The 112546-nt window shown below is 38.9% G+C and overlaps 2 protein-coding genes across 2 annotated transcripts; both read left to right on the forward strand.

Moving 5' to 3' along the window:
* Positions 1 to 2148: 2148 nt before the first annotated feature.
* LOC309409677 (leukotriene B4 receptor 1-like) lies at positions 2149 to 3159 on the forward strand (the record flags this gene model as incomplete). Its single annotated transcript, XM_082005876.1, has 1 exon — positions 2149 to 3159. One exon carries the CDS (start codon positions 2149 to 2151, stop codon positions 3157 to 3159), a length of 1011 nt encoding a protein of 336 aa, XP_081862002.1.
* Positions 3160 to 49880: 46721 nt separating this feature from the next.
* On the forward strand, positions 49881 to 92780 carry ESRP2 (epithelial splicing regulatory protein 2; the record flags this gene model as incomplete). Its single annotated transcript, XM_082005847.1, has 15 exons — positions 49881 to 51156; positions 52088 to 52216; positions 71082 to 71195; positions 73017 to 73131; positions 73856 to 73954; positions 74076 to 74130; positions 74962 to 75072; positions 75953 to 76085; positions 76277 to 76319; positions 76832 to 77133; positions 79204 to 79425; positions 80732 to 80918; positions 82168 to 82360; positions 83396 to 83573; positions 92691 to 92780. The coding sequence occupies exons 1-15, from the start codon at positions 51022 to 51024 to the stop codon at positions 92778 to 92780; spliced, it is 2106 nt and encodes a 701-aa protein (XP_081861973.1). The 5' UTR covers positions 49881 to 51021.
* Between the last annotated feature and the right edge of the window lie 19766 nt (positions 92781 to 112546).

A 112546-nucleotide genomic window follows, 5' to 3' on the forward strand; every position in this document is an offset into this window, starting at 1 on the left:
GAGATCAATAGCTGTACAGACAACTGCTCTTTGCCACCAAAAGTGAAGTTTTAAAAAGGAAAATCTTAAGAGGTGCTAAGGAATGCTACAGGAACATACAGGTTCTTTTAGGGATCCTTGGTAGAATGAGGACTGCCCACAGGGTTGTAGTTACAATTACAGCTTCATTATGACATGAAGATTTTAATTATCAGCATAGCTTATTGTTATCTACAATTTCTAGCAGTTAGCATACCTTATTGTTACACAGAATTTTTAGCAATTATCGTAGCTTTCAGTTAAGCAGAATTTCTAGTAATCAGAATAGCTTTCTTACTATCTAGATGCTTTAGTTACCTAGGCTCTTAGTCACCTGGGTCCTCTGCCGATCACATCAAATTCTTAATTATCAGCATGTGGTACAATAATCATAATCTAGATTCAGATTTTAGCTAAAAGAACCTGCCTGTCCCTGTAGCATTGGATACTGGGCATCTGTCCTTGACAATAAAAATCTGCAACTTAGTTCAATGTAGATATGCCACTGGCAATAAAATAATCAAGAGCCCTTCCGTAGTTACTTCTGGAGAAATAATGATGTGTATAAAGGTGATTTTATTAGAAGAAGAGACATTGCCCAGCACTTCCTTTCATTAGTTCATTCAAGTGGTTTTCAGAAATTCCCTTTAGAATACAAACAACTGGTTTGGGTTTTTCCCCAACCCAATCTGTATGAAATTTAGTTAAAAATAAAAGGAACTGGAATGATGTATCAGTTTAAATCCAATTTAAAATCTTTATTACACAAATAGTATTTTGAAGATATAATACTTTACTTCAGTGGAATTATTCTGGATTTGCTTTTGAACTCATTATACTCTTAGGAGATCAAAAACAGCTAAGCTGATCTGGAGGTGGTGGTGTTGCAATCCTTTCTCCATGGTGAAAGAAACTTTTGAACTTAATATTATGCACTACATCTGCCACGCTTGTAAAATTCTACTTCAACACTTAGGGAAATAATCTGTAGCAGATTCTTAAATCTGAGAGAGCAAGCTGTGCACAACTCCTTTTTTCTGTGCGTCTTTTTAATGGAAAATACCCTTCCAGTTTCACTTCTGTGACTCTTGAACATTTCTGTTGATGCTGCAGTTTTAGTTCCTCCTTTAACTTCAGAATAAGATGTTTTGACATCAGGATAACAAAATATTTTTGTATTCTTTGAGCAGACACTGAGGAACTTGGGATTCACACAGGATTTGAATACTGCACTGACTACCAAGTTTTCTAGGAGACAAAGTCATAGCCCATGGCTGGCGCAGCAGGAGGACAATGTAATAATGTATTTTTTCTCCTACACGGAGCATTTCCTCCTATAACCTTATATCCAGACTATTCTGACGGTTATTGTTTGGCTAAAGGACTGCAATTTCCCAGAGCATTAGAAATACAACTCCCACCCACTTTATTTTACTTTTTTTTTTGCTAGTACAGTCTCACTATGGGACAAATGTTGATTTCCTTTATGCCAGCATGTTTCTAAAGCATGATCGACTGTTTTGTGCTGAATTAAAAAAGCTAACATGACATGAAGGCAGTAAGCACAATTTTTTATGCTTTGGAATGGAATTTCATGTCAACATATAATGCACATTTGTCATTTATCTGCCACCCCTCTTTTTTTGACTTTTGTGAAAGAAAATGTTGAGTTATTCATACAAACAAGAGTGGAGTAGCATGAAGAGGGTTTCTTTCTCCTCATGGCTGTTGATTAGATCAATAACTTTAACAGAGCAGCAAGCTTCTTTAAATAGGGATGTTATTGAAAGGCCACTGACATGCTTTAAAATCTGCTCAAATATGATGGATGTATAACTAAAAGCAAAGTTGTTGCAAACAACTAAAAGCGAAATTACTACACTGCATTTTTACTTTTGCTTTGTATGCAAAAACACACCCTGTCTTCCTAAACAACAGGAACTGCCATATGTGGTCAGATGTTTGTAAGAGTAAGCATTAGGATGTGAGCTCATATGCCATATTAGTCTACAGAATATCAGTTAGAGGACTTTCTCTCAAATAGCTCACAAATAGCTCACCTTCAGAATAAAAGCCAAGTGCAAAGCACCAAGGATATTGGCAACTAAGAAGATCTGAAGAATTTCCACAATGAGTCAAGCTGAGGAAAGCAGTATCCACTCAACATGGAATATTGTGAGGTCAGTAGTCTGCATAATACTGAGTTTGTCATTTATTATTGGGACCCCTGGAAATTGCATCATCATCTGGACTGTTTGTACAAAAATGAAGCAAGTATCTCCTTCAGTCCTGCTGATCTTGAACCTGGCCATTGCTGATGTCCTTGTCCTGATTACTTTACCAATTTGGATTTACTCATTTGCTGACTCATGGGTTTTTGGAGTAATCTTCTGCAAAATGCTGGTTTTCATTATTTACTGCAGCATGTATGCTAGTATATTTCTAATTACAACACTGAGCTTGGAGCGATTAATGGCTGTATTTTACCCCTTCACAATTCAAAGATACAAAACAAAAGAGAAAATTTCTTTAATCATATTCCTCATTTGGTTCCTGTCTATTACTTTCGGTGTTTCTGTCATCCCATTTCAAGAGACAGAAGAAACGAATGGCAGACTACTATGCACATGTCGCAACTACTCTTCTAATAGACAGAAAGTGTCGTACCTTTTGCTGGAGACTCTTGCAGGTTTTGTAATCCCTTTTTTAATCATTTGCACTTCTTACACGTGTGTTGCAAGAAGAATAAGCAGAATGACTTACCAATCTAAGCGGCGATCGGAACGGCTCATTGCCAGCATTGTGGTGGCATTCATTTTATGCTGGTTCCCTCATCATCTCTTTAACATACTAGATATTATTTCAGTTCAGATGGAAGTCTCTAACAAGGAAATGTCTTTGGCACTGGATGAAATTGTAGGCGGAGGAGTGTACGTCTCTGGAGCACTTGTATTCATCAGTAGCTGTATTAACCCTCTACTTTATGCTTTTGCTGCACGAAGATTTCAGAATCACCTGAGATTTGCCAAGATATCACATCTGTTTGAACAGATGAGTCAGACTCTAACAGAGGAAGACAAGAAAAAAAGTTTGGTTGTAACCAAACAAGAAGATACTTTAGTAACCACAGAAAATCTCTAACACAGAACATAGACTTGGTGAATAATGTGATTCTGTGACATTCCTACAGTGCTCATTTCTCGTTATACTCTGTTTCATTTACTAAGCAGTCCAGGTAAAGCTAGAGACAGGTAGAAGTTATTAGGGTTTGTTTTGTGTTACAAAAGAATTGTCACTGACAACCTAGTTCAGTTCCGCAGTTAGTATCCACATCATTAAATTAGCATTATCTCACTGGTGCTGAGAACCTCAGCAAGGTGGCTAGAAGCTCAAAGTGTTCATTAAAAACATTTGTGATTTCAAGAAAGTCTGTGTGCAGAAAAGGACTGTATGTGGAAAGCAGAAGCTTTGAAAGTTTAAAACTAAGTTTTCCTTCAGAAAAAATTGTTAGATGCTCAAAAATCCTTATATAAACTAAAGTTTTAAGAGAGGATACTTAAATTCTTGATATCAGTAAGAATGGTTTTAAAGTATATTAATGACACATAAAACTCTTTTGGGTAGATGGAAAATACAGAAATACTTTCATTCACTGCTTCTGATTTAGCTTAAAAATAATAAGGGTTGCTTATCCAGTCAAGCTCGCTTACTGAATTATCTTGTGTTAATAGGTTTTAACAAGTAAAATGTGGTGTGCCATGCCTCCTCAGAAAAAAACAGGAAGCACAAGAATTCTGTGTACGGCAAACACAGTTACAGACTTCATGCTATATTTGATGTCAAATATATTGCATACTTCAGTGGCAATTAGACTATTGATATATTAATGTATATACTATGAGTATCCTCAAAAGGTTTGATTCAGCTAAGCTTCCAAGAGGTCTATTAAATTATAGAGTCTGTGGTGGGAGGGAAGGAGAGATCCTTGATATTCTTTTTTATGTGTAAGAAAATTATGTTAGCAGTGCAAAGTGTCTAATACCATAAGAACTTCACCTTGCAAATAAAAGCATTATTTTTTCTTCTCTTGTAGAATAGAGTGGACTTTGCCATAAGAAACCAATAAATTTAGCACTTCCAGGGACCTTATTTTAGTTTTGTGAATGTGTGCAAACTCACTGTGGAAAAACTGCATGGCATCAAGTGTTTGCTTTTGAAGTTGTTTTTTCTTATTTCTGTTGTGCCTAATATTTTTTATGCTTACTTTTGTTTATTTTTAAGTCAATGATTTGTAATAAGATCAAGATAATATACATATTATATATTTTAATTTCCTGTACATGGTTCTGGACAGCTGCTAAATAGCTATGTTAGTTACCTTTACAAAGAAATTACAAATACTAACTAGGACTTAATTTTCAATATCTGATCATGGGACAACCAAGGATATTTTGAGTTTTATTACTTTAGCTTGTAAACTGAAATAAACACAGTGAAGTAAAATCCATACCTGTTAATGGAAGAATATTTCTCTAAACTTTGCATATGTATTTATTATTCCTGCCTGTTATGAAAAAGTCATTTTTTCTTCTCAATAGGCACAAAGTCCACACCACAGAGGGATTTCCATCAATAGGACTCCTTCACTGAAATTAAAGTAAATAAAACTTTAGGAAGACCTAGTTTGCAGCAAAGAGAAAGCAGCAAATGAAATCCCTTCAACTTTACCCCGTCTACCGATCACTCTTCTTTCAACCCACTATAGGCTCTTTAATTGCTATTAGTATATTCAGTGTAGCAAAGGGGCATTATCTCACAGTAAGAGCAGCAACTTTAGTTATCTACTGCATAAAAAAGTGAAGTTGTATTTCCCAATATGTTCTTGAGATAGGAGTCACTCACTATTCAACACCACCACAGAACAGATGAGGAGATAAGCACATGAGCACTGCAACTGAACTAGAGTTCTAGGCCACAACGAGCCAAGCATTTCACAACTTACAGGTTGGGAAAAGACCCAGACAAACTTTAGCACAAGCTACCTGACCGGAATTCTCTTTTTTTATCAGTCTGTGCCCTATACCTAGTTATAATCAATCTTCTTATTAGGAGTTGGGTTAAACCCCTAACCATCTCTGTGCCTGTATATCTATGCCATGAATGAAGCAGTCTCTTTTTGTGCCATTTGCTGTTCAAGCCTTTTGGGAGCCTTGACTGCATGTTAAGTGCCTTGTGCTCAGCTATGCCTAACACAGGACAGACTATAAAGGGATCGGTGGCCAGGTATATAGTCTGTGCAATACTACCTACTGCAGTGGTGCTTGGTTTTTGTTTGGTTGGGTTTTTAAATTTGTGGGTAAGGCATAGTGAGTCAGACCTTTTTTCTTTTCTTTTTACCTTGTCACTCACAGGCAAGTGAACTTTGCTGCTCATGCTGCATCCTGCCCAGTATCCAGGAGTCTTAAAAAGGGAACTAGTAACATTGACAGATCAGTAAATACATTCTGGGAAATAATGAAATGATTAGTTAAGGCAGTTTTGAATTGAAAGCTGTTACTCTGAGGATTCAGAATAATTTACTACTGGGTGCTGCACTTCCACTGAAATTACAGTACTTAGCATAGAGACCTAAACTAAGTTAACTAAACAATGAGAATGTTTCTTATGGTCAATAGACCAAAAAGCAGCACATTAGCTATATTCTACTTCTGTGCTTTGACAGTAGATAGCATGAATTTTCTGCCTCAATATTCAGTTCTCACATTTTCTCCATTGCTTTTTAACTCACAACCACAGTACTGAAGTACGTGTAAAACATGCGGTCCATCAAGGAGCTAGAACCATCCTCTTACATTCGTATTAATGGCCTTAGATGGCCGCCTCCAGTAGTCAGTCATCTTTAAGAACCCTATTTCTTTTGAAGGCTGTTTGAGGAGTGGTAAAAGATGCTAAAAAAAACAGTAATTTACTATTTTTGACAACTGGGTCCATAAGGGTCAATGTAGAAGTATAAGCTGATGACATGGTTGGCTGCTTCTTCCTTTAACAGGTATACATCAGGCCTATGCTAATGTAGCAAGATTTACCACTTCATTGATGCTAATGTGCTCAATCACAAAGCTAAAGGGATTCCAGTAGGCCCATTCAGCCAATGGCCAGTGGATATTCTCGTCTCCTAAAGTACTGAATTCCAGCCAAACCTAAGACCTTGCATATATTTGGTCCAAAATGCTGCATCTTATGATAGTGATACTTTATGCTTCTTGTTGACTACATTACATATCCGTCTTATAGATTATATTGGAAGATTGATAGAAAGCAAAGACTTTCCTTGGTTGTTCAAGCTAGTTCAAAGCAGTGACTTGGAGGTGAGAGCAGGCTTACTAGTAATTTGAGACACTTGGACCCTTCTGAGAAAAATTAGGTTTCATCACCTTTAAGTTCCTCTTATTTTTCTTACTTCCTAACTCTTCCATCCTTGTTTATGAAGTCTGTCTCTGTGGTTTCAGTGTCTCAGCTTTTTCTCATGACACAGCAAAGGCGGCAGCTGAGCTGAGAGGGGGCTGCTTCAGTCACCTGAGTCAAATCACCTCAGATTACACTGAAGTATGGGGAACATCATGTGGAATGAATGCAACACTGCTTAGAACACTGAGTACTAGGAGGTGACCAGATGGTTTGAATTTCTCATGTTTGTAAAAATTAATAATCTTCTAACATTAAAGTCTTACCCAGCCTGAAACTTGCTGTGAACATTCCATGGATATACATCAGAAATTTATCACATTTACATCCATAGTAGGATCATACTGCATAAAGTGAATTTATGCTGTATTAACAGGATTGAGGGAAAGCCTGAAGTATTTTTAGTTCATACACAGCCAATATAAATGAAAGATAAAAAAAGGAACACAAAGGAGAAGTATCAGTCTTACACCTTTTGTTACCTGCTGACATCAAAGTTTTCTGTAAGCATCATGGTAAAATAGTTATTTACAGAGGTCTGTATTAAAACAGTGGAGCTTTGTGGATATTTAGAGGCAACTTGTAACTTAAGATGTAACAGAAGGGAAATCACAGAGATCCTTACTTTCAGGCAGAAACAGGGCAACTGCATTATACTAAAGAAATTTTTTTTTTTTTTTTTTACTTTAACAAAACCAGCAGAACATTGTCTAGGAATAAGTAGAGCAAAAGCTGAGACATTTTAAAGACTATTAAGACTGCAGTTATGGAACTCTTAGGATTACTATTAACAGGACTAAAAGAAAGATTTGCATGTAGGACTTGGGTGAAAGGAGTAAAAGAACCTGGAAGCTAACAGATGGCATGGAGACTACATAGGCATACAAATTCTTCCACATTCAAGCAAGAGTCTGATCCATGATAAATATTTTAGAAAATGCAGAATTAGCAAATATTAACAATGATGAACTTTTCCTCTGCTTTTATATCCTACAACTCTTGTATTACTCCCTTTTCTGCATGTATAGGGAAAAGGGAAGAGTAAGGAAAAATTTATATTTGGTTGGATTGGGAAAGCAAGTGAGAACTAAGTCAGTTAAGATTATTAAGAAGAATACGGCCTTAAAATGAAGTCGAGAAGTTCAGCTATGAAAGCTGAATATATAAAGAGAACAGAGAGGGAAGTGAGAACTATTCTCTTGCAAGGCAGTTTCGGGTTTTTGTAAATGCTTTCTTGTCAGATCAGTTAGTCACTAATACAGTTCTTTATTAGAAAACTCCTCGGTTAGATCTCCACTGGTTGTTGAAGAAAAAAATCCAATAAAACACAGTTTAGAGAGACAGAATCCTGTCCTCAGAGAGGGTGAGTAGCTTATGCCACTCCTGTTAGCATTAAGAGCTGGGTGTGACCGGGGCTGTGATAATGGCCACTAGGATTTCAGAAACTTTACAACACTGTTTACAATTCTAAGAAAATTCTTGCACTGATAGGTATGGAGATAATAGAATCATATGCTATTTGATTCCTTCATGTCTTCTTTCCCCTTAAATCAATTATTTTAAAAGTCATGCTGGTGGTTCTTCAGTTTAGACTGGATTCATTTAAATTGAAAAAGTTTTGGATTAGAGGAAAATTATTTGTATGGAATGTGTGAAGTCAGTGATTTAAGTGATGTAATTAATGGAAAGAATGCTATAAAGTCTTCCAGTACAGGTTAAACAGTCACAACTCTTAAGTTAGGAAGATTATACATCTGCTACAACTGCAAAATCCACTTGTTCTTAATTTAATAGAAATCAGCTACCTGAACTGCATCTTGATTGCAAAGGTAATTGGTTACACTCCAATTTTGGCTGCAGTTGCGTAAGTACTAGCAGTGTGTACAACTAAGTGCATCCCTATTTCCATTGCCTATTAACTAGAAAACAGTGCTAACTGTACTGAGACATGTAGAAGCATTAGCGTATTGTAATTATAGATGTCCATAAAGTGAAGTGTATGTCCAGATGGTCTTAAATCAGAAGATTAGTAGTTTGGATTGCTCTTAGTAGATCTTAAAGTGAAAAATCTGACTTTTTGTTTTTTGTATAGCAGACCTGTTCATGATGTAGCACATTACATAAAAAATTGAAGGGCTAAATATTTCATTTTCAGAGAATTATAAATTTGAAGCACCATTTATGGCCTTTCATTAACCTGGTAGCATCACCATAGAAGTGAGGAAAGGAATAATAGGAACAATAGGAAAATAGCTATGTGAAGATCACTTCTAGTCATTGACACCTTACGCTATGGTAAGATGTGGCAGCGTAGACAATCTAAACATGTTGCAGATTCCACATCTTAACTGTACTACATAACTTCAACAGTTACTGTAATATTAACATTCACTGTATAATTCCCTACTGAACTTGGTGAGTAGTATCAGAAGCTTAGAAGTCATGGACATTTTTTTAAACATTGTTCTCTCCTGCCACCATGTGGTTCTTCCATTTAAAAAAGGCCAAATTATAATACTCTTAAGTCACTGAAACAAGTGAGGTACTTTATTCATTGTTTCAGTTGTGAACCATATTTTCAGGATCAGGACACTGAGACAGAAAAGTTCACAAAAAACCACAACGATATATTAAGCATCTAAGTCCTATTCATTTCAGGGTGATCTAGTTTGTTTCTGTATGTACTGCTTTTAGAGTCTGTCTATGAACAAGGCTTGGGTTAATCCTCTTGCATTTATTACATTGAATAGCATTACACTAATTGATTAATACTACTTTTAAAAAGATCAGAATCAAAAGAAACTGATTTTACTGAAGAATATCTCATAAGCACTTCTAGGAAGAAGAGCTCATGAATTGAAGGGTTCTACCCAAGTCTTCCCTTAAATATTCATTCTACCCCAAGACTTGCATAGTATATTACACTAAAAACCAGCCATTTTACATTACACAGAATCACAGAGGTTGGAAAGGACCTTCAAGATCATCAAGTCCAACCATTAATCCAGCGCCACCGTGTCCCCTGAACCATGTCCTGAAGCACCACATCCACACGTTTTTTGAACACTTCCAGAGATGGTGACTCCACCACCTCCCTGGGCAGCCTGTTCCAATGCTTGACCACCCTCTCGGTGAAGAAATTTTTCCTAATATCCAATCTAAACCTCCCCTGGCACAACTTGAGGCCATTTCCTCTCGTCCTGTCACTAGTTAGTTGGGAGAAGAGACCAACACCCTCGTCGCCACAACCTCCTTTCAGGTAGTTGTAGAGAGCAATAAGGTCTCCCCTCAGCCTCTTTTTCTCCAGACTAAACAACCCCAGTTCCCTCAGCCGCTCCTCGTAAGACTTGTGCTCCAGACCTCTCACCAGCTCCGTTGCCCTTCTTTGGACACGCTCCAGCACCTCAGCATCCTTCTTGTAGTGAGGGGCCCAAAACTGAACACAGTATTCAAGGTGCGGCACCTTTGCTCTGTGATGACTACAGTAATATGAAAATTGAAGATTTTCTTTCTCTGTGGGTTCACTCAGGGCTTCTGTTGTTTGTTGTTATGCAGACAGGGCTGGTCTAAGGGTCAAGCCAAGAAGTCAATCTGTATGTCAGGGTCACAATCGAGTCCACTGAGAGTAACCAGCATCAGATAGAGCCCAAAGATCACCAAGCAGGACCACAGTGATTAGTCATGGCTGAGGTCAATCCAGGAAGTCTATTCATAGGTCATGGCCTCTATCAACAAGGTACATGGCCAAGCACAAGTATGGCTGTGGCAGAACTCAAAACAGGCAGTCCAACAACCTAGCTCGGGTAAGGGCTGAAGGGCCAGGCCTGAGTTTATGTAGACTGCAGGACCTATAGACAGGGTCTGTGGAGTGGACACCTCAGGTGGAGCTAATCAGGGTCATTAAGGGTTACTAGTGTACTCAGGGACCTGGTAGATTCTCAGCAGCAATGGAAATCCCAAAGAAGAAGATAGTGCAAATTGTTCATGGCATAATGCCCACAAGCCTCAACTGCCATTTTATGTAATGGCTTAAGTTGGGCAACTCTATATAAAGAGGGCGAGCCTCAAAGAAAAAATTATGTTGCTTTGCTTTTCAACATTTCAAGGTTGCCACTTTTTCCACTGATTTTTACATTCTTTGTAAATTTAGTATTACATCTGAAGAAGAATTTTAATATAAGAACTTCAGAGTCTTTTTCCTATATCTAACATTTTTTCTTTCCTTAAGTCTTCAAGTCTTATCACAGTTTATCTGTGTTTGAAACACAGGAAGGTATTTTGCTTCCTCTGAGATATTGAAAATTAAGTCTTAACTTTTCACCATTGGAAATAATGTAAATTCTATGAGCGAAGGAGCTAAGAAAGCATACACTGTTCTGATCACAGCGATGTTATCACAAACTGCACTGAGAATTCACCTGCTTTGGATCACTGAACTTTGACTGGAGTTAACCAGATGATTAAATAGGCCAGTGTAACTGTCGGATTGGCCATGTGATATGATCTTTCATTTCATTTAGATGAATGCCACTGGTTGAATGAAGTTAAATATTTAGCGTCCTGAGCACAACAACAAAAAAGAAAAAAAGCTTGGTATGTGTTTAAAAACATAATAATGCCTTTCCCAAGCATCAAATCCATATTGCGTTAGCTATAAAATACTTGTTTCCTTGTTGCTATATAATTTTACACACATAAGTAATTTTAGGCACATGGATCGTTTCACAGAGAGGTAGTGATGTTATTTTAATGTTTTAAATTACTGGTGTTATCCACAAGTATTAACAAAGGGAATGAAACTGTTTAAGAACCCACAGAGTATTTTCCTGCCTTTTTTACCAATACGTAAGGGAGCTGCCGGAGGTAAGCAGGCCTCTAGCTCTAGCTGACCTGACAGCATGGTCTGTTTAACACATTCCTCACACACACATTCCTCTTTTCTGTGCTTCAGCTGCTATTATAGTTGCTTAGTTCCTAAATGTTTACAACAGCTTGGAAACACCGTTTCTGAAGGAGCTGGGACCCGGCTGCCCCAGGCCAGGGAGCCATCCCTGTGGCTTCACCCTGCGCCAGACCTCCCGGCTCGGTAGTGCTGAGTTTGATTTCACAAGTACTCATTTCTAGCTCTTTTTCAGCATGTCAGAGTAGCCTAATGAGATGGTGGCGAATACATACACCCCCAAATGTCCCACCTTGCCATTACTTTTTGTATGCCGAGGAATCCCCTTCTCATTTTCTACATTTTACAGGCAAAATTAAACACACAGAGTGTGGCATTGGTAAGCCTGGGAAGTGAAGTTTCATACTTTCAGGCGAAGTATAGACATAGGCTTAGCTTTCACTGCTTTAGCCAAAACCACTTCCTTTTCTTTCTACTTCTCCCCCTTTCCACAGGCAAAGCAGCTTACCATCATTCCCGTTTAAGGAAAAGTACGAGGGTGTCTCTGATCCCTTGTATAGGCTGCAACTGTGATGTGGAAACATGCCTCAGATCAGTATTTTTCTGTAAAGTGGACCAGGAAAAAAAAAAAGGAAACCCTGTTTGATTTGTCTGAATCAGAAGATAAAAATTAGCTTCTCAAGCTAGCAGCTTTCCACATTTTGATTAATACTATAGTTTATTCAATTCTTCAAGTAGCTGTATTAAAGGAATAGTAATTACTAAAAAATCCAATGGCAGGAAAACCTGAGGATTTATCTCTTTTTTCTGTGACATCATGAACTGCTTTGAACACCTAATTATCTGTCTCTAAAATCTGTTGCTTAAACACTAACTCTGGGTGTGTAATTAATGGTTACATGATAGCAAATAAACCAATACAGCATAAAAATATTTTTTCTTTAAGGAAGAAGGATTTTAACTTGTATAAAAAGAGGCTCAGGAAATAGAAAATTGCCTCTTTGCAGTGGTTAACAGAATTGAGGAGACTCCATTCAATCAACATGAAAATAGGGGGATGCCATAGTAAGAAAGGCAGTGAAAGTAAAGAAATATTTCTCTACTAAGTTTATAACTGGCCTATGGAAACCAGGACTGCAGGTGTTCATGGAAATAAGTAGTGTTTCAGGAATTTTAAAATGCTGTAATTTTATGACCAGTTATACAAGCTAAGGCAATGATACGAAGTAACCCTATCTACTGCCTCAGGATATAAGATGGGGGTCAGGAGGGCACTCCTTTTAATGCCCAGATATTTTGTGTATCTCAGAAGAATTTTGTTTGTGTTTTTTCTGAGTAGAATTCACATTCCTAGAAACTTTAGATGGTTGATGGTTCAAAACTGAACAAAGATTTCAGTTTTGTATTTAATATAAACCATTTTTGTAGAAATTCCATCATGCCTCAAAATGCAAGCCAAAGGTAAGAATGAATTACACACGCTACCTTGATGACCTGCATGCAAGCAAAAACCCTCTGCACAACTGACAGAGGCTGTGCTATTTCTGATAGTAGTCTGTGCTATTATTACAGTTTACAGATAGGAAAATGGAAGGTGAAGGGAGGTACCCAAGGCTACACAACAAGTGTCAGGGTAAGACTTAGAAAAGTGTAATAATATATTACTATGGTTAAGTACAGGTCTAACAAAATTATCAACATACAACACAGGTAGGCAAAATACTTAAAAATTTTTATCATTAAAAGACTTTGCTGGCTTTTTATAGAGTTGGTATTTCAGGAAGGTAGACATCTTAAACTAGGACGGAATTAAACTTAGTAGGGTTTTGCAAGTGGCTTCCTGGATTGAGAATAAGGGAGAAATAACAGGGAAAGTTACATTAAAACAATGCATTAAAAATTAAAAATTAACATTTTCTCAGAGCGTAGTTACAATGAAGAGTTATATTTATGAAGTATATATTAAGTATATAAATAATGACCTTTACAGACAAAGCTTCCCACATCTTAATTAAAGCAGAAGTTTTAGCTTTTGATTGCAAAAGTCTCTAAAGAAGTTTTATACAAAAGCAAGGAATATATAGTCACAAAGCGATGTCAAACAGCAATTTTTATCTGGAAAAATAATTTTGCAGAAACCAAAAAAATAACTCTTCAGAGTGAACACCTAGTCTTTAGGTATTTGATTTCAACATATCTCAGAGGTCAGACTGGAATTATTACTGGTTATTACTGGTTATTACTTCTTACATTTAGAGAGAAGATCATGCATAAATAGTTGTTTATGTCCGTCACGTATAATCCCTCCTTTTGGAAATGAGCCCAGAGACCACCTTGAGATGTCTTAAAAGCCTACAGAACAAAAGGAGTGGTTTTTATTCTAGTTTTGGACTAGAACCAAAAAAACATTGTAGACTCAGACTTGTAACAAATTAGAAATGCACTCTGAAGCTTAGCATTTTTCATTGGTAACACAAGCTTTAATTTTTAAAATTATTAATACACTGAAGACCTCTGTTGCATCATCCCTGATTTTTACTTTCTGAAAGTATATTTTCTGGTATGCTGTGTCATGGTTTGTTGTTCTAACATCAGACCTCTAAAATTATGTTTCAAATTGGTTGTATATTTTCCATTTAGATGTAATGAGCACAATTGTACAGGACAGATTTTTTGTAGATGAGTTTAATTTTGGGCAACTTATATCTCAGGCAAGCCAAAGAAGGTGAAGGCTACATCTCTTATACATCCATCTAAAATGGATTTCCTTCTCAGTCTACAACGTGTTTATCTCAGGTATTACCTTAGCTTCAGGTATTTATCATGGACAGCTTTCTTCAGGAGTTTAAACATTGTCTCCAAGTCGGACTGGCCATTATGTGTCACTGCATTTAGGAAAAACAATCCAATGGGAAGCTGGTTTTGCTGGTGTATTATTCAAGCCTTCGCAGCTCTCCATTTTTCACCCTGTTGCTCAGTACGTTGAACTGGGCGGGTGCTGCAGATGACACACAGCTCTTTCACTTAGCTTTCAGTTTTATGTAACATGCCTGTCTCATTGCCTCTGGCATTTCTTTCTTTTATAACCTACAATATTCACATATTCACTGGAATACAAAGAAGATGATGCATAAATTTCTAGAAGAAAAGACTTAATGAGCTAATGAATCTTCATTTTACCTTTTGCTCAATCAACACAAGGAACCAGTGTACAATAACAGCTTCTGTTTGTGTGTACACATCTGTATGCATGCACATGTTGTATATAGGGAGAGATTGCGTATAGGGAGTGTGTCATGTTTTTCACGGGATAAATAGATTATTTTTACTAAAGTTATAAGTCAATCAAATATATATGTTATAAAAGCAAGGAAAATCCCTAATTGTGCAAGGGGTTTGTTCCTGCATAAATGTTGTGTGCATTATTCAGTCTCATTGACTTTAATATGACCACTCCCAAGCTTAAAATTAAGTATGTGCTGAATGTTTAGATTATCAGAGAAGACAGAGTATAAAAATCTTCCTAAACAGAAAGCTAGTTCCAAGGATTTTTTCTTTTGGAAGACTTTCCTAAGATGTATTTTACACTGACTGATATTTCTGATATCTACAACAGTTTCTTCACATGTGTAGTCTGTTGCCATGTGCATATGTGTTTGAAATACGAGATGCATCTGCTATCTAAAGATATTTAAAAGTTGTAACTCCCAGAAGGAAATAATTTTGTATATTAAGAAAGAAGGGCCCAGCATGGTCGCCTAGCCTGAATATTGTACACAAGTTCCTGTTGGCTAACAAAGTATCCTAAAGTCCGCTTTTGTGTAGTAATAGCACATGATAAACTAGAGGAAGAACAGGTTGCAGACAGCTTCTGCAGAGCATGTGATGTGCTGCATATTCACACCCTAGCACACTCTGTAGTAGCTTGTTTACACATCTGTACCCTGTAGGCAGTAGAATCCTTGTTTCACCTTTTCCTTAAACTTAATTTAATAGGTGCAAGCAGCCAGGATAGTAGCAGTAGAAGAAAATTAGTATTAAATTGGCTAAATTTAGTCTGAATACTGTATGAAGCCTTCCTGATTGGAAGGTATATAAGGTATATCAAAGAACCAGGGAAATTTTTAATATATAACCAAAAGCTCTAGAAACAAGAAAACGGTGAACACCGCAGAGAAATTAAAATTTGAAAATGCAGATTCTGATCTGTTTGCATCATGTAAGGTTTTGAAGCTAAAAAGAAAACCTGACAGGCATAATGAAATTTACAATAAAAAACAGAAATGTGCAAATCGAATGCTAGCTTCCTCTTGAAAGTGTATAGTTTTCAAGTAGTATAGTAAAAACAGTGCTGTGGAGCAAAATAGGAAAGGAGAGGTTGGCAGTTGAGGATATTACTAATTCTACTTTACTCAAACTTTTGGGGGCATGATTGGGTTAACATGAATAGAAAAGACATGAGAATCTGAAGATACACGTTTGAAAAGTGCTTAAGAATACTAATAGCCCCTCTTCTATGTACATAAATGATGGCAGTGGCACAGTTCTCACCATGTAACAAGGTATTTAACTAAGGTGGTTAAGTTACAAAACTGGATCCCGTATGATCTCAGGAGATGTCTTAAATTAAATAAAAGCTTGATGCTTCCAAAAAGGACTTCTCTCTTCCCTTCGCCCTTCTCTTGTAACCCTCGCTGCTCTCGGCTACATGATCCCACTGCTTACCTTGAGCCACCTCTGGAGCTCATCTGACTGCAGGTTGTTCAACCTGATAAAACAGCAAAAAATTACCCTTGCCCACCTTCCAGCGGTGTACATTTTTGGCAGGTTGGTGAGTTTTGTTGCCTGACCTTGAGATCAATGAGATAATTGAGATCAATTAGATAAACTCCAGAGGCAACAAAAGAAAGATGTGGGAGAAAAGAAAAAGAAGCTGGAAAAGGGGGACAGGACTGGATGCCCTGCCTCCAAGAACTCTTAATTTGGCTCAGCCACTTGTCACCCTCTGGACTCCCTGTTTAAGCTGTAGAAGGTTTACCTGTAGAAGAAGTAAGTAGCTCCTGAAGTAAATTAGAGAAAGATCTTATTTGTGTATCAACTATATTAAAAAATAAGGAGATTACTTTCCCAATTTATCTTCTTAAACTAAAGGTTTATCTTTATGTGGTATAAATACCGCACCTTCATCTTCCTTATTCCAAATCCAACCTCCAGAGCAAGCTGGAAAATATTCTATGGCCCTCAACGACTTTTCTCCATTGTTAGTGTTTTCTTATTTGGCATCTCTCTCATCTTTCTGGTGACATTTTCTCCTCTCAGTACTCCTTTTGTTTCCATTTCCAGGCGTGGGCCTTTTTTTTGTTACTTTATTTTTTACTGAACTCATTCACTCAATACTTATTTTGATGTTTTCTTTCAGTGTGTGACTTTGTTTATAATTCTTCCCACTCCATCATTTGTATTAACAATATATCTTTTGTTACCATTATTACTCCTCTTCTAGCTATATAATTGTGTTTGCATTCTTCTGTAGTTGCTTTGGCTACATCTGTTTGAATTTTTGTGCTATGAATGCTGTTGCTATTGGACAACATAGTTCTCTCTACAGTTGCGTAATTTCTGTAGAACATTTAATTTGGGGTATTTTTCCAATTTTTTTTTTTTTTCTATTTTGGTCTTTTTTTCCCAGAAAAAAACCCACAGGAGGTTGTAACAGAGCAAGACATCACTAGCAAATAGGAAACAAGCCTCAGGAAAAGTAAGAGACACCACTTTTTATCAAGCCAAACTTGTTCACTCATTTGTTTAACCCCTGTCAAATAGGCTGAGTCAGAGATTTTACTTTTTCCTGCTGTTACGGATCTAGCCAAATATTTGGTTTGGAAGATGCTCCCATCAACCTAGGGATTCTATAGCATCTTACGTCTGTAGTTCCATAACAGGAGACCCCCTCAAACTAACAGCGGCATGTCCTCATGCCATAGATCACACAGCACAGGTGCCTCAGTTCCGATGTTGTGGGACAGTGCCGGGACTGTAGGCTGGCGGGTTTCAGGCTGGGACTGTGACTGAGAGGTACCTGTCTTCAGTGACATGGTGGAAGAAAAGGGAAGCTGCAGCACTGCTCAGCAAATGTATGGAGGCCTGGCTGTATGAGAAGACGCGTTTGGAAGCAATTGTGTAAATCTCATTTCCAGTGCATGAAACTTCATAGGTCTGAAAGTTACTTACAGATTTTTATATTCCCATGTTGCCTACCAGATAAGCATTCTTTCTGATTTTACAGACAGAAAATGTAGTAGATGAAGTAACCTCTTTAGGATTTTTTAGAGTCATGGTAGGTAATCTGGAAATGGAATCAAGACTTTCTGATTCTGTGGCAGCTCTTTCCCATTAGATTGTCTTTCTCATGTACAACATGCTACTCCACTGATACTTTCGGTGTACTTGTTCTTTGTGTCAACGTGTTCTCTTTATATCTCACCTGACAGTTATAACATACATAATGATTTTTACTTTTTTTTTTTCTCCTACATCCATCCTCTTCTTTCCTCTCTCCCTTGTTTCCTTAGCTACATCTGTCAGTCATTCAGGTCCCCTCTATGAGAGGTTTTACAGCACCTTTGTCATATTGGTGCTGAAAGAAGGAAGCTCACAATATAAAGTATTGGAAGAGGGATAAAAAAGATGGGTTTGAGCTATTGTATCAGTGAGGCATTAATACAAGTCCTGCTAAGCCTATGTCTTGTAAAACTATCCCATAAATTTTCCTTCCATCATAACTTGAATTTGCAAATGAAAGCAGACTCACATAGTATTTGACAACAGAGGCTATACTACAGCACAGAGCTGATTAATTCTCCTCAGTATTTTGTATGTCTGTTTTCTTGCCTTTTGTCCTCATAAATGCGTGGCATGCACAAACTGAACAGTCTTTCTAACTACAAAATGAATCTGCTTTGTGACTGTTAATCATCCTTTAACACCATGTGAGCTACTACTGCAATAATGAAGTTTGTTATCTGTAACTTATGTCTCAAGCTACTGCTGAGTAAACCATGACATAAGTGCTTTCGGAAAAGTTATGGAACCTTTCATGTCTACTGACCCTGTACATCCCTGGTGTACTAAGGCAGGAATTCCAGAGAATCTCCTAATGAGCTATGTATCAAGGTATTAGTCACGTAACAAGCCATAAAGAGTTACCCTCTCTTCTGCGCCAATGTACACAGGTAATGCTTCCATTGTTAATCATTAACACAGTAGTGCTAAAGGAATTGTTTTGATCTATTAACATTCAGAAGAGTTTTAATTTGCTAACATTCTAGACTCTGCAGGTCTATAGACTCCCCTGAAAATATGCAAAAATGGCATACATTTACAGGATGAGGAGCAGGCCTTTTCCAGTGTGTGTGTGTGTATGTGTATACACAGAAAATATATTAGAAATCAGGAATAAACTGAGTTTCCATTTATAAAATTCAGGGATTGGTGATTTTCTGTCTTATACAGCATAATATAGAATCAGATTAGTTTATCATGGTGAAGCTTAGTTGATCTGATAGAGTTTGGTTTATTACAGTTCCTTTCCTGTTTTACAGATGACTGAATTTTTCCCTTGGGAGATGGAGTGAGGACTGAAGTAAGAGAGCTGGCTTTGGTCCTTCAACTCCTTTCCCAAAGTAAGATAAAAGTAAAATTTACAGTATCTCACTAACAGCTAAGGAAAGAACAACTTTGCTTCTAAATTTAGTTAAAAACAGTATGGATCTAAAAAAAAAAAAGGTGAATTGTGCACAGCACTACCATGGGTATAAATGTAAATAAGGCAGCTTTGCTCCTGGCACATGGATATTACTTAATGCAACCACAGCATCAAACAGAAGAGATGCAGCAATGGCCTGCTTTCGTGTTCTTAATACAATGCAGAGACCATTATTTCATTTACAGTATTGCAATAGCTGTAGCAAACTAATTTAATGGAATAAATAAGAAACAACACAGAGCAACAACTCCATTTATTTGCATACTTTGTAGGCTTCCTGAAGCTGGAAGGAAGCAGTGTTTATGGTATCAAAATTCTCTGCATGCAGTCTTCCTCCCCACTGTTAACTGGCAGTTTACTGTGAGCGTCAAAGTAAGAACATGTCTTGAGGTTGTATTTTAAGTTGAGCACTAATTAATTTGAGCAGGGTTTTCTAGGTTTAAGGGATGGTGTGAAAGGCAGATTTTGGCGTAAATACATAAACAAGCAACAAAAACTGGCAGCTAGCTGGAACTGTTGAGACAACACGTGAAAACGACTGTGGACGACCAACCTGTAGATGTAAGGATGAGGTGGGGGCAAAAAAGAAAGCTGTTAGCAGAACCTCTGACTAAACTTAACAGCATTTTTGAAAGATTTAATTTAAAATGTAGTATGTGTGTGACTAGTGTATAAATTTGTTTTGCACGCATTCTGATTAGTTATGGTAGTGTTCTGGTTATTGCCAAAGCAAGAGCTGGTTGTGCACAGTCAGTGTGCAGGAATGTTTAAGAAACCAGGAATTTGGACCATGGATGCACAGTTTTTTCTCTTGGTGACAAAGACAGTTTACAAAATTTGCTCACATGGTACCTCTATCCTCGTGCGTGGTCCTTGGTGGTGATAGTACAATTGTTTGTTAGCCTCCAGGGTTAAGCAGATCAGGGAAAGTATCTGGGTTTAAAATAACCCTTTTTCTTAGGGTTATCTTAACCCTTAATATCCTAAAAAAAAGGGTTATTTTAAACATAGATCAGTTACTTGATGAGTTTCACCATGCAGCCCCACAAGCAGTTGTATGAACCAATCTACCAAATCCCAGAACAGGGGCAGGGAACTCTTTAAACAGACCTTACTACAGAAAACACAGAACATCAGGACAGTCCCTTCCTTCAAGCATTTGAAAAGTAAACTGTGTTTTCACATTTTTTCAGTGTAGAAGTGTGCTTTATTATTTCTATAGAAGCCACTAGAGAGCAGCAAATATTTCAAGAGTAGTCAGTCGAAAAAGGAACTGGTAAATTGAAATCAAGATGATCAGTCAGGTAATTATAGTAAAAGAAGCAGAAATTGAACACTACTAGCCTGATTTTCTTACGGATACGTTCTGTTTGTTTTCTTGATATAATTGCAAATAGGCAGTACATATCTTCAGGTGTAGTTCTACAGATTATTTCTTTTCAGTGACCTTCAACCTTTTATCTATTCCATTCACAAGTTTAAGCAAGTGCTTAATCATCATCACAAATAACAGTTCACCGTTTTGAAAGGTGGAAGGCATAAAAACAAATCCTTGCTGGTGAGAAAGTTTCTCTAATTGGAAATTTGTCAGTCAGTCTTAAAATAGGAGGTAGATTACAATCTGATTTGTGTCGCTAAAACTTTTTCATAGATATTGCTTACCCTTAAGTGTTCTTGCAAAAAAACCAAAAACAACTGACTGAACTGGCCCTTTGATTTTCAGCATCAGCAGAGAGATGGAGCTTAAAGGATGTGGAAGTTAAATCTAGCCTGGACTATTACAGATTATGTTTTATTTCCTCTGTAGACAGATTCAGACTTCAAGAATGTAATTTTATGCCTTTTAAAATAACTTTCTTATTTAGATCTCCAGGGTAGGATCAAAAATATGTATGATAAAGCTAAGTTACACTATATTCTTTTGATAGTGAAGGCTAACCAAGCTCTGCCATAGGCTGGATTACTCTATTCTAGTAAGAACAATGCTAATGGTTGCAGTCACAGCATGCATTATCTTACCCCACTGCTGTACCCCCTCATCTTTACTAGCGAGTAAAGGGAGAAGAATGGAGGTGACATGCAGTTTTACTGGGGGTAGATGGCAAATAAGAAAAAAAATTTTAAAAGGGAAATTTAGCATTGCTAAATTAAAAAAGACACAAGCTCATTTGTTTGCTGTTCCAGACCACACAGTTCTGGTGGGTGAACTCTTGCATTGCCCAAATTAGAAGGATGCAAAACCTTGGTAACACCACCCTGTAGAAAAGACTATTGAACAGTTTTCTGTTCTATGATCCCATTTGCATCCCACAGTTTTATGAGAGTCCAGGTATTTAATCATGTCATTTCCCAGATCTTGGATGGCACACTTTCCTAGCACTTCCTACTCTTGTGAGAACATCCTGGCCTACCAGCCTGGGATATCAAAAAATAAGAAGAACAAAGCAATGACAACAGAAATATTCTTTAACTTAGCACAAGTAATACTTCTGAAATTATTTGATGATTGTGGATTTATGAGAGATTGCTTCAGAACATTATGAAATGATATAAAACATGAAGCTTGTGTCACAGGAAAGCAATGTTGCATTTTGGATAAGACTGAGTTTACAGCCTGAGGCTGCACTGGGTTTCAGAAGCTTAAAAAGAGATTTATTTTTTTAGAGGTTCCCTGTATCTTTTATAGAAGTGTAAAATCTTGCAAATTTGTTTGCCCCAGTTTTAGAGTATCTCTCTGGTCCACTGTTTTCATCTCCTGAAAATGTATCTTAACGTAACAAGAAACCTTCATCTTTTTGTTAGTGGGATCACAAGCTTTCCAGTGAATGAGACTGAACATACCAAACATATTTGCATGCTGACAGGTGGGGTAGCTATTCTCCCCTTGGGGCAGGGATGGTGGGTCTTAGGTTGTAAGTAAAAACATGTCTGTTGCAGTGAGTAATTGCTGCTGGGAAGAGCTTGCTTCAACAGTAGTTTTAGCCAGGCTAGCAATGAAGCTGGCTTTTCCTTTTGTGTCAATTTAGGATTCAAATTAAGGGAATCAGCTGAAAAGTCTTTTGTCAGAGTCCTAACCAGACTGAACAAAATGGTTGGAGCTTTTGAGAGTTTAAATTTTCAGGTCACCAGAGGAATTATTAAGTAGATACTTTAAATACAGTTTTCCTTTTTCACTGTGATGATCACTAGTTTCTACTAGTGAACTAGTGCATATGGGCATAAAATGAGAAGAAAATTACTTCGTTCTGTTCTTAGCTTTGCCTCGGGACTTGGTTTAATGATGTGGTCCAGCATAGCTTCTGCTGGCTCACGAGATCCCTAGACCTGCGTATCTGCTACTGTCCCTACTCAGAGGATGACTGACAGCTCGGATTCACGAGCAGGAACACTTTGCTTTGGATGATTGCAGTTGATCACACCCATACCCTCCACCTTGTTGGTCTTCAGGGACGCTGCAGCCATTCGCACAGCAGTTGCTGAATTTTTGCATGTTTTTGGACATATTTTGCTATATTTACAGCCTGCCATGTTAAAGGACACCAAAATCTGTGATATTTATCTTCACTGTGTTGGATTGTAAATTGCAGCAGTACAGCTACTGCTTCACAGCTACTTCACAAGCAACTGTGCTGAAGCTCTGCAAAGAACATAGAGGCAGGGTGCACATCAAGCTTAGCTTCTTTGTCAGTCACAATTGCAAAGCCACTCTCAGGCCACCTCCTAGACTGCAGTTTGTAGCAAGATGTTCTGAAACTGTGGTAGGTCAGGGGCTGATCCATAGGCAGCTGAACCTCTGTGCAGCAGAAATGAGCTATATACCTAGGAACAGTATTTTCATCAGCATCCTGAGCTCTTGCATCCCTCTGACTATTTGGTTGCCTTCTGGTAATTCAGTTAATTTCAGGTGTCTCCCCTGTGACATGGGCATAGAAAAGAAACACACCTAAAGTATTTTGATTAGAAAATAACACCAGTTCTGCATACTCACATTAAGAAGTATGTGGGTGCCAACAAATTCAATAGCAGGTATAAAGATACTAACATAAAGACATTTGAATGCTCAGAGCTTATAAGTGCTATTATTTTTATCTCCATTTAGAAGAGAAAACTAGACAGATAATCCTGATTCCGTGATGATGCTGAGTTTCATTCTCTCATTGTCACAATAATGTAGTTGGTGGAGTCACACCAATATTAGCGGGATGTTCAAAGCAGAGAGAATTCCCAAATAAAAATGCTCTCTACATATCTGATATTATTTCTTAAGCAAATAATGACATCTTATATATGGCACTAAAATACAAGATCCATATCTTTCAGCCATACATGGGGATGCAATGCAGAACAGAATGCAAAGCCTGTCCTTGAGCCCAAAGCCCTGCTGCCTGACTCTTGTTTTCTTGATCTTTAGTGGAAAAAACTGATGGTAAAAGTTGAGTCATATTCATTTATATCAGCCTATCATCACAAAATAATTATACATCATGGTTTTGTAAGTTTCAGAAACCAAAATTTCTGTGTAAACCTGAAGTCCTTTATATTAAATTTCCAAGTTAATATAACAAAAAGTTAGAGCAGCAAGTTTACGTATGTAAATATAAACAGTGGCAACAAAGGCCCTTATAATTAATTTCATAATTATATTTTTGCATGATTAATATATGTTCAATCTTTCATATGTTGAATATCTTTTGTATGTTATTAACTGTGCTGTATAAAATGTATGACACTGTTTCTTGTAAGACACTAATTGAGATCCCTGTCTTCCCAAGGTGATTATTTACCCTGGGTCAAGGTCCAGGTCTCTCAGGTAGCCTGGGCTATCCTCAGTCGGGGTCCAGTTCTGCAGCAATTTAAGATGATGTTGTGGTTTAACTGCAGCCAGCAACTAAGTCCCACACAGCCGCTCTCTCACTCCCCCCACGGCAGGATGGGGGAGAGAATCGAAAGGGTAAAAGTGAGAAAACTCGTGGGTTGAGATAAAGACAGTCCAATAGGTAAAGCAAAAGCCGCGCATGCAGGCAAAGCGAAACAAGGGATTCATTCACCGCTTCCCATCGGCAGGCGGGTGTTCAGCCATCTCCAGGAGAGCAGGGCTCCATCACACGGAACGGTTACTTGAGAAGACAAATGCCATCACTCTGAATGTCCCCCCCTTCCTTCTGCTTCCCCCAGTTTATATGCCGCGCATGACGCTATACGGTATGGGATATCCCTTTGGGCAGCCGGGGCCAGCTGTCCCCGCTGTGTCCCCTCCCAGCTTCTGGTGCACCCCCAGCCTACTTGCTGGTGGGGTGGGGTGAGGAGCAGAAAAGGCCCTGACTCTGTGTCAGCACTGCTCGGCAATAATGAAAACATCCCTGTGTTATCAGCACCGTTTCCAGCACAAATCCCAAACAGAGCCCCACACTAGCTACGGTGAAGAAAATTAACTCCATCCCAGCCACAACCGGCACAGATGACCAGGATGATCTCTGTCAGAATAGTGGTAGCTCTATCCCTCCCATCCCCTGCCATACACATCCTCTCCCCATCAACCACAACTTTTCACTACCTGATTTGGGGGTTATATTTGCTATTATCTGAGCCTGTCAGAGTGAACCGAGTAAAATTTTCCCACATTTTTTTCATTGACGTGGCCATTCTTACTGTAAATATCCAAGTCAGTAGTTTTCAAGAAAAATAAAAGTTTCAGTTATTGGTATTAAAGCAGTTTTCACTCATGAAGCAATCTGCTAAGTGGAAAGGGAACTTTGAGGAGCTGTCCAGATGTTGCAGAAAGGGAGACTCGGGGACCAGTTGGTGGCTCTTTTCTTCTAATATACAAGAAATACATAAATTTCTTCAGCTTGTAAGTGTCGTCCTCTGTTAAAGCCAGTCAATTCTTACAAGATTTTAAAAAGTATCTTAGTGAAAATTTATTTTTTACTAAAACATTTTTGTAGAAAGAACTGTTCTGAACTACTTTATGTAAAAGGAAAGTAAAAAATATAGAAGGCTTATAGATTTTTGAACAATGGCTTTGATAGAATTACATAGACTTATTTTTTCCAATTTGCATTTTAATGAAAAAAACCTTAATTGTTTTGTTTTTCTATTTGCATGTAAATTTTAGTTTGGAGAAAAAAGTCTTTCTAACAATATTGGGTCAGTCTTCTGATGAAAGTGGCAGCTTTTTGGAAGAAGGCAAACACAAGATTTTTCTTGCCTGCAGTCATCAAAATTCCCTGATTCCCTATGAAAGAATAATCCCAATCCAGGTGTTGTTGACAAATTCCATTATGATAATTACATTTCCTACCTAAATTCTCCCCTCTAATTTCCATTAGACCAGGTTTTCTCCACTTTCTATGTGAAGGTGTGTGTTACTGGCTCCCTCCCTTCAGGCAGCTGACTTACACTTCAAGGATGACTCTGTTTCAGTGTGACCCAGGCAAATCCTGTGAAGAGTCTGTAATTGCTTTGTAGAACTTCATCGGTTTCTGGACTGTAGAAATGAAAAGAAATGAAAAGGTAAGGTCATGATATTATGAACAGACAGTAGCATGGGAGTAGAGGGTAGTAAGACATCATTTCACATGCTAATATTCAGTATTCATTATTCCAGATATAACAAGGTAACAGAAATACACTGAAAGGCATCAAAGGCCTAATAAAGAGCAGCTAATAGGCAGACACCTTAACTTGCAGAAGATTGACCATGAAAACCTAAAAGTCAGTTCCAACAAGTTTTGACTAGTGAACTATCTGGCTAGCCGGGCAGGAGATAATAAATAAAATCTAGACACCTCAATCTTTTCTGTCCCTACCCGAGGGCTTGCCTGCTGATGGGAATTGTCAGTTGTGTTATGAAGCTATTGCAATCCACAGTCCTTGGACAGAACAAAGATCATGGAATATACTAGGTAAAATTAAAGGAGTTTTGCCACAGATCGCTTTGATCCACGCTGACTGATGATCAGTGTTTGCTGTCATATCAGGGTCTAATCTAAGCTCAGACTTTGCCTCTGGATTTTTGTCAAGCTGCTCTTTCCTCGATCCAGCAAACTATGTAGCCATTTCCCTGTAATATGATGTTCATGAGGAGAGCTGCAGTCCTAGGTGAAGGAATAGAAAAGAATTCTTTTCAGTGTCCTTGAATTCTAGCATTGTGTGTCAAGAATAGCACAGCATTTTTGAGGTGTTTTATGTCCTTTCCTTATTGTTTTCACTTCCTTCATATTCTTGCAGTCACTAGGAAAAAGTTCTTAATGTCTAGATACGTTGGATCTGAGCATTTTCTGATTAGTACATTCCTGACAAGCTTGTCATGTTTGATTCTGTGTCTGTAACTCCTGTGACACTGTCAGCATACCATTAGCCAGTCATCTTGCACAGCAGATTTGCAGCAGTATCAGTCATTTGTGCACAGAAACAGAATACTATGCTTGCCTTTACTGGCTGAACCAAATCCATGGAGAGTTGTAGGCCAGCTCACATTGCTGCTGCCCAGTGAGTACCACTTTTACAAATAAAAAAGATTTTATTATCCTAAGCAGGCATCTCTCAGTAATAGGAAGTTTTATTTTGATTGTTGGTTTATAATAAAGATTTTTCATTGCTAGAATAATTTCTCTGTTAAACTGGAGATGGCTAAAGAAAGGCTTTCCATTTTTTTCAACATTCTAGGCAAGATGCCCATTTCAGCGCATTTCTCTAAGCTACTCTTCATGCTTACAAAATTGGTCCTAGTGAAAGAAACCAAAACCTGTTTTTTAGACGGAGAAGACTGAGGCACAGGTGTTTACTGCTGTACCCAAGGTTCCATATAAGAATTAAGTGGCAGAGGGAATGAAACTGAGGTTTCTTGAGAGCTCTTAAATTTTAATGGTTAAAGGATTTTTTTCCGGTTATATCTTTCTGCTAGTTTATGGCTGATTCTTAAGGGAACATGACCAATAACAGAGGTTGAGTCTCAATTGCTTTATCAGCTTTCCAGAATATATTGTGGCAGCTGACCTTTTCAGTGAGTTTGCAAGACTCACCAAACCAAAGAGAGGCAGCTGAGGAAAGACCTCAGAGTTGAGAGAATTCTGTGTTCCAGGTTTCTGTGTTCCAGGTTTCCAGCCTTACTGTATGTTTAAATGTAAAACTCATTATGTGTAACATAAGGTTTTAGGAAGAAAAATGGTCATATAGGAACTTTGGGAGAGTTCCAATGGTGGTAAAAGGAAAAGTCCCTTTTTCATTTTTATTGTTTTCTATGAGTAATGAATTTTCAGCTTTGAATTTTCTGACACTAAGTTTAAAAAAAAAAAAAGGAAACTAACATTCCTGTCAGAAGCAAAATTTGGAGGACAGCATTTTTGGGGTGTGATGAACCACTAGTTGAGAGATTAACCAAGAAAAAAGGCAAAATGTAAGGTATGCTGAGATAAGAGTATGGTTTCCAATGTTGTTGAAGTGTGGATGAACATACAGACTGGGTTATGGGGAATTTTGAAAAGCAATCTATATTACACTCAGTTATACTGGGTAATACTCTGAGGAGAAATAGTTTCTTTCTTTTTGCATCACAGACTCAATGGGAAAAATCTCAGAAGAAGATCGGGACCAAATAAGTAAATGTAATTCCAATTAACATAACAGAAGGCCTATCGATGTGTACACACAGCTGCTCTATCAGGGTTCAGGATTCTAAACTATCAACAGGAAGGCTGCAAGGGTAATTACAAAGCAATTCAGTTCTTACCCATAACAAAGGACCAAATATCACACTTGATTACACTAATCTTATTTTACTCAAAAAGATATATAGATGAGTACTTCAGATTGTGAATCTCTCTGTTCTTCTGTACTTACCAGTGTTGTCCAGAGAATCTGAAATCACCCGGAAGCTCTTTTGCTATACAGCTCAATTAAAACCTAGAGATTAGCTGAGATGGATGGCTGTCAAGCTTGGAGAGTGCTGTTATCGATGCAGTGAGCAGCAGTGCCTTCCTATTGAATGGCCTTGTCTCTGATGGCTGTACCATCACCTGTCTGGATACCCAGAGGGCTTATTCCCCTACCACCAGTACAGGAAATAGCTCTGTCCTTAGGCAGGTGAAGGAAAAGGTTAAGGGTTCTTACTACCCTTTGTAAGCAGAGAGGGGACTAAGGCAGGAAGAAGGGTAAAAGTAGTTACGATGCAGTTCTGGTTTAGGAAGCTCAAAGGCAGAGGAGTGATCCTTGTACCAGTATCTGGGGCATATGCAGATTGGCTTGTTTGTTTCCTTTCCCAGTCAGATAAGGGGAGTTTGTATTAACCCCTTCTGTAATTTCATTGATGCTCAAGGGAACTTTAGCTGAAGACTCTCACATAAAATATATTCCCCCATAGAGCTTGCTCAGAATTGCGCAGTGTAAATACGATATAGTAACACATTTATAGTAGCAGGTTTTTTATAGTAGCAAGAGGTTTAGAGAGTCTGAGGATCGCTTTCTATGACATAAAGAGTGTTGGTGGTTCATGACATGTTTGACATACAGAAGCAAAATAAGAATTTTGCTGGTGTCATCATGAGAACTAACTTTGGGTCTGAAGCAGCTGATATATTTAATGATGTCCCCCTCCTTACCTTCCCAGACTGAAAAACTGGGTTTCTTTCTTTTGTTTGTACATTCCAAACATGTAAACATAAGCCAAGATTTATAAATGGTTCCCCAAAGTAGAAAAGTTACTGACTTTGTGCTTCCAAGGTTGCCCTCAACTACAAGTAAGATCAGTGACTGCTTTTGATTCTCAGTGGTTTGACGCTTCAATGACATCTCTAGAAGAGGAAGCCTGATATTTAGGAAGCTAAAAGATACGTTACCCTCATTGAGAGCTCATCCCTATGAAGCCTTCATTTTAACTTTTTTTAAGTCTTATTATTTATTTCAGCATCTGAGTGCCTGTGATAGAAGTTCTCCAAGACTTATCCTGAAATTTACCTGGCTCCCTCACAGAGGACAAAAAAGTAATCTGACATTTTCACCACAAAATGCGGAAGCCATCTTTGACTCTCCTCAACAAATTTTATTCTCATATGACAACATGATCAAGTCATTTGAGCCTACTGGAAATAACCAGCAGGCTTGTTACCGTTGACCTCTGAGAGTTCCTAAAAATTATCCTAAGCAGTGCTACATACGAACTAAAACAGAAATACTGGGTAAACCAGTTACACTGGTGCAACTGGAGCCAGATGATGAATTCTGGCAACCTCCTACCTCACAAGAGAACAGCACCAATTGTGCATCTCAAGATACTTTTTTTCTGCGCCTTGTAAGTACAAGTTTCAGTTTCATTCCTAATCCAGAAGATTATACTCGTAAATTACAGTTCTGTTATATTTTGGAATTAAAAGGTATCTCAGGAAAGTAGATATGCATGTTAATTTCTCTTTGAATTACATGTTAGTTGAGCACCATTTTTCAGAGATTATTGTGTATAATAATTCTTACGGATTTTACCAATAGAAAAATTGTAGAATAGTTGGGAAAGACCTCTGGAGGTCTGTGGTACAATCAAGTTACAAGTGATACAATATAAAGATATGAATATCTTCAACATTTAGATTTTACAACTTCTCTGGGCCCATGTTTGGACATTTGACCACCTCATGGTGAAAAATACATCTGCTACTATGTCATCAGAATGTCCTTTTCTGCAGCTTGTGCCTCTGTCCTTTTCGTCATCCTCCAAGAAGAATCTGATTCTGTCTTCTCTGGTTTTGCCCTTTACAGTTGAATTTATTTACAAAAATTCAGCATCCTCAGACATTGAGATAAGGAGTATCTCAGAGAAGTTTAATTCAAATGCTGAGTGTAAATTTCTGATAATCTGATTTTACCTGTAACCATTAAGATGAATGCATATTGTAAATATTTTCTGTTTTCAACAATAAGAAGTCAGTGGTAATGTCTAACAGAAGATGATCATTTCTTGCTTTCCAAAACTGAATATATATTTATTTTTATATATATTTTTAAAATAAATATTTATTTTTATTTATAATATTTATTTTTAAAGAAGAGCATTGCCCCCAGGCTGTAACTGCAAATCGGTTAATATTTTTCTATTTTATTTTAAAATACAGTATTTAGTATTACTGGGGAAGATATCAACTGTGCAGAATGAAGATAAAGTTATATTTAGAACCTATGTCCATGTCATTAGAGTACTGACTGCACTGATAGCCTTTTGCTACTCTGAGCAGCATCACCTGGGGCCTCCATCCGCACCACTTGCCAGTTGGTCCAGGAACCCTATTTCAACTCAGGCCTGGGAAGCTGTTCCTGGCTTGAGCTCCCTGTCAAGGAGCAGTAGCAGTGGGACTGCTCCATGTGTTTTGGGAGGGGGCAGCAACCCTAGAGGTGTGGGTGGCTATTGCACAGACTGCCCCTTTGCTGGGCAAGGGCTAGTCCTGCAATACCTGACTTGGTTGTGCAGTGGTCATGATCCCTCAACAGTCCTAGATGAAGCAAGTTAACAAGCCAGGGTCTATTCTGGGAGTCCCAGTCAGCAGCAGGAGGAGATGGGGCCAGAGATCACACTAGAGAGAGACAAGCTACCTATGACACAGGTACGTGTACAGCATGGCTAAGGAAAGGGCTCAGGGCTGAGCCTGTAGGCATGTTATGAGAATGGAAGATCCAGCAGAGCTGAGTCTGGTCAGCTAAGGCCTACTAGTGTACTTGGGGCACTGACAGTGAATATAGTATAGGCAGAAAGTAAAAAAGCCTTTCTAAAGTACTTTGCCACAGTTAATCTCCTGAGTGGGTGAAGTGATAGGTAAATCAAACTGTTATAACAAAAGTGGAGTCTATATGGTAAGAGCCAGGTTGTGATTGTTACCTGTGAAACCTGTGTACTTGGTGTACCTTTCCGGTACAATGTTGTCCTATGGGCCATCTAGTAAATGAGGAAGCATTACTGTGTGAATGCTCAGTGCTGCAGTTTTTGTACCAAGAAACAGTAATAAATGTTCAGATCTGAAACATAAGATTTCTTTCACTGGCTGCTTTCCTGTGTGCTGTCTCATCCTGCTCACAGGTGCAATGTTCTTCCTTCAGGGAAGCATCAGCCCCTCCAGTGCAGATGACTATGTAAAAGAATAGCCACAGGACTAATGTACTACCCAGTCTCTGAATGTGGATAGCTGAGAGGTCAGTTACTGCCCATGCAACTTCATTCTCTACAAGATGTTGTTCGACACTGTATTGTCCACCGTACATGGATCAGATACTGTTTCACTAACTAGTTCTGATACAGTATCGCAAATTAACTCTTAATAGTGTGCAATTAGAAGATAGGCAACTGGGGTTATCATTCCCAGCAATAAGCTCAATTTTGATCTTAAAGGCGTACTTTACACCTGCGTCTTTTCACCTAATGTCTCCTAAAGATTTCAAAAGGTAGTGTAGCTAGTCTTGTGACTCTGGCACCTCCAATACCTAGCTCTTGTGACAAAATGAAAGAACAGCTAAAAAGACTTGCATAGTGCACTAGTTTTCCTTGTGAGCGATTACTGTATTTGCTAGAGTGTTGTTGTAGGTTTGTAAATTGTAGATTGTTGAAGTTGGGAATGTAATAGGAATTCCTAGAAGACTTTCACATTAGAATATGACATATCTTGGAAATCTTGCATCTATTTAGTATGGGAAATTTGAAGCATCTTTGAAGAATGAATACATAAAGTCAAAGGTAAATATCACTGTCAGAAATTTTTTTTTTTCTTCCCCTCACATACTGCACTTGGGACAAATCAAACACAACACCTTGTGGCTATTTCTTCTTTCCTTGCTTTGATTTTATGCATTTGCTGTAAGCGATTACCAGAACGTAAATGTTTCGGGATCAAATCAGCTTTTATGGCACAGAGGTCAATGTTCCTGGCTTATTGTCTTTCTGCTGACTTTCTTCATTCTTCTTAGGCCAGCATGTGGTCAAGAGCATCCTGGACTGCACTGTGCAAGGTATGAGCAGGTACCTGCTGCAACTGCAGCACATGAAGTTATAGCCTGGAGTAGCTCCTATGGTGAACCACTAGAGGCTGCTCAATAAACACAACCCACAGCCTCACCCCTTGAGGAGGGTGGATGAGATCATGTGTATGACTGAAGAAAAACATTACTAGAGCAGTTGTCTAAAAGACAACGTTTTCTTCCTGGTTGGGATAGAGAGGAATTACAAGAATAGAAGTGAAAAAAAAAGTGGAGATTTCCTGTTCTGATTTCTGGGTGATTTTATTTGCTGGTTATAAGCGTTAGCAGTTGAAGACAAGATCTTGCTGACCGATGTTATTTCTATTACACATAGGCCATTCTGCTGGATGAAATTGAGAGGAAAACAAAAAAGTATGCACAAGAACGAGTTAGAACTCCAGCAAAAACATCAAGGTATTTCATCCTTAGCCATCCTTCTGAATAACTGCTGGGGAAAAAAGTGTGTGTATATATACTTAGAGAGAGAGAGAGAGAGGGATCAACAGATTTGTGGTAATATTCTGTGATAATATACATTTTGAATATACATTTGTGTGTTTATGTATAAATACATATGCGTGTTGTTGAGGAGAGGGTTCCTAACAAATCCGTTCATCATTCTGTCCTCTTGTTTCCATCATCCACTGGAGTTTCTTGTTAAGCTCAGATGAGAATGAGAAATTGTTTTGTCTTCACTGGAACTGCTGTCTCTTCAGTGGCTCTACCAACAGAATACTTTATCTTGATGTTTAATAAGGTCATACAGGGAATCAGTGTCGGTATTGTACTAAACTTCAAAAACATCTAGGACCTTTCCAGCTAAGAACAACAAAAACTACATAGATGTAATGAGTTCTGATAATCAGAATGAACTACATCATAGAAATGAATTGCATTTTAGAGACAGATTCAAAGGCAGAAGTAGTAAGAAAGTATCAGAGGCAAATGTGGGCTCTAGAATGACCTCCCAAAATTGTGGTCATCTAAGTCCTGACACTTTCATCAGTAAATTAGTATTGTGGCGCTGAAGGGACAGCAGAGTCAGAAGCTTACTAGTAGCTCAGTGCTGAATCATCTGGGGTGTTAAACGTTGCATTAGTTAAGCACCAACAATTGAGAAAGAAGCTGTTACCTGGAGATTAACAGGTGATGGGGAAGGCTTGAGAGCCTGAGGCTGCTTTTGTTATTAAAAGGTGCAATGGGGAAGAAAAAAGCTGGCTGCATAGTATTTATTCATGAACAAAACTGGTTAATAAATAGGGACAGGATGTTTCTAAAATGACCATTCCAGCCATTAGACTGGAGTCCCCTCTTGAAAACCTGAATCACTTCATAGCAGACTGAAATGATACTTAAAGAAAGCAACTGTTCAAAAGGATATGTCTGTGCATATCGCTATAGATGCATGTTCAGAATGACTTAAAGGGAGCACTCAAAATAAATATGCTTATGCATCTGATATGTTGAAAAGATCTGTCCTTCATATCATCAGGTTTTTGTGATAGTCTAGGAAATGAACACTGACATTCAAGATCAGTTTCTGTCTTGTACATCGATGGTATAAAAAGTTTAAGGATAGTGCTGTACTATTCTTTTTTCCTCAGCTGTTACATCTGTGCTTTGGCCATCACTCTAAAAAGATTTGAAAATGTAAAATTGTAAAAGTAACTTGAAAGACACAGAGGCTGAAGTAGTTGCTGTCGATACTTCAAAATACTGCGAAGTAGCTATGAGTGCATGACCCATTAACTAATTAAGAGTTTGGCTGCTTACTGCTTAAGCTCATTTTATTGCTTTGTCTCCTGTACGTGCATCTGAAATACATAACTGTTACGTCTTTAGATCAATACGGTGTCTGTACTAAACTGATTAGGATGGATGCCTAACACTTTAGTGTTAGGCATAATAACGCTTTAGTTATGACACCTTAAAGAAGTCTGCGTCTCATGTCACCTCTCATACAAACATTATATTTGTTTGAAGGACCGTATAAGGGCATAATATCATGATCATTCTTCTTTGTGGAGGTACTTGCTACAGCAGCTTATAGTCAAAACAGCATTTCCAGCCCCAACCAACCCCCAAAAAGAAAAAGGTTGTGAAACTGCAATTTAATTTAGCTAAAGGATAGTTAGGGAGTCAAGGCATCTGAAAAATCCCAAAAAAATTGACTTGCCAAAACAAGTTTCAAAGTCCTGGTTACAAACACAAAATCAGCTTTTTACAGTGTGCAAGTAATGAGAGGGACGTTGCATCATGGCTTTGGCCAGTTGTATGGTTTGCTGAAAAGGGGAGACTTTACTCTCACTCCTGACTCTGTGCCCCTCTGGTTACGTAGGCAGTAACAGACTGTGTAGAACAAAGACAGCCTGGTGACTAAAAGGTGTTTTACTGGTGAATTAACTAGCTGCATTGGCTCAGCTAGAGTCTGACTACAACCACAGCAGGTACAGAGAGATGGGATACATGAATCTGGGAAAGAGAAGAGTGGGAAACAAGAAGGACCTCCCACTTTTGGCACTGGCAAGCTGTCAAACCAGCTTAGCTGTGGTATTTCACTTCAAAAATTGTGCTCAGAAGTTTTGCTTGAAAAGCAAGTGTCAAGGATTTTTCTGAACAGAGTTTAAGTTCAGAATTCAATTCAAATTTGCAGGTGGTCATGTGATCGTGTCTGATAACTATTCAGATCACTGAAGTTTTAGACTTCGGTATCACCTCTGTATTAAAGTTTAAAAAATTTCCCTTGGTAAGGCAATGCAATGAAACAATACGTACAGAGATTTAAGTACCCTCAGCCAGTTTTGCAGTAATCTTACCATGCCCACTAAGATAAAAAGTGGTAGAGCAGTGTATCAGTTTACTACGATTTTAGCGGTTTCTTAAACTCTAGTCCAGCATTCTCTCAGCAATGATGCTGAGACTATTGAATATGCTATCGCCCATAACCTGCTTTTTTGTTCCTGTCATCTGGAGCAGTTCTGCCAGCAGAAAGGATCGTATGAATGCTCCCTAGTACTCTTGTGGGTAAAATCATCCCAAATGTCATAAAATGTCTTTGTTGGCTGTTTAAGCTGAAGCAGATGACTTTGAAGGAAATTAGATAGCATGTATCTGCCTTTTCTGACAGTCAGCCCAAGAAGGCTGCACTTTCTGCTGTAGAAGCTCTGACAAGTAAATAGGATGTATTATTGTTTTCAGCTGACAAAATTGTTCGCAAAGTAAACTTCATCTATACCAGGTCTGGAAACATTTTCCTTACTCTGAGGCTGAATAGATCTTTGAAATGCTTTTGGCAGGCCAACTATTAGTACATGCTTCTGTGTTAACTAGTTACAAATCACAGAAAATATGAAAAATTATTGGCTGTAGGCCACATGAGAGCTGAATTAAGTTGTGAATTGTGTTTGCCTTCTGGATCATAACTTGACTATCCTGATCCACATAGCAGAAAACGTTCAAGCACAGAATGCCGTATTATTCAGCTGTAAGGGCTAATGTAGTAGTGATGAAAGCTAAACTGAGAAAATGAACGGACACTTAGCATTCAACATACATGATACAGCATTTCTATTAACAAACACTGCTACTGCTGAATGTTTCTACAGACTGTAAATTTTCCTCTTGGTTTTTCAGAGCCACAGTTCAAGACAAAAGACTTGGGTTCTTTTTTTCTAACAAGTTGAAATACTCCTTTTGTCCTCCTGCCTCATTGAGACAAACTGTACAGCAGTGCAACTGCAGCAGTAGTATGTTTGTCCTTGCCTTGGGTGTATTGCGCAGTGACTGTCTAAGAACATTTTCAAAGGTGACCTAATTCTGGGTGGGCTATTAAAGAAAAATGCCTGTTTAAATAGGGAAAAGGAAAGAATATCCAAGGCTTCTGTCTATCACCTCTATATTATGAAATTCTTGTATCTGATTCCCACATGTCATTATTATATGTATATAAACATACTTATTTTATATTTAAAATTGGATGTGTCTATTATCCTGTGGTTTTCTTTGTAGTGCATATGAAGTGTGAGACTTACTACTGTTTGAACATGCCTCCTATATTTTTTAGATACAGCTACTTGTTTTGATACTCTTCTTCAGGGTAAAAAATTCAAATTGGTCCAGAGAACACACAAACCTGGGGGAAATGTCTAATAATTGGGTAGAATTTGACTGTCATCTTCCCAAGACATTAAGGAGAATTATTAGAATTAAACTGAAGGAAGCAAAGAGAAAGAGAGGCAAAAGATGTTGTGCAACTGTTGAGCAGAGATTTCTTCTATAATGCTTTGTAAAACAAACAAAAGCAAGAATCTCTTCATGTGAAGGTAGTCATTTAAGACTGACTTTGCAAATCTGAATCGTGTTTGATCAGCGCAGTAGTCCAACCACTGTAGTCTAGACACAGCTTAATGTTACATCCTTCTGCTATTTCATGAAGAACATACAAATTAGTATGGATTATTATTTGACTGAGGCCATAGGAGAAAATCCATTATGAGTTGTTGGTTCAGTTGATAGCACTTACCCTTTGATTTGAAGGTAAGACAGTAACTGCAGAGCATTGGCATGGGATACTGTGCCACTACCATCTTCCAGAGCATTTCATATAAGAGGTTCATAGTTTCATGGCCAAACACAAATGCATCGTGATATTCTATCTACTTAAAAGCCTCCCACACTGATTTCAGCTTTTCAGAGCACACTTCACTGCATGCCTGAGCTAGTGTGTGGTCCTGCAGAGATTAAATGACAGTTATGTTCCATTAACATAATTCTACCCTTTTGCCATGGGCAAAGGACACAGTTTTGGAATTTTCAAAATGAAAATGAAGACAACTATTGCAAATAACCTTAAGACCTGCATGCACTGCATATCTTACCATGGTGGAATAAAATGCATCTAAATAGTGCAAAAGAGTAGGGTACATCAGACATGACACCAGAAATGCATTCTTTATTCAGAATGGATACAGAGTCTAGGAAGTATAATATAACTAATTTATATTAAAAAAATGGCAACAAAGTTTTTCCTTTCTTGCTTTAACTTTCAACAGGAATTCACCCACGTACTATTCAGGACTAGTAAATGAATTTTTACAAAGCCCGCTGGAGTCTGTTATCTGCTGACTTCTTTTGAGTCTGCTTAGCAGGAAGCAGTAGTGGAACTTGAATGCCACAAGTTAGCTCTATGCCGAATGCTGCCTTCACAACTGACATCCATCATGTCACAATGAAACTTCTTGAGCAACTGTGCGAATAGGAAGAAATATGAGATCTTCTGGAGGAATGTGGTTTACATCACACTTGGGATCTCTGCATGGCCTAGGAAAAATTCAGTCATGATGCAGCTTTGGACTAAAGCCTGCCATTGGAGTTGACTTGATATACAGAGAGTTCTCTTCTATATTCTTAATCAATGGAAGCATACCCTCATCCCCTTCCAAAGGCCCTGTCAAGCAGTTGTCTTTTGAATTGTGGCTAAAATGTAATTTCATGCTATTTCCAAGTAGGAGCAGATATCCTGAGTTTCTGAATCCTTACAGAGAATTTGCTATCCTTGTGTTGTATCAAGGATAGCAAATTGAGGCACACGGACTGCAACTGTGGCCATGCGTTGGCATGTGTGTACACAGAGGAGGAAGTAATGAGAAAAAAAGATAAGAGATTAAAGAGGTTATACACACATTCTATGTAGTTCTTGTAGTTCATAACCAATGTGAAAAAAGATAAATTGCTTTTGAGACAAGCAGTTCAGAAGTAGTCCTTGCTGTAGTGACATGAACTTCATTTTATTACGTTTTTAAGGTGCAGCCTTACACAGAGTACATGACAACAACATATTCCAGATGGAAAGCGATTATTAAGGCTACACAAGGAGCAACAGCTGCATAGGTATAGTAACTTCAGAGTGAAACTGCTTAAACAAGAAGGCATTGCTGGGAGAGGTGGAGGAAAGGTATCATAAAGAAGCATTTATGTGGAAGAAGCATGTCTCCTAGGCAGTCATTCTACAAAAGGATCCTATGTACTGCTGGTAGAAAAGGGGAAGAGTCATATTCAAATCAAATGTAAAAATACCAAGTGTATAATGGCATTACAACAGGTGTGAATTTCACCCTATTAAGGCAATTTTTCTTTGAAGTGTCACTTCCTTTCATTGGGGGAGAGGGGGAGACAGTAACGATTTTGTCATGAATCTTGTGTTAAATATGTATTCAATTTATACTTGTAATACTACTATGGGAAGTTTGTAATCTCTACAGGCATTTGATCATTTTGTATTGTTATATACTCAGCTAATATTCTGCGTTTTCAGATACTTGAGACAAAGTATAGAAAAATATAAACTAAAGGAAGATTGAGGAAGCCAGAAACGCTGAAAGGAAACAGATTAAGTGTCTGCCTTTAGCCCAAACTTGAGAACTCTGAGGGAGCAGAAAGGTGAGGAATGAAAATGAATGTGTAACAAAGGAGCTATGTATATGTGTATGTAGTTATACATACATATTTGTCTGTAACATGGGATCATGAATTTTGGTGAGCTTGCTATCCAAATATTAATATTACCTTGGTTGAAATAAGATGTATTTTGATCTAGGAAGTAGATTAGGAAACTCAACTGTTACATTTTCATTCTTTGAAATTTGATGTTGAAGTCATTGAAGTATGTAAATTAGCTTTGTATATGTCTTTATCCTCTAAAGGATAGATCTCTGAGCTCTGCTTTTGCTTCATATATAAACAGTGCTCTTGAAATTACTGGGTTTTGTCTCACTCAAAGACAGTGGATCAAATAAGCTCCTTAATGCTTCAACCCCACACTAATCTTTCTTGATACATGCTGAAGTTTTTGTTTCATGCTAAAATCGAAGGCAGCAACTGAGGCTTTTGAGAGCATTCCAATACACATCCTTTCCCTTGGTATTCCTCAACCATTGCGCAAACCATCATGCCCAATGCCAAGCCAAGTTCTCTGTTGAAATGTGACAAATGTTTTTTGTCATCTAGTCTTGTACTGTGGAAAGACAAACGAAGTCTGAAGAGCAAATTTTATATTTAATAGCAGACTTGACATACGCCTAAGAACCAGGAACTATGGGCCTGACTTGCAGAACTGTTGGCTTGCTTACACCTTTTCCTGAAACAGGCTTAATACTTTTTGTCAGTGGTCATACGATTTATTCTTTTTTTTCAGCTGACACTGTATAATCCTGCCTGCTTAACCCATGTATTACCAGTCTCTTAGGATTTTTCTGAGAAAGGGATGTTTTCTCTTCTACATGAGAGAAAAAAAAAAGTATCTTATGCAGCATATTGTCCATACAACAATGAAGAAGTTACTCTATGACTCTCTGTGTATATAGTGGTTTTGTAAATCCCTTTGAGCCTAGTCTTGAGAAAGGCAATTAATCCCAGTAAAAGGGTATTGCTTCATATGAAATCTCTGCAGAGCTGTGGAACACATTCCTCCACCCCAGTTGCTCAGGCTGTTTGCATACTGGGGCTTTGCTTGCTACTATAGATAAACTGTGCAAATAAATGAAACTGGCTGTTACTTTACTAGGTTTGTTTCATGATGTATACGCTCACAATCTCCTTCTCCCTGCCACCTCCAATAATATATTGTGACTATTCTGGAGTCTGCTGTTCCTTTGAAGCAATGAAGATGCACCCACAAACGCATTTTCTATCTCCTCTGCTGCTTGTGCAACGGAGTTGTAATCCTTAAAGTATGAATCCTTTCCCATTGCATTTGAGCCTACATCATCCTAATGTGTACTTCAGGTTTCATTCTCAGAAAAGCAACAGTAACAAGCAATTTTTAATTTTCTGTAGTTGTCTGCCTGTAAATATTTTCCTCTTTAAAGAAATCCTTAAGGAAACTTGCATTAAAATGCTGTTGACTTTCTGTCCTTTCTTTTAATTGTTGTGATTACAAAATACTTTCATGCCCATGAGCTGGAGGATTCTGATTAAGTTCCCACAGAATACAATTACTCACACCTACTCCACCTTACTGCTGTGCTAGTAACTGTATTTTATTAATCATTGTTGCTATCCACCCAAGCCTTAGAAGCTACTATAATTTGTAACATGTCACAAAAACTGTAAGAAATACTTAGTGGTAACCTGAAGTCCCAGTCTTTTATATTATATTAAATTTTATTTGCCGTTGCACAAACTAGTACTAGCCCATTTGCAGTATGCAGTGGCAATAAAACAAAAGGTGGGGTTTTATCCTGAGTCGGAAGGAAAGGTAAAGGGGGAAATCTGTGAAACTACAGGAATGATTCATCAGTAAGAAGGTTTCTAATATGAACGTTAGGTGTGCTTTAGGCATTTTTAGGCAGCTTAAGTTTCAGCAGCGAGTTCTTTGCTTTGATTTTTTTGTAGTACTGAGTGTGTGTGTGTGTAAAAATTGTTAAAGTACACTATGTTTAAAAAAAAAAGCAATAAACACAACAACTTCCTGAGATTCATATAAATACTGAGCATTGACAGGACTGACAAATATTTTTATATAATAATTTAAATTACAGATGAAACAGAAAAAGGAGGCTGCAAGTGATCTAGCAATTATACCATGATGCTGCCTCAGAGCACTGAGAGGGTTGTTTACATATAATGAACCCTTATCCTGTCTGCTGGAACTGCCAGTCAGCCTACCATTACTCTAATACAGTGTATATGTCAGCCCAGAGGGACTGCGAGGAACCCACCAGTTCATTTTCTTCTAGTCACAAAGCAGCCACCAGTGGAATAGCTGGATTCAAGCTGATGAAAGGCTAGGAAACATATTATCAGAATCCTAAGCATTGAATGCTTTTGAAAAATACTTCTCATGATAAACGCTTCCCCCAAACCTCGTGTGAACTATTTAACAAGAGCACCAAGACAGGTGACGTGCACTGGCTTTGCCAGCCAGCCAAGATCTTAAGATCTGGCTGTTTATGCTTTTTCACCTCCAATTATCTCTCTGGAGCATAGGAGACTGCTCTTAAGGCTGCACTGTGCAGGAAGTGCTAAGTATGTTCATAAAGGTGTGGCTTAGCTCCCTAGCAATTCCATGGTAACAGGGGCGTAGTAAACTAGCCTTAAGTAAAACAGGCTTTGTGGAAGTCAAAAGTTGAGAATACACACTGTTTGCATCTCTTTGATTAAAGCAGCTAATATTTGACTGAAGATGATGGGCTCTACCTTGTTCCCCTACACCCAACAGATTCATAAGGGTTGGATAGATTAAGTCTTGTGCTTTCAATACCAATGCAAAGGATTTTTTTTAGTAATTTTTGCAAGGTGTATTGTGAGAAAAAGCGATTAAATTGACACATTATTTTAGCATAAACATAATGTTAAATAAGAGGAAAAGCCCCGTATCATTTACTAAAAATTTCATCACCCTGTACAGAATGGCTCATCTTATCCTGAGATAAGGTACAGAGCAGAACCCATAATACTGAAAAAAATCTCCACCCTTTGTTATTGAGTCCTTTTGCCTTGTCTTCCTTCACGGAAGTTATGTGTTCTTACGAGGAGTTGACCAGCACAAGTTCAACCCTTACACAAGGCAAAGCAGATTGCTGGTACTTTCATCTGGTTAGCAAGAATTTAATTTATAGACAGTGTTCCCTTCTCTAGGAATCTACATGGCAAAAGCACGCTTTTTTCCTAGCGTAGATACACCCTCAGACAGGGATTCCTGAATAGATAGAAAGTAATCCAGAGATCTGAAGAGACAAGAAGACTTGATCTTCACAGTCTTACAACTTACAAAAAGTAGGTGTCAAATGTTACCCAACATGAGTCATCCGTAACAGTGATATCCAGCCTGGCCGCCTTTAGTGACAGCTGCAGGTGTTTGGTATGAACATAGAAATGGCCGTAGAAAAGCTGGACGTGCCCTGAAGCCATGGATTCATGATACTGTAAAGCAGCAGTACCCCTCGGGTTTTCTGTTCCCATGAGTCACTGTCTTGTTTTTGCCAGGATAACTGTTTGTGGGACCAGCCTCTGAACCAAATGAGGGAATGGATCCATCTTAAGGAATACTCTACCAAAATGAGGGGTTGTGGTGTTCTGTTTGGGTTTAACTGAATCAGATCCAGCTTTCAGAAACAGGATCAATGTTTCAAAGCTGATTCACAGTGTTGCCCCACAAATAGTCGTGCTGAAGAATGAGCCAAGGGTGGGATGAGAATGAATAGCCAAGGCTGGATGAACAAGGTGTGCCTGAAATTTATATTTATGTCAAACAGATTATATTGTAAAACCTACAGCTTAAGAGCAGGTTTTTCATATGTGACAGGCCCAACCAACTCCTAACTAGTCCCATTTCTTCACTGGGGGTACATTTGGTTATAGTGCATAGCAGGATTTAATCTGTCTGAAAAATAATGAAGGAGCAGATCGGACTCCTCTGCCTCCCAGCTGAGACAAAGCAAAGCACTAGAGAATGGAAAGGAGCGGTTGAAAGACGGTAAGTTAAAAGTTACGACCTAGACATCTACTTCACCCAGAGCGTTACCAGTATGTTCACTCCACTCACTGTGTAGCCACTCCCAGGATGTGCCAGGCAACTTTCTCTTGCGTATGCCCCAGGGCTCTTTTCCTTTTCCTCACCACCGTATATTTCAGTGTAGAAAAGACAAAACCTTAATGTATGTTAACTGTATCACACTATGGTTGAAGTAGCTGAGAAAACCAAGGAATGACTGAACACAAGGTGACATTTCCTGTCAAACAAGGGTGTGCCACATTAGCAGAAGGCTGTGGAGAGGAGGTGTGGTAGTACTGGCACTTACAAAACAGCTCTGTCACGGTACGTTATCACAACTCCAACTTGCTGGGAAGGGAAAGGGCAGAACTCATTGCACCTGCTTGCCATGTGTTTAGTTATTATCTGTGTTTATAAAGCAATTCTGTGGCTATTAAGTGATAAAATGCACTGAATTGCATCATATGGCATCTTAAATTTAAAATGTCTGCAGTATACCCAAGGGAAGGATATAGATAGAGCTGTCCTTTTTTTTTTTTTTTTTTTTTTCTTTTTTACTTGACTACATTTACTGACTGTATAATATGTTTCATTGAGAATGTTTCTTCTCAGGAATTCATATCACTCTCTAGTATCAGCCAGATGTATACGTAAGGACGCTACTTCTATCTTACTTCCACTGTGTATTTCACAGCATATAAAATCTACCGTCAGGCCAAAGAAAGAAGGGTATTCGCTCAACCGAGCTCAGAGGTTAAAGTGAAGAGAAGATTTGTTGAATAGAAACAATGAAATTTATTTGAGTGAGAATCTAGTGACTCTACTGACGTAATGGTAACTATATAATACAGTTCAGTGTAAACTAGAGTCTCCATGCAAGCAATTGCATCTAGAGGTGCTGTAGAAAAAATGAGAGATCTTTGCAAAAACTGTAGTTGCCTTATCTAATTACAAATGGTAGAGTAGAAAATAAACTCATCTAATCTTCCTAGAAATTGACATATTAAATCTGCTGGAGTCTGGTTAACTTTTTAAAGACCGTGCACTTTCAAGACAAAGACAGTAAGAACAAAAATACAGAAGCTGTATCAGAGGCCTGATTCTTTGGGGAAATTGTTCCATCCTTGTAACTGGATAGAATAGGACATAGAGCATGTTTGAAATCCCCCTGTCAGGTCCTAGGTATGTAATAATTGGTGGTGGAAGCGGAGCAAAATAAACAAAATCAAGATGAAAGAACCAGAAACCACTGAATGATAGGTCTCCTATCATTTCTATTTTGGATGCACATAATTGCATTCATCTGTTTATTATACAAAATACTTCGATGAAATGTTTTTAAAGCCTGAGTACTTTGACAGGTGGTTAGTTTTGCTTAAGTTTTGCATTTGTATTTTACTTCTATTTATACTGTGGTGAGAAAAAGATACGTATTAGGATATCTGTATGTGGAATAAGTTTAATTAAATTATAATAAAGAAACAGGTTAAATATCAGAGCAGTGAAATCAAATGGGAATTAAATATTATAGGAATACACCCTCATTTTTTGTCAGGATTTTTAAGTCAGCTGAGAGCTTATGGTACCATCTGAATGAAAAGCTGGATCTTAGTAATCTCTGCCAAGATACTCTCATGAGGCCAGTATCAACCAGTTGTCAGTAAACCTTCCTTGAGAAAAAGTAACTTGCATAAATTCATCCCTAGTTGTGTAATTCATACAGTTGTTTTCACTGAGCAATTTGGACTTCTAGTATACAGTCTTTTGTATTCACTTGATGATCAGTTCTTTCATCACTGCTATGTTGCAGAACTGATTATCAACTCTGAGTAAGTGAGAGTAGTGTATGGCATGCAGATCTTTTGATGTAGGTAGTGACATTTACATTTCTTATGTTGTCTAATTGTTTTTTATCTTTGCATGCAAGGTGACTGTAGTTGGATATCCAAAGTTCCAGATGACTTTGGCTGTCTCACTCTGAAACATCAGTCATTTTGTGTTTCAATGAACCTCTGAGAACCTTCTAGATCTACAGAGTGAATGCATTTATGTGTGGGAATATGGTGGGCTGAATATCATCAATTCATTGAAGGAGTAAATACAAAAATTCTTTTGTAAAAAGTTAAAGGACTACTGGATCTCCTGTCTTGCTGTTCCTGTGACTGGAAGTCTCTGAGTTGGCCTCTTGAATATAAGGTATAAAATGGCCCAAACTAAATGCTTCATGTAGACATCAGGTCATTCTCATTTTCTGTTACCAGGAGTTAACCACGATCTTTTCACGAGAGGATATAAAGTTTATCCTGCTGAACTTTAAACATGGAAATTAATTTTAAATATTATTGCTTATAAATTAATAAGATGTTTCTATTTCATTGCATTTAAATAGTAGTGAAAGAAAGACAGCATTTTGGCTTTTAGCTATTGCAGTGAATTGTGTTATCATTTTATGTATTTACTCTTTTCGCTAAAGTGTGGTAGTGATGGTAGCAAGGATGGTGGTAGTGGGGTTTTTTTCCTTTATAGCTGATGTAACAAACAACTCATTATATTAAACCTCATAATTAAAAAGCAAATTATTTACTGTTGGATATGCAGTCACACTGACAGAGTTGGAAACTGCTATATCTGTTCAATGGACAAAGAAAAGATGGCTTAGCAATAGAAGTGTTTTAATCTAAGGCTGAACGTCAATTTGCATAAAAACCTGCCACAGAAATAATATTTTCCATTGAATTTCCATTTTCATATTGTACCTGATACTAGTAAAAAAGTGACCAATTGCAATGAAAACTTATTCAGGCAGATTCTAGGGGCAGTAATGCTTCACACAAAGTGAATTTTCAGTCACAGGTAAGGTAGATTGAAACGTTCAGGAAGTACTTGCATATTCATCTCATTAGGTAACAGAAATCATATCACATGGCTTGTCTAACTTACCGCAGCTTAAAGATCCTGTCTCAACTAGTTGCAGTGAATTATTTAAAAATTTAGCAGTGAGATCAGATTGGCCACTAGGAAAAAGTTTCTCATCAGCAAGGTAGTGCAGCATTGGAACAGGTCATCCAAGGAGGTTTGTAATCTCTGCCCTTGGAGGTTTTCAGGATGCAGCTAGACAAAGCACTGGCTGGTTCAGTCTAGTGCTGCAGTAGTCCAGCTGTGGGCACAGTGTTGGACAAGACTTCCAGAGGTCTGTGCCAGCTAACATTTCAATGAATCAAATTCCAGAAAACTTTGGTAAATTACTTGAAGAAAAGCGTTATTTCCGATAAGAGAAAAAATCTAAATTCTGAAAATTCTAAAAACTAAATTTGTTGTGCATTTGTTGTAAACTCTTCACTTTAATGTAAATCTGCAATAATATTGATGAAAGACACTACTATGCATGCATGTTTGATCTGCGCATAAATTTTGTAGAAAAGTAAATGCTTAGATCTTCAAAAGCCTGATACCTGTAATCTGGAGAAATCTGGCTAAACAGTGTACACCACAGTGTATACTGGCTAAACAGTATACTCCACTGGGAGCTGAGCATATATAAAACCTTTGTAGGATTAAGTCATTCCATAAGGGAGGGAAGCTATGTAAAATAATAGGGAAAATAATTTATTTTCTTATTTATCTAGCCTAGTCACCAATTTTATGTTTTAATTTACCTTTGAGTTAATAGAAATTAAATTCCAACTGATACAGGATCCTAAATTAATGCTTTCAGTATGGCTTGATGAGGCTACTATTCTGCAGGGTAACAATCCATTGGGAACCACCTTTCTGAAGCACTTCTGCATATTGCCGAGCTTTTGTGAATATCCCAATGGAAATTATTTCAGGGCTTCTACGCTGCATTGTAATCATGACAGACCTACCTGGCAGACCAAAAAATTAGATCTCTCCAAACATCTGGACAGCAATCAAAGAACACTGTTAAGCAGTTGTTCCCATGCCCTTTCCCACTCATTCGCTGTTAAAGAAAGGATGCCAGAAAATTCTTTACATATGGGTTTATGTTTCAGGAGTTACAGTAAGCTCCTCCTTCAGAAAATATTGCTACAGTTGCTTCTAATCCCATCCAGGAGCCAAGGACTGGATGGGTATAAAATCTAAATGTCTTTTCACATTTACTTACAGATCACTTACAGATATTTTCCTTCCTGTACCAGATCAATTTGCAGATGCTAAGGCACACAGAGAATTTACTACTATCCCTATTGTGCAGATAAACTCCAAGGCTCCGTACTTATTTAATTTAGGATCTTTGTTTCTCAGAACCACAGGATAATTTTGGCTAGAAGAGACCTCTGGAGGTCATTTGGTCCAACCTCCCTGCCCCACCAGCATGGGCAGTTTTGAAGTTAGACCTGACTTCAAGGATAGTTCACTTTTCTCAGGGCATTTCAAACCGTTTTACAGGGTTAAACATCGTCATCATTGTCTTTCTTTTAACTGATGAGTAAAGTATTAATAAGAAAGATAAATAACTTTTCAGTATCATACAAGTTTGGAACAGAACATTGACTTTTACCTTCCCTGAAAGGTAATTGAAGTATTGCTGTACATCAGAATGTGGCCAGGCTATTACTCCAGATCTCATGTCTCCAAGTTTCATATTCCTTTTATTAGGCTATAACAAAAGAACTTGATCAGGATATTCGGTCCACGGTGGGTTTTAATAATAATGTAGTAAAGGTAAAAGGGCGGGGGGGTGTCTATTTATTTGGTCTGTCTTTGTCTTGATTTCATGCGACTGGATAGGGTGCATAGTAAGAATGAATTTGGCACTACAGATTTGTCCATTGCAAGCCCAATGCATTTAATGAGCTTCTTCAGTGTTCTCATGTGATCTAACTGTAAACCCGTTCTGTTTTCCAGTTTTGTTTGTTTGATTAAAAAGAGAAACAAACCAAATAATAGTCACAATGCTGAACTTGTATAACAATGAATGTCCATCTTTAAAACTTTCATTCTTCACCCAGTTGTATTTATGAGATGTTATCCTTGTATGGAGCCTAGAAACAAGAACCTCTATAAATATGCCTGCCAGGGTTGAAGCTAAAAGTGAGCAATAACTCTTTATTTCAGCAAGATCTTGGTTACAAATTAACTTTGCTACCGCTCGTTGTACAAGGGCTTGTCCCACATGTTGTATCAGGAAGTGGATCCTGTTGCTGTTCTGTGGAGACATGCGGTGTCATTCCTTTAAATTTTTTAGATCAATAATATCGCAGAGACTGGTATAATTACGGGTTGTATGCAGAGAGATGGAGGGTTGTGGATAGAAAGTAAATGGGAAAACAGTTGCATAATCTGATACTTGAAAATGTCTGAAATTGCAGGAAGGGCAGTGTTTATTTAATTTCTTCTTTTAAACATTTTAGAATATGTTTGAAGTCAATTTAGCTAGAATAGTTCAGGTAAGTTAGTGACAGTAGAATTATTTAAGTCAAGATAGTCTAACAGCAGAAACCAGATGGGTTTTCTAGAAAGAGAGACTACATTTTATCAGATGAGCTAATATAATTGTGAAAAGCATACAAGCTTTTGGGCTCGCTAGCCTTTGATACCATGCATAGATTTCAAATAAATTTTCAAGGGTCTTTGGCATTTATAGGAGTAGAACTTCTTTAATTTTACATGTTGTTGTGAGTGAGTTATGATACTTTTTTTTTTTCCACATTAGATCCTAAATGACACTTATATAAGTTTTGGCATTCGCTGTGCAAATGCACTGACACCTGTGAGCATATACGTCAAGCTGGCCAAGAATAGCTCATGTGTATAATTTTCTATAGAAATCTGCTAATTATAATCCCATTTTGTATGAAGCAGTTACATATCACGCCTGTGACATGGCATATGTATGTGATACATTGATACAATGATATGTAACCCTCATGAAGGCAGCTAAATTGTAGCAGACTCGTACTTTTTTTCTGTGAATGTAGCTACAGGTAAGATCTGCGTTACATTTATGTGTACAGACACCACCTCCCCCCCAAATGATACATGTGTATTTGGGAGGGGAGGAATAGGCTGGGATAAGAGGAACAGTTCTCACACTTGAAGTCAATGTATTTTTATGGCTCTTATTACAGACGTAAGGGATAAGAATCATCCCATACACAATGGGCAGGCTGTTACACTGTTTCATTACCACTATATCCAAAGGATATAACTAACCAAAAGGAATATGAATGGGATTTTATTCTACCAAGGGCTTCTGGACATGTAACGACAGAGGAAAATATAGCTGTTGCATAAATTCAGCAGTGCTAGAAAATATATGACTGAAAACATTTTGAATATGTAATTTTTGAATATGTTACAGATTAAAGTTTTCATCTCAGAGTGTTTGGGAATTTCCTCTTTCCATAACGATGATCTATCTTCAGGAGTTCTTTTCAGGCAGCTGCACATGTGAGCAGCAGAGACAACAGCTGAGAGGCATTTAACAACTACCTTCTAATGTTCAGCGAGATACATCTGTGCACTGCGAAGTTCTCTGCATGGCCTTTGCCAGGTAAATACTTGCAATACATGAATTCTAAGACAATTCACATCAGACAGCATCCTTGTACTGTAGTTTGCTTTCGCTGAAGTAAGTGTAAATAATCTTGGTGATGGTGTTAGCATGTGAATCGGTGTTTGCCAAAGGAGGTCCATAATAACTGCTATAATTAACCAATTATAAAATTAGCATGGTAAAAGAAGAGAAAATGTGATGTTAATATTTAAATCCATCAGATAATCACAGTTGAATGTCCAGCTTCTCATTTTCCCATGATAGACATCAGTGGCTAAATAACAGCACCATGTTTCATTCCGTGAAAACTGTATTTCAACATGACACTAATACTGAAGTACAGACTGAAGATTTAATTAAGCAAAAGAAAAATTATGACTAGTCTAACTTGCAGCATTTGGCCTTCAAAAATCATTAATAACTCATCGGCGGTGGCACTAGAAAAAAATAATAACATGGTCAAAACAGTTTAGAGGCTTTTGATTTTTCATTTTTGCTTTAAAATAAATTTGAGTTTGACGTCTCCAAAATTTGTCTCAGTCCCTGACGTTACAAATATGACTGCTGCTCCCATCGAGCAGAAGTGCTTAGAGGAGTAATTTTATAGTAGCTAAACAAGGCGATGTTTTCCTGTTGTAGAGTCTCACCTGTGAAATAGAAGAGAAGTATAGAGAAGAACTGCTGATCTTGGACTGCAGTTAATGCCCAGGAGACAGTTCTTTACTGAGCAGTTGTAGGGTAGGAAATACAGGGTTACCTTTCTATTTTGCAAAACATCCTAGATACACCCTTCCTCAAAAACAAAAATTATTTTGCTAGGACCCACTTTTGCAAACCATATGCAGAATAGGGCCTAAACATGCAAAGTATTTTCTGCCTGTAATATCCCTTAAAAATGCCTGTACAATACTAGACTTGTGTTACACGGTAACGCTGGCAGCTCAATACATAGGCAGCAAGGCGCAGAAAGGGCAATTACTTAGAAGCAGGTGAACTTTTGCGCATTTCAAAGCCAGGCCATAGATTGCGGTTTAGCAATTGTGCGTGTACATTCGTTAGATTTAAAAAAAAAAAAAAAAAAAAAAAGAGGCAAAAAACACAAACAACCCCCAAATCCCCCCCCGTAAGCCGGGCGAGGAGCCGCGGGTGGGCGCGCAGGCTGCGCGGGCGTGCAGCCGGAGCGCGCAGTATCCGCTCCTAGCGCCAGAGCGGGATCCCACAAAACTGAAAGCAGGTACGAGGCACTTCCTGCAGGCAGAATTAAAGAGGGAGAAGGGGAGTTTTCCTCTGATCTCCCTCAAAAACCAATCAGGCCAGATCAGCCAGGCGTTGGTTCTCCCTCCGTCCCTCCTACACCTTTCCCCAAGGCCCAATGGCCTCGTCCCTCTGGGAGATTGACTAGAGTCACATGAGCTGCACCGAGGGCAGGTAACTCAGGAGAGGGGAAGGAAAGGAGGAGAGAAAAAAAAAAGAGGGGGGGGGAGGAAAAAAAAAAGCCCAAGCCCAGGCTGGGCTTCTGCCATGATGTCAGAGGGAAAGAAACCCACAGCTTGCTAATTTCGCCTCCCAGGCAGCCCCGGGAAGAAGGAGATCACCGGGAACAGGTAGAGATGCAAGCTTTCTCCATATTTTTTTTTTGTCTCGGACACCCTACCTCCTAAACAGCTCGTTCTCTTCTCCTGATATTGTGACTCCTCGTTCGCTCCTTTCCCCTTTGATCACTTGGAGGTAGGGGGTGAGCCTTGTGGGAGTTTTTTTGTTCTTTTTTTGTTTGTTTGTTTGTGTGTCTTTTTTCTTTCTTTCTTTCTTTCTTTTTTTTTCTCCCTTTTTTTGACCTCTGCTTTTGATTGTAGTTGTTTCCCCCTGTGGTCATGACGGCTTCGCACAGTGACTCTTTGGTGGTGTTGTTTGGGGCAACAGCTGGTGCATATGGGGCTAAACTGGGTTCGGATGAGAGGGAACTAATTCTCTTGGTGTGGCAAGTTGTGGACCTGCACAGCAAGAAGGTATGGCTTCCACCCCCGGTCGGTCCGAGGGCGCGTTCCCGGGCGCAGGGCGAGCAGCTCGCCCGGCCGCTCGCCGCCGCCCCGCAGCCGTTTGTTCATTTCACAAACGCACCGAGGGAGGGAGCGGGGCCCCCGCCCGGGGTCACTCACCCACCGGGCCGGGCACTCGAGAAGAGCCTTTTTGTTCCCTTTTAAGGGAAGAAGTAACTTCTAAAGAAAAAGTTTGGCCGCTTCCCCCCACCCCCCACCCCTGCCCCGTCCCCCTTAAAGCATCTGTAGCTTCGAAGTCGAAGATGTCTACGGACTTCTGAAGCTTTCAAACAAAAAGCCGCCCTCGGTAGGCTCCAAACGTGCATGCTTTCACCGGAGCTGTCTCAGGGCAACCCTTGGACCCTCTCCGGCCTGCTGAGGGAGGCTATTTTTTTTTTTTTTTACCAGTGTTTGGCTAACCTTTAAGAGAATATTGACTTCCTTTAATTTTTAGGCTAATCGGAAAATATGCTTTAATTTATATTTTTCTTTTTTTTCCAAAAGCTCTATCATAATCAAGAGCGTGTGTCCCCCCCGCCCCGAGATGAAGGGCTTTGATAAAACAAAGATGACTATCAATTTCCTTAATAGACTCGGGGGACTGCCTTAACATTATGTGATCTTCCCTTTGCAATTAACAACTCCCGCAAAATTCGGTGCTAACTGCAAAAGGCGCCCGACGAGAAGCGGCCCCGGCCCCCCGCGGCAGCGAGCGTGGCGCTCCTGGGTGGGAGGGAGAACGTTTCGATTTGTGAAATCCACAAATGCTTTTTCTAGTTGCGGTCGTTACCGGCAGCGTGACACTGCACTTCTCTGATTTTTCTGCAGTCTGAACGCATTGTTAAAAAGAGCTAATTCGATCGTTCCTCACTTTGGTCCATAATTTCTTAAATGTTTTTAGGTAGGGACACTACACAAATCCCTGGTGAAAGCAGAAAACTTGGACTTAAGTGACCAGTGTCGCGAAGTGAGTGGCTTAACACCAGAGGGATTGGGCAAAGCGGAGCCACTGGACCGGGTTCTTCAACAGGTGAGGTGCTGCTTAGGGGGACAAGGTTCTGTTGATTTGGTAAAAGAAGCAGACTTAAATTTTGCCTTTTGCTTCAGAATCACTAGCAGGTTTTTGTTCCTATTTTAAAGCTAATCCAAAAGAGACCTGAACCATTTGAAATGGGAACCCCATAATTCTGAAACAGTTATTTGCAATATCAGAATATTTGAGATGATGCTCTAGTCTTTGGAAGGTCTGGCTTCTCATTATTTTAATGGGTCTACTTTTATTCCAAATTTCTCCTACTCAAGCCTTAAAAAAGTAGGATGATAAGAGCACCGCTCAATTTAGCGGTGCTAATCAAACTTTCAACATTTATGTGGTATATTTTAATCTGTAGGTTCACTGCTGTAATATGTATTTAAAAACTTAACCTTTTCTCACTGGTTATTCTTAAAGTCGGTTGAGCTCTTCAGAACTCATAAAACATGATGTTCATAAAACATCAGCTGTGCTGGTTGTGTATCCCTCTTTTCCAGATAAGCTTAATTATTTTAGTGGATTATAAAGTGATTGGGGGTTTTTCCTACGATTTCTGTATTTTGCTCTTTGGTTCACTTAATATCATACTAAGACAGTAAACCTGTATGATCCCTGTGGTTCAAGAAGCCCTAAGTTACCTAAAAAATCTTAATGCAAGTAGTGTATACATATGCAGTTCCTGAAAGTTTGCTTTCTTTCACTGTCTTTCCTATATACAAAATGTGCTTGAATGGAAAAATACAATAGTGCATTTTTGTGTAACATATAAAACTGGCTTTCCACACCTTGTCTGAATCATTCGTAGGTGTGTTTCAGGAAGAAACTTGCTTAGGCAGTAGAACAGGTTCATGTTGCTGTAACTTCTGGTGACACAGATAACTTGGCAGACTAGGTCCTAACCTCCTTTGATACTGAATGGTCAACACTTCACTCTGGAATATCTTTGAAAATAGAAATGTGTAACTTTTATGTGTCTTAAGATCTGTCAGCGTTAGCTGCAGATGGCATTTATTCTACTTGCACTAGTTTTGCTAGAGTCCAAGACCAAGAGGTGATTTTTTTTTTTTTTTAATTTTTTTTTTTAAAGCTTCAGAATAACCCCTGAGAAAATGTGCAGCTGCAGGTTTGATCTTGTCCCAGATCTTGCACTAAAGACATCTGGAACAGCTTAGCCTAGTACACTCTGTTTACCTTTATAACAGACACACTTTAATTATACTCAATACTTTATGAGAGATTGTATCTTATTGCCGTAAATTGCACTGTAGGTGGGTCTGCTTTAGCAAATAAAAGGAAATACTACCTTTGTGTGTAGGTGGGTAGAGACTCTTGAAAAACAACAATTTTTTTCTTTTTTGTTGGCATATCTATGCAACTAAATCATTATTTTGCTGTTAATTGTTGGATGCCAGTTCCATCATAGGTCTTCTGGAACACACTTTACTTAAGCTTGTCTCCCTTCTCCTCCATGGGAGTTGGGAGAGAATTAATTCATCCTCCCTCTTTCAATGCAAAACCAAAATTCCATATTCTTTAATAGTAGATCCTTTTCTGCATTTCTGAAGGTAAGTCCATTAAATATTTTAATTGCATCGTGTATTTTAAGGATGAGTCAGGAATTTGTCAACACATACAGGTTATTTTTTTCCCCTCAGTTAGGTGTTTTGATTAGCAAAGTACAGGTGGGTGAAATGGTTATTTGAAAAGGAGGAGGAAAAGGAAGTAGACTTGTACCTTGATTTGAGATAATGTTATAGAGTATGTGAAATTAGCTTTCCACACCCTGCTTGGATTGTGGTAGAAAATTTGATGATGCAGCTGAAAGTTGCTCACTTTAGCACACATCTCAATCATGTAAATGAAAGTTTTAGTGCCTGCTTTTGGCTTTTGCCTTGGGTTCCCAGTCTCTACATGTAGAGGGAAGTAAGACTCATGAAGCACAAATTTATTGTAACTTTTATCTGTGCTTCAGAGGTCTCTCCCAACCTCAACCATTCTCTGATTCTGTGATTTGTAACTGGTAAACAGTAGATCGGCTACTGTAGGTCTGGAGTTATTCCACTGACTGCAGAAGACCTCTTTCTATTGCTATTTAGTTCACTTTCCAGCAGTGATAGGGTCTACCAAAAGCCTGTAATCTGTTGCTTAGCATTTACTCTGCTTGTGACAAAGCACTTCAACAAACGATGCATCATTTCCATTTTACTTCATATTCTTACAGTGTTATATCTCACATGAGTTACTACTTGGGTTTGTCTTAAGAAATATTCTAAAATAGGGTTCCCCCTAATATATTTTTGTTGTGTAATTTCACAAAGTGAGGTTCTGAAGCACAGTGCCCCCGAAATAACCGAGCTGTTCGCTACAGTTTGTTCTATACATCTGCTGCAAGTTTTTGACAAGGTTAACAGGGTAACAAGTGTTTTAATTCCACAGATGCTAGTGCATTGATGGGATCCAGCAGTATTTTCCAATAGGTGATGTCCAATGTTTTGATAGCTATGTTTTGTGTGGGGAGAGGAGATCCTGGTAATGTACAAGTATTAGGGATATAGTTACCTGAAGTTGTAAAATGTGTGCCCTTTGGAAGCTGTCTGCTTGATGTATTTGGCTCAAAATGGCATTAATAACTTACCTCTGTTGTTGGACCAGTAGTGGCGAGCTTGTAACTGCTGAGATGTGTTGTTCTAGTTGCAGGATGCAGTAGCAGAAAAATGTGAGGATTTTTTTTTAACAAAGTAAGTAGGAGATCTCTTGTTCAAGTGTGTATTTGGAGCAGTCTTGAGCCTGCGATGTAAACCTCTAAATATGCGTTACCTACACTACTTACTGAAGGGAATAGCGTCCTTTGTTTCTTCGTGCGTTACTGGGATGTTCTTGCTAGGTTTCATTGTTCAGATCCCCGAATCACAGGACTGGTTTATTTTGTGTGTTATTTGTATTTTTCTAAGTAACTGCTGGAGCTTTATGGTTTCCCAGTTTCCAAGCTTTTAAGGGAGAAAATTATTTTCAGGTTGCTCTCTGAAAACTTGCAGGAATGGAAGCTTGCTACTAAAGAGCAAAACCAAAATTAACTTTGCCTTTCTCTCAGCCCCATTACTCTGTCATCAAACAACTGACATCTTCCTGTGCTTCTCTGATTCTAGCCATGGGGTTTCCAAGTTAAAGATCGAATACTAAGTTGAAAGTGTTGTGGATTTCTTAATCCTTCCCATACAGAAAACCTGGCTGAATCAGCATGACTTGCCTTAAGACATGTTACTTTCCTTTTGCAAGGCAATATTTGCATGTCTCCCTGACAAAGGATAAGTCTTAAGAGGAGCTAATAACTTTGGAGAGCTGTCTGCAGTATTTAGCTGTAATTACCATCTTTCTTTGAACGATATACCTAAAAAGGGAGAGGTTCTCATGAGCTGGGTCTGCTTTTGGGTCTATTGAAAGCATCCAAATTTCATCTATGGGTTGACACTTAAGAAATAAAAAAATTGTTTGAAAGACTGTCCTAGTTTTGCTGATCTTTCATCACATTGTACATTGAATCCAATACCTCAATGATAGATTTGATTCATCATCTTAAACAATAGAAAGACAAAGCTGGGCCTTTTTCCCCCTCTCACTCTTTTAAACTATGCACACATTGAAAATACTGAGGGTTTGCCACTTCATCAGGTGATAGCAAATTACCAGTTCTCTAAAGCATGTTTGGATGCTTATTGATCATCCAGCTGAGCTGCAGGTGCAATTTATTTTCTCACATATCAACAAATTCAGCAAGAAACAATCTGGTTAGATGAGCATTTGGAAACAAATGGGATGGGGGAGAGGCGGAAGAAGCAGTGAATTCCTCTAACCTGATAAACCGGTTACAATTTTTTTTTTTTAAGAGAAACTTGTTCTGCAGCCTCCTCTTCACAAAGTGCTAGCAGAAAGTTTTCTTGGCTCGCTTGCCTGCTGTCACACCTTCGTTTTTGGATAAATGATTTTTTGAATATTTTTTTAAATACACTTCTGAACCTTCAGACTGCAGAAAGAAGCCTGAAAATGCAGGGTGATTTTTGTTTTGTTTTGGGTTTGGGGTTGGTTTTTTTTTTTGAGTCTTGTGGTTGGTCTTCCAACTTCAGATTATTTGGTGACTGCATCACCTCAATAAAGCTCCCAGCAGAGTCTGTATTTTGGAATATTTGTTGGGTCCGAGTTCTGAAGTTTTGGAGCAGATGTTTGGGCAAACCTTTAACAAGTGTTACTGAGCAGGCTGTTCTCCCCACAACAAATACTTAGGGTGTAGTTTCACAAGATTTGGCTTCAGCAGTGAAGCCAGCTTCTTTCTTTTCCCCGCATCATACTTCGCCATCTTCTTGTGTCAGTAAAACTCTTTGTGAAGATGTGCTGTAAACAGGATCACTGAAATGAGCGGGTAGGGTGGGAACTTCTAAGCTGCTTTGCTGTCCAAGCTCACGTCCCATGGAACTACACCCTTTGGTTTTATTTTCATGATCCAACATGTTTGATGGCGATACCAGTTTAAGGTATTCCTGCCCCCGCACCATCTTCTCAAGCTGCAGTTGTATGAAAACTTTTTAGTGGCACCTTTCTCTTAGGTAGTTGCATGGACCTCCCTCACCTGCATTCTGCCAGTACAAAAGTTTTTGGGGCTGCATGTTAAACTGGAGCAGGGCACTGTTCTGTGTTAAAAACAGTCCTGGTTTGGAGTGGTTGTGTCTAATGTGCAGTGTGGCAGATGAGGTAGTTTTTCTGAGGGCAGCCGTAGTGCCAAGGTGAGGACAAGCAGCGTGGGTGAAAGGAGAGAAACGTTTTAAGACAGGTTGGCCACCAAGCAGTTTGTATTGTGAAACTGTGGCCTTGGTTTGGTATCAGCAGTGAGTGATGAGGATTTCCTGACAGACACAAGGTGGCCTTCGAGGTAGATGGTAACTCCTGCTCTTACAGGAGAGCTGAGTGTGCTGTGTGTTTGTAGCCTTATGTGGCCTTCTTACTATATATTAGCATCTAATAGCTCCCTATTTTTATTAATAAACAGAGAGGAGCATTGCTTGAATTATGTTTGATACCTGATACAGGAATATTGTTGGTCTTTACTGTGGGGGAATAAGGATGTGCTAATGCTTCCCATAGCTGCGGGCAGTTACAGGGTGGATTTTTTTTTTTTCTTCAGCAATGAAAATGGATCGCTAACTCTTGTTTCAGAGCCCCAGTTGTAATTCTGTTGTTGAAGGAATAGGTGAACTATTTTTCCCTCTACAAATCCTCCGTGCTACCCAGCTCCCACTACATTATGATTGAAACACTCAAATCTCTTCTCTCAAAAACAGAGAAGAGTTAATGGCAGAAACAGCTCCTCTGTTATGTATATAATTTATGTATACATGAATATACCTATGTAGATCATGTGAATGCATTTTTTTGGCAGCATTTATATTCTGTTAGGTTTGATGGGAAAGCAATAACCATAGCTTCTCTGAAGGCTGCAATACTTTCATCTGAATTCCTCAAGTATTCCTTTAAACCTTGCTTTGTTCCTATGTTTAGGTGCATTTCTTTTCAGAATGAGCAGACAATTAGATAAAGGAATTTGTCTAAAGCTGCATATTCTTTTGTCTGCAGGCATAAAAATGTTGTAGTCTTGGCTAGCTGGGCTATCTTCTTCTCTTAAAATTAGAAGGGCCAATATTCATTAGAAGTGAATAATTTGGCTCAGTGGTTTGAGGATGAGCCTGAACAGACTTTTTATGATAGCGGGTGCTGCTGCTTGTTCTGGTGAAGTTAAGCAGTAACATTACATCTTTTACCAAGTCTGTGTGGATTAGCATCTATAGAAAAATAAACTTTACTATGACCTGTCCAGAATAGCTGGAAAAGCCTATCTTCACACAGCGTGATGTAATGCAGTGCTTGAAAACTGTGTCACTATCGCATTTGGTTGTTCTGGCAGCTATAATATTATATCTGAATACTTGAATTTCTCTTGAAATGATACTTGCAGCTTATTTTAAAATCATTGGATGATTGTAAAACACAGGGTAGAAGCCTTTTAATAGAAAGATTTCTGGATTACGTGATCCTCAAAGGCTTTGAACTTCTTTCCTCTAGTTCATTGCAAGTAGCTACTGAAAAAGTCACGGGAAAATATGTTGATGAGCTATAGTCAGGGTTTTCAAAAGTGGCTGAGGAATAATAAGTGAGGACTAAAGGATTTGTGTTCTACTGTTTTGACAAGACGTATACATGCAGTGCTTCTGCCAGTTCTTACATGTTAACGTGGAAGCAGCTTAGAAAACTTTGTGTGGATACTCTGGATTGCCAGCAAACCTCCACTGTTTCCCTCTTCCTCTGGTAGTATTTTGTCTGGTTCTTGTCACAGCTTTTGAGAGGGTTGCACAGTTCTTGCATCTGTGTATTGGCTTACTTGGATTTTTTCTTCCTTTTTTAAAAAAAACAGCCTTAAGTTATATGCAGAAGGTCTTGGATAGCTTAAGTGCTGCCAAATGAGGGCAACATCTCTGTCAACGTGTTGCAGCACTTCTTTGCTGAACAGTTAGGTTTAAGAGTGACGCATAGATGCTGGAATTGATAGTGCTAGCAAAGCAGTGTTGTGGCCAAAACTAAAAATGCTGATTGGAGATTACTATTTATTTTTTTTTAGCAACTACTTGCATAATTTCAGTTCTGTTTTATTTTACAATTTCTATTGTTAAAATTGGAACTCTTATGTTTCTTAATTAGAAACATAAACAGTAATTATCCCTCACATTCATGTCTTTGCCATCTCCTATCTGCTTTGGAAACCTTTTTTTTTTTCTTCATAGTAGTTGCTGCTTTGTATAAAAACTGCAGAGATATATCATGTTGTTGTTTTCTTTCATGATCAATTTCTGTTAGCTACAACCTTATTTCAAGAAAGGAGGAAAATATTGATACTCTGAAAGGCAACTTGGTGTGTGTTACCTAAAAAGATGATGAATCAAAAATCATATTTGCTCTACAAACCATTTTCTAGTGCTTTTCTGTGATAAATCTGTGTTGATCTTTAAGCTGTTCACAACTTAGTCCAGTGTATGTCTATACAATAGCCTTTGTTCTTGCTTTGTTTATAAACAGCTGCTTTATTAATCCATCCCTCATTTATTAAATCCACATGCTGTGAAGTCAGATGTGAGTTACAAGATAAATATTATGAAAAAGGTATTGGGAATTGATACTTAACTGTTCACCACTTATGATGAGTGAAAAAACAAATGAAAATAATGCTGCCACTTCTCCAAAACCTCCATTTAAAAATATTTTTGTTTTTCTTTCCTCCTGCTACCTTTCTCTGTAGAACTGCAGTGGGCAGAGAGGGGCAAAAATTGTTGAGAAATTGGTGTTGTGTTAGCATGAAAATATTGGAAAGAAACTTAGTTTTAAGACTAAGAAGTTGAGATGTATTCTCTTCTGCAAAAACTTGGCTCCTGAATGATTTTGGACACCTGTTAGCTTAAAAGAGAAGGTTCTATTACTAGAGCTCTAGGGCAGTCTCTGAACTGTGTTATCATTCTTACTGAATTGAAATAAAAACTCATTAGTGGTATTTCCATTCTCTGGCTCTAATTCTAGAGAAATTTAAGGATGTGCTTTAACATTATGATGAATTGTTTGCAGTGTGTGAAATTAAACGTCTTTACAGAAATTATGGCGGAGTTAGTTTCCTGATAAGTGATTTTGTTGCAGTGAATTGCACTAGGAGTAAAGTAGAGCTACAGCATGCAGCGTGAAAAACAGAAGTGCAAAAAACACTGTGAAGGTTTTCCTTTGTAAGTAGATCTTATTGTAGCTGTGTACCTGAAAGCCTGGAAGCTAACTTGAGAGTCCTTTGCAGCTGAAGAGACACAAAACAGCATGTAACACGTCAAACCTCTTGAATCAAGTAACTATTGGGTTGGAGGAAGACGCATGAGATGGAGAACTGGAAAATATGTAGCAGTCACAAGAACAGGACAATGACAAGCGTTTTGGGCTTTGCTTGATTGATTACTTGAGTGTATCAGCCAATGTTGTTTCTTACAGCAGAAGTAAACTGTTACAGGAAGAACTTTTGCTTATTGTAAAGCGTGTGAAATGGCACCATGTAAATATGAAGTGCAGGAGAAGAAAACTGCTGCTCTTTGTGGTATGCTTAAAGAAACAAAAGGAAATATAAATCAACCCCTTCTTCCTATAAACCTCAGACACTGCGAACTGATCACAAGAAACTGTGTAACTTGCTTCATATTCCAGAGAACTCATATCTTCTCAGTCATAATGACCTCACTTTGAAAACAAGAAGCTACCCAAGAGAGAGGATGTAGTTCTGTTAGAGCAAACTACATCTAAATAACCAACATTAACGGTGACTTTTATAATGGTGACTTGTTCTGTATTGGGCAGATTTGAATCCCTTGGAAGGCCAAGTGTAAATTCTGATGTTATTTAGTTATGAACTGCTAAAACCTTAGAGATAATAGTTTCTTGCTCTGACTTTTCCTTTTCTTAAGCATAATCAATTCCTGATGCATGGGCTTTCTGCCCTAATCTGTGACTTTAAAATTTCAGAGATTAAAGGCAAGCTAATTTAGGGACCTACTTCCACTTATCCTTTATGTTTTTGTGAAACCATGTTGAACAAGAAAGGGAAAACTCCCCATTTCTGAAGTGGAGTAGAGCCAGTTTATAAAAGTTTTTTTTTTTTTACTTTTTTGCTGATATTTGTAAGGGTTTGAGCAAGGATCACTTGGATTCTTATATAAGCAAAGATATTTCATGGATTTCAAGGCTGTTATTCAGGAAAGTCCATGCCTATGATATTCTTACAGTATAAGTTTCAAGGAGAGGCGGGAGTATGAGATAATCTTGAAGGAAACTGAATTGTGGATAATAGGTATGTCATCTTTTTATGTCCCCTCTTCTTTTTACTTTCCCTGGATTTTACTACAAAAACAACCAGAAAAACAACCCAATAGAAAAAAAAAACACTTTAGTTTTGCAGTTGGCTATTGTACAACTGGTTAAACTTGCACTACAAACAATGAGATAGTGTTGAGTAAATAGAGCAGTACCATGCATTACAGTCAATAGAGCCAGTGCTAAAGATCACATTGCTAATGAAAGTTTGTCCTTGAAACCGAGGTAAGAGGGAGTGGGGGAGGTATAGAACACTCGGAGACAGAGCTTGTGCTTAAATCAAGACTTTAGGAAATATAGCAGTCACAGCATCTTAATTAAAACCTAGAGTTTGGAAGGTATGTTCAACCTTGTCTTTCAGGCTGTAATGACTTGGTCTGTGAGTTGAGCTGATAGCAAGCAGCCTGTGAGGAGTGTGAGGTACCATTGTAATCCTGCTAGAAATGTAGGTAAAAGGTTAACAGAGTATGGATCTTTTGCATTACTAATATTCAGATCTTATTCAAAGAGTTACCTTTTTGCTTAAAGACAGATTCAATGAATAATCTATGCTAACAAATGCTAAGGTATTCTGCAAGATATGCATCTTTTTTGCATTATTTTGTTGGTTTTGATAGCTAGTGGCCTCTTTCACACAGATTAATTTAAAGGTGGCAACTTATTTAGCAGTTTCCTGACCCATAATATAGTAGTAAAGAAAGTCCAGAAACTGTGAAATTCTTAGGTTGCTGGACCAGGGTGCTTTATCTTACACAAGGCTAACTTCAAGTAGCTTATTTGTGGAGTACTCTGCATATTTCAACACTCTCTTATTAAAACAGATTGTGCTTTTGAAGATAAAAGCTGTGACCGGATTGCCATGACATTTAGATGGCCTGAACCATACTCTTGCCTTTTATGCTTAATGCATTACCTGAATTAGATGCTCTAGATACCATAGCTGGAAAGCATGCAAATAATCTGGTGTTGCAAACTTCCATCTAAGAAATAATTAATCAAAAATGGTCATAAAATGCTGAAATGGCATGGCTTGGATAGATCTTTGTCTTGGCAGAAGGTTAGATTTTTGCATTCTTTCCTAGGAAGAATGAAAACTTTTAGTTAGCTGTTGTTTACTTTGTAGCACAAAGACCCAGGCCCGGTTAAAATGAGCCAAAGAAAGAAATAATGTGGAAGTTTCACCCTTAAGACAGTTTATTGCAGCCCTGAGTCAAGATGTTCTGTTTTCTATGCTCTACAAACTGTCGCTGGACAGACAAAGCATGACAACTGTTGCTCCGTTTCTGTATTTCGTATTCTACCTGTTGCTGAGCCATGCTAAACAACGTAGGCTAGTGTCATCTAAGCTTAAAGTTTCCAGTCCCTCTATGTAATTCTGAAGGAGTATGATGAATTCTAAAGTACTTTTGTATGTTTTGTTGAATGGAAGGGTGTGATAAACTTGAAGAGCACCTTCCATTTTTCTCCATTGAACTCTTACAGTCATTTTAAGAGGTATACGTAGTCCATGTGCCTTCCTGACTTGAGAACTCTGTGGTTACCTGTGCGGTGGCGAGGAGGAGGAGGACAGAGTGGTATTACTTCCTGAAACTTGGGATTCCTAACAAAGTAAAAGATAGAAGTAGGTATCTTGAAATAGCTTTAGAAATATATTTGGTATTTTTTAACTACTACTTCTTTTGAAGATTTGTGATGTTTGGAGTTTTATGGCAGAACCCCAAGCATATGATGGCTGAGACCTTAACCCTGTTACCGTTATTAGCTCAGGCCATGGGTAGAAAAGAATTAGTTTCTTTCTGTGAGAAAGCCAACAATACAAGTTTGTCTCTGTACAGATACCAAGTGTAGATGAAACTGTTTTGGAACAGCAGCAGAAGCAGCAGGATGTGCCTGGTTTGCTGTTGTTGGACCTCTATTCAGGAAAGAATACAAGATGACAACAAGACTAGTAGGTAGTAAGAAGCAACACAGTGTACTTGAGGAGAAGACAGTCTACAGTGCTTGAAGCTTAGTGCCACATCTTGCATCTCCTTGAGACTGAGGAGACAGAACCTGCTTTTACACTTGCAAATTCCAAAGTTGATGGAAACTCTGACTGGTTTTGGGTTATATGTAAATCTCTCTCTCGAGGACATTTATGGTGGCCATTGTGGTTGATTACTCATTCAGTTATGTAATACAGTTTACAGTACCTCAAGAGGCATAAGGTGATAGGTAACTTGACTGGTCATATGGAGCACAGTTATATTGTCTGTGGCATGCTGGAAATGAAAACCATGCTTTTGTCCAGGCTAGTCTTTGGTCAGTAAATAATCTCGGGTGTTAGTGTTCAGTAGAGCAAAAAATTGCTTTCCTCTTAATAGGAGAAATCAAACTGGCAGTATTGGTTTTGAACGCTTCTAGTGAGTGGACCTGGGTTGCCTCTGTCATCTTCTGCAAGTTTGCCCCGCAAAGAAATAAACCCAAGGAGCAGCTTATTTTTCATGTTTGTGTCTGAATAGTATCTAAATACAGTAATCTTCCCTGCGTTGCTAGAAGGGAACTATGTTGCTGCCCTGTGGCTTACACTCCCCTCCCCATACAGCGATTTCAGTACAAGGTCGCCATGTAGCCATTATCAGCCATGTGGAATAGCAGTTAACAGTTGAACAAAGGCAAGGGCTTACTATAGGATTCTCTGTTTAAAAAGTTACCTAGCACAATAAAGGGTTATCATACTTGTAAATACTGCTGAAATGCAGTCTGTGCACCTCCCAGTAGTAGTGACATGCTTTAAATTCCTCCCTTGCGTGGATAAGGCTGACATTATCACCAGGGTTTGAAGAGTGAAGGAGCAGAAAACTGCCCATGGAGAATATTGTAAATAAATGTGAAAACCTCATGGGTTTAGGTTCTGAGGCACAAAGTCCAAGTGAAAATACTTCCCAAAGTTGACATGTTATGTATGGGGGGTGTATGTGTTCAAGCTTTGTATACCAAATCCATGGCTCTTGAGATTTCTCATGCTGTATTAGAGACATTAAGACTTAAGGGAGCCTTCAGGGTTGCTGTATGTTTGTTTTTCAGTGGTGCTTAAGTCTTGCTTATGTTTTGGTGGCAGCAAAGTTATGTTAATCAAATCTGGCTGCATCTCACCTCTCTATTTCCTCCCCTTTCCCCCCATCCCAGATGTGTCCTTGTCCAAACACACCCACCCAAGTGTATACACTATGATGGCATTGATCTTTAGTGTAGCTGCAGAGTAGGCAAAACAGAGAGAGTCCGAAGAGATCAGAGAATCATGCAATAGCTGAGGTTGAAGGGACCTATAGATGTCATCTAGTCCAACCCTAGAAAGCAGGGTCTGCTAGAGCAGGCTGCCAAGGACTATGTCTGGTTGGGTCTTGGGTATCTCCAAGGATGGAGACTCTACAGCTTCTCTGGGCAGCCTGTTTCAGTGTTTAACCACTGGAGATCTTTCAGGAACTGCACCTGCAACTATATCATTAGTTTTGGGTGTTCTCTGGCAAGAAATTGTAGAGGACTTTCTGTAAAATCAGGCTTTGAGGCAAGAATTGCAATATCTTTGCCTGCTGAAGCAGAACTTGGAGTAGAGAATCTTCAGAGGCACACTTTTGTAATTTGTTTTCCATGCTTGTCTTACATGAAAGAAGACAGATCATTGTTATATGCTCTATGCTACAAGCAAAGAATGACCCACACCAAAGGCCTAAAAGACAGTCTAAAGCTCTAATGTACTGAATTACAGTAATGTCTAATAAGTAATGATGATTTTTTTAACACAGGAAAGACTAGCTATCATACATGGCCATAAACAGCATGGCTTCAGTCAAAGTGTGTGTGGTGGTCGTTGCAAAGTGGTAGTATATATGATACGACTATGTGAGGTATGTGATCTCCTTGCTAGGAGAGCTGCAGTTAAAAAGAGATGTTAAACTTTTCTTCGATCGGCAATTCACATATGGCAAAGTGTGTGAGTATGCATAAGTGAACTAATATTTCTGGATTGAAAAAGAAGTGCTTTATGTGGTTGCTACTTAAGTTGTTTCTGTAACATAAAACGCTGCCTTGTATGTGTGAGTCTGTGTATATCTTATAGTATCGTTGACTTGTTTTGGTAAATTCTATTTGATAATCTGACTACAAGCTGTAGTTCTCAAACTTTATTATACTAATAAAATGTAACAAATTTCATGATTTAAAGAAAATGTTGAGGAAATGTAGTGAATTTAAATTTAGAAATTTTATAAATTTAGAAAGTCCGAATTTAGACATGCAAACATGAAAGTTCATCTGATATGATGAGATTTTTATTATAGCTTGTGTCACTATATATAATTCTACAGAAACATATGCATGTGTACACAGAAATACCTATATATCTGTGTATTACAGCTGCCTGTCTGTAATGGTTTCTATACTGCCCTCCACCTTTTTTTCTAATAAGTCATTACTAGGGGAAGTCTCTTACGTAGGTAAAATCTATTTTAGAACCCTTTCGCAAATTATCTCTAGCTTCTGCTTTGCGTGGAGATGTGTGCTGGTCAGAGTGGAAGTTTATTCTTGATTTCTTAAAATGAATATGTGAAAAACAAACCCCACATGTAGCTAACTTTTTTCGTCTCAAACGGTGTATTTTACAGATCTGTGGAGTATTATTTTCATTTTCTCTAGGACAGTTACATATTAGTAATATGAGTTCTTTAAGCTCAAGGGAATATATTGGAATACATGAGCCTATGTAGGTTGAAATAACTTTTCTTCTAAGTTATTCCTGAAAGTTTTCCTTTTAATAATGACCAAAAGATGTCACTCCTGAATAAGTTTGGGTCTTTGCAAAAGACTGATTTAGAATGCTAAGCCTGTTCAAATTCCTTTGACAAGCTTTATCCCAAATCAAGTGTCATCTGTCTGTCTTGTGTCTTAATTTTGGCTGGACCCGGTGTGATTTGTCCTCCCACCTAAGTCTCAAGATGGCACAGAAGTCAAAATGAGCACTTTTTGATATGCTAATTTGGCAGAAATTTGATCATGTATTCATGTGTAATCACCAAATTGTTATCTCTGGGCAATTTAGTAACATGTCTGTCAATACCACTGATTTGAAACCAGGTGCCCACACTGTGACGGTCATCCTTAGTGCAGAGAATATTGATAAATCTAACTCATCTTTCTACCTGGGAATAGATGCATGTCTAACTTAAGTGTGAGTTACAAGCTAAACTTCCTTCTGGATTTTTATGTTAATTCTTTAGCATAACATTCTGAACCTGGTTAAATTGCAAGGATGCCTTTAATTCTGAAGCTTTGTGAATAATTTTGTGTCTTGTTCTGGTGCTGTTAGCTGTGATGGGTCAGTAGGACTAAAAGAAGCAAAACAGAAACGGTGTGCACTGCTAAAGGAAAGGATCCCATTTTGAAGACGTACGAGGGGCTGCTAGAGGTCTGATGGGTAAGAAGCAGCCAAATTTTCTGTTATTTCTCAGAGGTGAATTAAAGAGAGAATCCCCCAGAGTATTTTGGTGTTTTGGAAATGGTTCAGTTGACGGCATGGATACATTCTGCAACTGAATTATCTCGGTATTTCATTACCATGCCGGGCACAGATACAGCGCAGATGCAGTGGCTTTTCTCAAGGATGAGAACTATTTTTAGTTGGGGAAATGGGAATATCCAAATAGCCAGAAGTTTATTTTGGTGCTTCGTGCATCATAACTATAGAAAGAGCTTAATGAGGAATCTTCTCTAAGATCCACAGCTTTGTTCAGTTACAGCTAAGGCAACGCAAAGTGGGCTGTGTCATTTCAGCCACTTGGGATTCGTTTGCAGAAAGCACAGCAGCTTGTGCTGGCTTTCATCCAGCTTTGCTGCTGGCAAAACATGTCTCTTCGCTCTCTTTGTGCTCTCAGCTACATGACCAAAATCCTGTTCAGCCAGTTTTTCAAACTCCGTCCTTCCCTCTCACCACCTTTTCTCTAAGAACTCTTTTTTTAGGTTTCGTGGAAGTAAATGTACAGAGCAGCTTGATTGATCCTTTCTTTTCTCTTTGTTCAGTTCTTAATCGCAGTATTGAGTTATTGAACATGTTCCTTTAAATATGGAATGATTCATCAGAGCTCTACTAGAGAGACCGATCTGGTGGAATAAGCCATAAAGGGTGATGCCCATACACTGTGGTTCTTGCAATCGAAATGAGGGCTGGTTGCAAGATGCAGACAGTGGTAATTAACGCTCCGTGTAACTCTGTTGCTCTGAAAGGAGTAGATTAACAGGGGAGACACAGGGTGTGTGAGCTTGGAGGAGGAAGTGTTAAGGTGGGGCAGCTTTGCTGTGGAGGGCAGTGTGAAGTTGAATGCTGGGAGGTAAATGGTTGAGATGGTTTTTATTAGTGGACTGCAGGAGATGTGGATGGAATTTACAAAATGACAGAGTTGTGGACAGGTTGTTCAACATGTGAGACAGAAAAATGCAGTGTAAGCCTGGCGCTGGTCTTAACTTGTCCTTACCTTGCTACATTTGGGTGTATGCTGGTTCGGGGTTGTTTTTTTGAGATGCTGCCTGAAATTCATAGTGTGGAAAAGGAGGCCGAAGATGGCTTTTCTGCAGGAATGCTGAATTGCTTCACTTGTATTTCAATGGGGCTTTATAAACATATCTGCAGTGGTTGCTTTAACTCCTTTTGGTGCATGTGATAGCCTGTATCTATTGCCTGAAAGACTTAAGGGACCAGTGTGATCTATAGTAAAGAGAGCTGGTCCACAGCTATGCTTTTCATACTTAACCTTTCCAGAATTTCGAGACATCTGCTGTAGATGAAAGAAGCCAGTTCAGGCTAATCTCAAATATCTGTCGTTCCTCTGTGGCAGTGTTATGCTTGCTATTTTGCCCCATGCTCTTCTCCTAGATGAATCTTCTCATTTGCACCCTGCTACCCCATTCTTCTCCTCAGTTAACCCATGCAATAGCTAAGCTGTTTTGGATAGGAAGGATCGTTTATGTCTCCTGACTATTCTTCCCACACTCCTTTTGCCCTCTTCTGGAGCAGTATACCCCAACACTTGAAAAAGGCTGGTTTTAAAATAGAAGTTTCTAAATAAGCACTCAGCAAGGCCTGCCAGCCTTGTGGCATTTTATCTAAGGCACTTTGAGCTGCTAGCCTCTAGTAAGAAAAGTAGTGAATTGTTTTGACATGTTGGTTGTCCCATTGGAAAGGAGTTTGCAATGTTGAATATCACTGACATTTAATAAATATGCAGTGCAAATACTTAGGCTCAGTTAAAAATAAAAACAAATGCTGCCTCATGCCTTCTTTAAACCTTAGTACACTTGGAATATTGGGCTTATCAGTGTCGTTATGCAATATTTCACTCTTCTTGATGTCTTCTCACCAGGGGCTGCTGAAAATAGCTGTGTTTTGTATCTGTCTTTTCAGCTGTATGTTATGTGGGAAACACCATCTGGAAAAAAAAAAAAGGGAATATTTCAGCGCAACGGTCTTGTTTTTTACGAACTTGATTTACACCATTTGGCCTGAGCATGTCTTCCCTTGTCCTAACATTTTTCTTCTTTTGTCTTCTATCTTGGCGAAGACTTTTTGAATACAGTTCTTCTGTTTTATTTTTTAAAGCAGGAGGCTGCATACGTTTGCTGCTTCCCTCAGATTGTGTGTGTTGGATTTCTTCTTGTATCTGATCAAAACAGCTCCCTAATTGCACTCTTTATATGGACTCTTGCGCATCTTCAGCACAGGGTACAAAGTTGAAGGTTTGGGGAGTGTTTTATTACTGTTCATCAGTAAGATTCTGCTTCCTTTTGGCAAGAATCCCTACACACCTTCTGGAGGCTAATTTCTATCACCATTTCCAATCCCTTTTTACAAATATTTGCCCTTTACTGTGCCCAGAAGTTAAACCAAAGTAATAAGGTGCTGCATTTAGTAAGAAGGCAATTCTCCTCATGTCTGTTATTGTGGTGAGAATATTTGCTGTTGGTCTGTGACTGTGGCAGTCCCCAGAACTGCATTTCTGAAGTGGTTCCTTTTGAGTCCTCTGGAATTTTTTTCTTTTTCTGGTGTTTACACATCAGCTGAGGTATTTTGAGCACTCTCAGATCTCAATTTTCTTATGTTAAATCATCCTTAAACAACGACTTGCTTTATAGCATCAGGTTCTTCAAGACTTCAACTTGTTTTAGGAGCACAACCTGAACTAGCAACCAGGAGGGAACTAGCTTTCTGAATCTGCAGGAGTCTGGGTTGTTTGTGTGTGTGTGGTGGTTGTTTTTATTTAATTTGGGGGGCTGTGTGTTTTGGTAGTGTGCATAGAATTTCATTGTAAAGGGTTTTTGGGGGGAGATATTTCACCTTTCTTAAAGTTTCAGACATCTTCCATTTGATATTAACTAATTTCATTTTATAGGTATATATACAAAAATATCTGCAAATTAAGTAACTTGCATCAGCATCTCATGTAAGTGCCTCTAATTATCCAGCTCTGCCCCTCAGTTCTCTGTCTTGATACGTAGTGACCACTGCTACAGCGTTTCTGAACTCAAAACGGTCGTGGAACTCCGGTTAGGTGCCTAAGCCTAGAAAAGGGCGTGAATTGGATTTGAGCAGTTATTTTCAGATAAAGCCTGGGTAATCATGTTTCTGCTCCTACTAAATCATGTTCAGTACGTGATTCCTCCCTTGGGGAGCCTTACCGTTGGGATGCAAATGCTGCAACGTTTGTTCACACAGCGAATGCTGTGTAGCTCTGGGATCAGATCATTAGGACATCATCTTCCTGAGCAGAGACTGTAACTATGTAGAATTGTCACACGTGTTGGTGATAAAACAAACCTACCCTCTTTTCCCCCCCGCCTCGTACACAGGTTTAAAGACAGCATGAAGATATTGTCTGAGTTTCAAGTCAACTTGTGATTTGCTTTTGGGGGTGGTTGTTTTGGAGCTGTAAGCTATTGCTGAGAGCAGTGGGTGGCTACTGCATCATGATGTTAATTATTGCCTTGTTTGTGAGGTGATGCTTTCCTGGGAGGGAGTAGCATCAAGAGGGAAGCTTAGAGTAATTATCTTTGTCCCCTTGAAAGTTACCTAACAAGCTACTATTTACTGATTCGATACATGTAGGTACTATAATACGTTAGTTGGCTATTGTGAGCAAGGAATTTAACGCTGGTGTGGAGTAATAGAAGGCTAGAAGCTGTTGTATAAGGGGGGAAAGTAACATTGAACAAGACAGATGGAGCCCTTTCCTCTTGAAAATTAACCTGTTGGGCGCTATCCATCCTACAGGTAGGGAATAATTTTGGTTTAGCTAGTATTTGTAACACTGTATCTCTACCAAGAACTTCCATTGGCTTGGATCCGACTTGATTATAATTTCACTTTTGAAGGTATTAGACCACAGTTTGTTTGGCTTTTCTTGGCATATAACTTTTGAAACATTAATAAATCCTGATGGTTAGCTTTTTTCTTTTTGAAGTTCAAATTAAAAAAAAAAATAAAAATTACTAAGGACATAACTGAAGTCAAAGGTGCCATAGGTGAAGAAAGGCTATTGCAAAATCAGTATTGTGATTGAAAGTGGTTTTTTCTTTCAAATATTTCATAGCTTTTATTATAGTTTGTTCAGATTTTGAACATTACCATTATGATACCGTGACTTTTCACATGAATTCATAATTCTGCCATATTGTCCTAATTGTTCTTTTTACAATACTGCTGGTGTTGTTACTTTCTATTCTGCAAATGCATATAGTTTGTTTGCATACCTTCATCAGGAGTCCACGTCTGTTCTCCGTAACATCGTTTGGAAAAACACAATGAAGTGCTGAATTATTTTATCTTAATTTTTTTTCTAAGTGCTTGTTTTATGGAATTATCTGGATCAGTCAGTACGATGACATTTGTCACTTTAATTTTCAGTTTAGTCAGCTGGTATCCAGTGATTTGAAAGTACTTGGAAGGAGCTCTTACACTCTCTGCAGTGATGGCCAGTTACTCATTCGACAAGTCCTCCACCCGGAAACATCTAAGAAGGTATGAGATCAGAACTGATGCAGAAGGGCAGTAATGTGCTTTAAGGACATTAAAGAAAATAGCTTATGTGAGTTTGAGATGAGCAACACTTTTCAACCTTGGGAACTATAATGCTTCCAAGAATATTTAAGATTATACCTTCCCTGTCTCAGCCCTGGGTAGCAGAGAAGTAGTTTTTGGCACTTGTTCTGGGAAGTCAGCTATAGTCCTTGAGGACTCGCAGATGAGTGTAATGAAGAGGAAAATTAGGAAAGGCAGGATAGAGACAGGAACAACACAGTACTTTGAATTCTATGTCTCAAGAAACGGAAGCAAAGGTACAGGTCTAACCTCAGCAGAGGTAACGGAGAACTATTGCTTTGCTTAGGCTCCGCACAGAACCTGTGTGGAGCCATGGGTTTCTACCAGGATCTGAAACTGGTAGGAGCCATGTGTCAATGTCCTGTAGAGTTAACATACAGGCAGTGACTTGCCCTGGAGAATGGCAGTGGTTCCCCATCTGCATTTATTCAGCAGGAAGCAGTGCTACAGCTTATTTTCTACTCCCACATGAAGCAGCAGTTTCCACTCCAAGTTCTGCAAGGGCTTAGAGCAGGCTGTCTTGCACAGGGAGAAGAATCTTGCCTTTGTGCAGAGCGGTGGCTCTTGAGTTAGCCTGCTTGGCAGGGTCTGCAGGAACCCCACAGGAATGGGAGCTGCTGACATGGAAGGAGTTCACTGATCAGTTATATTTTTTTTCTCTATATAAGGGTATTGGCTCACGCTGGGTTCCTACAAATATTCATTTGGCATTTGTGTTATATTAAAACGTAACACTGACTTTTTATGAAAAGTGCGTGTTTATGTAGGGACGAAGCAAGTAAGGAAATGGGAATTATATTTACCATTCAAACATGATATGCTTTTTTTTTTTTTTGGTGAGTAATTCTTTGTACTTCTCTCTTGAAATAAATGGGCTAAACCAAAACAAACACTAATGCTGTGGAAGAACTAATTGTCCATGTCAGATCAAGGAATGGATCTGATCAAGTGTTGAGTCTCTTAATACTGCATTTCTTTCTCTTCTTTCATTGGCAAAAGTTTATTTCTCCCTGCACATTAAATGTTAATAAGCCTCAGATCTTAGCTCTTGCTATTCCTACCATTCTAAGAAGCATTACCTTGTGACTTTCCTTAATTCTTTATTTACAAAGGTAGGTGCTGTTTGGTTTGACCAAAGTCAAACTTTTATATAGTAGAACATTTGGAGAGTGTGAGAAAGTAGTGAATTAGACCAGACATTAACTTATTTTTTCAAATAAATAAATCTGAGTGAAGGGCTGCTTAAATGTTTGTTTAATAGTGTTATATAATTAAAGTTCTTATCCAATACACAACATTAATGAATAAATGTCTTTAAGTTGCTGGAAGATATTTTGTACACTGTAACAATATTTATTTAAACTTTGTTATCTTGTTTTGGTACAATACTGCTTTTCAGTGTAGCCACAAAAGAGAAAATACAGTGTCCGAAATGGGATCATTTATAAAACAGCAAAACCTAGATTTTTATAATTTTTTTCCTCCTTCCCCAGCCATCTTCTCTAACTGTTTTGCACAGGTCTGCCTTTCAGAAGCTATTTGGGTTTGCTCATCTAGAGATCTAATTCTGTAAGGCTATGGAATTTGAACTGTGTTACAAAGGAGCTAAACTGGGCTATTATAGACAAGCCGATGACATGCAACTATGTGATTTTTGACACTGCCTCATTCAGTCCAAAAATATTAATTGGAATTTAAAGGAATGGTGTGTACAAACCAAACTTCTTGCCTTCCTTGTAGAACTTCTTGCTGTCAGACTGCTTCTATTCCTTTTATGATCTGCGCAAAGAATTTCACACTTGCTACCCTAGTTCAGCCGCCGTGAAGGATCAGACTATCAAGACGATGGCAGAATGTATCCTTTTGCTGCAGCTTTTACACCAGAATCAGTTATGCTTCCTTAGGTTTTAACTCTGTGATTGTTACGGGTTTTATTCTTCTAAACTAAGATGTGGGTTTTAAAAAGTCACAGGTAAAATGGAAGGGATGTTTGCTTCAGTGTGTTGGGGGGAGTTGCTCTGCTTGTGATTCCACCCCCCCAATTTGAGTCTAACACTGAGTTCTAAGCCATATTTAGTGAATCCACTAAAGAAAAACATCACTTGCATTGATGAGGAAAGGCTTAGCTAAAAGGGGGGCTTTCAGCACCAGTTGGCCTGCAAGCTTCTGCCATTTTCAGATAGTTCTTGTGTATGATCCTGACTGAACTGAGTTTAAAACAAACAAACAAAAAACCAAACCCAAAAAACCAACACCCCACATCTAAAATTTAGGAGGATTGTTGTGGCCCAGCTGAATGTGGTTATATTCAGTTATATTTGAAGTGATCAGAACTTATTCAGCTTTTTTTTTTAACTGTTAACACTGAAATGATGTCAGCTATCAATAGTTTTCAGACTGTTGACCATAAAAGTGAATATTAACCAGTTTATGAGCAGAGTAACAAATGTCTGATGGTCATGTGTCCCAGCTAAGACCAGTAAATTTGATTACCAGTTCTGTGTTAATATCAGGAAAGCCTTATGACTTGTTTACAAATGATTGCGCAAGTCTGTTATTTTCTATAATCACTTGTTTAGATCTAGGCTTAGGGACAGATGAAACGGAGGAGGACTTCGGCGTGTGGCAAGTGAAAACCATGGTGGCTATCATTGTCAGCATGCTCTCTGAAAGCTGTAGTAAGTGAACTATTTATACAGAATGCTGAAATCTTTCTGTTCTGTAAGAACTGGCAGTGGTACTGTCATTCTTAAGTAATCTCTGACCCTGGTTATATTTAAACTTCCTGTGTTGTTGCAGATCACGTATTTACTGAGCCTGAAACTGTGAAATACAAGTATGAAACAGGTCCTTGGTAAGTGCCTTTGTCATGGTTGTTTACAACCAAAGGTGAGTCTTGTCCACAGCAAGGAAAGCTCGTGAATATTTCCCCATGGTCACTGTGAAAGTAGGTTGGTTCCTGAGAACAGAAAGAGTGTATTCAGTAGCCTAGTATAGACAGGCTATAGCTGGTATGCTGAATGCTGTACTTTAGTCCGTCTCTTTAAAGTCACTGTAAGTTAAACGCTCTTTGTTCTCGAGCTTCTGTTTTGCATGGCAGCGAGGCTGACTTATCTTACCCAGTGGTGAAGAAATATTTGTGAACTTTCCCTAAGTCAACAGGGGTAACGGCTAATGCACCCTATATGCAGCTGAACTACGTGGTGCTTCTGAAGAGTGGTCTAATATGCTGTATTGCGTATTGGGTTTAGAGAGAGAAGAAACAGAATGGTTCTTTGTTTTCAAATACGTTGCAGTAACTGGAGAATGAAACATCTTAAGCATAAAGTTGTATGTATTCATATTTAGGACTGCCTTCTAATCATCTATGTTGGATTGTTAGATCTTTCAAATAAAATTAATCCAGTTCCTTATTACTTCACTTTGAGACAGTCTTCCTTTTTTTTTTTTTAAGGGATTGCAATGTGATGACAATGTAATGCATCTTACACATGTATATATAAAAGGATTATCCCAGTTATTTCCTTTCTCTATTGAAATAAGTAATGGAATTAGAAGAGTCTCAAGAGTAAATATAATCCTGATTTACAAGTTATACTAGTTGCAAACTGAAATTTGGTAAGATAATGGAAAGCATAGATTAAAGCTTACTTTGGCGTGCTTTTTGTTTATTTTTTCTGTGCAGTAGTAAATCTGAAATAGTGGACAGTGAGACAGTAATACGTGCCAGAGGTTTGCCATGGCAGTCTTCAGACCAAGATATTGCTCGATTTTTCAAAGGACTCAACATTGCCAAGTAAGATCATAAGAATTTGTCTTGCTTTATCACTTTGTCTTTAACAGCAAGTTATTTTAACATTTAACATGCTTCTTCCACCCCCCCCACCTTGAGTCCTCACTTCTTCTATCTTTCCCCACACAGGCCATTTCCCACCCCACAGCCATAAGTGAACAAGTTTGCCAGCCTTAGGTGTGCAAGAAAGAGTTTTGAAGTGTGTGAAGAAAAGAGTCTTATCAATTGAAAACCAACATATATTCATTTATTACTAGTACATAAAAGGAGAAACTCCTACTGCATTAATCAAGGCAGAGTCCAAGATATAACAGAAGCTTTAATTTTGTGCCAGCTCTTCAGTATTCTGCTATACATCCTAAACAGGCCAGATTCAGAAACCTGAAAGTGCTGTTTGGAAGAAATTGTCATATGACTGATGTGTGTACACCTTTGTGTGTGTGTGTGAGAGTTAGTCTCACATATTCTCAGAGAGAGAGAGAGAGAGAGAGTTTAATTTAGCCTACCTGTCGCTTAATATATAGCCCAGATTCTCAACACTGAGAAAATATTTTTTTTTTTTAATTTATTTAGAGGTGTGAGGAAATTCAAATCTGCATCTCTGAGATGATAGGAAAGTCTTGCAAATTTACATCTGCATGGAAGTTGAGGAAGTGTAAACAGCATGAGGTCCAAGATCTCACTGAAGTGGATTCTGCGTATGATTGTGTTACACTGAAAAAGAAATTGCTACTATCCACAATTCAGTTTCATTTTTAATCTGTAAACTCGTTGTTAAACTCTGATTTGTCTACTATTCTTACACAATTATTTATCAAATGTATTAAGGATTCAAACTTCAAGGAAACGAACTAAGTTTATTTTTGTTGGGTTTACCTTACAGAGGTGGTGTGGCTCTTTGTCTGAACGCTCAAGGAAGAAGAAATGGGGAGGCATTAGTTCGGTTTGTCAATTCTGAACAGAGAGATCTCGCACTGGACAGACATAAGCATCACATGGGTAGCAGATACATTGAGGTAAAAAATAGGGACATGAAACAAATCTTTGGAGAGCAACCTGAATATTTTATTAAATGAGAACAAACTTGCACTTTGGTTTTGCTCAAAGTACCAAAATACAATTCTCTCACATATGGAAGAGTGTGTGTATTTTACAATTGAATTTTGTAATTTTCATGTGCGGTTTCTTTTTGCTTTATCTCTTTAAGGTTTACAAAGCTACTGGGGAAGAATTCTTAAAAATTGCAGGAGGTAAGTGATGCTGGAGTTCAGTATGATTACTTAAGTTCATGGGAGTGTTGTTCTAGTTCTGATTTTTTTTCTTGTCTGAGGACACAAATGGATAATAAAGTAGCTTTTCCTGTTTTGCCTTCCAAGAATACTTGACCGTGTCAAGTTCTGCTTTCACGTGGTTGAATTTGAGCTGTGAGCATTTGGGCTGTGGTGTTCACAGGCAGGTCTTGGTCTTTGGGAGGAAGACGCGCTTTTGCAGTGGAAGCATCTGTGTACCTTGTATAAATTCACACTAATCTCATCTTTGTTCCAATTTCATTAAAATATGAAACACTTTCAGGGTAAGGAACTTTACCTTCAAAATAGATTGCTGGGAGTAAGCAGCGTCTCGGATCTCCTGTGGGTTTGTTGCTAGCTACTTACCTCCTATATTGCTACATAATGCTTTGCCGCTCCTGTGTCCTGTGGAGTCGACTGACCAGCATGACCCCATGTTGTTGGCTGACCATATGCTGTTATCTTCCTACCAGGCACCTCCAACGAAGTGGCGCAGTTCTTATCTAAGGAGAATCAAGTTATCATCCGGATGAGAGGCCTTCCGTTCACTGCTACTCAGGAGGATGTCTTGGGCTTCCTGGGGCCAGAGTGCCCAGTAACAGGAGGGAAAGAGGGACTTCTCTTTGTCAAGTACCCAGATGGCAGGCCCACAGGAGACGCATTTGTGTTGTTTTCCTGTGAAGAATATGCACAGAATGCACTTAAAAAGCACAAAGAAATACTTGGAAAACGTTACATTGAACTCTTCAGGAGCACAGCAGCAGAAGTCCAACAGGTTGTAACTATTGCCTGTGAGACTCAAAACTTAAGTTAAACATTTCTTCTAACACTTCCACGCAAATATGTTGTAGACAACCATGAAAGTGTATTAAATTAAAGACGTCAAGTTCTAGAAAGGGCAGTATGTGCTTCTTGATTGGCATGGAAAATTGCACAGCGTTGTTTTTTGTTGTGGTGGTTTGGGGTTTTTTTTTTTTTACTGCCACTTTGTTTTTTTGGTAACATCCCTCAGATTGTAGAGTAAAAATCATTGGGTAATTTTCTTCTATAAAGGTTGACTGAAATCACAAATATAATTCTAAAAATATACTAGATTGGTAGTATTATAGTAATGCTTCTTGAAAATCTGCAGTATTGTCTTAAAACTCTGGTCTCCATGTACAGAATTTCTAACACTAAATCCAACTCTGGATGCATTAAGTCAGCTTTTCCTACAACTGCTTTGTTGGAAACTAGGAATTACCAGGATATATCTGATTTTTGGTGAAAGGAAGTGAAATACTTGTTTTCCTAAGATAATATATTTCACTTTTTTTCTCTATCCCTTCACCAGTTCCTATCATCACCTTCTTAAACTGGTAAAACCGTTTTATTTTGTCACCAGCAACTTGAGCCTGTGAAAAACAGTGTCTATTGCATTTTTCTGCCTGAGACAGAATATTTCTGGACTGATAATGCCAAAGGGAACTGTTGTGAGATTTGATCTGGTCTTTGCATAATCACTGGCTATAACGACTTAACACAGTTACTGTTTCGACCTATGTGACATGAGAAATCCCTTCCATAGAAGGGATGGGGCAAGGGATAGAATATCCACACCTTTTGGCTGTTCTAATCTCTGTATCGCAGTACTAGAATCCGATATGTGTATCGTGAAGACTAAGTGAAATGGCATGGTGAGATTATTTTTTTGTTTATGGAACAAAACCACTCTGTCACATTGACCAAGTCTCTGCTCTCACTTTTGTTAGGGAGACCTGGATAAAACTCATATTTTACCAATATGCATTACTACTTCTACTTCCCTATGACAGCTCTCTAGGGTGACACCCTAAATTTTTTTGCTGCATGAGCAAGAGATGACTTTTTAGGGAGTTACAGGCTGCTTGTTTGAGTAATCACAACAGGTAAAGCCAGCTCTCATCTACTTAGTGTTGATACAAAGTAATTGCAATATTCTGTACATGACTGAGGGGGAAGATTTCTGGCCTGAAATGTGCTACAACTAGATTCTTGAAAAAAGGCTTCTATTGAGACAAACTCCCTAGGCTGAATCGTCACTGACAAAACTAAAGCTTTGCAACATCTTGTTTTGGTACCTCTTTTGGTAGAATGTGTTTCTTTATTTGTGATAATCATCACTAAATATGGTTTTTCAGCAGTAGACCCCGACAACAAGTTATGTTCCTTTTGTCATTTGGGAACGAGTAAAGAGAAAATAAAAAGTTGAGGTCAAAGTCTCCTATAGTTCTTTTCCCTTTTTTTTAAATCTGGGGTTTTTTTTCTTTTTCTTTCTCCCTTTTTTTTTTTCTTCCCAAAAAATATCACTTGGATTTGAACACTCAGGTTAAAATAAGCACCCTCACTTAACCGATCATGTTTTAGGAATGAATTAGAGCTAGTGTTCTTACTTATTAGTTATTTCGGGCCTCAGTTCTTTTAAAATTACTGTTTTCAGCTTACCCTAACTTAAGTAAGAATTGTATGTGCCAATACTGGTTTATTAGCACAGATGTGGTTTTCAGATGTTCCTTTTTGGGATATTCTAAAATGAACCGCTATGACTTTTGTATGTTTATAACTGCTTATAACTTTTTTATAATGAGATTAAAAGGTCTGTCATTGGGCAAATTAAGTTTATTTGACTTCCCCTCTCCCCTTCCGAGTTTGAAACTTTCAAATGCCCAACAGGAAACTATCCACAATAATTTGACTTAAGAAGATTCCCCCCCCCCCCAATGTGGGAAGTGTATTTATTTAAATGGGTGAAATAGAGTTGTGAGAATGGATCTGTGCTCCGCCAGGTGATGTGTAAATCTCTCTCAATGTGCTTTTTTGCCAACAGGTACTGAATCGATATATGTCAACACCTCTTATTCCCACTCTCCCAACACCCATCATTCCCGTCATACCCCCACCATATACCATTGCCACGGGCAGCATACGTGACTGTGTCCGACTCAGAGGCCTTCCTTACACTGCTGGCATTGATGACATCCTGGAATTTATGGGAGACTCCACAGCTGATATCAAGCCCCATGGAGTTCACATGGTCCTTAATCAACAGGTAACAGTGTTTTGCTTGGGAGGGCTAACTTCCCAGGTGCTGAACAGGGTTAGAAGTCAGGGGGTTCTTACCTGTTCTTGGCTGTGCTTTAGGTCCTCTATAACCTTGAGAAAATACTATGTTCTATTTGTCTGTGTTTTCCTCATTTCTCTTCCCTTTTTACGTAGCCACTTGCTTTTCTTTCTATATATGGATGCATTAAGACTGGGGAGGATGAAGCTTGTTCTTTTAATGACAGCTTTATCCTGGAGGCTCTCTTAAATAGTCCCCTGTGTTTCAGGCAAGTGCTGGAAATACACAAGACAGAAATATCTCACGTTAGGTGGCATAGCTGCTCTGTCAGCTTCAGGGTTTCTGCTCAATGCTAGCTGTGTTGTTTGAGTGGTATTTGTGGAAAAATTAGGTTTTCCTAGCTTCTAACTTCCTGAGAGACTTCTGAGGCTTTAAAGGAAGTTGGCAACTAAAAATTGTGTTTTGGATATATGTTAATGACCTAATCATAGGGATATTTTTCCCTGTTGTCTCATGTTAAAAGTAAACTCTATTAGCTGCAGAAATATTGAGGTATTAAAGAGAACAAATGAGAGAGTTCTACTGTATTTGCTTTGCTTTTTTGTTTAAAAAAGCATTTAATATATTATATAAACAGCAATATATATACAGGTTGCAGAAAATCAGACCTGGAAATCAATTTGTAACGTAGCTATGGACTTTACTAAAGCATGTCTGGAGCTTTATACTGTTGTACCATTACCTAAAAAGTAGTTACAGGGAAGGCAAGGCCAGACTCTTCCTAGAGCTTCACAGCAAAACGATAAAAGACAGTGTTGTTAAACTGCATCAAGGAAAATTCCAACTGGGTAAAAGGCGGGGCGGGGGGGAAGATCACAATGAGAAATTAGTTAAGCACCCAAACAGGATCCCAGAGATGCTGTGGAATCTCCACCTCTGGACATGGGCAGATTTCAAGTGGAGAAGGCCATGAACGGCCTGATGTAACTTGAAAATTAGCCCTGCTTTGAACAGCGTTTGGATTAGAGGCTTCCGACCTTTGTTTCCATGCTAAATTATTCCCTATTTCTTTCTGCAGAAGACAGAAGTAGTGTTGTGTTAACTGGGCACTGGTTACATGAGTCTTGCCTTTCTGCTCCTAAAGATAATTATTGAGTTATTAGTCATTGGTGCCAGATGAGGAAGAACAATACAGACTTTCAGTAGACGTTTGATCTTAGTGCTTTCTGCATTTCTTGTGTGCTGGTTGTTTTAATAACAGATTGACTTCTGATTATTTCCCCCCCTCCCTAAGGGACGACCATCGGGTGATGCTTTTATCCAAATGAAATCTGCTGACAAAGCCTTTATGGTGGCTCAAAAATGTCACAAAAAAATGATGAAGGACCGTTATGTGGAAGTATTCCAGTGTTCGGGAGAGGAGATGAACTTTGTTTTAATGGGTGGCACTTTAAATCGTAGTGGCTTATCCCCACCGCCATGTAAGTTACCATGTAAGTCTCCAATTCTTCTGCTCTCTGCTGCTAAAGGCTGATATGTGGTAGGTGCTGAAGCTTTGTGGCCTTTCACCTTTTGACTTGGGTTTTGCCATGATCAATAATCATCCATCTGTATACATGCGGAGATTGGAATTGTTCCCTTTGGGCAATAATGGGACTGATCAGAGGCATTTTTATTGTATTTTCGGTGGTGAGTAGAGGGCAGCAAGGCCTTGCCAGTGAAATTGTTGCACACTTTGCTTTTTATGGGTGTACTGTTCTTCTGAGCTCTGCGGTAGACTTGCCTGTAGTGAAACCTACTTGGAATTAGAGGGATTTTTAAAAGGGGGAGAAATGCTATATTCTAGCTGCCGATGAGTGCTCTTGCTATCTTGCCTTAGAGCATTGAGAAGGTACTCTATGGGCTTATTTTTGAAGAAAAACACCCACTGAGATGATACACTAACAGATCAGAGAGTGGTGAAGTTGGATGGATTTTAATTTTTTTATTTTATTTAAGATTACAGTGAACCTTGTTGCAGAACTATAATGGAACTTTACTGTACCATTCTAATTAGTCTCACTACCAAATCACAAAGTAGATGCTGATGTGTATTTGCAAAATAGTAAAAAGCTGCCAAATATAGTATATAAAAACAATTTGACTGCACACCAAGCCAAGCTTAATGTTCCTATACAAATCGGGTATTTGTTCATCAAAATGCATCAGTGATCTAGTGGAGTACTTTCCCCCCCCCCCCCCCCCATTTGCTATATCCTAAAAATACTTTCTGAACTTGCAAGAGGCTTATACATGAAGACTCATGGTCAGTAGTTGTAGATGTTCATGTGTAGCTGATATTATGGTACTTCCGTCCCACAGAGTACAACTTCTGTTAGGAAGAACAGATGGTGTGTTAGTGTGCACGCCTGCTTTCTCTATGCACATGGCTTTATGCTTTCTTTGAATGACTCTGAAGTTCCCTACTTTCCATTTATATATGGACAAGGCTGCTCAGCTCTAGGATTTGTGAACTCTTAGGAATTGCTCATTTCAAATGCCCCAGTTGTCATTCATGGTGATGCAGCAGGGGTCTCCAGGGGAGAGGCTAGAGAGCAGTCTTCGCACAAGTGTTCATTAATCATGCCCAGATGGTATTAATCACATTGGGATGAATAATTCCTTTCCTGTAGCAGAGATCTCGGTTCTGATTTTTTTTTTTTTTTGTTGCTGTGTCCTGGTTTGGTTTAGGTCTTTCTCCACCAGCTTATGCTGCTTTCCAAACGGCAGCTGTGATCCCAGCAGAGGCAGCGCTTTACCAGCCACAAGCTCTCTTGCCAACCACCAGGACTCCCCAGGCCTCTGCGGCTGCTCCTCCAACTGTTACCTACTACCCAGCTCAGGCTGCTCAGCTTTATATGAATTACACAGCTTATTACCCCAGGTAACCCCTAGACTTAGCTGCTTCTCTTGACACTTTGTCTCAGCGGAGCAGGCAACTGTGTGGTCACCTGTGAACAGCTCTTAAATATGTACTGCTGGGGTAAATAATCCTGGGAACTTGATGTTCGTCGGCAGAGGCAGTAGCCATTTTAACTGATTCTCTGTGGCCTTGTAATGAAGTTTGACTTTTCTGTAGGTTCTGTTTGAATCTCCTGATAATGTTGGTCTAATATTTAACAGTGGTTTTGGCACTGCGGCAATGTCATCGAGGCGGTTCTATTTCTTGGCCAAATGAGAAGCTGCGGCAATACATGCCTCTATCCTCATCCCTTACTTTGTTTTTGTACTTAGAATACTGTTTCCATACTGAAAGACTCACCATAGGTGTCTACTAGGTTTGATTTCTTCTATCAGTGAGACCGAAGCACACTTTACATGTGTAAGCAAAGCAGAAGATTTCTACCTTTTCCCTTCCATAGATGGTATCAACATGGTTCCCTGAAGTCTGGTGCTTGGGTCCATGGGGAAATAGCTTGTTCGTTGATAATCCTAGGCTTGTGACACTTCTAGCCTGAGTATCTGGTAAATTGCTAGACAGGCCCTGACCAGAGATGCTATCTCGCTCACTGTTTCGTGGCTTGGAAGTACCAGATTTGGGCCCTTGCCTGCTTTTCGTAGTGTGATCTCTTCCCACCCTCTTTTTTTTCTTTTACGGTTTTATTAACAGTCTTAGAACAAGTAATCTGTAGCTACTATTTTTCTCCTCCCCTATGAAATAACAAATGCTGCTCTTTATGTCTTTGACTACAAATGTGAGCTATTTTCCTTTCCCTCCCTTCTCTATAAAAATCAATTATCAGATGCTGAAGAGAAGTTAACTAAAGTCCACAAAGCAGTCCACACCAGGGCTGCTTGTTTTTTCTGTGGTTTTGGGGCTTATTCTCAAATTTAATTTTTCAGTTTCATGTTTGCCTATTCTGAGTGCTAAAACTAGTTATTGGTTTTCATAACTATTTTATCCCTCTTTCTCTTTCAGTCCTCCAGTATCCCCTACCACCGTGGGGTATATTGCAGCTCCTCCAGGAGCTGTAGCCGCTGCTGCCACTGCCACCCACACTCCGATTCTGCCCCAGCCAGGAGCATTAGTCCGTATGCAGGGTTTGCCATATAACACAGGAATGAAGGAGATACTCAGTTTCTTCCAGGGGTACCAGGTTAGTATGCAGTCCCTCTCCTTAATACCGTATTTGGACCTCTGAGTAACGATCAGTGGGGATCAAGCTGAGCAAGTGAGTGCTGTAGGAAATTTCTGGACAAGTGTGCAAGCTCAATGTTGCATATTTAACTGGCAGACTGAAATGTAATATGCAATTTGCCTTATTTTCTATATAATAGACATATCCTACTTTGAAAGCAGTGATTTAGTGTCCAGGGTTAGGGTTTGAGTTTGGAGAGGGAGAAAGCGCAGAGCTGCTGTGTGAGTGGGGCTGTGAAAGGACTGCCAGAGGAAGGTGAGGGCTGCCAAAAGCTTTTAGTCCTGGCCTTTTTTTGGGGGAGCCCTAGGTAGGGTCAGTGTGTGACATTCAAGACTTAAGTGTTGAAGTCTGCTGAGAGCAAATTTCTAGTGCAAAAGGCTGTGACCTAGGTGTGGTGGCTTCCTTGCAAAAGGAGAGATACAGATGCCTCTGTGAGACACTCTTTCGAGGACTAATTATTTTGGTTATGGACAGGAACATTTTCCATTAAAACTGCATTACATTGCAACCTAAAGGAAAACCCTATTCTCCAAACCATTTTGTATTGATAGCAAATATTCTACATGCTATAGGTAACTTCAGTCAGTATGTACTGATTCAATGTTCTATCAGTGAGCAAATACATAGAAACTTACCTTCTTGAGGAACATTAAAAAAAAAAAAAAGCACCTTGTACAATCGTTTTTTTCCAGCAGCACTTATCTGAATTCATGGAATGGGTCTTTCCATGTCTTCTGCCTTTCATCTCAGAGGATATTGTATCTATAACCATGTTTTGTCATCACATGTTTGCTAAAAGGAAAGATAATTGAATATGGTATATTCTGGTGAGTGTTTAACTTCTGTGGATAACAGCACTTACAGAAATACCAAATCTGCCCTTTTGATACTACTCAGAAGCCCTGACTTACAGTCCTCTTGGTGGGTCTCAAACCACTGTCCAAGAGAGATGTGTGAAAAGAAGTCAATTTTTGTACGTTTGTCCTTCAAAGTGCTGTAAGTTGGGTAACAGTTAATACGAAACATTCAGGCATTGTATGTTTTGTTTCATTTTTCTTTAAGATTCTTAAAGGACAATGGGCTTTAATGTGTAGAGCCAAATGTCTGCTATGTAAATGAACGTAGACTGAGATACTTAAATATGTATCTTCCAAGTTTTGCGTATTGGGAAGATATAGTGCTCTACCTGTTGTGGCATCTTTTCAAATGTTACATTTATGTTTGCAAGTAGTTTTGCATACTTGGTTTTTCAGTGGAAAAAAAATTGAAGTTTAGCTTTTTATAAAAAGCATGATAAATTTTGACAAACATTAAAAAGCAGCTAAATGTTGTTGTAATTTAGGGCTTTTCCTTCAACAGGTATTTCCAGACTTCAAACTAAATCCAATTACTTGTGGCTTTTATGACTTCCAGACAAACAGTAGTAATCAGTCATCTGTTGCTTAGCCATTGATATTTTACCTTTTGTTTTTTTCAACTGACTGGGGTTTTTGGTGGACGGACGGTGGGTGTATTAAAACTCTAAGTGGGAAGCCTATTTTCTAAATTGAAATTGAGCTAGAAGTGTAAGTGCACCATTGAAAAATGTGACCTGAACCTGTCTGTGCCTGGAACAGGTCAGTGACAACATCAAGTAGCGCTTTCTTCTGCTAAATCTTCAGTTTAGTGAATCTGGATGTTGGGCCTGGTGCTGAATTTTCCCTTTTCCTTGTTTCTGCATTTGGAGAGCGTTTGATAATGTTTGTATTGCACAACTAAATGTTTCAAATTAATAGGAATTTTGCCACAAGGTGAAAACTATGTTCTTCTGCTGCAACCTCCTGTCATCATCAGTTACTGTTATTAAATTGGTCACCTCTTTGATTTCTTTAGAAGATGTTGTCCAAATGAGATCGGGTTCAATATCTTATAAAGGAGCCAAGGAATTATTTTGAATTGTTCTTGGAATCCCGCATGTGGTAATGCTAGTTTTATACTCGCTCATTCCTTTAGGGGGAAAAAGAGGTGGTGACTTACTGTATTGGGACAATATTATGTCTCTGGAGCAATAACTAATCTTTTTTTCCTCTTTTCCTCCCCTTTCCTTGCTCCTCACATTATTTTTTTTTCACTTTCTGCTGCTTCCCAAGGATTTATTGCACGATGCTTCTGCTCGTTTATAAAGTGAGCCCCTAATAATCGTCAGTGGTTTCGGCATGGTTTTAATCTCTGTATTGATGTTGGTATTCAGTGGGCTTCAATGTTGGCATTCTGGGAACCAGATTGGAGATGCTGAGATTGAAGGGTGATTTTTTTTTTTTTTTTTTTTGGTCTTTGTATGTCCTTGTCTGAAAGGAACAGATTTTAAGTTTTAGTTCTTGCTTTATTCTCTTCTGTTTTTTCCTTCCGTCTTCATGGGCTCTGTATGTTGCATGTATGCACATATTGCTACTTAAGTGAAAGCACCTTTCATACCAGACCTGCCTCTTAAGAGATGGACTTTGCTTATAATGGGCTTCAACAAGCTGGTCTCAACATCAGTACATGCTTCTAATAATAATGAACGTAAAAATCTGCAGATCAGCATTTTAATTTTAATTTAATTTTATCAACACTAGCCTTTTGTTTAGTGGTTCAGCAGCTTGATATCTTCCTGTAGTTCTGCTTTCTTGTTTTTGTTGTTGAAAATTCCTTCTAGCTTGCATGTGTTTAATGTATCTTGCATTAAACAGTCTTGAAAAACATGTGAAGAATTTTAATAGTAAACCTTGGAGATGATAATTTTCCCCATCACCTTTCTGTATAATATTGTAGTGTACTGTAATCTTCCAAAGAGATAATATTTAGTACACTCTGACTCAGTAAGCAGTTGATGTTAAATTGCTTTTTCGTTGTGCTGTAATCCAAGAGGGCCATTGATTTGACTCCAACCATACAGCTACAGCATACTTAAACAACAACAAAACGAAACCAACCAAAATCACAACAACAAAAAAACCCCACCATACAATTCAGATAGGACAAAGGGATGACAGTAGTTGCTCTGACAGGTGCTAAAACAGCAGGTACTCAGCAGATGCTGGTCTTTGGGCATTATGTTGAAGAGATCTATAGATATTTACAGGAAACTTCCCTCATAATTTGAAAAATATGTGATTGTGAAGAAACCTTTCTAGAATGAAGAAAAATAATTCATATTTCAGACCCTGTGGGGAAAAGTTTGAGGACGTAGTGCAAAGATAGTAATTACATGCAACAGATTTCTCAGTGTTACTTCAGGCCATCACTCCGCACAGTTGTAGAAGCAGTGAGAGAAATGAAGTGAGAAAGGGACGGGTGTACTAGTTGGGTGATGGATTTATGTGGAGTTGTGCATATCAGAACAAAATTTTCCACTAAAATAGTCGTCTTTCTTTACTGGCTAAATCTTCTATGGATTTTACTCTTTAGCCACTAAATGAATAAATGAGAAATATTTCTAGTCTCCAAATAATGATTTTTTTTTTTTTTTTCCTTCTGAGAATGCAGGTTTATTGCTAACATTGACAGAGCTGGTATTCTGACAAGAACTGTTAGGTTTAAGTACAAGTAGATGCAATTTAACTATGCCCATGGTCTTAGCTGCCCAAAAGCTAGTTCACAACTATCGTCATAGCCAGGATTCAGCATGCATTTAGTAGTAGTTGCCCAGTTTCTTGGAGGTTGGTGTGAATCTAAAGTGAACTCACGTCTGCCTGAAAAAGACCATGTGGGTTAGTTCTTAGAAAGCAGACCTGCTTTTTAGGTAAGTTGTGTATAAGTATAGCAGTACATTTCATTCAGAACTAGTGAAAAAAAGAAACTAGGGGAAGACTAAGATTTAGGGGCCGTGGTCACCACCTGAGCCTTGTTTAAAGTCTGAATTTGCTGGAAAAGGCTGGGATGCAAATGTAGGGACTTCTCTTACATAAAAACATGTACACAAAGAAGCTTAAAATAAATACTATTCTGGAAACCTGTACTGGGTTTAGGTGCCTTTTACCCAGAGTTAAAAAGAGCTTTTGCAGTATATTAATCCTCCAAGTTGTCAGGGACCCAGAATTCAAGGCTCATTGTTGCGGTGGAGGAGGGTGGCTTGTGCTTAAAACAGTAATAAGGAAATGAAGGGAAGTGGGTGGATGGATGGATAAATTCCAAGGGCATTAACAACATTTCTCTCTCGTATCAGGACAGCGGGCCTCATTGTTACTGACTTTTTTAGGGATTAGGGTTTTTTTCTCTGAAATGCATGCTTGAACAAAGAAGTATTCTCTATTTCCTATGGGTTCCTTTTGAAATCTGACACTTCGTAGCCTGAGAGGGATATCCCATCGTCTGTGTGCCAATTCCAGGCATAGCACCTTCTGACTAGGGAAGGGAAAGAGGATGTGGTACAGTAAGAATTCCCACTGACTGGTATCTGAAGTCATCTGGCAATATTATATGTCATCTGACATTATTATATGCTCACCCCATGCACTCGGAATATAGTATGCTGTTTGTTTTGCTTTATTCCTAAATTTATCTTCCTCCTGGAAATGTTGCCTGTGTGGAAAGAAGCATCTGTGAGACTGGGTCTAGTAAATTAGTGTTGCTGTTTCTGTCTGTTGGCTCCCATACTTGAAGAAAGAGGCTAAAGCTGCACCATCTTCAAGCTGTCTTTCTGGGAACAGGCATCAAATACTTCACACTCTGTTCCAAAGAGCATTCAGGTGGTTCCTGGTGCTTGCATTGGCACTGTTAAGGTATAATTGATATACTTTATTGGCAAGGCCAGTTTAGGGTATTTCTCCCGACTCTTGTGTCAAAGGTTGCAGTTACCTAGTCATCAAATCAGATTCTATGTTCCAGACTTACTGTAACTAGATTTTTTTTTCCCCACAGTCAGAGAGCTGCATTTCTTCCCTTTGGGAACTCTTCTGTGACAGACTGTTGGTAGTTTAGGCTAGAATTGCAGCTGCAACATTGAAGTGGCCATTTGGCCTATGATGATTTCTTTTCCAGGTGGAAACTACTTTTATCTTTCATTTCCCCTTGGTTTTTTTCCCCAGTTGGGGCATGTCTAAATATACTTTCCAATTTTAATTTTGTTTTTAGCAATGGATTTTTTTGTTTCCCCAGATTGCTTTGCATATGCTGTTTTTAGACTGATCTTTGAATGTCCACTGTAGGAACTGCAAAAACGAGATGGAAATCAATGTCTCACTGGTTAGTGACCTGGTTAAATCTGTGCAGTCTGTGAAGGGACAAGGACAGTCCCATAATTCCCCTCAATGTAGCAGGTATTTCTGAAAGAAATAAACTAGCTTGAAAAAAAAAAAAATTACATGTACAAGGAAGGAGTGTAGTATACTACCTCTTTATTAACCAGTTTGTTTCTGATTCTTACCATCTTAAAAAAGCTTTGCACTGCTGGAAGCATAGCAGATAGTCTGCCTGGGAGATGCCACCATACTGGAGGTAGCTGTGGGTCAGAAATGGCCGTCTCCTTTAGGAGAGATGAGTTAGTGTTATTTAATATACATCTGTCATTATTATTATATAGTCTGTTGGAATATGTTGTTTAATATTATAGTAAGTGTTACTTAATATAAGTTACTTAATATACTCAAGTTGAAATAGCTCTGCCATTTCAAATGTTAATAACCTAGAAGATGCTTACTTTACGCTTGTAAGGTAAACTGCGGATTCTATAAAGAAGCAACAGGTCCTTCATGAAACGTAATTTTGCCCTTATTAACAGACAAGTCTTAGAGCTATAAAAGTCCCCACTGTCACAGGGGAGATAACAAGAAGAATGTAGGGACAGGAAACGCTATTCTTTGCTGTTCAATGCAATCTCTGTTCCGATCGGTTGTGGGTTTTTGTTCAGTATATAGGCATATTCTTCCTGCCATAGAAGAATACAGCAGCCTGCCGTAGAGCTAATCATTGACCCCAGAATCTTATTTAGTAACCACTTGCAAAGGTTATGCTTTGCTTCATCTCCTAGGTTAGGTTTTAAACGCATACCTTATCCCACACCTAGTTTCCATATTTAGTGTCTATCTTTCTTGATCCTAGCTCCCACCTCTGATCACTGGAAGAAGTCAGTATAGCACCAGAGTGTATGCTGAGAACCGTATCTTGATGTCCTTAACTTCTGAGGCTGACTTTTCTAACGGAGATCTTCATTTAAAAACGGTATTCTGTGCGATCTTCCTTACTAGACTAAGCTAGGCTTCTTGATGGCTTCAATGGGAAAAGAGAAATTGCTTTATTGTCTGAATTTATTTCTGCTTTCTCCTTCAGTCATTCTAGGAAATAAGTCTCCTCTGTTCATCATCTATGAGCATGTGAGAGTATCCAATTTAATAGGACGAGATGAAGGAAAGCTTTAATAGAGATTTTATTTCATAGATTAAGTAATGGCCTAACCGAGATCTGCTACTGTGTCATTCCAGTAGATGACAATATATTTATTGCTACTGTTGACATACTGAGAGTAAGTGGAAGCCCCTGGGTGAGAAAGAATCACAGAATCTTTTAGGTTGGAAGGGAAGACCAACCCGCCAAGAGTTATGAGCTCAAAAGGGAGGAGGGGACAAGGCAGCGGCACTGAGAAAAGAGGCCGTGTTCCAGTTCAGAGAAGTAAGGAAAGTGGGAGTGAGATGATAGTGGGATAAGAGGGTGGTAGTGCAGGCACTAACAGTGAGGTCTGCTTTTAATTTTATTTCGCTTAAATTTAAGGGGAACTATTGCAGTATTTGGTAACTTCTTACCAGTTACTTGTGTGTTAAGGGTAGGTATTTGAAAATACAAGGTGAAGTTTCATGTTTATCTCAGTATGGTCATACTTTCTCAGGTCTCAGTAACATTTATACAGGCAACAAACTGCTAGAATCTATCTCTGAACTTGCAGCTGGTTATACTGGGGGTTAAATCACTAGGTGGTATTTTTCAAATCTAAATGGAAGCAGAATTTGGCCTACTGCATTGCAGGTGAAGCTAGCAAAACTTGTGTTTCCATTCTGAGCAATGAGTTTACAGGCTTACCCTTGGCTTTGCACTGTTTATCCTGTGTGGTTGGATGTTTTTGTTTTGTTCTTATGTGTTTCTGAAATACAGACAGAATCAGAAGTGCTCATGATCATGTACATCCTCAGGCAAGTCAAGTTAGTTTCCATTTCATTCACAGGGAATAAGAATTCCCCTGCTTTATTTCCTAGCTTGGTTTGCAGTACTACTTCTTGAAATCTGTAAGTTTGAAGAATTTACTGTTCCACAACTTCTGTTTTAATTAACTGCAGTCTCTTACCTATCTGTCTTGTGATTAGAAGTTGCTTCTATTGCTAGGTGTTTTGATTTTTTTCTTTTTTTTTCTTTTTTTTCTTCCTTTCTTTAGGCCTAGGCCTGAGCTCTGGCAACTTTGACATTTCTGTGCAGGGTAGTTTTCCCACTTTCATGTTTTCCTCATGTTTTTGGATTTCAAGTGTAACCTTTTAAACACTGTCCCTCACAAGAGACCTTTTACCTACTGTATATCTACTGATAATCTAAAGTATGTACTATCTTGAGACATTCCTTCCAAAGAGTAAACTTACATTTTGTAGATTTGTTTCAAGGGCAGGTCTGGGAACTGATAAATTTAATATTTGCACGGTGTGGTTGCCCTGGCAGAGACTATCTAGAAAATACTTCTTATATTTGTCTTTTCCTTAACGGCATGGGTCTAGATGTGAAGGTGGCTAGAATTCAGTAGTAAAAATTCTGGGAGGTTCTTTTCTTTTACGTTCTCTGGGCTCTTGGTTATTGTTCTCTGTGGAAGGTGTATACTGTGATGGTTGGTTTTTTCTTTCAACTTCACTTTGGATGGATACAACATGTCCTCTATACCCAAATATAATATGTTTTTTTTTCCCTAGGCTGGCAGGAGACTTTTTATATTATAGGAATATCAAAGGAAGGCAGCGTAGTATATCTACATTGTGTGCCTTTGGCGATCGTCTAAAGTGTTAGTGCAAAACAGCCATTTCAGGGGAGGCAGAAAACTCTTCTTGCCACTGAAAGGGTATTCTATAACTCGGTTTATGCTAAACATTTTGCCTTGCGGATTACAGGAGCTACTCCAGTAGCCTTTGTAGCATGTGCAAGAATGCTCAGTCCCTTTCCAGGATATGTAATTTTGGAACGATTATGAGATAGATACAAAGCAATGTTTCATATTGCCCAAGATCAATTTTCTGACTACAGATTTCATATTTGTGCCAGGCCCTCCAATAGTATGCATGATGACTGTTCAGATTCAGGATCTCAAATATTTCTTAGATCTGATCCACAGGTGGGGGGGGGGTGTTTTAATTTATCGGTGTGACTCTACTGTATGGTCACTATTTTTATTTTAATATTCTTCTACTACAAATCTATCATGATGCATTTACACTGTATAGTTTATTTATTTTCCCTATATTGAAATACACTATACTAGTATAAATGCTATTTCATCTTTTAAAGTGCATTCATGCCAGAACATTGATTTTTCTTTACATAGGCTACACCAGTGTAGTTAATGCAAGTATTATGTGCAGCTGAAGTGTTTATCACTCTACTCTAGAGAAGCTGCCGTTTATTTCTATGACTGCATAAAAGATCTGAATGAGATCTGTACACTTCTTCTAATCCCCCACTTGAGTATGCTGCTGGAAGATGCTCATCTGTCCCAGTGAGAGTCATTACTGGAAGCATGATTATGGAAACTGAAAGAGTTCCGTTACCTGATGCTGCTGTCTCATGAGTAGAAGGAAAAAAGGAGCACTTCATGGTCTGAACTATTTCCCTTCCTTGACAAGGAACAGTTCGAATACACAGTTTAGAATATTCCCCACATGCGTTTACTTTAAATCTATTTTTACAAACAGTAATTCAGTTGATGTGGTTTTTTTATCTTGCATAAAAATAGCATCTGTCAAATTCACTGTCTCCTGCCAGTTATTGTAGCTGATGCTCTTAATTATGGTTGCAAATGATCATCTGTGTGGCTTGCTGTACCAGAACTGTTCCTTCTCTTGCTGATTATCATATATCGCACTTGTACTGTAGTATGCACCTGATGACTACAATGGCCTTATTCAGCTGAGCGATCAAGCAAGGAGTGTGTTACAAGCACCGAAAGAGTGGGTCTGTTTGTAACTCTTTGTAACTTCTGAAGAAGGTAAGATGCGACTGGCAGAAACTGGGTCTCTAGTGGTGAATGGGAAGGGAAAGAAGGGCTCGGTGATGCAGAGTGTTTTGCTTATGGCTTTTTCCCCTTCTTAGCTTGCGTTGGGATCCTTGCTTTAACCTTTCTGCTTTTGTCCTATGGAAAAAATCGACTAACCTAAGGAAATAGGCCACTTGTGATCTGTAGTTGATGGGGTAGCAGTGGTGGAGGTCGTGCGATTGCCTGGTTCTGCTCAGATGGTGTGTTAAACTTCTGTAAGGGTTTATTGGTGTTTGTTTCTCATGTGAAGCTTTCAGTCTAATATTTTATTTTTAGCATAGCAGTAGAAGATTTTTTTTATATGGCTACAAATTGTATATAAATGTGTGTGCAAAAACCCACCAAACCTCTGCCTTTCCCTTTCCTGTATCATGTAGCTGTCCAGAGATTAACTTTTCTGTTTCTTGATCTCCCTAATGCAATGTGAACTATTAGATTTTTTTTTTTTAGGAAAGGTTTCTTTGCTATAGTGGCTTTCTAATGCAACTGACTAAATTTGCTAATGGTAAACCTCCCTGCGTTCTTGGCACTAACACATAATTCTTAAAAAAAAATGTTGTGGTGACCTATGTGGATTTCGTGACTTCCCAATACTATTGTATTCCATTCAAAATGCTACTGATCAGTTACTACGTTTCTTTCTCCTTTAAAAAACCCACACAAAGCTTTCAGTACCAAAAACGGCAATCAAATACTGTGCCTTGATAGAAGTACCTTCATAGATAAAGCTACCTTCACATAATCGCCATCAACGCAGTTGTTTTCAGATTAGTTGGTTTCTCATTATACTGTTGGGAGTATAATGAATTGGTCCTGCTAGGGAGAAGATAGATTAGAGTCTGCATGGTCTGGTGGTGTACAGAAGAACGCCCAATATTACTCTGAGCATTTCCATAGTTATGCAACCTTGGACAGTCTGTTTGGTTTTCTTGCTTTACCCAGATTAACTGGAAAACCAGATCAGCAACAGGCTTCTACTATGTATGAGATGGAAACAGTCTTTGACTAGAAAATAATTCATGGAGTAGCTCACCCTGAATTCTAAGCAGTCCAAAGCAGTATCATACAGATACCACTCTTTATAGAACAAAACATCCCAAAAAAGGAAAGATTTGTATGGATTTGAAGCTATATTTTAAAAAATGTATGTACATAAAGAAAATCTACTGAAGGGTTTTATTTGACCCTTTTGATTATGTTGCTTGCAGAATGTATAGACTTCTCTGCTAACTTTCTATGCAACTTTTATAATGTGAATTTCCAGATCCTTACATTAGTATTACACCAATGCTGCTATTTAAACTAGTTTTTAAAGCACACCTCTGTGCTCAGAGGTCTAACTGTGCTCCATGTGTGTGTTCAGCTGACTCTGAACTGCAATATTAAACTTAACATTCAGGACTGATGCTAAATGACTTGATCCCACATGGATTAACAGCAAAGAGCTGGTTTACAGCAGACCATCTTTCAGCTCAGATTCGCGGCTCAACCCAAATTGTGTACAGCTTTCTTTTGAGCCAGTGTTATTCTGAAATAAACTAAGATTACTTCCAAACCTGAACTGGGCTTCAGGTATGATGTTTTATTTGTCTTTGAATGTCTTTCTGAATGCTGTTTCTTGACTAACTTCAGTTCGGTGCAAGGAAATGATATGAAGTCTGTGCTGTCATCTTATACATGCTTTTAGTTTCTGAAACGTACTGTTGCTTATATCTCATGAATACTGTGCTGCCTGCTAAGTGTTTGAGTGAGTGGAGTTCTGGCATGTACTTGCTTTATTTTCATATGTTTGAATATAAAGCTGACCAGAAACTGCTACGGGTAATAACTGAGAAGTCTGGTATTTCTTGCAGTATACCAGGCAAGCATACAAAAAGTGAAACCCTTAAATACGTTAACCTTCTACAAACTCATGAGGACATACATCACATGAACTTAATTTCAACTGGGTTAATACTCGTAAAACTGGTTGGTTCTCCAGCATAGACCATATGTTTTGTCTGGCACTGATTTCTCCAACAAACTAATCTTGTATGCTGAGCTTTTGATCCTTCAACCTTTGGTTTTGAAACCTCACTGAGATACATTTCTATCCAACAAACAGGGCTTCTAAACTTAGCTTGGAAGGACCTCCAGCATGTTATGAGAAATGGTTGGGGTACCATAGAGCAGAGAGAGATGTCCGCTTTAAATTTGGCATTTTGAAACTGCCCTCTAAGAATTCACGAGGGCAAACGCGCTCTAAAGTAAATCAACTCTCATTTGCTATCTGCTTTTTTCTTAGCTTTGTTACAATTATAATAAAGGTTTCTTTAATTCAGTTGGACTGCACCAAATTATACTTTGTTTTACCAAACAATCTTTCTTGCACTGTATACCTGTGTTAAGTTCAGCTCATCCTCCCAACACAGAACTCTCATACAGCACTCTCATTTTTTATTTTTTTAATAAACTTTGCATGTGAGTGTTCACATGCCTTAGAGCCTTTGTCACTTGGCCAGCAGTCCACATGGTACAAGAATTATTCACCGAATGCCTGGACTGACTTTCTCCATTTGCCCTTTATTAACATCTAGGTCTTCCTTTTCTTGTCAACCTTTAATCTGAATTACTTCTCTAGCAAAGTCTTTGCATGAAATTATGTCTACGTCATTCTGTTCGGCACACCAGCAGAATAAGAGCTGCTGCTGTTCCCCAAGCCAAGCTAAAAGCTGAATTCTTTTCATCATCAGTCCCTTCTCCTCCTTCCCATTCTCACATCCAGAGTCTTTGCTGCAGGCACAGGAGTGGAGTGAACCAGACGCACAGCATTAAAAACTGCATTTCCAGGTGTGGTCTCTGGTCTTAATATGTTTTTTTTTCCTTTTGTCTTCTGTACCGTTGCAGCTCCACGCAGATTCCATCCTCGTGCTGTACAACTTTAGTGGCCAGCCCAGTGGAGAGGCATTGGTGACTTTTCCAAGCCTGGATCTAGCTAAGAAAGCAGTGGCTGAGAAAAATGGACAGCTCCTGGGAAGCCGCTATGTAGAACTGTATCTGGTCTAACTAAACACTCTCTGGGGGATGGGGAAAGAATGTCGCACTAAACACTTGTGCCTTTTGCAAAATAAGAAGTCTTCCCTTGCCACCCAGGCAGCAGCAAATGTGCCTTTTCAGCATAAGATGTTGGAATGCAGAGTGGTACATGTCCTGTGTTTAATTTGAAAAATGGCGTATCCTATGCCAAAGATAAAGTGAAACCAAAAATTATGCCATTAATTTACTTAATTTCTAATGTACTTGTTTAAGCAACCCCCCTCTTAGCATCTAGTTAATTTTGAAGACAATCTAATAGCACTTCAGCTATCGCAGCTAACCTGTTCGGTAGCATTTGAAGTGGAAAGCGAAGCTTGAGTCATTCAGATTCTTCTGTGTTTAGTTTTTAAGAGTTTACACTTGACAAAGTGTCTGGGTTTTGTAGAGTTTAAATGTCTTTAGAAAGGTCTTTTGGAATGCATAGCTTTCCCAGTTCAAAGCGTAGATCATATTGATTATTTTCTGTTTTGTTCTTGACTGGAAAAATACCAGGATGCTGGACCCCAAACGCAATTGTGCTTTCGTATGTTTTCATTATACATTGTTTTGCAAAAGCCATACTTGTCTGTCTTACCAATGTACTGCTGCCAATGTGTAACGCAAAAAAATAAAACCAACAGCAAAACTGGAAAAATCCTCCCTGCCCACCCATAACTCCCTGCCCCCAGCCTCAAACTTTTAATCTCTACAGGACAAAAATGGCACATAAACCTGAGTACTCATAAGTTATATTTTTTTATTTAAGCATAATAGCTTTCAGATACTGTATTAAAGATTTTGCTCTAGTTTATGTGCATGCAATTTGTTTACATCTTTAAACTACTTTATTTGTATATTATGAAACAAGATATGTTGAAATCTAAATCCTCTAGTGCATGCTTTTTTCTTTTTCCCTGTGTGTATATACATAACTAGAAGTACTTTTACGTCATGTAGCATGTGTTTAAAAAAAGACATCTGCTGTAGAAGCACTAAATGACTTTGTTTTTTACTGTGCCTTACTTCAAAACCATTCCAAGTGCAATACCAGCAGAGCAAAACGTAATGAATCCTCTTGTGACATGTTCATGGTTGTCTGAATTGATCTTTTTTGTTAGTGTACAATTTGACTTGTACTTGAAAGAACCGAATGATGTATGCTTCTTTATATTACAACAAATAAAAGAGATGCTTACGATGTATATTGGCTTTTGAAAGTAACTTAGGCTTTGTTTTAATGTATTTTCATGCGGCATCGTTCTCTGATAACCCTTTACTCATTTTGTCCTAGATTTAGGTAAGCGAATGTACCTTGCGAGAGTGGTGTGATGGTTCTTTTTTTAATTTTTGCATGGGCTGGTAAGCCGGAAATATGCATGATACCTATTTCTCTTGTATTGGAACACTTTTTAGGCAATGTGATGTAACTGTTTACATGCCTAGTTCTCTCCTCCTGGTGCCAGAGGAAACAAAGTATTGAACTTGAAATTGCATTCATGTTTGGATTTAATTGGCCTAATGGCTTGCTCCCTTTTCTGTGCAATACAAAATGCTACGCTTATGTCACCATGGAGCCAGTTAACCTTTCTGTGGTAAAAATGGAGGGGGAGGAGAATCGTATTAAAATAGTAAGGTTTGTTTCTCTCTAGTCAGGAGCATCCCCTACCAGATGCCATTTCATCAATGAACTCTCCCAACTGAACTGTTGGCATTAATCCGTTTCAAAGATTTGTCTTGGTGGAGTCTACCAAAAAATCTTACTTTTAAAGCAATTTGAATCCTGGAGAGGACTGCATCGTTATAATTAACACTCTTATTGTGCCTTTGAGGAAAATGCTTCTCCCTTGTAAAAATTTTGGGGGTCTCCATCCTGAGCAATACTGTACCTATACCATGTATCTACCGCTCCATTTATGACACGTTCTGCCGTGGTCAAGCTGGTCACGTCTTGGTTATGGCTTTGCAATCAGTTGAAACATCATCTTTCTTTTAATGGCCTGTATCCAACTTGTGGTTTCTTGTTAGCTGGAATGATGCTTAATCCACTAAAAGCATCTAGTCTTTTTACAGCTTATACATGCTCTGCTCCTGCCTTGGCAGGTTGGGCAAGCTGAGCCGCTGCTGGAATGGAGCACCTCCAGTAACACATCAGCCATGCGTCAGGTGTACGCATTGCCTTCCCTCTTCTAATACCTTTATGTCTCAGTCAACAGTGGTTGCAGTTTAGCTTCTAAGTGAACTGACATGTGTGAAGTCTGTATCTAGCTATCTATTTAAAAAGAGGCTTAGCCATCGCCAAGTGCTGTTTTAACCTCTCTGTAGAAAGAGAACATAGGCTCTTTGGAGTGGAAGGGACCTTTGATGGTGGAAACTAGCTGCAGCACTTGGACGTGGATGTTTCAGGCTTTATACACGCAGCCTAGGAGGTGAGCCTTGGGTGTAGCCTACCTTTTCCAGGCGTTGCCTGTGCAAAACGCCTGCAGCGGCGGCGACAGCATTTTGGTTAAACCGGAGCGCCCCAGGCTGGGGGGGCTGACCGGGACCCGCTCTTGCTCCCAGCTTTCTTGCTCGTTTTGAAAACTCCGGGTTTTGCCGAAAAGCAGCGTGAAAGCAAGCACCGCTGGGGCAAACGCGCGGCGGCCGGCCCGCCCCCGCGCTGCGGGCTCGCGCCGCCCGCGCCCGCCCCCGCGGCCGTTGCTCCCCTCAGCCGCGCCGGCCCGCGGCTCGCCCGCCCAGCCAGCGCCGACGTGAGGTGCCGCCTGGTGTTTTACCCTTTCCCGTGGTAAAAATGAGACGGGCCCGTGCCAGAGTGGTTTCCCTGGGAAGGGGTCGGCGCCAGGGCTGGGGGGGGAGGGCGGCGAGCAGAGGAGCCCCCACAGGTGTCTGTGGGCCTGCAGGGCCGAGTCCCGGCCACGTCGGCCTCCCTCCACCCCTGTCCCAAGACCTGGCCTCTGACCGCAAGCCAGTTCTTTCCCCAGCCGCTTGCACAACCAGAGCGCGTCTGCAGTCGGCGTTTGAAGTGTTCTTGCAACAGGCTAAGGAACAAATCCCACCTAATTAACACCCCCGCCCTGGCCTGGCGGGTGTGACGCGGCAGGAGGGCTGCCCCGGCGGTTGATGTGGCTCAGCTGGGCGCGGGGGAGCCTGCTCTAAGGCCGCGAGGAGGGCTTGCCTTGCGGCAGACGTACTCTGACTGTTGGTGAGTTCAGGTGTAGCAGGTAACGTCTTCACGTTAAGGTGTGCTTACATTTATACCTTGGCTGCGCTTGTGGAAGCAGCACGCACCGGAAGAAATGCCAGCGGCGAGGTGCTTACCTGCAATTTGGTAGTAGAGGCTTTACAGCCGATGAGCTGGGTGTCAAATCTGAGAGTTCTCCTTTACACGTGGAACAAATGCTTGCATCACGCGCCTTCGAATGATGGCTTACATCACTGGAGAAGGCTGGGAACTTGGGGTAAGGCCTAAATATTTTTTTCTTCTCTTTAATGTATGCATTTGCTCCTTGCAACTGAATTTTTATACAACGCTGCATGGTGGAAGCCTTGTTTAAAGGGTTTGTTGTCTTTACATGCACGTGGTTTAACGGAGTAAGAAAAATAAATACAGAAAGTGTTAAGCTTTAACTCTTTCACCAAAGAAGAAGTGAAGTTTGGGAAAGAACTGTGATTTGACTGTTACTCTTGTTGAAGAATCTGAAGGTCCTGATGCTCTGATATCTGCCACGAAACTCGTTTCTCAAAAAGAAGTTTATGTTGTGCTTGTAATCTGCAAAGTGCTTTACCTGTGCTTGTATTGCCATATTATATAATTGAAGAACAGAATTAGCATTGTTTGTGTTTTGTCTCTTAGTTTGATGCTTCTGACAGTGCTAGTTTGGATATGATACATTTACTCATGTATTTCTGCTCCCATTCTCTTGATACTGATAGTTTTATCTATAAATTATGTATGTGCTGGTCATCCCATGGGATGTTCCTCCTCAGTTTAGAGAGAAGATAGCTTATTCTTATTACTTTTGTTTGAGATGGGGTGAGACTGAAGAGTTTGAATTGGCCATTCTCTATTTTAAGAGTTGCAGCTGTGCTTCTAGATCAGGTGTTTTGTGTTGGAATTTCTTCTGCAGAGCAGACTCAAACTAGGCAGCCTTAAAAGTTTTGCTTATGTTAACTAAAGTATTTTCAACAAACTTTTGTTAGTGATACTCAATTCCTGATTTTTTTTTTTAAGGAAAGAGCCTTTCAACACCTTCATTTTTTAAACAGTTTTTTATTATTCCAGTCAGTTAAAATGAATCACAAGGCTTACTGTTTAACCAGTTGCATCCTGTTTTGTATAGATCTGGATTTGACAAAGCTCATGGTAATGAGTTTTGAGCCTGCTACTTACCATATCTTCTAAAAGCTGATTGTATCTAAAGATAACCTGAAATATTCTAAAGCAGAAAACTCTCCTGATATGTGCCGAAGTTTGCCTGAAGTCACTTTAAAGCTTTGCCTTTTTAGATCTACTTATTACATGGGTTTTGCTTTTTAAAACCCCAGGTAAACCAGAGGCCTGATTTTTTTTTTTTTCTTTTTATATAATTAGGCAAGGGCCACTATATTATTCAGTTGAATATGCAGTTGGACAATATAAGTATTCAAATAAAGATGGTGGTGTGTTAATCTAGGGTTACCAATTGCCATTTCCTATATTGGTGTGTTGTTACAGTCTTTTTCATTTTACTTTATATACTTGACAATTAAAAAAAAAACCCTAGCTATTTGATGTTGCTTTCTCTGTGCTTGCTGATAATAAAAAGTAGAGTTTAAATAAAATGCCTTCTCTTCTGTAAACATTACTGAAGTACTGTTACAATTTTGTCTATTTAATGTTAGCTGTGTCTGAGAGAGAACATCTTCTGCTGTGGGTTTTTGGAGTAGATTTTTTTGGGGAGGGGTGGTAATCTTTAATTACTGGCAGGAGTAGGAGTTTTTAGATTTGTCGGGAGCATCAGTGGATTTTTAGTTTGGTATTGTAATTTTGTTAGTTGATTTGGCGTTTACTGCCTACGCTAATCATTGCTACCAGTAGATGTCCCCTTTCGATCAGGACTTGCAAGTAGTGTATCTGAAATACAAATGCTTGGGGACTTGTGAGTTTAGTTGTCAGCAACTGCAGTAGAAGCTTCTGCATGCAAATGTCAGTAGATAATCTGGTGCCCGTTCGTCTTAAAATTGGAGGTCATTATGCTTCCCATAAAATGGTTGATTTAATTTTTTTAAAATTTTGGTTTTGTTTTCCTATTTTAAATGTTTTCCATATAGATTGGTGCGTTCATTTATATTTGATAGGATTGCTTTGAAATGTACAAATGTATTTCAAATTGCAAAAATTACAGTAGTATCTAAACTCTTAAAAATTGCTCTACAAAAGGAAATTATTAAAATATCTCACAGAAATCCAGTGGAAACGATTGGACAAAAGGAGTGGGTTAATAAGCGTGACCCAAATGTGAACATATTATGTTAGAACAGAAGAAACTAAGGGACCAAGAAATGAAAGCAAAATTACTCTTTAGTTTTCTGGCTTTAAGAAAGAAAAAAAATTATACCAATACCATGAAGTTAAGGGTTTATGACTGATTAAATTTGGTAGCAAAAACCATGATTGCAGCTGAAATTGGACACGCATTTGATTGCGATGGCTCTTTGCTCCCAACTGGCAGACCTGAGTGTGGCGTTTCTGCTTTGCTGATCGATTTACTTGCTCTTGGCCTTGTGGTTGGTTCTTGGTTTCCTCGTGCGGTATAATGGCCTCAATACTGGCAGGGTTTCTCTTTGAGAGGTGGTGACTTTCTCAAGTTTCCTCATTGCTGGGGCTTGTATACTACTATTGGCAGAGGGCAAATTTGGTGTTCTGGTTGTTTTGGATCCTGTTGCCAGCCTACTCCAGATCCACAGCTGCTGGATATCTTGGCACGGTGGCCAGATAAACAGCGAGGCCAGTACTTGCCCTCCTCCTGATGCTGCCTTTTGTGCATTTGGCTCTGAGGGAGCTGGAGCTCAGCATGAGGAGAACCAGACTTGACATTTACTTTGCCCTCCATCTAAGGCTCTTGTCTGATCTGAGTCGTCCTGTATGAGTTCATTTTCCCTTGTAAAAAAAGAGCCAAACTGATGATGTAGGCTTTTTTCATTTTCAGCCTTTTCCCCCATCTCTCAGGTCATTTCCTTTGGTCATGTTGAGCACCATGAACTGACGGTCTTCAGAAATTCTCTCTGTAAGGGATTTAATGCATGTTAATCACTCAGACTACAGTGTGTACATAGTATAGAAAGAGGTATCATAAAAATGGGGAGTAGTTTTTAATGTTTAGTATTAGATCTTCTTGTGTTGCCCCAGCACTTGCCACATTTTGGGACTGCCTCATTTGTTCAAGAGAGAATACTGTGAAATTAGGAATGATTGGGGGCAGGGGGAGAGTTGCATATCAATAGTTCCGCTGTTTAAAAAATTAAACAAACACTGTCTCCCACAACCCTTAACCTTCAAACACGTGAGTTGTCTTTGTAGATTTTTGTTGTTTTGAAGCATTCCCTGTATTGAGTGTCATGATGTTTCCCACACAGTTCAAGAATAAGTGAGGTATTTTTAACTTATTTAAAATGCGAACATAGCAATAGAACTATAAGAAAAAAATCATTAGCTCTCAAAGTGAGGAGTTTATAAAAGAAACGTGTGTTTCATTAAAAAAAACACAATAAGCTCATTTGCAAAGTATGTTTTTAAGTGAAAGCATTTAAAACCCTAATTTTTGACATTAGAAATTCTAGTTTTAAAATGTTGGGGGTTTTTTTCCTTTTCCTTCTTCCTGTAAGTGTAATAAGTATTTATTTTACTCAGACTTCTGACCCTGCACTAAGAATGTTGAGGTAGCACAAAGTACAAAGGAATGGTTAGAAACAAGGGAGAGTTTTGAGAAAAGTTAGCAAGGTTGAGCCAATACCAATAGAATAAAAAATTTAAACTTATGAGAATGCAACCCACCTTGTGTCAAAAGCCTGGGAACCTTCAATGCCTTTTACTGCTTGTAGACAAAGCTTCAAAGACGTTCTTCCTTTGTTGAGCAATAAGTACAAATGTGAACAACAACATGTCACATTGCTTTTATTTTGGGAAAGTGGCTTTTGGAATAGACCTGATGAATGTGCAATTGTTCTGGTTTATATCAATTTCTTGTACTGGTCCTTGCCTTCTGGCTTGGTTGTTACAGCCCTGCAACTTTTGAAAGGTTTTGTTGTTGTTGCTGTTTTTTAATCATCACCTGTTATCAGCACTTAATTTTCTGCTTGCTGGAGGGGGAGAGCTAATGTGCTACTGCCATGAGTCACTTCTATGTGTATATTCCCTTTTAAATTAATTTAGGATGCTTGAAATTCATGCAAATATAGCTTTCAAAATACATATTTATGTGCAAAGAGCTTCAAAATCGTTACTCTGAGTGCTTTTGAAAGAATGCTCTTAAAAAGAATGCAAGAGCAAAATGACAGAAACCTCGTCATATTTCCTCTTGCCACCATCCACAAGAACGGGACTAGAGGTGGAAGGAAACCACATCAGAATAACTGAGCAGAGGAAGAGTGAAATATTTGTTGGTATTTTGGGGAGGGGGAAGCTTACAGGGCTTTTCTTCCAGAAACTCTGAAAAACTGTTGATAGGTCTGTTGGAAAAAAAATCTCTCTGATGTGTGCAACGGAGTAGCAGTAGAATTCAGCTTTCTTCGCTAGCGCTTGTGGGCTTGTCAGGAAGAGTAGGATCTTTTCCTGAATTTTTCTGTACTATTTTGCTGTTAGGGATCTCTCTTCCTAGGTCTGGGTGTGTACTGCCTTCATCATGGAGGGCAGATAGAGAAAGACCTGTTGTGGGTGAAAAGTAAAGCTGTGCTGTAACTGAACAGCAGAAGGGCAGGCAAGGAATAGGTGGTTCCTCAGCTCTACTCAGGGCATGAGAGGTTAAGTGAGGAAAGGGCAGTTTGAGTCTCATCTTGAATGTAACTTGTGTTGCTACAACTTAATCCAATGAATTCTCATTTAAACATGCTCTGAAAATGTGGGTCTCGTTCCCATTGGATTAGGTGTGTCTCTTCTTTTGTTTGATGCAATGCTGTCCTTGTGCAATCGTGAATTTTGCTGTGCAAATCCACACAAACTACATTGACTATTAACTGCAGTAATAGCATTAACTTAAAATGTCCTTGAAAAGTGATGCAGAAACTTAAAAATACAATCAATTTTCCTTAATTTTTACCGACACTGAGATAATCTATGTCTGATTGCAAGTGATCTTACAACTCATACTCAGCACTGTATGTTTTGTGTGTGGCATTTACCTCTTAAATCCTTCTAATGTGACTTACCAGAAGTCAAGGACATCGTATTCCTGATGCGATCTGGAGCACAGGTTAGATGGTGGTCTGTATAGGCCATGAGTAGATATATCCTAAACAAGCAGTAAAAAGTTGGAATTATACCTATTAGTGCTCATGTGAATAATAGACCATTTATCTTGCTTGTGAGGAGGAAAAGGCTTGTAAGGATAGCAGCTTCTATGTTTTTAATGAAATGTGACTTCTGCTTGTCTCTAAATTTCATCTTTTTGCTCAGCTAAAAAATACTGGTTCCTGAGAGATAACAGCGTGTCGGTGTTTTCATTAGAGTAACCTGATCTTATTTTGTGAGACGTAAGCCCCCCAAAAATAAAGGATTCTGCATTTGCAGGTTGTGGGGACAGTTTTGGAAAGGAAATTAAACTGTAATGCCATGGGCCTAGACACTGATGATGGCATCACAGGGAGTCAGTGTGCTAAAAACAGGGGAAATTGTGAATGCAGTGAAGGCGATACTGAGGTTTGGTTTGCTGTTTTTGTTGTTGTGTCATCCCCCCTCACATTCTGATCACTGGCACCAGGAGATAATCCAATAGTTCTTTTTTAAATATAGCCCCACTGAGGAAATAGCACGCTGGTGGTGTAGTGTGGTAACTCCCAACTGAAGGGGCCTGAAGAGCTTCCAACTACAGGGCGAGTTCAATTTTGGATATTGTGGCTTTCAGAGAGTTTGTAACGACTAGACTATTTTGGCTAGTGGCATAGAGGTTAACATTGCTCTTCTAAGGATTTAGAAGGTGGTATGATTTTCCAACCTGTTCCGAGCAGGAGAAGCAGGTTGGAAATATGCTGAGGAGGCAGTCAGCAGTATTAGCCAACATGACACAGAGGATGGGATGAGCTGGAGGCAAAGGGCATTACTGCTGGCAGACTATTCTTGGGGTGATTCTGGATAGGCCAGAAATGGAGCAGTGAAGGCGAGGAGAAAAATCAGTCAAAGCACTTTGTAGATTTAACTAAACCGGCTTTGAGCTGCGTAGCTCTGGAACTGCCAGCAATGCAGCCTCAGCAGCGCTGGGTGTAGTTAAGTCAAAATCTGGACAAGTGGGGATGCAGTTAACAGCACAGAGGTCATTCTGCTCATGTTGCTGGTCTCATGAGCTGCTGTCACAACTCATTATAAGATGAGGGACTCTAGATTTTTTTGAGACAATTAAAATAAACCGAAGTGGGGGAAAGGTCACTGGATACAATTGCAGTTTGTTTGTTGCACATCTGTCATTGAGCATAAATGAAGGTTTAGCCTGTAGATATAGAACAGGAAATTGGATTTCAAATCAGAAGGGAGAGCTTTTCTTACTCCAGCACCTCAGTTTTCATCCCTGTAAAACAAGGCTTCTTTAGCAAGAGGGAACATGTAATATTTGTATTGATGTCACTGTAAAAAGCACATAACTTTGAGGTATAATTATGTAACTTGTAATGAAACGGACACCCTTGGATCTTAGAACCCTTGAATTTGTAACTCTGGCATTTGAGTCAGAAATTCTTCAGAAAAGCTATTACTGAATTAATGAGTAACTTTTGAATTCTATTTAGCAAGCACAGCACGTCTCTTCAGAAATTCTTGTCATTCCTATGTATTGTTACCAATTTCAGAAATATCCAGCTTCATATTAGCTATAGATATAAAATTTGTGAAGTATATGGCAAAAATATAGTTGCTGTTTAACAGACTATGCCACTAAAAATTGAACTCTACAAACTTTGTGCAAAAGGACTTGCATTTTTTCCTGAATGCTCAAAACCACTGCCCTCCCTGCCCCCACTTGAATGTTTTTCTCTATTGTTCAGTGTACCCAGGAAAAATAAGACTCTGTGGTTTATCATTCATTTTTAATTTTTACCCACAAAATCATAGGCTTTTTTAAAAATTTTCTTATTAAAAACACTGTATCCTTAGTCCCCCCAGTCAACAGTGGGACGTTGATACCCAAGAGATCAGTTTTTCACTACCTTTCTTGATGCAAGTAACGCACAGTGGTTTGCAGATCCATGTTGTTCAGACAGTATTGTGAGTGAGTAGCTGTGCTGTGCAGAATGGGAACTAGTATGACAGTCTGCTTCGCTGGAAGATAAAATATTAGAGAATACCAGTTATCCCCTCTGCTCTCTCAAATGGGTTCTGCTGATGTGCTTGGGAAATTATGTAAAGTTTCATGCTTGCCGCCCTTCAGTCGCTCCAAATTTGATGGATTAATAAGATGTTTTTCATGAATGACAAATGAAATCTAAGATCTGAAACCCAACCTCACTGCTTCTTCACCAATGGCAAGGTTTGCAAATAGATGACTGAATAATATGTAAAATAATCCAAAATACTCCCTGTCACTGCGATGGCTTTGCAGGGCTAAAAGGAGTAAAGCATGGTAGGTTTGTTTGTTTTCTAATATGAAAGTGGCAGTGGCAATTCTTACCAAGGACGATATAATAAAACTAGTGCGAAAGGAAATCTTTGTCCTACCTTTTGATGCTCATGAGTAGCTCCTCAGATTGTGTTTCCAGAACGCCTTTGTGGCGCAGCCTGGACTGTGTTTGAGTTCTAAAGGTCTCGCGTTTCTCTGGCCTGTTCTTTGTACATTCCCTCTTTGGAATATACGCCACTCCTGCATGCTGGATGCTTTGTAACCTCTGCATAGCAAGCATTTTATATTGAGTTTTCTGTTGTGTGATTTTCCTTGAACCTTTCTCTGAATGGATTGCACAAGTAGTCTAGGCCAGCAATCTGCCCAAAGCAACAGCTATCACTGCCCAGGTTTCCTCTGATATTCCCTAAATCTAGACCTCGTTTGTGAAAGGAGCTCACCTAGTTTTGGCTACATCTGGGGATATTCGAAGCATGGTGTTAACATTTAATTTAAAATTATAATTGTTTACATGCTCTATTTTCACAAAGTATCTCAACACTGAGTCAGATCAGTAACTTGTGATTTTTAAAAAAAATTTTTTTTAAATCCCCTCCTTCCCCCCAATCCTTCCGACTTTTGATTTAGAAGCACAAAGAGACAACTTTTAAAAAATATTTTTTTTCTGGGTGAATACAGTAAATGCAGTCCATTTCAGACCTACAGTGAAACCACACATATAGCCTTTTGACTCAAATGTATTAAAGTATTGAAGATAATGTTCTTTTGATAATGCTTCGTGACAGGAAAGCATTCCTTTCTTTCAAAAGTGCTTCTGCATTTATCTTACTGCAGCGTTCCCTGAAAGATTGCTAATGTGGAGCTTTATAAATAATCTTTTCTGCACTGCTGTAAGAGTAATTTAATGGACATTTCTGGGAGGACGTGCTGATGGGATGATATTTATAGGAAGTATCAAGGGGTGCCTGACAAACTGAGGTGCATGGTTTGGCTTTCAAGTCAGAGGTCAGAGCAGAGAGGAGGGTGTTGGTGGATGTAGGGTTTGCTGCTGGGCAGCGTGAGCACACTTTGTGCTTACTGTTCCCAGCCCACCCACCATGTTCTGAGAAGAGCTCAGCTCTGTAAATGCTGTAAACATTGCTCCAGCTGCGTGAAGCCAGTGGAGTGGCTACAGTAGTTGCTGGAAGGCCAACCAAGGCCAGCCTTAATTATGCAGACTTTTTAGAGAAAATAATTTAAATGTTCCCAACATTGAGCAAAGATTTTCTCTTAATCCTACTACAGCAGGAAGCCGACTTCCTGAAAGACAAGTTTTTTCCTTTCAGAATGGCTTCTCTTCCTGAAAGCCCTCACTGAATCATTAGTCGTACGTGGCCGTGCCTCTGAATCCAGCCCCTTTGCCAAGTATCTTGTTTCTTACAAAGGGAGATCTCTCTGTGCAAAATTCTGCAATACTTTTTAGACAAATAAGGCTGTAGAGGTGGATTCCACACCACACCCCCCCCAAATTTTTTTTTTTTTTGAGACGGGCACTGTGGTAAATTCTGAGATACCAAGAATCTGTTCTGAAAGATTTAATGCTGCCTTTTACAAACACACTTTCATGTGTCCTTTTCTTTAGTTGTGCATTTGTTTTGTGGAAACAGCCAGTTGTGTAATATTACCTTTCAGGCAATACCTTTTGTGGCAGGGGGAGACTGAAGACCTTCTGAGCAGTTGTTTAGCATGGCTGGTGTTTGAGGCGATTGTTTCGTGTGGATTGGATGGTTCTGTACTGTTGTAGGAACAAGAGAGGGACACTGAATTACTTGTTTTATATATAAATTATTGATTACTTTTAAATTAATGAAACTGAAAAGAGTGTTAAAAATTTCTAGGGTTCATCAACCACCATCTGTTACTTAAGTGAATTTGATGTTGGGGGCATAAATAAGGCATTAGGTGAACCTGAGTATCTTTCAGTAACAGCAGAATTTTGGAGCTGAAAAGGAAGACTGTAAATATGAAATAGCAGGAACAGAATGGGGTGAGAGAACACAAACAGCTGTAACCAAAGAGCTGGCAGGAGGCATTACTGCCATTGCAGATGTGTGTTGCAGATAACACAAGCACTTGAACAGCACCATCCTGCCTCCTCCCCACACATTTGCTGCTTAGCAGCTTACTGCCTTCATGAGTACAGTGAGAGCTGGGGACATGTTGTGAGTGCGTCACCGGAACCTGTCGAATCCTGGCTTTTGAATTAGGGTTCCTAACTGGGAGGATCTGTATCGCTGGCCCTTCCCTTCTCCTCCCAAGCGGAATCTGGTATGGATTCACCAAGTGGCATGGAGGGGGGAAAGAAGCCATTAACCTTCCATTAGCACCTTAAATCCCCTCTGGTCTCGGACTGGCTTTGGTGAATCTCTCTGGAGGTAGGGAGGGAAATCATCGATAAAGCTGCAGAATGGTTGAAAGTTTGAGTTGCAGCAAAGATCGGTGATGGAACAACTCGTGATCAATATGTGGTATGCTGACAAATACTGAGACTAAAGGGTGTACATCCTAACTGATGAGACTCTAAAATCCTTTATATACGTGACCTGACATGTCAACGAAAACTGGCATTGAGTTCTGGGAACTGGGGATCACAGTACTTAACAGAGATTTTATGTTAGCTCTGTGGGACATAGTGGAAAATAACTTGATGGAATTAAAATGATGATTGCTTAAGAAAACATTTACCGTAGTGGCCTGCACAAACTCAGAAAATTATGTAATACCTGCTTGAAACTCATCTGTATTTCAGCTAGCTATGATATTTCTTAATATCCTGACTTCCTATGATTAATGTTAAATACTTGCTGCATTCCAGGTGAGTGGAGGTTGTCTCCTTGGTGACTAACATGAATTTTTTGCATTTATTTGAAATATCTCATAATAGAAAGTGGGTTAAAACGAAAATTATAGCACAAATTGTCTATGGCACAGCGATACTAAAAAAATTAGTACATCCGAAGACATCTTTGTCCATTTTACGAAAGCTTATTCGATGCTGTGATGTTCTGCTCCCCGGGAGCTTTGGGGTTCAAGTACGTACCTGAGAACTGATTGCTTAGCAGAGCCTCCACTATGGACAACACTTACTAGAAGTTATTTTTGCCTGTCTGGCATGCATGCTGTCAGCTCTTCCCCTTACGATGCCTTTTGAATTGGGGACTTGCTCTGTTACTATTTCAGCTGAGTGGGTGAAGTACTGGGTAGCTGGGTCACTTGCTAAAGTGTCCTGAAGTCTCGGTTTATAGATTCACCATGTGTTAGGATAAGGAATGCTTGCTGTTATCCAGATTACTTTAACTAGCCTGAGTTAAGTGTTACTTAGATTGTGAATACGGGGATTAATCATAATGCTTAGAGCAAGCAGGTTTGTTGTTGTTTGGGGTTTGTTTAATAAAAGACATAGGTGTAGAAATAAGTAAACAAACAACCCCATGTTTAGTCTAGTTGCATTTATGCTATGTGAGAAATCACTCCTTTTGTGCAGTAAAGAGCTTTGCTCTTTCCCCTCTTGAAGAAGAACTTAAGAGCTGCTTAAGGGTTTAGCCTTTGTGTCTTCCACCTTTTTGGTGGGGCATCTTTAGCTTTTACAGCCATTATTCCCTTACAAATCTTCTAGAGAATTTATATTGGTTTAATCTCTCCTGCTGCCTCCCTTCTTCCAGATCCTGTTGTTTTCCTGAGTAGGAGACAGTTGGGCCACCCTCCTAGTTTGATTAAAGGCTTTCCCTTCCATATGTATGTAAATGTTTCCACATATTAAACATAATTTCTTCTACTAAACTGCTTCGTTTCTGCCGCAGTGAAGTGGTAAATTCTCTCCTCTCCCTTTGATGGTTACTGCTTCTTGCTGTACAACAGTTTCACTGAGGCCTCGTGCCCTTAAAGGGTCTGTACACTGAAAACAGTGTGCTGTAGTTTATAGGTAGCTTGTTGCTGGCTCTCGGTAGAGACCAAGATGCTACTCACCACTCAGGGGTAGCAGATTTCCAACCTTTTCCTCTTTGTAGGCTTCCTAGCACTTTCTCCTTTTGCGAGCAAGTCTCCACTGAACTCTTCTGCTTGCTTCTCCTCAGACCTGTCGTCAAGCACATGTGACTGCCACATTAGCAGCAGTACTAGAAATTTGGACTTTGCTTTCAGTTGTATCTCTGTTAGCTGTCATTCCATTAGCATCTTCTGGGAAAGGCTACTTTCTGTCACTGTTTGTGGTCAGGAGAAGGCGTAAGATAGTCCAGTCCTTAGTTAATTAGAAGTAGAAGCAGCAATGGCTTCACTGGAGCTTGGTACAGAGGGACACTATAGAAGTTGTGAACCTCCTGATAAGCTCTGTTTGGTTCAGTGCAGGCAGGCCAGAGCTGTTTTCCTCAGTGACCTTTCTGCATGTGAGATTTCGTTTCCTATTCCTGCTTGCTTATGTTTATTTTGGGGGAGTCATACTGAGAATAAAGTAACTCAAAATATACAAATGCAGAGAAATAATTCAAACTGCATGTGACCCTGAACCTCCCTCTCAGCTGCAACTAAAAAGCTAAAACCGGTGTGCCATTAACTTCTCACTGTATGCCCTATGTCTGTGCCTTTGGGAACATCACGAAGTATAGGCTGGATCCAGGTATGTGTTTTGTGAGCACTCACACCTCATTTGCTAGACCAAAGAGACACCAGAGTGTCCTGAAAACTCAGTGAAAAGATGAGTTGTGTCTAATGGTGAACTTTTTTCTTACCCTTGACTCTTCTTGGGGGGAATTAGAACAGCAGGAATAAAGATGGGATCACTGCGTTGATTAAATGTTGTAGCAACCTGCTGCCCCTGCTAAGCTGCAGTTTGCCTTCAAAAAAAAAAAAAGTAATCCTAAAAAAAGTCAGTATGCTGTTGAGAATAGAAATCTCGATGGTATCTGTCTGGCTCATTAGAATGCCAGCAATACCAAACGAAGATTTGAAGGTGCTTGCTTGTTTTCAACAAATTTGAGAGCTTGAGAAGCCCTTGCAGAACAGCTCAACAAGTGAGCACCACATACTTCAATGATGTGATTTCTTTTTTCTTTTTTTTTTTTTTTTTTAACATCACTGAGCGATTTTCATGTTTCATGATATCCAATTCTGATTCCGCTTGCTTGGGCCTATCCGCAGCAGACCTCTACGGTCTGCGAAGCGGCCTTCAGTGATGCATAAGCTACGTACCTGTATTTTGCATGAAGGACACACAGTGTAGCTTAAAAACTATCTTACAAACTGAGTGGAAGGATAGAATTTAATTGCCTTTTTAATTTTTGCTACTTTATGAAAGACTTAGTCACTGTTTAAATATTTAATGTCACTCTGTATTGTACTGTATTTAGGCTGTGTCCTTCCAACAGAACAGGATTTTTTTGGTTACAATTGATAGAATTCTATTTTGTTCAGCTAGCCCGACTGTTGTTTGAACTGCTAAGAGTTCATGTACTGTTGGAAAAAATCCATAAGCATAGTGTAATATATGTGCAAGGGATATAAAGCAATGAAGGCGAGCCCATGTAGGGAGGATCTGGGAGGGAGGGCAAAAATGGCACAGAAAAATTGAACAATAAACATTAGAACATGCCCTGTTTAGCCCCGATACGTTTAAGTCTTGGTTATGTAAAGGGTGTTTTAGACAGCTTAGCTGCTATCTAAAAAGTATTGCTAAGAACTTTGCGAGAGATTTTTCTGCCTTCTGCCATGAAGTAGGAGTTGAGGTTAACCTTTTGTAGTAGTGGAAGACTGCAAATGGAGACAGACCTGCTCAGTAACCAAAATGTGTTTTTTCTTTTTTTTGTTTTTTTTCC

Source organism: Phaethon aethereus (genome assembly GCF_964289735.1).
Source record: "Phaethon aethereus genome assembly, chromosome: 13".
NCBI classification, from domain to species: Eukaryota; Metazoa; Chordata; class Aves; order Phaethontiformes; family Phaethontidae; genus Phaethon; species Phaethon aethereus.